Source organism: Callospermophilus lateralis, chromosome 3, assembly GCF_048772815.1.
Source record: "Callospermophilus lateralis isolate mCalLat2 chromosome 3, mCalLat2.hap1, whole genome shotgun sequence".
Classification (NCBI taxonomy): Eukaryota; Metazoa; Chordata; class Mammalia; order Rodentia; family Sciuridae; genus Callospermophilus; species Callospermophilus lateralis.
Genome location: NC_135307.1, coordinates 36,604,112 through 36,726,288, shown reverse-complemented (window position 1 = coordinate 36,726,288; position 122,177 = coordinate 36,604,112). Strand labels below are relative to the sequence as shown.

Here is a 122,177-nt window from a genome sequence, read left to right as displayed (position 1 = left end):
GGTCCAACTACAACTAAAAAATATTTTTTAAAAAAAGAAGTTCTGCACGAAGAACTAACTTTATTCTGTATGGTGGTACCGGGATGCATAGAGGTTGAGACCCAGAGAATAGTGAATTCTGCCTGAGCTGATCCAGAAGAGCTTCATGAAGGTGATTATCAGATGAACCAGAAGTTAAGCTCATGAGGTAGAGCACAATGGAATCAGACAGCATGTACCAAGCACAGAAAGGTGAGACAACACAGTATGTTTCAAAAATGCAAACAGTATAGTGAGTACAAAGGGCAAGGGATACGCTTGAAGAAGTAAGCTTCGGCCAGATCATTAAAAATTCTTTTGCTAGGAATGGGGTATGGCTCAGTGGCAGAGATCTTGCTTAGCACATCTGAGGTCTGGAGTTTGCCAGCATCACACACACACACACACACACACACATACACACACACACACATATACAGAATCTTTTTTAATATTATACTTTATGTGGTTATAATTTTTAATATATTTTTTAGTTATACATAGACACAATATCTTTATTTCATTTATTTATTTTTATGTGGTGCTGAGGATCGAACAAGGATCTCTCACGTGCGAGGTGAGCGCTCTACCACTGAACCACAACCCCAGCCCCATATACAGAATCTTGTCATATTTTAACAGTTTAGACTTTCTTCTCAAAGTGAGAGGGATGATAGTTAGGGGTGATATATAATCAGGTTAGCATTTGCCCAGAACTGTGGTGAAAACAGCATGGAAAAAAATTGGTAGGAAAAAAAAAAAGAAATTGGAAGGGTTGGTATGGAAATGAAGTGAGTAGAGTCCTCTCGGAGAAAAAGGCAGGAGAAAGTGAAATAGAACAGAAGTCAGAATGAAAAAAAGAGGGTAGGTTTGATGGTTATATAGAAAATAGAACTGCTTAGATTTGATGATGAATTAGATTTGAAGAGAAGGAAGGACAGAGTTGAGGGTGGCCTGGGTTTTCTGACTCATGGTGCTATGAAGGGAAGTGTCCTGCACAGATTACAGAACCTAGAACAGATCATAAAAAGAAAGTTAATGGCTTCTAGTGCTTAGTCTGTCACATAAGAAACTTGGAAGTCCTCACTCCCATCCTCACAAGAAGGAAAAAGCTGAACAAACTGAAAATTCACAACTCTTCCTGGATCTATCAGAGAACTGCAGGCACAAGGCAAATTGCTGCCCCTAAATTAGAGATAAACAGGTAGATACAGAGAATTCCAATTTACCAGCAAAAGCCCAGGAACAGAAACTTCTATGGAAACCAGCACCAGGGTTAGAAAAATTAAACTGTAATTGACAAATAGCTAGAGACTCAGTGCAGACAAATTTGAGAGTTAAAAACTCCAGGGGGTCCCCTTCTTAAGGGGGGTCCCCATGAATCTATGAGTTTTACCTCAAGAAATTTACCAGGTTCTCACAGTAAAGACTAAAGAAAATGCTCATTGGACTTCTGGCAAGGGGAGAAAGAAAGTGGCCTTTAAAAAAATTACTTTAATTTTAATTTTGAGACAGGGTCTTGCTAAATTGCAGAGCTGTCCTTGAACTTTCAATTCTCCTTCTTCAGCCTTTCAAATTGCTGGGATTAGAGGCATGAGCCACCATGTCTGGCCAAAAGTGGCCATTTTGAAGTACATTAAGAACATTCTATTTTTAACAAGGTTTGTCCTCAAGAGAAACTAAGTCTTACTAACTTAGGACATAAAGAGAGCCCAAGTCATCTGGGAAAAGGGAAATCCCTGCTCTAGCCTCCTAGCATTTCACATGAGGAAGGGAAACATGCAACTTCAGCTCTAGCGTTCCTGTTTGACCTGTTTGGGGCAGTAGGAAATGGGGGGTGTCAAGGACTGAGAAGCATTTGTGAAAGTCACAGCCCCAGGCACAGGCTCTAAGAAACTGAAACCTAATTATAGGATTCTAGAATGTTCCCCTCTCCATACTTTAACACCAATAGAGCTCTGTGTAATAACAGGGGAATGCAAAAGAACTGCACATCTTGGACCTTATTTAAGAAGTCTCTTGGGACTACCAAAGACAACAGGGGAGTCAATGACAAGGATGCTGGAAGAAATTTTAGCTCCTAACATCTACAACTAACAATAAACATAGCCTAACCCCTAGGCAGATAAACATAAAACACTTGACTTTCCACAAAAAAACCAAAACAACAACACCACCAAAATGACATGGCCGACTAAAAGACAAACAACAACACCCATTTGAAGAGACATAGCAAACATAAGAATCAGACTCAGATATAGAAGAGATACTGAAATTATCAGACGGAGAATTTGAACTATAGTCAATATGCCCCGGCTCTAATGGAAAAAGTGGACAACATGCAAGAAAGAAGGGTAATGTAAACAGAGCATGGGAAATTCTAAAAAGAACCAAAAGGAGGGGCTGGGATTATGGCTCAGTGGTAGAGCACTTGCTTAGCACATGTGAGGTGCTGGGTTTGATCGTCAGCACCACATAAAAATAAACAAATAAAGGTATTGTGCCCAACTATAAAAAAATTTTTTTAAAGAACCAAAAGGATATGCTAGAAATAAAAAAAAACTGTAATAGAAATTAAAAATGCCTTTGATGGGCTTTTTAATAGAGTGGACACAGCTGAGGAAAGAATCAGCCTGAAGAAATGTCGATAGAATTTCCAAAGCTGAAATGCAGAGGGAAAATAATTTAAGAAGAACAGAATATCCATGCATTGTGGGATAATCACAAAAAGTGTGGCATACACTAATGAAAATAGCAGAGAAGAACAGAAAAAAAAAATGTTTGAAACAACATGGCTGAGAATTTCCCAAAAATTAATGATACCAAAAATAGATTCAGGAGGCTCACAGAACAGCATCCAGGATAAATGTCAAACAAATAAACACAAAACAGAACCACTACCATCATATAGGCATATCATATCCACACTGCAGAAAATCAAAGACAAAAAAAAAAAAAAAGAGGAAAGAAAGAAAGAGAGTAAGGAATGGGAATAGGCTGGGGAAACTTATCTACAGAAGAGTAAGGATAAGAATTACATTGGCCTTCCATTCAGAAACCATGAAAGCAGAAAAGGAGTGAAACATTTGCAGTGTTGAAGAAAAATTTCAAAACTCACCAAATCTTGAGTTCTGTATCCAAAAAATTATTCTCTAAAAGGAAATAAATACTTTCCAAAAAAAAAAGTTGAGGAAATGTATTACCATTAGTCCTGTCTTGCAAGATATGTTAGAAGAAATGCATTAGAATAAAAATTATGTAGGTCAGAAATTCAAGTCTACATAAAGGAATGGTAGAGAAGGAATAAGTGAAGTAAAAATGGGAGATGACTAGAATTTCCCGTACCCATGAAATTAGTCAATTCAATAAGGGACTGACTCAAGTTAAGTACTCAACAAAAATCTGAAAGGAAATTATTTTTAAATTTTATAACTGGATACATAAAAAACAGAAAAGCACAAAATACTGCATATAACCCCACCATGCAGAGAAGACCAGTTAACAATCTGATGCCTCTTTAACTTTTGCAGAACTTGGGATTGAACCCAGGGGCACTCTATCACTGCACCTACACGCAGCTCTTTTAAGACAAGGTCTTGCTAATTGAGTTGCCCACGCTCTCTGGCCTCGGATTTGCTATCCTCCAGCCTTGGCCTCCAGAGTAGCTAGGATTACAGGTGCAACCAATCACGGCTTGTATTTTTTTCCGGTACCGCGGATTGAACCAGGGGTGCTTAACAACTAATACACTATTCCTATACCTTTTATCATTTATTTTGAGACAGGGTCTCACTAAATTGCTGAGGCTGGCCTCAAATTTGCGATTCTTCTGCCTCAGCCTCCCGGAGTCCCAGGATTACAGACCTCCGCCACTGTGCCCAGTTCATATATTACTTCTTAAAGGCGAGCGCCCTCTTCTGTTTGGCTAAATTCTTACTGGAAGCAGCATGTCGCTGGGGAAGGTTTCGCAGGCGCTAGTTGAGGACTGAGATTTAAGCATTTGTCATTTCAACGAACGAAAATAATGGACAGAGAAGACTGCATGATCCCCGAATTAGAAAGTCGGGCCTCGGAAGTGACACGACTTTTCAGTAGGTTCTGCGAAAAAAAGCGGGAACTGGGAAGGCCCCGAGGGGCGAGGGGCGAGGGGCGAGGGGCGAGGGGCGGTCACAGATGTCTCAGCCGCCAACTAAAGCACCAGCAGCCGGGGGGCGGAGCCTGAGAGAGGCCGGACCTGCGGGGGCGCGGCCTTATGACGCGACGTCACACTTCCCTGTCTGGCAGACCATTGGTTCCCTTTTACCATCCTTTTCCGGGGCAAGGGAAACTAGTCTCAGAGCCGGAAGTGAGGTACCTTCGAGTTCCAGATAGCGGTGGCGCTTAAAGCTGAGTGATCCTGGTACCATTGGAGACGCCCTTCTCCTCCATTCAGGCTCCATCCTGAGCTAGGAGAAGCCCCCAGAATTCTGGCGACCTATAGAAGAGAATTGAGTCAGATCGCAGCGTATCCGGCGCACCACGAAAGAGCCGAATCAGAGGGCCCCCGGAAACCCGCCCCCAGGAGGGGTCGGGAAGTCTCTCCAAAGGTGGAAGAAGCCTGAAGGAACAGCCCTGGGGCGGAGACAGGGCCATGGCCACGCCTCCGGGGGCCGGCCCCGCTACTTTGCGCTTCGCAGCGGCAGCCAGCTGGCAAGTAGTGCGCCAACGCAGCGTGGAGCACTTTCCGAGAGTACTAGAATTTTTGGGATCCCTGCGCGCTGCTGCTCCAGGCTTGGTTCGCTACCGGCACCATGAACGCCTTTGTATGGGCCTAAAGGCCAAGGTATTGGGGCGGAACGGAAGATCTGAGAGGGCCGAAGGTTGGGGGACAGGGGAGATACCAGTTGGAAAAGAGTGGTTTGCCGCGAGTGGGTATTCTGAGCTTAGTATCGTGCAGGTGGTGGTGGAGCTGATCCTTCAGGGCCGGCCTTGGCCCCAGGTCCTGAATGCCCTGAATCACCACTTCCCAGAATCTGGACTTGTAGTGCGGGACCCTAAAGCTGTGAGTAAAACTTGCAAACAAGCCCAAACCCCAGTTGCACTTAAAAGTTGCCCCTGTTGCCCTCAACTTCTCTGCCTTTCCTATCAACAGACAAAGCAGGATCTGAGGAAGATTTTGGAGGCACAGGAGACTTTTTGCCAGCAGGTGAAGCAGCTGTCAGAGGTCCCTGTAGATTTGGCTTCAAAGCTGCAGGTGAGACTGGGTAGTGTGGAGGCTGTTAGGTGGTTGTTCCTATTTTCTGTAATCCTTTTCTGACCTGCTTGTCTTTCTCCACTGTAGGAACTTAAACAAGAGTATGGGGAACCCTTTCTGGATGCCATGGAAAAGCTGTTTTTTGAATACATGTGTCAGCTGGAAAAAGCACTGCCCTCAGTGCAGACACAGCAGGTTTTGTTGGAGCAAAACACTTAAGGACAGAGTGTGGGGTGGGATTATTGTATCAAGGACTGGTTTTTATGCCTCTTTTCCTCCCCACAGCTTCAAGATGTGCTGAGTTGGATGCAGCCTGGAGTTTCTATCACCTCTTCTGTTGCCTTGAGCCAATATGGTGTGGACATGGGGTGGCCACTTCCAGGTATTAGTACCACCTGGGATAACTAGCTATTTGTGGATGTGGTGTTTAGTATGACATATTTTGAGTCAGTCAACTTGAAGTTAGGTGGGCCTGAAGCATAAGGAACCTGAGCAAATTAATCTGTTACTATTTATTATTCATTTTTTTCTGGTAATGGTAGTGAACCCAGGGGTGCTTAACCACTGAGCTACGTCTACAGCCCTTTTTAAAATTTTGGGACAGGGCTTCACAAAGTTACTTAGGGCCTCATCAAGTTGCTGAGGCTGGCCTTGAACTGGTGATCTTCCTGCCTCAGCCTTCTAGGTTGCTGGAATTACAGGTATGTGCCACCATGCCCAGTTATCTATTCTCTTTATAAGAAGTCTCATTTTCTCTTTCAGAGTGCTCTGTTTCTGATTCAGTGACCCTGACAGAGATGGAACAAAATCCTCCTCTGCAACAGGCACTAGCACCCCATAGTCCTCTGCCAAAAGCCAAGCCTGGCCCTCAGGGACCAGCTTCAAGGAAGCACCCAGAACGTTTGGCAGGCCACCACTTCAATTTGGCTCCTCTGGGCCAGCGAAGAACCCGGTCCCAATGGACATCTGCTAGGGAAGGCCATAAGGAGCGCCCAATGGTCATGCTGTTCCCCTTTAGAAATTTGGGCACACCAACCCAGGTCATATCTAAATCTGACAGCAGGGAAGAGCACAGAATTCATACAGTAGACCCATCAGATGCTGTGGGCACAAGAACAGCCATCACGGGGAAGTCTAAGAGTCCATCTCAGATCCTAGGAGAAAGTGCTCTAAAGAACCCTGCTGACTTATCTGCCTCAGAGCAAAAAGAGTAAGTGTTAGCTTTGCTTCTTCCTAGTAGGACCACACTGTTTACTTGCTTTTCTTTCACACTGTTCTTTGCTTGCTTCTACCTCAGGAATTGCTTGGATTGCTATATTGACCCACTGAGACTATCATTATCACCTCCTAGGGCCAAGAATCCAGGTAGGTAAACTGAGTCAGGTTTTGCTTAGACAGTCTGTTTTCTTAGATACTTTTCAGAAACTTCATTCACCTAGAAGGAGTATTTTGATTCTGGTTTCCTTCCTCCAGTGTGTTCCCCATCTCTGTGCAGCTCTGTCATTACCATAGGAGACTTGGTTTTGGACTCTGATGAGGAAGAAAATAACCAGAGAGAAGGAAAGGTGAGTAGGAAGGAGCAGAAAGCTAGGGAAAAGGATGGGCAGAACAAGCCTGAAAAATCCACATGCTTCAGAATACGGAGAATTTAGGGGATGGTTTTTCGACAATAGGATCTCCTGCTCCTTTCTCTGTAGGAGTCTCTGGAAAACTATCAGAAGACAAAGTTTGACACTCTGATTCCTACCTTCTGTGAATATCTCCCCACTTCTGGCCCCAATATGGTGCCCACTGCTTCCTGTGACCACCTAGGCAGCTCTACACCCTTGCGATAGCACTGGAATGCCCTCTTCCTCCTCGGTCTTTAGGCAGTTTAGTGGGAATAAGTGGAAACCAGGCTTGGGTTGTCCGACTACATTACTAAAAACTTTGTGATGCTTGATAATTAAACTTTAGATTTGTTACAACACTGTCTTGATGTGAGGAAGGACTTCTGTAGGTCAGTGGATGTCATTTCTTAGACATAGAATCAGGTTTCTAGAGTTGGAAGAACCCTACCATTTTACTTCCCTTAGATAGTGTTATTCAGATGTGCCCAGAAGTTGAGAACCTGGAAGAGAAATGTCTTTTTATTGTTCTGAAAATATATGCCTAATGCTGGAATATATTTTATAAACTCTCATGCTGCCAATTCACCTGGGGGTGGTGGCGCTAGAATGGAAACACTTTGTGGGAATAATACTTATTGTCTTTAATACCACTGGGTCAATGCTAATCACTACCTTCCTACTTTGGAGCAACACCCAGATGTCAGCCTTGTGCAGAAAGCCTTAGCATCTCTTTTATAGTTAGAGAGATCTCTTTTTATTATCTCAATATATAAAAACTTATGAGCCTTTTAGATATTTAAAGATCTCATTTAATGAAGCTGATTAATAAGACATAATTCCAAAAGCCTGCCCCATCCAGACCAAGGCCATATAGAACATTTATGATTTAATCAGTATCTTTTCATCTTTAGGATGCTGGGTCCCCAGATACCCATTCGATTATCTTACTTCATTTTCAGACTGTATTCTTCCTCACTTCCTCCCTAGTAAGTGCTCTGAGCATCTTGTGGGTACAAACAGAGAAGTATAGCCTTATTACAGGAGCTCTCAGGAGGAAGACGATGGAAACTGTTAAGTGCACTGCCGCAGTAGTTAGAATGGGTGAGAAACCCATTTGGGAGACCCTGTTGCGAAGTATTGGTGCCTTGAGCGGGCAGAAATACTCAGGTCTAGTGTGCATCACTGAAGATTGGATTCACCTGCTGGGTGACTCGGATGAAAGTAGTTCTCCGGCTTAACTCCTTTAGCTTAGCTGCTCCCACATAGGTGCATGTAGATCGGATCCCTCCTAGGATGTCACGAATGGTATGCTCCACATCCCCTTTAAAGGGGACTTCTACTGTCTTTCCCTCTGAGGCCCTTGAAATAGGAAAAAAGTTATTACCTTCTTATTCTAGATTCCTTAAGCTCAATGACTCTTCTGTCTCTAACATTTAACACCATGTCACCATTTTTCCTCCTAAGAATTATATCATCCATTTTCCAGCAGCCATGAGCTCTGCCACCATACTATGCAGTCACATTCTCCAAGAACCCTCAGCTTCTGGTCCTCCACACATACCTGTACTCTGCCACGCCACCAGCATACTTCTTCATGGCCATTTCAGAACTCATTCCATAGAAGAGTTTGTACTTCTTGCCATCCCTCTCGATGAGCTCACCACCTGACTCACTGTGCCCAGCCAGCATGCCACCGAGCATCACAAAGTCAGCCCCTGCCCCTGCCAAAATCAAAGAGGTAGGAAAGAGATTCCTCTGGCCAAGATGCCCACATGGCCCCCCTTCAAAAGCAACTCATGCCAAATTCTCAGTCCTGACAATGTCTCCAGCATCTTCCCAGCACTGTTTTTCTCTCTGACCCATATCCACAAAGGCCTGCTTTGACCTAGTTTATTCCTCTGGGCCTGATTTCCTCAAGATTTTAAAAATAGCCTCTGGAGATTCCCTGCCCAACTTCTGCTTTCATTGTCTTCTCATCATTTTGTTTTGTTGCTCCCATCTGAGTAAAACATCATGTGTCCCAAGAATAGTAATCTCATTTTAATGTGAAGAAGAAAAGCTTAAAATGCAGGCTTATAGTCCCATTCTTCAGAGTCAGTGACTCAGGAATTTACAGATGGCCCTGGCTCACACTTGGAGCATCTAAATTAGACTCAGGATTTCCCCTGCTGGCTTACCCCAAGTGACACCAGAGGCTTTTCAGGGTCACTACTTCATATTATGAGAGAAGGCTTCCTGAGTCTCTCCTACCCTGACCCTAGATCCTGAGAGGTAATATATCCTCTTCTACAGGATCCTTCTCCTGTGCCCTCCCTAACTCCTTACCAAAAGCTTTGGCCACATCCCCAGGGCAGCTGCAACCTCCATCCTGCAAAATAAAGAGCACAGTGAAGACACAGCATGGATTTTCCAAGCGCTCTCAGCGATGTCCCAACAGTCCACTTCAAAACTGACATGCACTCAAGAGTCCTGACCCATATCTACTAGAGCCTCCATACTGCAGAAAATCTGTTGGCAGCCTCATACCCTAAGACTTTGGGCCTTACTGAAATGATGTGTCCTTTGAGGCCATGAGCAGCATCTGCACACTCCATCACTGCACTGAGCTGTGGATACCCCACTCCAGTTTTCTTCCGGGTTGTACACACAGAACCTAGGAAGAACATGCCAAAGGTGAGAGTGAATTCACTCTGTGAATTTGCCACTGAAGGTGAGAGTGAATTCACTCTGTGAATTGGCCTCAATGAAATAGCTTACCTGGCCCAATTCCCACTTTGATGATGTCAGCCCCAGAGAGGATCAACTCTTCCACCATCTCTCCTGTTACCACATTCCCTGCCTGGGACAGAGGAGTCAAAATAAGAACATCCTTATGGTCAGAAATGGACACAAGTTTATTTGCTCTTAGATGGCATGCCTGGACTATGACTTCATATTATGAGAGACTAATACAAAGAAAGGATACCTAGGTTCCCTATGTTGGGAACTCTGAGGGCTTCTACACTAGCTACTTCAAAGGACCCTGCTCTCTATACTAAGCTAGCTAGATAGGGAGTAATGGTGGAAACTGGTGTCACTGTTGAAATGAGGGTAAAGCCAGGGTCCAGGATGTACTTTACTATCTCAGGCAGCAAGGTGTTATGAGACCCACAGGGAAGAAGTGAGATGGCACAAAGAAGTGTTCAGTGAAGCAAAAGAAATTACTAGATCAAACTCAGATCTGACTTAAGAGCAGATTTATCTCCAACATACCCTGTTCTGTCATAGAACCTCTCTGGCTTCAGGGAAAGGGGAAGACATGGTAATGTAGGCTAAATACTCCTCCCAACTGTATTTGCTTTTGATGGTCAGCAGAGACCTTCAATGCTATGAAAGAAATGGGTTCTTGTCATCCCCTCCACAAGCTTGTAAAAAAATTAAACATTATTTCATATGATACCTTTTATGTGATTGTCCATTTCAATGGGCAGATGTATATGTACCAGAGTAATGTACAATGCATACATGTTCCATCATGGTTTTGTGAGTGATATCAAGGACACTGGATTTACAAAAACTAAATCAAGGATTGGAGATATTGCACTGCTAATAAATATTTTAGACTTGGAATCGTGGTATAATCAATCACCCAGTAATGTTATGTGGACTAGAAATAGCATAATGTAACAGAAAAATGAATTGATGTAACAAAACGAAGTGTTAAGAAAAAGAGAGGAAGGTAACAACTACAGGATAATAAAAACATACCATGATGGTGTGTTGAGGAAAGCGCTTCCGTACATCCTTTACAAATTCAACAAAGTGTTCAGAGTAGCCATTTGCCACATCTAGGCATATATATTTCACCTGGGGAATAGCTTCCAGGATCTGTTCCAGTTGCTCAAAGTCAGAAGAGCCTGTCCCTGAACTGGCAGCCAGATACTGTAGAAGAAACATGGTCATTGACATGAGAAGCATTAGACTAGCCTGTGACATTATATTATCAGAGATGATCTAGTGACCAAAGGGGTAAAAGGTGAGGGTTGGTTCCTGGCAGCCAAAAATGGTTCCCTGGAAAACGGACAAGGAAGGGAGCAAGAGGGGCCCAGTGTTACCTGAAGACAATCAGGATTCTGGCCAGCAAACTCTTGCCACTGATGAAGACTGTAATGTTTATGGACAGCAGTGAAGAGGGAGAACTGGGAAGAGAAGCATTCAGAAAGGAGAAAACATTATCAGAATCTTTTTCTCTAAAAATAGATCTTTATACTCTTCTGAGAGAAAAAAACAATTGGAGTTTGGAAGGAAAACAAGTTCTTGGCTGAGCTGGGATTTGAGTTCGACCATTATTATCCCTACAAATTCCAGTAGGGCTTTTTCAACATGAAACTAGTATTTAATTATTCCTACTAAAGTACTGAGTCATCTGGATTTCACCAGCTAGCATATACATTGCTTTTGACCTAAAAGGTGAGAAAGACAAGCTCTTGGTGTAAGGGGACAAGTAGGAGATACGTAGGAACCATGAAGAGGCTAGATGGAGCCAGTGATTGTCTGCGCTTATGCAATCCCTCCTCCTAAGTACTCTAGTACTATATCTGACTTTAGTATCTTCTGATTCACTTGCCAGCAGTAATTCAGTGAGTACAGATGCCCACAAAAAGTAAAGCCTTAAGCTTAGTGGAGCTGTTAAGGAGCCATACCATCCTTTATTTCTTCAGGAGTAAAGACAAGTATTCTTTGATGGGGAGATAGATAAGAAAAGTCTATTTCAATCAACCAAGTTGTAAGACAATGACTTATCAGGTTTATATTCTCTAGCTCAACAAATGACAATGTCCCAGTACTTTGAGAAAGCCATTCAAAAGCCACTGTGGCCAGGCTCATGCCTGTAATCCCAGCTACTTGGGAGACTGACTCAGTAGGATCACAAGTGCAATATCAGCCTGGGCAACTTGGTGAAACCCTGTCTCAAAAAATTTTTTTAAATGTACTTCAATGATATAGCATGACCCTTGGGTTCAATCCCAGATACTGAGAGAAACAAAACAAAACAAAAACCACTGTACACAGTGTTTGTGCTTTAAAAGTGCAAACATGCAAACAGACATGAGACAGCACAAATCTTGCAATGCACCAGAAATGCAAGGAAGTCATGTATCAGCTAGCAGCAGAAAATGCTATTCTTAGAGATGATCATCAATACCATCTAGCTAAAATCTGGTATTAAATTCTACCTTCTCAGCAACACTGTTAATATGTTGATTAAGTTGCTCTAGGAGGTCAACATGCCTTGGAGATGCAGTGGCCTAGTGTGGCATGAATACATCTAATATATAACATAATCTAGGAAAATATGTTTGCTTGCATCCGACTTTTTCATAATTATTAGGAAACTTGGCTCTGTCTCTAAAATCTGACTTTAGTACTCATCAGCAATACTGAAAAGCCAGTCTCAATATAAAGTATTAAGACATTCTCCAACAAGGTTCATGTATTACAGCATGCTGGTTAAATCTCCAGTCAGATTTACCATTCCCCAAGTCTACTGGTCAGGGAAAGCAGACTATGGGTAACAGCAGGATTCCTAAGCAGTTAAGTTAGAAAGGCAACAAAAATAATAAAACTGCATAACTATCAATCTCAGAGAAATAACAGACATTCCACAAAGAGACAGCAATTTGAAACAAGAAGATGGATTCTTTAAGGCTAACAGAACCACAATCAGCAACAAAATCCATCAACTATGGTTACGTGGATTGACCAGTAGAGTGCTTGTATTCTCAAAGTGTCCAGGTAACCTCCTCAGATAACAAGTACAGAGGCAGGTAATACTACTGACAGGAGCAGTGTCTTCCATTTTCAAAGTGAACAACCTGCATTTAAGAAAAAAACCCCACTCCATTTGGGGAATATCCCAGAAATTCCCAGGAACCTAGGACTTACAAGGAAGAAAAAAAAGGAGAAAAGAAAAGTAGACATAAAAGTAATAAGCTGCTTCTCCCTAGAATATTCTATTTAAGAATTTTTGAATGTTCAACCTGTATTTAGTTCTAGACTAAACCAGTGAATGCTGAGTGTTATGAATAATGGTGTGTTTGAAGGGATGCCTGTGATTGGGAGCAGGTAACCTGGGTGGTGGGAAAAGTTGGTAAGGTGTATAAAGATAAGGAAAAAAAGTTCTGTTCATTTATCGGAAAAAGGGGGCAAGATTTCCCAGTGCAGGGGTGTCCACCTGTAATCCCAGAAACTGGAGTGGCTGAGACAGGAGGATTACAAATTTGAGGCCAGCTTCAGTAACTTAGCAAGGTCCTAAGCAACTTAGTGAGACAAGCTTAGTTTCTCAAAATGAAAAACAAGAAGGGCTGGGGATGTAGCTCAGTGACAATGTGTCTCTGAGTTCAACTGCTGGTACAGGAAAAAAAAAAAGGGCAAAATTTAACTCTGAATCTCACTATTTCAGATAGCCTTTATTTATTTGTTTGTTTGTTTATTTATTTATTTATTTTTGGTACCGGGGATTGAACTCAAGGGTACTCACCACTGAGCCACATCCCCAGCCCTATTTTGTATTTTATTTAGAGACAGGGTCTCAATGAGTTGCTTAGCGCCTCGCAGTTGCTGAGGCTGGCTTTGAACTCGAGATTCTCCTGTCTCAGCCTCCCAAGCCACTGGGAATACAGGCATGCGCCACCACGCCTGGCTCAGATAGCTCTTTAAAATAATCAGATAATGGCGCCTTAGTAATGGAGAAAACAGTAAATAGAGCGTCCTCACTGCTATTTGCCAGAGGTAACTGAGAATGGGGAGAGGGATGCAAACACTTCTATGGCCATTGAGGCAACTAGACACCTACCTTACAAAGAACCTTGGCCATTTCAAAGGTGCCTACAGTATCCATATTAGCAGCAATGATCGGGACGCCATTGTACATCTGCTTTGAATTCCGAAATGAAAAGGATCTTGTGAGATCCACCTGCAGATGTGAACAGAAAACAGTATTTTATTCATCCGGAAAACACATCAGGACAAGGACCAGGCAGTTTTCTTGTTCCTGCTTCTGTCCAGGAGCTTAGGGTTAAAAAAGAGGAAATACTAAAGCTGGCTTACCTCACTTCGAGACTTTAGGGTGCTGCGTTTTGGCCTCAAAAGAACATCCTTGAAGTCTAGTTTCACGTCATTGTCGATATGAGGCATGGCGGGGTCTGGAATCTGAGTATTGGAGGGTAGGAAGTCAGGAGGAATCTGAATCAATATTCCCTTGGGCCTTAATGTCCTGATGTGGCTGGGACAGGGTGCATCTCTCCTGGCTTAAATCGTGGAAGGTCGGGTTATAAGGCAAGGTTTGGGCCCTGAAGCAGGTCGCCGGCACTCGTCCTGGCCTCGATGCTTCCATCTCAAATACAGATTGTTGGGTAGAACTGGGTTGGTGAACCGGAGTGTTCACTTTACCCAGCTACTTTCCCTGCCCACCCCTGCAAAGAGGAGTCAGATTTAGGGAGAAGAAATGGGAAGGTTTCAATCAACTTCCGGCATGGGGGTACTCACTTCCTGTTGCCTTGGTGTCAGTTTACGAAACTCCCCTAGCTTAGCTACTAGCCTCGTGCAGCCCCGCTGAGCCTTGTGGGGTCACGCCAACAGGTTCCGCTAATTGCGGGTAAGACAACTAATCGAGGAATTCCACCTTCGGGGGCGGCCTGCGAGGCCTTCTGGGTAACAGAGTTCACACACTGAAGTTGCCGTTGGATCTGAGCGGCAGGAAACTACAACTTCCAGGGTGCAACGAGCAGAGCGGCTTTCTGGCATGATGGGAGAAGTAGTTCGTTTTGCCCCAGCTTTGCGCTAGCCCTGACTTCTTAAGGATTCTCAGAATTAGGAAAGCGTCATTTCTGCTACACTTAATCCGGCTGCGTTATTTTATTTACAACGCAACTGAAACGAAGCGCGGGAGCATTCGTGAGCCTTTCGGAAACCCTGTAGAAACGGGGGGGTGTGGCCAGAGGGTGACCCGGAAGCAGAAGTGACTCCCACAAGCGGAGTGTTAGGAAGCGTCGGCGGCGACCAGAGCGGGAGAAGCAGCAATTTATCTGTTTGCAGCCACAATCTGGGAAGAAGATGCTAATTAAAGTGAAGGTGGGAGCACTTCCACGCTTGCCAAGACTCAGTGGTACTGGGCTGGCCGCTGTGCCTTACGGGAAAAGCGGGGAAGGAAAACCACGCCTTATCCTGGAGAGTGCTGACAGCCTCGGGGCTCAGCGCGAGGGGTCATGGGAAATAGGGGGACCCCGGTGGGCTTTGAGAGCTGGAGGCTGGCCCCGCCTGAGGACCCTAGGGCTCGCTTCATTCGAACCCGCTCTGTCTAGAGAAAGTCTAGCAGCAGCTTGCCACCCCTATCCCCGGATTCTTGAGAAAAGCTCTGCCCTCCATTCTTCATGCCCAGGTTATCTGCTGCTCGCAGCCCCTAATGTAGGCTATCTCCAAGCACAGTGCTGAAACATTAGCTTGGGAAAACTGGAGGTCTTCCAAAGGCTATAGACTATAAGTCTTTGCTGGTGGTTGCCGAGATGTGTGTAAGCCATTCTTGAGGAGCTGGGATTCAGTCGTCTTTTGCTTTTCTGAGCTGTGCATCGCTTTCTTGACTGAGGCAAGTAGTTACGGTTTCTTAGTTCTTGGTACTAGCTGTCTTCCTTATTTTCATCTCTCATCTCCTGTGGTAGTTCTTCACCAATTTTTTAACTCCTCTTATTTTCTCTTTTGTACTTTTAGCCAGAGACAAAAAAAAAAAAAAAAAAAAAAACACACCCTGCAATCGACACAGTCCAACACTAGTTTGCCTTTTTATAGCTTAGTAATTCTGTCCTTATTTCATCAGCTTATTAGCATGTTTACAATATGTCATAGCCATTCTTTTTTAAAAAATTTTTTTAGTTGTAGATGGACACAATACCTTTATTTTATTTATTTTTATGTGGTGCTGAGGATCGAACCCAGGACCTTGTATGTGTTAGGCCAGCGCTCTACCGCTGAGCCCCAGCCCCCGCCCCCCGTCATAGCCATTCTTAAGCTTCTCTTCTAGTCCTTCCAAATTATCTCTTGCCAGAGAGCATGTTGAAAATCATTGTTTTTCAGGCTTTTTAGAAACCTAAAAAAGAGTTGTAAAATCAACTCTGTGGGTCGCAAGCACCATTAAAAAAAGAAAAGATCAAGGTATACTGCTGGATAAGGGTATTGTTTTGTGAAGCTTGTTTTCATTTTTTTATATATATTACACGCATGTGTTACTATTCATATGTGTTTCTTAGTGTTTCACTGTCACAATTTTTAGAAGCACTAAGGATGAATGCTCATGCTTTTTTATGTCCTCCTAGTCCAAAGAAAAGGGTTATTACTATTCTTTTGTTAAATGTTTTTTCATTTTTTTAAATATCAACCCACACTAAGAAGTTTTAATATTAAACACAAACTACTTTCTGTGTGTGATACCTTCTGATATTTTTAGTTCTAAGTTTGTTTCATTACCCACTGGTGGGTTAAGACCTACAGTTTAAAAACTACTTATGTTCCAAATGGACTTCTCAAACTTCAAAGTGCATTAGAATAGCCAGGGAGTCTTGCTGAAATGCTGATTATGATTCTGTGGGACTAGGATGGAGTATGAGAGTCTTCTAGCAGGAAATGATGATTGCTGTTTATCTGAAGACTATACTTTGATTATCAAGGTTGTAGATTTTACCTTTTTTTAAATCCATTTTTACAGTCATTTAAAATTTCCAGTCTCCTTCCCTGCCACACTTTGCCTTCTGTTTCCTATCAGATCTCTGTCCTCCATCTCTTTTTTGTTTACTTCATTCTTTATATATTAAACACATGAGAGCAATTTGTTTGATATTGATTACTATGTAAATGATAGCTTTTGTGGGGGTTCCTTTGTGAATTATCCACCTTTCAATTGTTGTTTCTGTGTAACTGAAGTCAGTAACTGTGTAACTGACTTCATCCATATCTTTCTGTAATCCTTTACAATTAAATCCTTCCTGATTTAAATCTTATAACCTAATCTCCGTGATCCTAATTTAAGCACATCATCTTCTATCATAAGTCATCTTCTCTAGGACCCATTTCGTATGTTAATACCCTTGATTTATCATGTATCTGGAACACAATTCTTTAGAATCATTTCTCTTCTGTAGTACTTCATTTTTCATATGAAACCAATTTATGCATTATTTTTCTTTCCCATCACATTACTTTCCTGCAGGTCTGGGGTTCATTAACATATATCCTTAGCTGGGTGTTGTGATGCACACCTATAATCTCAGCTACTTAGGAGGCAGAGGCAGAAGGATTGAAAGATTGAGGCCAGCCTCAGCAACTTATTGAGTCCCTGTATCAAAATAGAATTTTAAAAAGGGATGGGGATGTAGCTCAGTTGTAGAGCATCCCTGGGTTCAATCCCCAGTACAAAAAAAAACACCAACAAAAAAACCCCCAAAGCCTTAAATCCTTGTTTCTCTGTGAAAGTTCTATTTTCTTACTTCCATTCCTTCTTTAAAGTGTATAGTCTAAACCAAGACATGGTGTACCAAAACCATAGTGTACAGAGGTCTTCTTTAAGCTTCTTTTGATCATATTGTTCCCTAACCACACATCTGGCATTGGTTTCCCTGTTGTAGACTACTCTGGCAGCTGTGTTTACTAATCTTAACTTGTTTTCTCATTCATTTCTCATCCATGTTGTCTTAATATAATAAAATTATATTCAGCCAGGCATGGTGGCACACCATGAAGCTGAGACAGGAGAATCATGAATTTATTTATTTTTTTTTTTTAAGAAAGAGGGAGAGAGAGAGAGAATTTTTTAACATTTATTTTTTTTAGTACTTGGCGGACACAACATCTTTGTTTGTATGTGGTGCTGAGGATCGAACCCAGGCCGCATGCATGCCAGGCGAGTGCACTACCACTTGAGCCACATCCCCAGCCCGAGAATCATGAATTTAAAATCAGCCTCAGCAATGGCGAAGTGCTAAGTAACTCAGTGAGACCCTGTCTCTTTTTAAGGGTTCAGTTCAGTGAATTTTTAACAGTAATATAAACCCATGTAACTACAAGCTTTAAAGCATTTTCATCCCTTTCCCCCACCCCAGAAAGTTCTCTAGTTTAGTTTTGCTTGTTTTAGAACTTCATATAATAGAATGATGCGGTACAGATAGATAAATTTTTTTTTTTTTTTGGAGACAGGGTTACTATATTTCCTAGGCCAGGCTGAAACTGTCAATCCTACCAACCTCCCACGTAGCTGGGATTACAGGCATATGTCACCATGCCTGGCCAATATATAATTGTTGTGTCTAGATTCTTTCAGCATTATATATATTGTAATGTGTATCTACAATTTGTTCCTTTTTAATACTGAATAGTATTCCATTAGATAATTATATCATAGTTGTTTATCCATTCTTCTGTTGATAGGTATTTGAGTTGTTTCCAGTTTCTGGCTATTATGAATTAAGACTTCTGTAAACATTGTTATACAAGTCTTTTTGTGGATAAATGTTTTCATTTCCTTTGGATAAATACCTAGGAATAGAATTACTCGGCCATGTGGTAGGTATATATAACTTTGAAAAGAAACTGCCAAACAGTTCTCCAAAGGGTTGCACTGTTTTGCCTTCCCACCTGCAATATCTGAACATTTCACTTTCTCTGAACCCTTGCCAATTTCTGTTGATCTCATTTCTTAGCTATTCTTGTGGGCATGTTACCTCATTCAGGTTACATTGATCGTTAATTTTCACTTACATAGTATTTTGTCATAGTCTCTTGTATTTGGACAATAATACTCAATATGGCACTTCTTTGTGTGCTGGTTTGTTCTTTTTTGTGTATTAATTGTTTCTTGGCTGTAAAATCTTCACTTTAAGAAGCCTGGATCACAGCTGGGTGTGGTGCTGCATGCCTAGAATCCCAGTGACTTGGGAGTTTGAATTAAGAGGATTGCCAGTTTGAGGCCAGCCTCAGCATCTTACTGAGGCCCTAAACAACTTGGCAAGATCATGTCTCAAAATAAAAAATTAAAAGGTCTGGTGATGTGGCTCAGTGGGAGAGTACCTCTGGGTTCAATCCCTGTTAGCCAAAAATAAATAAATAAATAAAAGGGGCTGGGGATATAGCTTAGTGGTCTAGTGTCCCTGGGTTCTCCCCCACCCCACCCCCACAATATTAACTAGTATTTATTATGTGATAAAGGAATATAATTTTATAAAAAATTTAAACAGAGATAAAGGGAGAGTTACCCTTGATAAAGCCTTCTCTCAAACCACCGCCCTTTTTAAAAAATAATCACAATTAAGAGGGGTGTGTATATTTCTAATTCTTTTTTTTGTGCATATACATATGTCTGCATATAGAAAATGTTATGTAATTATACATTCTTTAAAGAATTATACATCATTTATGGGGTTGGGGTTGTGGCTCAGCAGTATAGTGCTCGCCTATCATGAATTAGGCACTGAGTTCAATCCTTAGCACCACATAAAAATAAAAGGTATATGTCCCCCTAAAACTAAAAAATAAATTTAAAAAAATCTTTAATAAAAAAGAATTATACATCATTTAGATCTTTCCTTATTATATAATGTATAATTGTATAGCTTACCATTGTTTAATTTTTTGTGTTTTTATTGTGCAAATCATTTATACATAATAGTGGGGTTTATTTTGACACATTGATAAATGCATATAACATGATTTGCTCCATTTCAATCCCCTGTACTTCCCCTTTCTCTGACAGTTTTCTTATAACAGGTTTTACTTGTTTCTAGTGATATGCTTTCACAAATGTCACTGCAATAAACCTTACATGTGCCTCTGGATACATGCCCAAATTTTTCCTCCAAGTTTGTAACCTAGAAATGTAATTAATTGAAGAGTCTTTACATAGCCAGATTGATGACACATACATAGATGTGATTCTTGCAACTCGGGAGGCTGAGGAAGGAGGGTCAGGTTTGAGACCAGCCTCAGCAACTTATCCAGACCCTGTCTCAAAATAAAGATAAAAAGGCTGGGGATGTAACTTAGTGGTAATGCACCCTTGGATTCAATCCCCAGCATCAAAAAATTAAATTAAATTTTAAAATTAAAAAGGATAGGAGATGTGACTCAGTGGTAGTTGCCCCTGGTTTAAATTTCCAGTACCACACACATACCAAAAGAGAGAGAAATAAAGGACTTTCTGGTATCCTAGAGAAGTCTTTGAATTATCTGAAAGGTGACTTCTAGTGTTGATATTTATTCTGGAGCAGTCTTTCTGACTTGAAGGAATACTTAGACTATCTCTCATTCTTGTATCATCGAATAAAAAACAAAACAATATTCTTACTGATTTGGATTGTGGAGGGGACAGAGGGAGATGGCCTGTGGAGGATCTAATGGTTCACAGAATCTTGCCCTACCAAAGTCATCCACAGCCTAAAACTGTTTGATAATACAGTTATGATCAAAGCCTTCTGATTCTCCAAAGCAACCTTACTGAGAATGTCCATCTCTTAGAAGTCAACAGAGAATAGGACAGTCTGTTTTACCTAGAAGATAAATTATATTTTGGATTACAGGACTTATAATAACATTTGCCTTTCAGACGCTGACTGGAAAGGAAATTGAGATTGATATTGAACCCACAGACAAGGTGATGTATGCCCAATACCCTTCTCCTTGCCTGTGTCTTTATTTGAGTGTGCTTATGAACTTAGTCCATTTGCTGTCATGCTATCTGTATAGTTCTTGTTCTTCCCATTTCCATGGTTCTTTCCTCAAGCAGCCTCTGACTACTTGCTCTCTAAAGGTGGAACGAATCAAGGAGCGTGTCGAAGAGAAAGAGGGAATTCCCCCACAACAGCAGCGGCTCATCTATAGTGGCAAACAGATGTGAGTTTGGAGGGAGAGTTAGGGTGAAGTGATGTTATGTGAAAAGGAAGTGGGGACAAGTGCTTGAGATGGGTCAGGCCTGCCTCTTTCTTGCTCGCGCTCTCTCTGTCTCTCTCTCTCTCTCTTTTTTTTTTTTTTTTTTTTTTTTGGTAGTTGTAGATGGGTATGGTACCTTAAACCTTTATTTTATTTTTTTTATCTTTGATAAAGCTTATAGAGTACTTCTCAGGACAGAGAAATTTTTTTAGTATAGAATAAAATATGTGGAATTAGAAAGGAAACTAATTATATTGAAATACAGTTATCAAATTATGAAAACAAATGTGGTATAATAACATGTACTTCTTTAGTAATAAATAAGATCTAGTAGTGGGTCTAATAACTGCTGTAATTTTGAAATATTTTCAAGATACCTGCAAACATTGTAATATGATATGGGCATCTAATTTCTGTTGTTAACAAGTTACTTACATTGCCAATGCTACTATGAGTTTTTATACTTTATTTTCTTATTTTCAAAATTAAAAGAAATAGTTAGAGGTTAGTAAAAATAAAGGTTGAATTTTTTCTCATCCAAGTTCACAGACTTCCCAGAGAGAACCATGAAACCCAGATTAAGAAACCTTGTTCTAGCTGGGCATACTGGCTCAGCCTGTAATACTAACAACTCAGGAGGCTGAGGCAGGAGGATCGTAAATTTGAGACCAGCATCAGCAATTTAATGAGACCCTAAGCAACTTAGTGAGATCCTGTCTTAAAAAAAAGACTGAGGATGTAGCTCATTGCCCCTGGGTTCAATCCCCAGTATCAATAAACAAACAAACCTTTTGGGCTGTGGATGTAGAGGATGTAACTTAGCAGCTTAAGGATATAACACTAGTTTAGCATGCTTGAAGCCTTGGGTTTGATCCCCAGCATGACCCCCCCAAAAAAGAGAGAGAGAACACCTATTCCAGATGGTATTTCTAATGCTTCTTTTGCCCCTCTGTAGGAATGATGAGAAGACAGCAGCTGATTACAAGATTCTAGGTGGTTCAGTTCTCCACCTGGTGTTGGCTCTGAGAGGAGGAGATAGTCTCAGGCAGTGACGGACCTTCCTTCCAGTTCACCTCCTTATGCTGTTGCTCATAATGAGGCATCATATATCCTGTCACTCTCTGGGACACCAGAGCCACTCCCCCCTCCCCTGGATGCCCAGTCTTGTGTGTGGTGGGAGAATATGAGGACCCCAGGATGCAATGTTTCTGGCCCAAAGGGCCCCTGCTGGCTATTGGGTTTTAATTTGCAGTCCTGTGTGCTTCCCTCTCTTATAGCTGTGTCCCTAGTTGTCAATAAAATTTCCTGGCCTCCTGTAATCTTTTTCTGTTGCACAAATGTGACTGAAATAAAAACAGACCCAATGATGACCATTTACACTAGGTTTAAGGAACAGTACCATGAAGAGCTGGTGCCCTTAGAGGGATTATCACACTCTAGGAAAGCCCACTCAGGTGTATGCTGGTGAGGCTGGTTCATGAGAGCCACTTCTTGCCACCTATTTCCAGCTCCATGTAAGTGACTTTGTGTTGGTGGAAATTTGCCCTGATAGGAATAATTATAGAAACTGGCATGTTAGTTCCTTTCCACAACTTGGTTATTGCACATCTGTTAACATACTACTGAAGTGAATGGTAGAAGCCAGGAGAAAAGGTTTTCTCACACTGTGGCTCTGACTCTACATTTGTACCTGGTTGGAGAAAGCCTGAAGGACTTTACAGACCTTACATTCTTTTTATTTATTTATTTATGTTTTAGATGAACCTCTAAAAGTGAGCCTCTTGCTTCAGCTACCTGAATAGCTAGAACTCTAGGCGTGCACCACTGTACGTGCCTACAGACGCTACACCCTTCTTTTTTTTTTTTTTTTTTTTTTTTAAGAGAGAGGTGTGTGAGAGAGAGAATTTTTTTTTTATATTTATTTTTCAGTTTTTGGCGGACACAACATCTTTGTTTGTGGTGCTGAGAATCTACCCGAGCGGCCCGCATGCCAGACAAGCGCGCTACCGCTTGAGCCACATCCCCAGCCTCTACACCCTTCTCCTTGCCTGTGTCTTTGAGTGTGCTTATGAACTTAGTCCAGTATCTGTATAGTTATTGTTCTTCCCATTTCCATGGTTCTATCCTCAAGCAGCCTCTGACTACTTACTCTCTAAAGGTGGAACGAATCAAGGAGCTCTGCGACAGCCAAAGACTCTGAGAAACTATCAATAGGCTGATGTAGAGAAAGGTTGAGAAGGAGTGATAAGCTGGGATGGGATATTCAGTCTCGGTAAGGTAAAAGGGCTGGTGTTTTTAGAAGAAAGGATTTCCTTTCCTTGGCTTCTCTAGTGAAAACTGGTTGGAGTGACGAAGTTAAGGGGAAGATGCCTTGGCCAGTGCCTTAGAAGGATCCCACCCCTATATCTCCGGTCACTTTGGTGCGGGACTGCAGGCCTTTCCCCGTGCCGCAGCAGAAGGCGCTCTTGCGCGATCGCCATACTGGCTGCGGGAGCGCAGCGACGCTCTAGTCTCTTTTCTCTGTGGCATCCCGGCAGCTTCTTTGGCCTCTGCAGCGTTGCGAGTTCTCCGGCAGGGGAGAAAAGGCCAACTTGGCACACAGCCTCCGGGGCCGAGGCATGGCACGGCTCCCGAAACTCGCAGTCTTTGATCTGGGTGAGGAACGCGCAGGAATAGTTTCGTAGGGCATGCTCCCTTTCCCTCGCCAGCGACAAGCCGACTCCTTGCGCACCCCAAGGCTGAACCTCCCTCGCTCTTCCTCTCGTAGATTACACGCTGTGGCCTTTCTGGGTCGACACGCACGTAGACCCCCCATTCCACAAGAGCAGGTGAGGCAGGGTATCGGAGGACTAGGCGAGTTGCGACGCCGCCGGAGCTGAGTGTTTTCTCAACCTCTCTAGTGATGGATCTGTCCGGGATAGTCGGGGCCAGAACATTCGGTTGTACCCGGAGGTGCCTAAGGTCCTAGAACGGTTACAGGACCTTGGGGTGCCCGTCGCGGCGGCTTCCCGGTAAGAAGAGGGAGTGACAACAATCCCTGTAAATGCTGAAGAATGCATGCACGGGGAAACATTTCTCATAACCGCTTGAGTACTAAGATTTAGGGGGTGCAAATTTAAGATTATGTGCATATTTTTCCTAATTGTACATCCTCCTGTGCATTTTGGTTACTAAACGTCGGCTAACCGCCAGCTATGGTTAAACAGAAGTCTGTGGAGTTGAATGAGGGCAGAGGAAGCCTAGCCTTCCTGGAAAAACAACAAAGTGGTTTCCCCCTGGTTATATTTAACTTGGCTTGCAGTTCTTCAAGACTTGGCCTTTCTCTCTCCTATCCCATCTATTATACCTTTCTGCAGGACAGGTGAGATAGAAGGGGCGAACCAACTACTGGAGCTCTTTGACCTTGTTAGATACTTTGCTCATCGGGAAATTTATCCGGGCAGCAAAGTCACACACTTTGAGAGGTAGGTGGAGATAAGAGTAGGAGCCAGCAGGGAGAGTACCAGAGAGGCCAAGATTCCAGCTTGGTTACCCCTGCTCTTTCTTGCACAGGTTGCAGCAGAAGACTGGGGTTTCATTCGCCCAGATGATCTTCTTCGATGATGAGAAGCGAAATATTGTAGATGTTGGTAAACTGGGTATGAGCAATGAGAGCCATTTGGGGAATGAGAAGAAAGTGTTCCTAAGAGGGTATTAAGTAGTTATGTGCAGGGTGGATGGTCTGCATGACAGGTGACACCCACAAAAGGTGAGTAATAATGGAAAGGCCTAAAAAAGCCGATGAAATGTGACTTATTTTCCTTATAGGTGTTCTCTGCATTCACATTCAGAATGGAATGAGTCTTCAAACCCTAGCCCAAGGGTTGGAAACATTCGCTAACTCTCAGGCTGGGCACTGAGGTCCAGCCCTGTGGATGAGCCTCATTTGAAGCCTAAAATGGAAAGGAAATGGAGAAGGCATTTTTTTCAGGTGCATTTGCAATTTATTAAAGTGTATCTATGTGTGGGTTGTTTTTATTTTTCTAGTGTGTGAACTGGGGCTGGTTGTCGTCCTGAGGTGCCCAGAGTGTGAGACAGGTTCTGCCATATAGATTGTGGCAGCCCAAAGGTTGTGACTCCTTCATTCTGGAACCCATCCCCACGCCATATACTGAGGGGCCTGAAGAATTTTCCCACTACCCCAATGGTGGGTGCTATCATGCTGTACGTTCCCTTCCACGGAACAAACCAGTTTTAGAAACAAAACTAGTTTTAGTAGAAAGTGAAGCGGCCGCTTTAAGAGGAGCGCGTCAACCTGGGGGATGGTGGCCCTGGTCACATGACAGCAGTGGTCTCCTTTGCGCCTGTTGATGATGTCGCCGCGCGGCGCCTTAAGGAGGGATTGGCCAAGGCGGGCCTACTCGCCAGGAGCGAGGCGGAAGTGCGGGGCACGCCGAGGGGCGGAGGTGGGAGAGGCGAGGACGCAATGAGTGGGCTCGGCAGACTCTTCGGGAGGGGTGAGATTGGGCCGCCTTGAGATGCTGGTCGCAGTGGGGGGTGGGGGCGACCGCGGCGCCCCGCCAGGGAAAAGCCTCAGGAGTCAGGCGGACCGAAGACACCGGCCCGAGTTGAAGCCAGACTCGTCTCTGGTGCCAATAGGCCCCGCCTAGTGTGGGCGCCTTGCTCCCTCCCGCTTGTCTTCCAGGATCCCTAAGTCTTGAGCTTGTGGTCAGACAGAGGGGACGTGAGTGGAGAGCATGGCGACTGAGCTGGTTCCCACCGCACAGGCTGGGGGTTACTAATTTCCAGCAGCCTCTATCCAGTCCCTTCCAAAATACTGATGGTTACTTAGCTGGGCAATCGAGACCTAAGGTGAAAGACTACCTTCTGGAAGCTCATGTCAAGGGGAACACAGGCCATTTGTGTAGTATAGCAACTCAAAAATAGACATTCTTAAAAGACTAGGGAAGCACAGAAGTAGGTGTCGGCGGTGTTCCACCAGGCTAGCAGTTTGCCATGTGGAGTACTGAGATACTCCAGAAGTGGTAACAGGCATCACAAAACATAGGCAGGATATACATGGGAGAAAAGTTTTGGCTGCCGCAGTGTACGTGATTAGAAGAGGAGAGAAAAGTAAAGGGAAGGCCTTCGGTCTCCCTAGAAAGTTTTGGATTTTGTCCTGTAGGTAATGGAAAGTAGGGAAGGATTTTGCCCAGGGAAAGGTATCAGATTTCTATTTGGGAAAATGAGTGTTGTATAGAAGATGAAGGGAGAAACTAATTTTTTTTCCCCTCTAGCCTTTTGTACTTCATTTAGTTTGATATTGTGGAATTAGGATCTTTGGCATCTCCTAGGACAGCAAATGAAAATAGTGGTTATTAAAAGTGACTGGAGAGACTAGGGCTGAGGCTCAGTGGTAGAGCGCTTGCTTAGCATGTGTGAGGCACTGGATTCAATCCTCAACACTACATAAAAATAAATAAAGGTATTAAAAAAAAAAAGTGACTGGAGTCAGTTGAGTGCAGTGGTGTAGGCCTGTAGTCCTAGCTACTCAAGAGGCTGAAGTAGGAAGATTGTAAGTTCCAGGCTAGCTTTGACAACTTAAACCCTGTCTTGAAATAAAAAATAAAAAGAGCTGGGGATCTAGCTCAGTGGTACAGCACTCTGAGCTCAATCCCCAGTACCGCCAAAAGGGGTGGTGGTAGCTGGAAATCACTTCAAAGAGCAAAAAGAGTATTTCAAAGTCATTGTGCCACATTTTGGATTCCTACTAAACTTCTTGTGATTTTAGATAAAATAAATAAATAAATAAATAACACCTTTGTGCCTGTTTTCAGATTTTTAAAGTGAAGATAGTATACTCATTGTAGAGAATCATTTAGAGATTAAGAGTCAAGTGCCTGGCACATACTGTGCACTCAACAATTGGTGGGTAATATTTTTCTTTTACACAACATGGGTCTATGTTGCACTGGACTCTTCAGGGAAGAAGGAAAAGGGGCCAACCCCTGAAGAAGCAATACAGAAACTGAAGGAGACTGAGAAGATACTGATCAAAAAACAGGAGTTTCTGGAACAGAAGATTCAGCAGGAGCTACAAACAGCCAAGAAGCATGGGACCAAGAACAAAAGAGGTAATAAGGGAAAGGAGCCACTGGGGAGGGCCCAGGTGGGAATCTAGTATTTCTGACTCTGATGTTCAGGATGTGGGCTGGGTCAGCTGCCCTGCAGGCTTTGCGGAGAAAGAAAAGATTGGAACAGCAGCTGGCACAAACTGATGGAACATTATCCACCCTGGAGTTTCAGCGTGAAGCGATTGAGAATGCCACCACCAATGCAGAAGTGCTTCGTACTATGGAGGTTGCTGCCCAAGGCATGAAAAAAGCCTACCAGGACATGTAGGTACGGGGCGGAGGAGGAGAGTACCTATACACTGGGAAGGATGGTTTGGGATTATACTTTCAAGGTTTTTTTGGTTTTGGTAACACTGGGGATTGAACTCAGGACCTTCCACATGCGAGGCAAGCACTCTACCACAGAGCTACACCCACAACTTAACACTTTCAACTTTAAAGCCTTTCAGAATACGAACTTGTGTGAACTTGTGTAAACTTGTGATAAGAAGACCTGTCTGCCTCCTTGATTCCTTCAAGAAAGATCCTGTTGCTGGGCCATTCTAGGGAGAAAAGAGGATTTCTTTAATTTTTAAAGATCATTAGCACAACCTGTACTTTCCATTGTGGCTTTTTGCTGTTCCTTGGCCCAGACTTGATTCTACCTTTTTCCTGCCATCAATTTAATAGTATGAGGCCATAAGACAAAAGGGTTTCATTCATGTGATATAAGGAATTCAGGGTAGGGGTCTTGCCTGATTTCTTCACTGTATATCTTGTTCTCAGGGACATTGACAAGGTAGATGAATTGATGGCTGATATCACAGAACAACAGGAACTGGCCCAGCAGATCTCAGATGCCATTTCTCGGCCTGTGGGCTTTGGAGATGACGTGGATGAGGTAACTGGGGGTGAGGGGTCAGGGACTATTAGAGAAGCTATGAGACTGGCCAGAATGAATGCCCAAGAGAAGCTCTTGGGGCAGATTTGGAAGGGAATTTCAAAAGTGATCTGTTTGAAAGTTGAAATTTCTTTTCTTGGTCTTTAACTTTTTTGTCATCCCATATCCAGGATGAATTATTGGAAGAGCTAGAGGAACTAGAGCAGGAGAAATTGGCCCAGGAGTTGTTAAATGTGGGCAATGAGGAGGAAGAACCCCCAGTCAAATTGCCTAGTGTACCTTCTACACATCTGCCTGCGGGGCCAGGTAACCAGACTATTTGTTGTCTGGAAGACTTGATGATGTGGGGAGATATGGGGTAAGATTGTTCCCCATCCATCCTGCCACATATGCAGGTTGTTGACTGTGTAATAGCATCTGACTAAAAGGGAGTGTGGATGAAATTCAGAATCCAACCTGTGCTCCACTCAGTGGAGTACTGCAAGCTGTGTACCCTGCTTTAGGGATGCAAATGCTGGGAACAAAAGGAAGCTTTTTCTAATTTGCATTAAGGTGCTGTGGGAATGAGTAGCAGCCTCGCAAGCAGGACTACACACCTTTAGGTTCTTTGCTGGGGAGACACACTTCAGTAGGCTCCAGGGTTCACAGTAGGGCATAGCTAGAAGTTACTGAGGCTTTAACATTTCTCTTTTCTTTTTCTGGGTGCCCTTGTCCTCAAAGCTCCCAAAGAGGATGAAGATGAAGAACTAAAACAGTTGGCTGAGTGGGTATCCTGAGTCTGGGTTTGTCCTCCTCCTGCTGCCTTCATTGGTCCCTTTTCCTTAAGTGCCAAATGCCAAGCTAAAGAAGCACAGCTTTTTTGGGAGGTCTTGCTGATGTGGTAGTATGCCTATATGAGAAAGGGACCTGTTGCCCTTCCATCCCTGGCTGAACGCTGAAGGATCTTGCTGCAGGGGCCCCTGGGCTCCATTCTCTTTGATAGCAGTTACAGTGCCCTTGTTATCAATAAAATTTGGAAGATGGATCACCAGTGTCTATATTCTCTCACGTACACTTGAAACTCTTCTCTGGTTCTTAAAGCTGTTTTAAGCACTGAACATGTGAACGATGAGTCACGAGAAGGGGTTGGAACACAGAACAAATGGGTGTTTCTAATATCTCAACATGTATTCTAGGGAAACAAGTTTACCTTGGAAGTTGGTTTATCCTAAAGGTGCCTAGTGTTGAAGGTAAGCAAACTTCCATGGAGCCGTCTCTAGTGTTAACTGCTTTTCTCACCCATTTTCCTTTGCAAAGCACATTTCAAGGACAGGGAGGGAGAATACAGGGATAGATCAAGTAGCTTTCCTTTATCTAGAACTCACTAGTTCTTAGCTTTCATAACGAGAAGTCTTGGTGTGACTTGAAGACTCTTGTCACTTCTATGTCTGGGAGCAACAGTACAAGGAGTCCTGACTCCCTGGTATTATTTCAATAGCAGTTAAGGTGGCACTGAAGGAAGGAGGAGCCAAAAATATGGCCTAATACTCATTTGTGAAAGAACCATACAATGCTATCATTTTGGACTATAGATAGGCAGAACTATAAAGTAGAGCTTTTGTCCCAACCACTTCTTGAACATTAAGTGCATACTTAATTGGGTATTAATCTGAGTATCTGACACCCCCCCCCCACACACACCCACCCACCACCCCCATGAACTGCATTGAATTACTGTTGATCTACACAAGTGTCAAGATTACTGGTTACAGGATCTGGCCAGAAAATCCACCCTAACTGATGAAACCGTCAGAATTACATTTATTTTTGGTATAAAAGCCCCAGACCCTCCTACTTTGCTCCTCTCAGCACCTTGCCTTAGTTATTTTCAGCTCCTGACTTCCAAAGACTGGCGACGACGATTACTGTTGTCGGGGGACTGGCACATAGCCTCAAGTAACCTGATCTCATATGTGGGTTGCTCAGGCTGGAATTTGACCACCCAGGGATCCTTGAGGATGTCCAGGATGGTGGCACGCTTGGTAGCTGGGCGTAGCATCCGGAGGACCAGGTTCTATGGCAGAGGAGAGAGAGGTCTTGGCTGAGCTTGCCCCCCATTGTGCCACACAGGCAATGAGCAGTTGGACCTAAGAAAGAAGCAAGATAGCCCATCACACCACTCTGGTGAAAGGGGGTATGGCCCTGCTTTTATGCTAGAGAGCCAGACATTTTCTGCAAGAGAAGGGAAGAATTGGGGTAGGATGGGGGAATCTCTTGCATAATCCCCTTCTGACCTAAAGGAATAGAAGCTGGAACCACTTTATCAAGCATCTGTTTGGAGCCCAGTGGTAGACCCTTTAAGCCCTCCCCACTACATATTTAAGAGTGTGAGATAACCCAGTTGGAAGAGCCTTCCCCAGGATTGGAAGGCCTAGGATCACTCTTCCCTGTGGGTCATCCCTAAGGCCTCAGCCCTCCTGGGGGAGCCAGCACCTTGCACTCCTGGGAGATGGTGCAGTTAGATGGGAAAGTGACCTCCTTCTGAGTCTCTTTCAGCAGCTTCTTGAGATTGGTGTCATCAAAGGGCAGATGGGCGACCACTAGAGTGTAGAGGATGACGCCCATGCTCCAGGTGTCAGACAGGAAAGGATTGTAGGGCAAGCCTAGCAAGATCTCCGGGCAGGCATAAGCAAAGCTGCCACAGTAGGTCTGGCTGAGGTGGGAAAATAAGTTCACTTGGCGGTAAGAAGAGCTACTACGCACAGGCTGGTTAGAAGGCACCATCTTGGAGAAGCCGAAGTCCGATATCTTCACATTCTCCCGCTTGTCCAGCAACAGGTTCTCCAACTTTAAATCCCTACTAGCAGCAGAAAGGCTGGGGGTCAGGCTGGGGAGAGGGCTTAGTATTAGACCGGGAGCTGAAGGGCCAGGGGTCAGAGGCTACAGATGAGGAGAGGCAAAGTGGGAGGTATAGACCATTATGGGAGCACAAGGTAGTAAGGAAGGCCATGGAGCTGTGAGCAGAGCCTAAAGGAAGAGAGAGAGGATGGTACCTCAGGACCACTGAGAGTGTGAATACAGTGGGTATTTTACAAATGTCCTTGACCAGTGATTAACAGAATGGATGAATGGGCCTAGATGTTGAGGAGAGAGGTTAAGGGAAGGAAAAAAAAAAAAGAGCAGCAAATGGGTGATATGCATAAAACCCCCTTGGGATCCCAAAGGCCGCAGTCTGGGTGGCTATGCCCTCACCGGTGCACGATGCCCTTGCTGTGCAGGTAGGCGATACCCAGGGTCAGCTGGGAGAACCACTTGCCAGCAAGGGGCTCAGAGCAGGCCCCAAAGCGCTGGATCCATTCAAGGACATCACCACCTTGAGCCAGCTCCAAAACGATGTACACTCGGGATGTTGTCTCAATGGCCTGATAGAAGTTGATGAGGTACTTGTGCCGCAAGACTTTCATTACCTGACCCAGAAGAGAGAACCATCAAACCTGGGAAAGGAGAACCCTGCCTATACTCCCAACCCTCTCCTACCTTCCTGCTGCAACTTACTTAGAACTCCACAACAGAATCAACCCCTCAACTCCAGAGCACTGGTGGACTGTGAGTAAAACCTATTTTGCATTTTTACTTACTGGGAGGCTGGAGCCAAGAGGGCAGATGGGAAAGAGTCTGAATATTATTAAGGAATTTTCCCAGTTGCTTAGATGTTCAGATCTGATTTGGGGGTTTTGGGCTCTACCTGCTCCTAGTCATACCCCTTTTAAGAAATCTCAAGTCAGTTAGTTATGAGTTTCCAGCCCTTTCTGACCTGTATCTCACGGGGCAGGAACTTGTTAAGATAGTCTTCAGAGGCCTTCTTCTTTGAGATGATCTTGACAGCCACCATGACCTTCTGCTTTGTGTAGTAAGCCTCATACACAGTCCCATAGGAGCCATTGCCAATGACCTTGCCCACCTCATAACCATACTCTTCCATGACAGAGCGATAGGCTGTGGTGGGTGGTGCTGACTCCATGGTGTCTCCCTTCATGATTTTGGGTTTGCTTAAAGTAAGGAGTTTTGATACTTAAGATGCCTCTGTCTATTCAGAGGCCAACACCTTGAGCCATTGATGGCTAAGGGACCAAAATCAAGTTGAGACTTTGAATGCTTGTGTATATAGTCACACAAGTCTGGGATGCTGGGCTCAGTCCTCCACTAAGAACTTAGAGTGGGAAAGAACAGAGAAGCAATTCTTTTTGTCTCCACTGGCTGTTGTTACTTCTTCCTTCTCTTAGTTACGGAACTTCCTAAGATCCCAAGTTCTGTACACATCACAATCCACTTTCTATCCATGATCACTGGCCACAAAGCTTGAGAATGTGTGGTTTGGAACATATTCATTCATACAGGCATGTTCTGCAATCTGGTGAGACTCCCCCGCAGAGACTCCCCATTACTTCAGATTTACTGAGCACTTTCTATGTGCCATGTGCTGAACACTAAATTAATCAATAAGGTCAATAGTAACCCTATGTACCTAGACTTTATAATTCAGCAAGACATACATGAGCATATTATGAAGAACTACTAGGTGTTAAAGCTCATTCCAGGGTCTCACTGATTTTCCGAGGCTGGCTTTGAACACCTAATCCTCCTGCCTCAGCCTCCTGAATTGCTGGGATTACAGGCCTGCACCACCATGTCTCGCTCATTCTAGAAACTTAATACTGAAAGGCATCCTTGCTTTTCAGGACCCTGAATTTTCTAGTTTTCTTCTCATGCTTCTGGTCATTCCTTCCACAGGAGCCTCATCTATCTTTTTTTTTTCCCCCTCACAGTGCTGAGGGTTGCACCCAAGACTTTGTACATGTTAGGCAAACAATCTACCACTGAGCTACAGCTCCTCCATCTATTCCTTAATCGTATTCCAAGCCCAATTATCTCAGATCTCCACATCCTTTCTTAAGGATCTCATCCCCTCCCAAGGCTTCAATTACCACGTTTATGCTGACTGCTCCTAATCTCATCTGTACCTCAGATATCTCTGCGGTTTTGGATACAGTGCCCACTTGCCTACTAGACATCACAGATATCAGGCACCTCAAACTCATCATGCACAAAACTGAACTTCTTATTTTCATCTCTGACTTTTCTTTTCTGTAAGTTCTACACTAGTTATCTTTAGACACACAAATGTCGTCCCAGATTCCCCTGCTGCTTTGGTCCCTACATCCAATCTATCACCAAGTCCTGTCACTCAAACCTCCTAAATATATCAACAATGTACTCATGGTTCTCCAAGTCCACCATTCCTCCCTTACTTCAAGCCTCAATCATTCAACTGATTATCCTAGCAAGTCTCTGATCCCCTAAGTCTGTCTATTCACTGAAGTCCATGGGATAAATCTGATTTTCTTCCCATTTAGAACAATTCAATGTCTTCTTATTCACCTCAGGATTGTTTCTTTTCTTCTTCTTCTTCTTCTTTTTTTTTTTTTTCCATTTGGCTTTATGATAAACCTGCCCACTTCTCCAACTTTTATTTTTGGTACTGCATTCTAAGGATTAAACCTAGGGATGCTTTACTACTGAGTTACATCCTCAGTCCTTTTTATTTTTGAGACAGGGTCTCACTATGTTGCTGAGACTGGCCTCAAACTTTCCCTTCCTTAGTCTCCCAAGTTACTCGATTAAAGGCATGCACACCTCACTTAGTGTTCCAACTTTCATCTTTTAACACACACATAACAATGCGCCAACCAAACAGAACTGCTTTTCCATCTTTGTTCTGTTTGCCTGGAAAACTCCTATTCTTCTTTCACTAAGTTTGGGATGTTTTTTTTTTTTTTTTTTTTTTTTTTGGTCTTGCTTACTGGTAGTGGGTGGAGGTTGAAGTCCAGAGCCTTGTGTATGCTTGGCAGGACAATTCCCACTGCCCTTTCCTAATGAGATAGGTTAACTAAGTTTCCCAGGTTGGTCTCAAAATACTGTCTCAGCCTCCTGACCAGCTGTGACTATAGTGTGGAGCTGTTTTTAGGAAGCCTTTATTGACAGCTCAAGGTTAAGTTAGTTCTGGGTACGCTCACAGCTCTGATACTTTCACTATCACAGAACCCAAATAGTATGCAAAACTGATTTTGTTTGTATCTCCTATGAGGCTAAGCAGGGAGTCCAGTGATGCAAAGAAAGTTGAAGTCAGAGGTTTAAAAAGAATGAATTGTAGAGAATGGAAAGGACCTGGTTTAGAAATGAGCAGTGACTGGTTAGCAATCAAAGTCCAAGCGAGGCTGGAAAATAAAACTTAGAGACATACAATGTTGAGATTCTTTTAGCATCTTAGCTATAGGTGCTTGAATACTGGTGGATAATTCAATCTAAGATTACAGTTTTGTTTGGCAACTAAAATGAAATAATGGTAGAGGCACCAAGAACACAGGCAAGAATGTGGTCACAATAATGGAATGTGGAATCTACACTATATAGGTAAGGAAGACAAGCTAGAAACAGACCAAAAGGGCAGAAGGATAGGTTGCAGGTCTCAGTGGAATGGAAGAACAAGTTTAATGGAAATGGGCTGGGGATGTGGCTCAAGCAGTACGCACTCACCTGGCATGCGTGCGGCCCGGGTTCGATCCTCAGCACCACATACAAAGATGTTGTGTCCACCAAAAACTAAAAAATAAATATTAAAATTCTCTACAAAAAAAGTTCTGGCCTCCAGAACTGTAAAACATTAAAAAAAAAAAAAAAAAAAAAAGTTTAGTGGAAATGACAGTGAGGAGGACAGGAGGCTGTAGTCCCAGGTTCTTCGGATTTAAGATGGGAGGGGTGGGCAGGAAAGAGTAAGAATTTAGTCTCATGTCTTCCATCCCCCAAAATAAAACAAAAAGAACAGATTATGCCACAGGCTACTGGTAAAATTCCCCTACTGACAGTCTGACCCTGCTGGCAGCATAGTTCCAAAGTTCTGCTGGAAGTCAGCTCTACATCCTCAATCTATCAAGGCACACCAATGGTAAGAAAGCCTGTCTTTTGCTCCCACAAAACTGGTCCCTGGATAGATAGGTACCTTGGTGATAGCTCTAGTCCCTCACGTGTTTAGGGAGTAAAACAGTTCACTCAAGCATGTATTAAGCTGCCTAGTATACATGAAAACATTGCTAGATCCTGAAGATACAAAAACAGATATATCAGTCTCCTTTGAGGAGTTAGCAATTAACAAGAGATTTTTATAAATAAAATGACGGTACAGAGAGATGAATTGCTATGAACAAACCTGGAAGGAGAGGGGAAAGAAGGCTTTATAGAGATGGTGTTGTTTGTACTGCTCCCCATATCCTCCACCTCCCAAAAAAAGTTCTCCAGGCAGGTAAATAGGAAATGGTAGATTGAGACCTGCAGGCTTGAGAGAACACCATGTTCAGGATTTGAACTCAACTTCAGGACAGAATTCCAGAAAGGGACTATACCTTAAGAAATTCTATCTATCTATCTATCTATCTATCTATCTCAGAACTAGAATACAGGTCTGAGAGGATTCATATGTTAAGCTATTTACACTTTATCTTATATACTCAGGGTCAAATCTTGTTGTGCATCAAGATTGGAGCTTGTTCATAAAAATAAAAAAGCTGACATACAGCAAGCCCTCCCCTGAGATACAGATTTTTAAAGATCCTTCCAGTAGCAGTGTGAAAAATGATCCAAGGGAGGGTGACCACACTAACAAGATGGCTGTTACAGTAACTGAGGTGAGAGAGGATGGAGCTCTTTCCAAAGAAATGGTGGAAAGTAAGTATTGGAAGATATTTGGGCAATAAGTAGAGGGAATTTAATGACACTGATATTTGGGAGAATTGAGATCAAGGTCCTATTTCTGGTTTGAGACACCAGGTAGTTGTGATGATTTCAACTGGACCAATGGTGAATGCCCATAATCCTAGTAGTCAGGAGGCTGAGGCAAGAGGATCATGAGTTCAAAGCCAGCCTCAGCAACTTATCAAGGCCTTAAGCAACTCAGGGAGACCCTGTAGCAAAATAAGGTATTTAAAAAAAAATATTTCCAAGTTACTGTAAGTTGCTTTGGGGGGGGCGGCGGGTACTGGTGCTTTATCAACTGAGCTACATTACCTAGACTTTTTAATTTTTATTTCTTAATTTAGGACAGGGTCCTGCAAAGTTTCTGAGGCTGGCCTCAAATTTGGGCCCAGCTTATAAATTACTTTTGTAGTTATAAAAATCATTCATTATTGAGTCTGTTCCTGCTGCACATCTGTAGCCCCAGTTCCTCAGGCCGCTGAGGCCCGGAGGATCACTTGAGCCCCAAGTTCCAGGCCAGAATGGGAAACATAGCAAGACCCCTTTGGGGGGTGGGGAAAGAATGACAAGAAAAATCATAGTCTAATAAACTCAAACCCCTACTTCCTGGAACTTCACCTGTTTATAGGGAGAAAGGCTGAGTCAGAGAGAGCAATGACAGAGGTGGGTAAATAAAGGAATTCTGAGGCCTGAAGCCTCTTACGATTTTTCACAGTACTTCTTTCCCTGGGGAGAGAGAACTTTAAGTCAACTTCCATACAAGTTATTCCCAGGTAGCCAAGCATAAGTCATTGCCTAGAGGTCGGACTTTCGGAAATAACTCCCCTGACTGCAGAGAGCCCATTTAAAAATAGCTGAGACAAGCAGGTCCTAATTACATGCCTGTAATTCCGGTTGGTGGCTGGGGCAGGAGGATCACAAGATCTAGACCTGTCTGGGCAACCTAGCGAGATCCTGTCTCAAAATAAGATAAAATAAAAAGGACTGTAGTTCAGTGGTAGAGCATGAGGAATGGGAGTTACATCCCAGTACTAAGAACAAAAGCTGAGGCAGACAATGACAAAGTTTTTCAAGATAATAAGCATACAAAATTAAGAGAATCCCAAATAATGCACCCAGAGCATGTATCTAGAGATCTAAGCACAAACGTATCTAGAGAGACGAAAAGTCAACAAGATTCTTTACCTCCAATTAAAAACCCTATAAGCAGCCCAACTCGCCGATGGAAGTGAGACACCCTATCTCCGCGTGCCTCTGCATCTGACCCGGCTCCGGCCTACTTATCGCCAGGCACTGAACAGTCGTCCTACGGCCAGGGAAGCCTCCAGCAGCTTTGGGAAAACACTTCAAATATTTATCATTCTTACGCGGAGCCACTGTTGATAGGTGGAAGGAATGAGGATATTCAGGCGTAGTACCCTTGCATGAGACCAACGTGCAAATCCTCACCCAGCTTGGGTTGGGGGCCACCAACCGCCTCCCAGGGCTCGCCCCGGCAGTCCCATTGGTTCAGCCCGCAAACGCTTCGGGGCGTCCACTGGACGGGGACTCAGCCACCGCCAATGCTCCATTTCAGGCCTCCGACCGCTCAAGCCAAAGGTGGGCGCTACCTGCCCGGGCTCTCGCGCCCTAAATCTTCTTGGGGACGGGCGGACGGCGACTCTTATCCCGAAAGGATGTTGCATGCTAACTACCAGGCCTTGGTAGAATGCAGTCCGCGAAACAAACGCACTGCCCCAGCAGCGAGAGACCCGCTAGGATCCAGAAAGGAACCTTCCGCCGGGCTGAGGTCCCCGCCCGTGAAGACGGAAGTGGTAAGACTGACGTGTCCTGGGCTGCTCTCCTGAACGCCAGGAGGACTCCCCACCAGGCACCGGCGACCCCAGCTTCCTAGGATCTCCGGAGCTGGACCCGCGCCTCTGAGGATAACATAACTCCTTGGGGAGCACTTGACAGAGCCAGGTGCGGTATTCAGCGTGGTGTAGCCGCAGCCTCCACGATCAGGCGCAGCCGCGGACAACCCCCTGGAGGTCGGTCATCAGGTCCTCTCCAACCCTGCTGCTCCCGCGCCGCCCAGGGGGAGACCAGGGCAGGAGCCCAAGGGCAGCTACGGGGCCGCAGAGCCCGCTGGCGCCGCCTTGGGCAGCCCTTCCCGCGTGGTGAGGACCCCAGAACTGTGGCGGGAAGGGATCCGAGCTGCGAAGCCGCGCGGCGTTACCATGGAAACGGGCTAGCGCGCGCAATAGAGGCTCCCGGCGAGAGGGATGAACCCCTGGTTGGGAGGACTAGAGAGGAGGCCAAGCCCGGTCTTTGGGGTAGAGAGATACGGTGTGGTGTGGGGTCGGGAGGCCAAAATGGGCGTCCATTCGAGGGACCTAACCGGGGGCGTCATGAGTTGACCCCTAGTTTCTGTAACCGTAGGATTCCCCCAAACAGGTTCTGCTACCTTAAGGATGAAAGTTCTAGGACAACCTCGAAGTTGGAGCTGCCAGTGGTTGCCAATCCTGATACTGCTACTGGGCACCGGAGGTGGGCCAGGGGTAGAAGGTGTGACACACTACAAGGCTGGAGACCCTGTCATTCTATATGTCAACAAAGTTGGACCTTACCATAACCCTCAGGAAACTTACCACTACTATCAGCTTCCAGTCTGCTGCCCTGAGAAGATTCGTCACAAAAGCCTTAGCCTGGGTGAAGTGCTGGATGGGGACCGAATGGCAGAGTCTTTGTATGAGATCCGCTTTCGGGAGAATGTGGAGAAAAGAATTCTGTGCCACATGCAACTCAGTTCTGCACAGGTTAGCCTCTCTACATTCGTCATTACTTAGCCCAGGAGTTATTCCCAGGGACCAACAGTGCCTCGCATTTATGGTTCAAGTGTACCTTTATGAACATTATCTGACTTGATTCTAACTACAACCCTGTGGGGCAGACAGGGCAGATGATAGTATTCTAATTCAGTTGACTAAGAAGTGACTTATTTGCTCAGAAGTGATTCTTAAAGATTGGCTAATGAATTGCAAAGCTGATATTACTAGAGCCCAGAGCTCTTTGCTCCTACTTTCTCTGTTGGTAATAAGGTCCCAACTATTATTCCTGAGTAGTTCTTTCCTTCCATACCTACCCCTTAGCTCTTTCTTGATTGGCTCCTTTACTCTACCCTAGTCTTCCAGTCATGGTTTTTCTTTGGCAAATTCTGACACTTCTTCTTAGTCTACTCCAGTCTTACACCTTGCCTCTTAAAAAAAAAAAAAAAAAAAAAAAAGCCTTAACCCTGTCAAAGTAGTATCTGTATCTGCTGGGGTGTGTGTGCACAACATACTTGAGTCTAACTCAGTCTCTACAGGGTTTTGTCCCCCAAGAGACATTTGGCAACATCTATAGACATTTTTGATTGTTACAACTGGGAAGTACTACTAGCATTTTGTGAATAGAGACCAGGGATGCTGCCCACCTCCCAGCCCTCCCAACAGCAAAGAACTACCCAGCACAAAATATAGGTAGTGCTGAGGCTGAGAAACCCTGCTGTTCCCAGGCCTGGGAAGACCTTGTGTGATTGTCTCCTAACTTGCTCTTTATAGGTGGAGCAGCTGCGCCAGGCCATTGAGGAACTGTATTACTTTGAATTTGTGGTAGATGACTTGCCAATCCGTGGTTTTGTGGGATACATGGAGGAGAGTGGCTTCCTGCCACACAGCCACAAGATAGGACTCTGGACCCATTTGGACTTCCACCTAGAATTCCATGGTGATCGAATTATATTTGCCAATGTTTCAGTGCGAGATGTGAAGCCCCACAGCTTGGATGGGTTACGATCTGATGAGTTCCTAGGTCTTACTCACACTTACAGTGTGCGCTGGTCTGAGACTTCAGTGGAACGACGGAGTGACAGGCGCCGTGGTGATGATGGTGGTTTCTTTCCCCGAACATTGGAAATCCATTGGTTGTCCATCATCAACTCCATGGTGCTTGTGTTTTTACTGGTGGGTTTTGTGGCTGTCATTCTAATGCGTGTTCTTCGGAATGACCTGGCTCGATACAACCTGGATGAGGAGACCACCTCTGGAGGTTCTGGTGATGACTTTGACCAGGGTGACAATGGCTGGAAAATTATCCATACAGATGTCTTCCGCTTCCCTCCATACCGTGGTCTGCTCTGTGCAGTGCTTGGTGTGGGTGCCCAGTTCCTGGCTCTTGGCACTGGTGAGGTGATAAGAATTAATGCGGGATTTATCTCAAGGGATAGGTAGTTTATTAGAATAGGTCTGTGGATCTTCTGTTCAAGGTGAAGGGCAGACCTAAGGGTTAAGATGGCTCTAGTGAGGATGTGTATTTTATTGCTGGCTTTCTGGACAACTGAATTTGGGGAAGATAGTTTTGCTGGCAGTCGTGGGTCTGGGAGAAGGGTTGTGATTCCTTTGAAACTGCAAGAGGAATTGAAGAGGTAAGACCTAACATAGGCTTTCCACTACTACCCTGTAGGCATTATTGTCATGGCACTTCTGGGCATGTTCAACGTGCACCGTCATGGAGCTATTAACTCAGCAGCCATCTTGTTGTATGCCCTGACCTGCTGCATCTCTGGTTACGTGTCCAGCCACTTCTACCGGCAAATTGGAGGCGAGCGCTGGGTGTGGAACATCATTCTCACTACCAGTCTGTTTTCTGGTGAGGACTTCCCCTTCCCTAGTGGGTCTGCCTGAACTTGGGAACTAAGAATACATCATGGAACCTGGAAAAGTCAGAGTGAAGCTTTAAAGGAAAGAATATGGAGGTGGAGAGAATTAGGAAACTATCAAAAAGAATCTATTTCTTTTGAATAAAAGTTAAGTCCTTAAAAAGTCCTAAGCAATGTAGTAAGCACTTGATGTCTTCAGCTCATTTAATCCTCACAATGTGTGTGAAGTAGGTAATGTTGTCCCCATTGCAGATGAAGAAACTGAACTTCATTCAGCTAGTTAGGTAATTTAGCCAAGATTATATCCAAAAGTAGTAAATCGGGTATCAGATGCAGGCAATCTGAATCTCAAGCCTGTGTTCTCAACCATTATACTTAAATAACACTCTTGAGTTTACTTTTTGATACTTCTTTTTATTTTGGAAGTATGGTCCCTCTAGCCTTTCAAACAAGATTGCCCTTTCAAAGGCAACAGATGTGTGCAATCTGAACCCTTCCTCTTCCCAATTTTGCGTCTGACTTATATCCCACCTCATTTTTATTTTTTATTTTTTTAGTTGTAGATGAACAGAATGCCTTGTGGTGCTAAGGATGGAACCCAGTGCCTCACACATGCTAGGCAAGCACTTTGCCTTTGAGCTACAGACCAAGCCCCCCATCACGTTTTTATTTGAAGTAGGACTTTCTGAAAACAGGGCCTTAATCCAAAGGAATGTCTCATGCTAGAAATTACCAGTATTACGGCAAGACAGGCCCCTGAAGGCAGGTGGATTTGTGTCAGTCTCAGATTTTGATGAAACGATTACCTTGAACCTTGATGACACTGGGTAGGGGGAGAGTGTTGAAAATATAAGGAATAAAGAACAGTGAGCACTAGGGATATGGCTTAGTGGTAGAATACTTGCTCAGTACACACTAGGCCCTGGATATAAACCCCAGCACTCAAAAACAAAACAAAACAATAGGATATAAAAGGGTGGAGGTAAAGGCAGTCAGCTCTGTACAGATATCCAGGAAAATAGGTGGGCTGTTAAGAGTGGCAGGCTGGTTCACTCTTCTCCCCTTTAGGTGCAGTTTGAGTGGGTGCCCCCAGGGACATAGCTCCTAGTGCTCACCCTCCTCTGGGGCCCATCCCTGCAGTGCCTTTCTTCTTGACCTGGAGTGTGGTGAACTCGGTACATTGGGCCAATGGCTCAACACAGGCCCTACCAGCCACCACCATCCTACTGCTTCTGACGGTCTGGCTGCTGGTAGGCTTTCCTCTCACTGTCATCGGAGGCATCTTCGGAAAGAACAATGCTAGCTCCTTTGATGCACCTTGTCGTACCAAGAACATCGCCCGAGAGATCCCACCTCAGCCCTGGTATAAGTCTACTCTCATCCACATGACTGTTGGAGGCTTCCTGCCCTTCAGGTATTCTATCTTTATTCCATGGTCATCACTCTGTTCTTGACTTCAGTTTTTCCTTTCCCTACCTACTCCCTACCATAACTCAATGATAATCCCTTGTTCAGCTGTACCACTATAAGCTCATTAAATAGTTCCTCCTATCCCCAAGCACAACTGAACTTCAGTCAGTTCAGATGTCTCATTTGTCACACTCTCTTACTTAATAAATTGAATGAGTAATCAAATGGACTTTAAGCCCCACGTGCTGCTAGTGTTTATAGGCATCATGATTACTCTTTCAATTTGCTGGATATCTCTTTGTTCCTGATAGATGATGCAGTAGAAAATAAAACAGACAAGATCCCTCCTTTTGGGGCTGGGGATATAGCTCAGTTGGTAAAGTGCTTGCCTTACATGCACAAGGCCCTGGGTTCGATCCCCAGCACCAAAAAAAAAAAAAAAAAAAAAAAAAAATCTCTGCTTTCAATCTCAGAGAAGATGTTCTTGAATTAAGAGCTGCTAATCAGGGCTGAGGCTGTAGCTCAGTGGCAAAGCACTTGCCTAGCATGTGTGAGGCACTGGGTCCGATCCTTAGCACCACATAAAAATAAATAAATAAAATAAAGGCACTCTGTCAATCTACGATTACAAAAAAAGAAAAACAAAAACAAAACAAAAAAAAAACCCCAGATAATCAGCCAGGCATGGTGGTGCATGACTGTAATCCCAGTGGCTCAAGAGGCTGAGACAGGAGGATCTTGAGTTCAAAGCCAGCCTCAGCAATGCACTAAGCAACTGAGTGAGACCCTGTCTCTAAATTAAATATAAAATAGAGCTGGGGATGTGGCTCAGTGGTCAAGTGCCCTTCAGTTCAATCCCCAGCACCCCCCCCACACCAAAAAAAAAAGGGCAGCTAATCATAGGCAAAAGAATACCCACAGTCAAGTGTGGTGACAGATGCCTGTAATCCCAGTTACTCAAGGAGGCCAAGGCAGGTGGTACAATGTTCTAGGGCAGCCTCAGCAACTTAGTGAGATCCGGTCTCAAAAAATAGATAGGGCTGGGGATATAGCTCAGTGGTAAAGCCACCCCTGTGTTCAATCCCCAGTACCGAAAAGAAAGAAAAAAATCTGGGGCAGAGTGGAATGGACTCACTTTTCAGTGATCCAGCAACATGGGAGGGTGTGAGCTGAGTTTTGGCTTAGCCATGGTGTCCTGCATAGCCTTAAATTATGTATATTGTTTCTTCTCTTCACAGTGCCATCTCTGTGGAGCTGTACTACATCTTTGCCACAGTATGGGGTCGAGAGCAGTATACCCTATATGGCATCCTCTTCTTTGTCTTCGCCATCCTGTTGAGTGTGGGGGCTTGCATCTCCATTGCACTCACCTACTTCCAGTTGTCTGGGGAGGACTACCGCTGGTGGTGGCGCTCTGTGTTGAGTGTTGGCTCCACTGGCCTCTTCATCTTTCTCTACTCGGTTTTCTACTATGCTCGCCGCTCCAATATGTCAGGGGCAGTACAGACAGTAGAGTTCTTTGGCTACTCCTTACTCACTGGTTATGTCTTCTTCCTCATGCTGGGCACTATCTCCTTTTTTTCTTCCCTAAAGTTCATCCGTTATATATATGTTAACCTCAAGATGGACTGAGTTCTGAGTAGCAGAACTATGGCTCTTTCCTCCCTTCCTTCATGCCCCACTGATCTCTCCTGCCAGCTTCTCTTCTGAGTGAGTGAGTGAGTGAATTGTGTGATGGCATCGTTGCCTTCCCCTTTGCTCTTTGGGCCTTTCTTCCCAAGAGAGAGCCTGGAAATTATAAATCTCTATTATATAAGGAGTATATATTTGAACTTTTTAAGTTGCCTTTAGTTTTGATCCTGATTTCTTTTTACAATTATCAAAATAAAATTTATTAAGAAAAAGGAACCTGTATTTGGAGATTTGGGTCTGGCTATGGCCTGCCATTAGGGGCGCGGTCCCTGGGAAAGCCGAGTCCTCCTCTCATGCACGAAACTCTTCAACCGAGTGTGGGAACTCTCGGCTGGGGGAACCTATGTAGCCAGGGCCCTGTTTCCGCGGCCCAGCCCGCACTCCGTCTAACGGAAGCCGCGGAGTGGGAGCTCTTAGTGGGAAAGAGTTTAATCACCCTGGCGACCGAAGGGGCGCGGAGCAACGCCCTTTCCGCCGGAAGTGTGTGTCAGAGCCTCCACGTGCAGTCCCTCCCCCATCCCGGCCGCGTAGCGGCGGCTCCGCTGCTGCCATGGAGCCCGCCGGCCTGGAGCAGATATTGAGAGAGCTGCTGCTGCCGGACACCGAACGCATCCGCCGGGTACAGGACAGGCGGGGCTGGGCTGGGGCAAGGGGGAGGCTGTGGGAAAGGCCCGACTGTGACCCCCCCCAGTCTCCCTGTAGGCCACCGAGCAGCTCCAGATCGCTCTTCGGGACCCCGCCACCTTGCCCGCACTCTGCGACCTGCTGGCCTCGGCGGCCGACCCTCAGGTAAGGCCCTGGCCCCTATCCGCCGAGCTTTCCCCGTCAAGCCCCACCTCCCACCCACTGCGGTCCGCTCAGCATCTTCCTGTTCCTACCCTCACATGCCTGCCTCCTGGTCCTAGATCCGCCAGTTCGCGGCTGTGCTGATCCGCAGACGACTAAGCACCCGCTGGCGACGCCTGGCGACCGAGCAACGCGAGAGGTGGGCTGGGCCTGGGGCGGGGTAGGGCGGGGCCAGGCTAGACTGAGGCAGTTCTTGGGCCGAATGAGTACAAACACCTACCACGTGTATTCCAGCTTCAAGTCCCAGATCCTGACGGTCCTGCAGAGAGAGACAGAGTAAGTGCCTACCGCCTTCTCTTTGGATCCCAGTTGACTCCAGACTGAGACCCTCTCTAGCTTTCTGCCTTCTCTTTCAGCTCCAGGATGGGACTTGGGGGGGCAGAGCCTTCAATCTACATCACCAACAGAGTAGGGATTCCAAAGCTGTGTTAAAGACTAAAGTTCTTGAGAATGGGTGATGATGATCTGTCAAACTAGAGTCAGAAGAATGAGACTGATATTCAGGCTGGTTGAGACTGAATTCTCCAGATCACTCCTTTCCCCTAGTGCTGCTGAGCTACTTCTGAGCTGATCTCTCATGCATCCCAACTTGGCAGTGACCTATGCCCACACCTGAAAGTTTCTTGGCCACCCCATTGAGGCTGGTCCACCGTGTACAGGGGATGGTATTGAAGGATAATTGCTGGGGGGAATCTCCTTTTGCAGACACTGTGTGAGCCTCAGCCTGGCCCAGCTCTCAGCCACCATTTTTCGAAAGGAAGGCCTAGAGGCCTGGCCTCAGCTCATGCAGCTTCTTCATCACAGTACTCACAGCCCCCACAGCCCTGAGAGAGAGGTACCATCAAACTTTTGGCAGGAGGGAGGAACCAAGAAACTGGATAAACCATGTAAGCTTTTCCCTTCCATTCCCTTCTCCTGGACAGATGGGGCTTTTGCTGTTGAGTGTGGTAGTAACTTCTCAGCCAGAAGCTTTCCAGCCCCACCACCAGGAGCTTCTTGGACTTCTGAATGAGACTCTTGGTGAGGTGGGCTCTCCAGGGCTACTCTTCTACTCCCTGCGCACTCTGACCACCATGGCCCCCTACCTCCGCACTGATGATGTGGTGAGATGTGGGCCCTCACTTCCCCCAGCTCTATATCCTGGGGCCTTCAGCTCCTTACCCCGTGGGTCTCAGAGGTGTTTCGGCTTCTTATCCTCTTTCTTCTTCCTAACAGTTGTGGGGGTTGTGGGGGTGGCTGGGCCTGGCTGGTATGCCTGGGCCCCTTCTCAAGAGTACAGGCTATGAGGAAGCTACCAGCCTCTGGGGCCTGAGATTATGCTGCATCATGCTCTCTGTGATTTAGCTCATCCTGTGTCCCCCAGCCTCTTGCAAGATCATTGGTGCCCAAGCTCATCATGGCTGTGAAGACTCTGATTCCTATAGATGAGGTAAGGGTAGGTGGGAGGGGAGCTCCTTCTTTTGGAAGAAAGTACAAGAATATCCAGCCTATTCCCCTGAAGAGGAGGAACATGGTAACCCAATGACTGGTCTTTCTGACAGGTTAAGGCCTGTGAGGCCCTGGAAGCTCTAGATGAACTGCTGGAATCAGAGGTGCCCATCATCACTCCCCACCTCTCTGAGGTCCTCACATTCTGCTTGGAGGTGAGCCTGAGGTGGGCATGACCCTTGCTGCTTGATTTTCTAGGAGTATCATTGCTTGTCTCTGATTTTTGTTAGTCTCTGGGTAGGTGGCAGGAAATATGGCCCTGGGTGATGCGATACGTGTACGTATTCTCTGCTGCCTCACTTTCTTGGTCAAAGTTAAGAGCAAGGTAAGTGCCCTCTGATCTCTATCACCCCACCTCCACTTATACCTTTATTCTCACTGTTGGGGCTTTGTGTTCATCTCAGGGCATCTAAAGTACCCTGGTTCAAGCCCTGGCCCAGACTTACCCCAGCTCCTGCCTAAGAGATTAGGAATCTCCTGCTGGGTCCCTTGTGACCTGGAAGACTGGAATTTTTAATGTGAGTCCATCCTGGGAGCTGATTCTCAGGGATAGTACTCCCTTCTTCCTCTTAAGGCCTTACTGAAGAATCGTCTCCTGCCTCCCTTACTGCACACCCTTTTCCCCATTATGGCTGCTGAGCCCCCTCTGGGCCAGTTGGATCCTGAGGACCAAGATTCTGAAGAGGAAGAGTTGGAGACTGGGCTAGTGGGGGAGACTCCCAAGCATTTTGCTGTACAGGTGGGATGTGGGACAAGGGCATGGACAAGGTGTTAACTGGCTTTGGGAGGTTGAACAGGCAGAGGTGGAGTCAACAAAGCCTCCTTGACCTTTTGCAGGTTGTGGACATGCTGGCCCTACATCTTCCACCTGAGAAGCTCTGTCCCCAATTGGTTAGTGTAACTCTTAACTTTCTAATGTCCCTATCCCCAGACATGCCTCATCTCCTGAGGTCAAGGATACTTGGGCCCTGGTAGGTGTCATGGGCCTGTTGCAACAGGAGTAGGCAGGCTCTTGCGAGGGTTTCAGTAGAGTGCCATATGCTCCCTTAGATGCCCATGCTAGAAGAGGCATTGCGAAGTGAGAGTCCTTACCAGCGTAAGGCTGGTCTCCTGGTGTTGGCTGTGCTGTCTGACGGAGCTGGTGACTACATCAGGCAGAGGTATCCATTAAATTCCTGTCCTAGTTTGAGGGTGGGCCATGGGGAGGAATGCTACACATCCCATAGTAGTTCTAAATCATATGTTTCAGCATATTTTTTAGGAAAAAAAAAAAACACTTTAGTGCTAGGGATTTCATCCAGGGGTGCTTTGCAACTGAACTGTGTCCCTATCTTTTTTCTTACCCGCCCCCCTTTTTTTGAAACAAGTTCTAAATTGCTGAGACTGGCCTTGAACTCCTGCCTCAGCCTCCCAAATAGCTAAGGTTACAGGCATGTGCCCTATACTTGGCTTGGATTTAATTATTGAAAGCATTAATTTGCTATAGCATTTCCCCCCACTCTCAAAGGTATCCTGGATTGGAAGATAAATGAAATGGTGTCCCAGCTCTAGTGACCAGTGGATGGTACCCAAAATCAGATGACAGAGAAAGCTTTAGTTTTTGTAGGATAAGTAAAAAGAACAGGCCAGCTTAGGTTTTCCACCCCTCAGACTGTGTCTATGTCTTTTCTTGCCCCATCCAGACTGCTACCCCCACTGCTGCAGATTGTGTGTAAGGGCCTGGAGGACCCTTCTCAGGTTGTGCGTAATGCTGCGCTGTTTGCCCTGGGCCAGTTCTCAGAGAACCTACAGGTCAGCAAGGTTAAATGTGGACAGTTGCCACTTGGGAGTCCCCCACACAAGCCAGAGACCACTTTCCCCTCAGCTTTTGTCTCTTCAAGCCTCCTTGCTGCCCTTGGCCCTGAAGGGTATGCTCTACAGGTGAACCTGACTTGGACCTGCTTGCTCCTTTCCCCCAGCCCCATATCAGCAGCTATTCAGGGGAGGTGATGCCACTGCTCCTCGCTTACCTGAAGTCTGTGCCTCCAGGGCACACGCACCACCTAGCCAAGGCCTGCTACGCCTTAGAGAACTTCGTGGAGAACCTAGGTAGTGATGGCAGTGGGGTGTGCAGGAGAGGGAGATGAAGCTGCAGCTTTGGCTAGAGGGGCAGGATGTGCATTTTTCTCATCACCGCTGTAGTGGGAAAAGGGGCAGGGCATGGAATGGCCACAAGGGTCAGCCCAGAGGGAGGTAGATTTGCAGAAGTTTGGAGAAAGGCATTGTGCCCTTTCTTATAGGACCCAAAGTTCAGCCTTATCTTCCGGAACTTATGGAGTGTATGCTGCAGCCTCTGAGTAATCCCAGCAGCCCCCGGGCCAAGGAGCTGGCTGTGAGCGCCATGGGAGCCATTGGTGAGGAGAAAGGCAGGAGGAAGGCACAGGGTTCACCCAAAGACCTTGTAGCAGAAGGTCCCCACCCTTGTTCCACCTTTGATTCTGGCCTCCATTCTACAGCCACAGCTGCTCAGGCCTCCCTGCTGCCCTACTTCCCCACCATCATGGAACATCTTCGGGAATTTCTGTTGATGGGCCATGAAGACCTTCAGCCTGTGCAGATCCAGAGCCTGGGTGAGTAAGGGCCCCCTAGGCAGGGTTCCCGGTGCCAGGGAAAGGCCAGTGCTCACCTGATGTTCATGGACATTGCCCTCAGGGTAGTGCAGGTATCTTCCTTCTCAAAGGTGTTCTCTCCACTCTGTACCTAGGAGTAGGTGGAATTTCTGAATTCCTCCCAGCTACACCTTGGTCTCCCAGCCCACTTGCACATCCTAGTGCCAACAAGTCCTTATCCCCACAGAGACACTTGCGGTACTGGCACGAGCAGTGGGGGACCCCATGAGGCCCCTGGCTGAGGAATGCTGTCAGCTGGGGCTGGGCCTTTGCGACCAGGTAGACGACCCTGACTTGCGCCGCTGCACGTGAGTGACCCCTCATCTTACCCCTTTCCCTCTTGCCCACCCACTGGATCCACAGAGCCCACCCCAGACTCCAGTCCTCTGGTTTTGGACCACAGGCAGGTTTCCCTAGGCTCTCCCATCCTGCCTGGCTACAGTGGCAGCACCATACAGCTTCTGTCTCTCTCTACCAGTTACAGCCTATTTGCAGCCTTATCAGGTCTAATGGGTGAGGGCCTGGCACCCCATCTGTCGAAAATCACCACACTCATGCTGTTGTCACTGCGTTCCACTGAGGGCATTGTGGTAAGCAAAGGGTGGTGGGCTGGGCCAGTTAGGTAAGGCTAACCCTATGATGTGATTTAGGCCCAAGTGAGCCAAAGTTCTTGCTATGTATCCTCTATCCAGCCTCAGTGTGAAGGAAGCAGCCCTTTCCTTCTGTTTGATGATGAGAGTGATGGGGAGGAAGAGGAAGAGCTCATGGATGAGGACGTGGAGGAAGAGGATGACTCGGAGATCTCAGGGTACAGAGAGGTGTTTCTGCTCAGAGGAATCGATTTTGAACAAAGGCTAGTGCCAGACGTGCTCCTTCTGGTATCTTATCACCCCTGCCTTCCCACCTTCATCTAGGTATAGCGTGGAGAATGCCTTCTTTGATGAGAAGGAGGACACCTGTGCTGCCCTGGGGGAGATTTCTGTGAACACCAGGTAAGCATCAGTCCTTCCCTGGCACTGGGAACACCTTCTGGGAGCCCTTTCCCCACAGTCATGTGTCTCTACAGTGTGGCTTTCCTTCCATATATGGAGAGTGCCTTTGAAGAAGTATTCAAACTGCGGGAGGTGAGTTGCCTATTGAATGGAATGGGCGAGGTGCTTAGGCTGAGGCTGTGCTCTCCCCACATAGAGTATGCATGAACCTCTCCTCTTCATTCCACAGTGTCCTCATCTGAATGTGCGGAAGGCAGCCTATGAGGCTCTGGGTCAGTTCTGCTGTGCACTGCACAAGGCCTGTCAAAGCTGTCCCTCAGAACCCAACAATGCTGGTGAGAAGGGGAGACCAAGCCAGACTGGGGGCTCTGGGTAAGGAGCAGGGCCTGATTGAGGTTTCAGCCAATAATGTTCTCAGCTCTGCAGGCTGCTCTGGCCCGGGTGGTGCCATCCTACATTCAGACAGTGAATGGGGAAAGAGAGCGTCAGGTGGTGATGGCTGTGCTGGAGGCCCTGACAGGGGTGCTGCGCAGTTGTGGAACCCTCACACTGCAACACCCTGGGCGCCTTGCTGAGCTCTGTAACATGCTCAAGGCTGTGTTGCAGAGGAAGGTGAGTAGGGCAGGGGGCTGTGGGAAGAGGAGGTGTCAGGCCCCAGAGGAGTGGATAATGAGAGATTATAAGTTCAGTTCTTTGTGCCTATGTGAAAAGAAGGTACAGGAGAACCCAGATTCAGCTGAGCTATTTCTCCCCACAGACAGCCTGTCAGGACACTGATGAGGAAGAGGAAGAGGAGGATGATCAGGTGAGAGCTACAAATGAAAACAGGTTAAGGCAGTCCAGGTAGTCTCCACAGGGTCAGGAATAGACAGTGTATTCATTTTGACCTAGGGGGAGCTAGGGCCAATAAAAGATTAGTAATGGCAAGAATGATGTAATCCTGATTTCACTAACGTAGTGAAGTTCAGGGGAGAGCAGTATGACTGCAGCAGTCTTGGAGCAATAGATACGGGGCAAGAGGGCCAGAGTTGCACAAAAGCTAGCCTGGAAGTTTGGGAAGTCCCATCAACCAAGGCCATGCCTGCTGCCAGTGGCAGAACTGAGTGGAAAAGTGTGAACAGGCACAGAGCTGGCCCTGGTGCTCCAGCCCATAACCTGGCTCCATAGGCTGAATACGACGCCATGTTGCTAGAGCATGCTGGAGAGGCCATCCCTGCCCTGGCCGCCGCAGCTGGGGGAGACAACTTTGCTCCTTTCTTTGCTGGCTTCTTGCCATTATTGCTGTGTAAGACGGTGAGTGCTCCATCCTCGAGCTTTAAACCCTGGTCCACCCATGTACTCAATGCCTTGCTCCCCAACTGTGTCCTAGTCCCAGGCTAATTTATACTCCTCTGTCCTCCTCCCCGACAGAAGCAGGGCTGTACAGTGGCAGAAAAGTCCTTTGCAGTGGGGACACTGGCAGAATCCATTCAGGGTCTGGGTACTGCCTCAGCTCAGTTTGTGTCTCGGCTGCTTCCTGTGCTATTGAGCACTGCCCGGGAAACAGACCCTGAGGTGCGGAGCAATTCCATTTTTGGACTGGGAGTACTGGCAGAGCATGGGGGCCGCCCTGCTCAGGAGTATCCTTAGCTTGTAGGTGACTAGAAGGGTGGGGTTGGGAGAGTGTCCCGAGGGTTCAGGGAACGACAAGGCCTACCTGTGTGCATGCACCTATTCCTTGACTGTGGACCAGCCACTTCCCCAAGCTGCTGGGCCTCCTTTTGCCTCTTCTGGCACGGGAGCGACATGATCGTGTCCGTGACAACATCTGTGGGGCCCTTGCCCGTCTGCTAATGGCCAGTCCGACAAAGAAACCAGAGCCGCAGGTGAGGGAGGGGGACATAAAACAGGGTCTGGAAGCCAAGGGTGGCAGAGGGGTTGGACAAATAGGCCTAAGGCATCTTTGTGTCCAGGTGTTGGCTGCCCTGTTGCACGCCCTGCCACTGAGGGAAGACTTGGAGGAGTGGGTCACCATGGGGCACCTCTTCAGCTTCCTGTACCAGAACAGTCCTGACCAGGTAACCTCAATGCTGGCAGCACCCATGAGGGAGCATAATGCGCCAGTCTCAGTGATAGACTGGTGATAAGTGCAGCGAGTGGGGGACGAGTTCCAGCTGTTCTTATGCTCTACTTTCACATTTTCTTAATTGTCCATAAGGATTGACAAGCCATCTTGTAGTAGGAGAAAAGAAGCTTCCTCTATTTCCCTTAGCTCCTTTTCTACCCTCTGGGCTGAGCTAGTAGTTTAAAATTTTCCTAGACTTATTTCCTAGACCAGGGCTAGGAAACTACTCTTTGGAACTGTGGGTACCTCTGAGCCACCTCACTGTCATTTCAATCAGAATAGCTCTGCTTTCTGAATGAGATTTTGTCTGTACCAAGAAGCTATGTGGATTTGTGTTCCAGTTTTTTTTTTTTTTTTTAGTTGGACTCAATATCTTTATTTTTAGGTGGTATTGAGGATCGAACTCAGGTCCTCACACGTGCTAGGCAAGTGCTCTACCACTGAGCCACAATGTCAGCACCACCACCCCCTCCCTGCTTTTTTTTTGATACTAAGAATTGAATCCAGAGGTACTTAACCACTGAATCATATCCCCAGCCTTTTTTTTTTTTAATTTAGAGACAGGGCCTTGCTAATTTCTGAGGCTGGCTTTGAACAATCCTCCTGCCTCAGCCTCTGAGCTGCTAGGATTACAGGCGTGTACCCCCTGTCCCCAGCTGTTCCAGTGTTCTTGTGTTACCTTTGTCTAAAAGACTTTTAGAGTCTATCTATTGTGTTGGAGAGCTTGTGGGTGTCCTGGCTTCTTTTATACTTGAGGCTATGACTTTAGTCATTCATCTCCATCCCTTCCAAAAAAAAAAGTTATTACCACATTTTCTTACTCTGTTCACAGTTGTTTTGGATGCCTGTGAATCAAATAGCCATGACAGGAGACTGCCTCTTTCCCAACCACCTACCTCCTTAAGTCCTGAGGGCCCATAGGAGCTACTGCCCCTGAGTCAACCACTCTTTTTCCACAGGTTGTAGATGTGGCTCCTGAACTCTTGCGCATCTGCAGCCTCATTCTGGCTGACAACAAGATACCACCAGGTAAGGGTGGCTGTCTTGGATGGGGAAGGAGAAGACCAGAGTAGCAGGGTTCAACCGGTGTGGGGCAGTAAATATTTAGGAGTGCAGTCCCCCATCAGGTCCTCTCCCTCTGCACTCCACCCAGACACCAAGGCTGCACTGCTGCTGCTCCTGACATTCCTGGCCAAACAACATACGGACAGTTTCCACACGGCACTGGGCTCACTGCCTGCTGACAAGGCTCAGGAGCTCCAAGCCGTGCTGGGCCTCACCTAGAATGCAAGCCGCAGCTGGGCCAGAGAGCAGAGCCTGCCCAGGCCCTAAGACCACCTCTGACCCCAGTTCCTGCTCATGCCTTACCAAAGATTTTGGGCCTCATCCACTGGAGTCAACCCTGCTTGCTGCCTTACAGGGGTGTCCGTGGGACTGCATCTGTTACAGGTTGAGTCATAACATCATACAATAAAAAAGGCAGTTTGTTTTCTGCTTGGATAATAGCTCTGAGAGCTGGAAGGCTTGAGATACTTATACAGAAACGAGGCAGCCAAGGCCCAGTGAGGCAGGGCATTGTTTAATGAAGGCTTATAAATGGCTCTACCCTTAGTGAAATCTGGGTCCTGCATGAATCAGAAGGCGCCCGTATGGCTTCTCTTGTTCCACAAGAAGGATCTGCTGTGCTGAGAGCACTGGTCAAGAGAAGAGAAGATGATGGCAGGTCACAAAGAGTATCTGTAGTGGCCGCTGGCCTGTGTGTCTGTTATACTTGCACTAACCCAGGAGTAGGTAGAAGACCCGGGCGGCTATCCGGCGGGGGCTGAGAGGTGACACCAGGCTATTGAAGTCTGGCTCCCTGTTGGCCTGTAGCTCCAATGCCACTGCCCTGTAAGAATCAAGAATTGTTAGCTGAGACCCTATATGTCCAGCCCATTGAGGTACCCCATCCCTGGTATACCTGTGCACTGCCTCCAGTGAGAGCAGCTCAGGCTCTGGGGGCATTTCCAAAGGTATCTCCATGGGCACTTCTGGGAGCTCGGGCACCACAGGCAATGCAGGGGGCTCTGGCTGCTCTGCCTCAGTCCAGGCCCTAGGAGAATATGGGAGTCAGAGCAGGGAAGGTGGTGGCCATGACAGTGGTGTCAGCACAGCCATCCTAGCTGACCCCCTCTGGCCCAGGCTCACATAGCCTGGTTGCTTACCACCGTTCTTCTGGCAAGGCAAGGCTGATGCGGGACTTTTCCTCTTCTGCTGCTTCTAGGGAGAGTTCTATTGTGGGGAGAAAAGGTGCTAAGAGTGTTGGGTTTGAGCCTCAGCACCACCAAAAAAAAAAAAAAGTCCATCCTGTATGAATAGACACCAGAGCCATATGGATTTGTGAAAAGCACCTAGGCAGGAGAACTGAAGAGAATCGGTCTGTTTCCTTGTGTAACACTCTCTGCCTGATGGAAACAACTTCAGCAATTGGGGCACTAGTCTCTTAAAACATTGGTTAGTGTATGATCTCTGCTGGCTCCTCTTCTTCAGGTGCTTACCTGAAGATAGCATGAGGGGACCACTGGGCTCCTGGGCCTCCCTTAGGACCTGAAGGTGAAAGAATGAAAACTGAGACCCAAGCATCTGGATTCAGGCTTCTGATAGAAGGCACTAGTTCAGTGTACCTGCACTGTTGGATTGCAGCAGAAGGCAGCCTGCAGGGGCTCAGGCAAAGCAGAGCTTTGGGACTTTAAAGGAAGTGGTGTGGGTGCACTTACCTCGATCTCACTCAGTGTTTCAGCCCTTCTTCTTTCCTCCTCTGCTGCTGCCTCCCTTTCAGCCTCCTCTTCAGCTTCCAGGGTTGGCCTTCGCCTGAGCACTTTTGGGGGTACCTGGGCACAGCGGGTCCAGAAAGCTAGTAGTTCTGGGGGTAGCCAGCCAGCTGAGGATAAGGGGACTGGGTTTGAGTTATAAGAAACACTAAGAGTGGGGAATATTGCTTCTAAAGATCCCATGTGCCCAACTGCTGCCATTCTTACAGAGAGTTGGAGTTCGGAACAGTTCTGCTGGGCTTTCGATGGTCCTCTCTGGAGGTTGCACCATTGGCTGTATGGTGGGGGAAGACCAGAAGCCCCTTATGTGCCGCTTCAGTGCCACTTCACCTCTGCTACATATTGTGCCTCGGCCTCTTGACTTCCCTCTACTTTCCTCATTTCTAAAAGGACTTTTTAACCAGAAGTGCATGGAGACTTGGGTGCATGTGCAAATCCACATGCACTTTCTAAGAAACCAAGTGGGTTTTCTTTGGATTCCCAGAGCTCCCCCTGATGAGTTTAAAAGGCCCAGCCTGACCTGTGTCCCTCTTTTCCCTGGGCTGCACTCACACATTCCCAGCAGTGGGCCCTGGTTTGCAGCTGTTCCTGGAATTTCTCCCGTGAGATCTGTGTCTCCTTGTCCCAGAACAGTAACTGGCGTCGGCGTCGGCGAGTAGGTGGGCTCCCAGGAGGTGGGGGCCTCCTCTGCTGAGTGGAAGGGGAGATGGGTACACAACACTACAACACTCCTTTTCTTGTCATCTTGATGGGCTGCTAATGGCTTCATACTCTGCCTGGGGCAGGATCTTGGGCAAGGCTTCTGTACACTTGTGCAGCACATATCTTACATGAGGGTACCCATTTGGGAAGTAAAGCCACACATGGGATATGGAAAGGGTCATCTTTTACTAATCACAAAAGTCCCAAGTAACCTAACAATGGTGCAGGACAAAAAGAGGGAGGTGGCTTATAAAGGACACTGCTCACCTCTGGGCTGGGTGGGGCCGGCAGGCGCAGCTCCTGTGGAGGGGTCACCTCTGCAACAACACCCGAGATCCTGGCTCTGTCCCACAAGCCCCTTCACTCTCATGGTCAAGAAGCTACGTCCCACCCCACCCTCCAGTGGGTTGGGATACAGGACCTTTATTTGCAACCTATGGAGGTCTTCCCAGAAAAGCCCAGGGGCATGGTGGATACTCACCAGTGATCAGGGGCCCAGGCTCCCAGGCTGTCAGCTTAAGTTCCTCAGGTCCTGGGACCTGGCCTGGAAGTGGCTCTCCTATCCCTTCTACCCTTAAGGGAAATAGGCAAGTGGGTTTAGGACATCCTTCTTAGCACTGACCCCTTACCTGGTACAGGGATTCCTGCCCTTACTGTGCAGGAGCTGGAGGCGAAAGCACGGAAACTACAGTATCACCCTCCATGACACGGGGTTCTTCCTTGGATTCTGCAGAGAGATCAGAGCTCAGAGGGCAGGAAAGAAATGGGAGCACTGCCAAGCCCCAGACTGCTGGTGCTAGGGTTCTGACCATCCAGAGCCAGACGAGCCCTTCGCTTCCTAGGCCTGCCTTCCTGGGATGCATCTAACAAGATAGCTTCATCCTCCTCTGCAATCAGCAGGTCCAAGTCTCGGCGGCTGACCTCCGGAAGATCCTGTTCACCCTGTCAAAAGAGGAAAAGCTTAGGAAGGGGCTCAGTCCCAATTCTGAAAAAAGGCAAGTGGATCTAAGAAGCATGCTACAAGCCCAGGCAGAGAGAAACAGATGCACGGGGCTGAGGCCCCATGTGCTAGGGGATTACTCACCTCGATCTGCAGCATACGTATGGGCTCTGCCTCCTGGAGGGTGATGGCTTCAGGAGATAGCACAGTAACCAAGATCCTGTCTGGAGGGGGAGGGAAGTCACACACCAGCCCCTCTGCCTGTTTTCAAGTTCCCATACTATTTCTCGGTTCAGTGGTGATCAAAAGCATGGACTACAGAGCTGAGTTAAGTTAGATTCTAGTCAGAACCAGTCCAGTCAGTCAACTGGCCTGACCCTGTCTGCATTGCTTTTTTTGTTGTTACCAGGGATTGAACTCAGGGGCACTCGATCCCTGAGCCACATCTCCAGCCCTAATTTGTATTTTATTTAGAGACAGGGTCTCACTGAGTTGCTTAATGCCTTGCTTTGGCTGAGGATCCCTGTTCCACATCCCGAGCCCTATTTTGCATTTTACTTAGTGACAGGGTCTCACTGAGTTGCTTAATGCCTTGCTTTGGCTGAGGATCCCTGAGCCACATCCCGAGCCCTATTTTGCATTTTACTTAGAGAACAGGGTCTCACTGAGTTGCTTAATGCCTTGCTTTGGCTGAGGCTGGCTTTGAACTTGCGACCTTCCTGCCCCAGCCTTCCAAGCTGCTGGGATTACAGGCATGCCCAGCCCCATAGGACTCTTGTGAGACAGTGATAAGTTTCACACATAAAGTGCTCCTCACAGGGCCTGTCTATTAAAAGAAGCTCAAAGATAGCTATTTCTTCAGCTCTTGGACCTTCCGATGCCTCTCACCAGGAAGATTCTCTGCTGACCTGGCTTCCTGGGCTCTGTAGAGACTTCAGGAAGGGTCTTCTCACCAACTCTCTCTGGAGTTGCAGCCTCTAACAGATGTCGAATCTTTGGAGAGGAAATAGAACAAAAGATATGGTTCAGCCCCAATCCTCTGCTTTCCCACTTTCACAGTATTCAATGGTCAGCAGTTGGTAATCTCCCTTTATACCTAATTATTTGGCAGCAGGTCCCAGGGATGGAATCCAGAGCCTCCTCCATGCTAAGCAAATGCTCAGTTACTGAGCTACACCCCTAATTCTTGTGGCATCGATGTTAGCTTGCAATAAATCCACTCACCATCTGTTCTCCTTTCCTCTTCTTCCTGTCCTCACCCCCAAATTATCAAGCCTTTGTCAGTTTGTGCATGAAGCCCTGCATCCTTATGTCAACTGTTGTGGGGGACAGAGGTAAACAGCAAAGATTCTTGATTTTGAGCAGATGGTCTCATGTGGAGACATGTTTCTACATGACCCCAACAAGAGTTGAGGCAAAGGATAAAACAAGCTAGGTGCTGTGGCACATATACCTGTAATCCCATGGCTCAGAAGGCTGAGGCAGGAGGATCACAAATTCAAAGCTAGTCTCAGCAACTTAGTGAGGCCCTATGCAATTCAGTAACACCCTGTCTCAAAACAGAAAGGCTGGGTGTATAGCTCAGTGGTTAAGCTGAGTTCAATCTTTGGTATTAAAAAAAAAAAAAAAAAAAAAAAAAGCATTGAGCTTGGTCTGTAAGTATATGTAGGAACTGACTAGTAGAGAATGAAGAGTGACCATTATAGGCTAGGGACACACTTCTTTTAGATAGGCAAAAAAGTGAATGTTGCATCTTTGGGACATGGACTAAATTGATGTTTGGAAGCCAAGGATACCTCAGGGGCAGCTGAGAGAAAAGTAGGAAGGTGGCTATCTCAGAACTGGGTATGCAGAGTTCCAAATGCTTGTACTGTTTGCAGCCTGGAACCAGGGAACAGGGTGACATTATCTAAGCTGTGGGAGTGTTGAGAATGGATGAAGGAGGACTGGGGTAAGGAACACCAGTGCACAGATGATCAGATGATGAGGAACTGGATTAGAGCCTTGGCAGTGGGAACAATGTGGAAATGAGTGGGGACAGAGCTATCTCCAGCAAGGAGACCATCCTAGCAGGTTGGTCCTGAGGAGGCAAATACAGGGGGCTCTGCCTATATGGACTTACCATGTTAGTGCCCTGCCGCATCTCTTCTGAGGAAGAGCTATAGCAGGCTTTTTCCTGAACCCCAGTTTTAGACAACAGTGATACAGCTCCCCTTCTGTTAAACTTATGTTCTAGAATAACCTCTACCTGAGGGATATCAAAGGGGCTGGGAAGTCTGGGATCCACGGACATCATCCCAAAAAAGGGGTCTGGAGCATCTTCTAGGGTCTCCATTAAGGCCAGGTGGTTGGGAAGCAGCAGACTGGGTCTGGGAGAGAATGTGGGCTTGTCAAGGATGGATGTTGAGATAGGCTGAGGCCAAGAAGAAGATAGGTGCTCCACCCAGTCTGCTGTGATCCCAGTTCCCGTGGGACACTCACAGGTCAGCCTCCACCATATCAATGCGGATCTGCAGTTGGGCGCGGTGCAGGCGCTCCAGGATGTGTTGGATGTCCTCTGTGGGCAGGAAGGACAAAGTAAAGAGCCAGCTTAGCAGAGGGCCACTCAGCTCTGCCGCATCTCTAGGGTTCCCAGCCTTACCAATGAGGTACTGGCATTGCTGAGAGTAGACTCGGATCACACCTATCTGGAGCTGCGCGGAGAGATAGAGGGAGAAACGGGGCCGCGGCAGGCCTGGCATCGGGGGTTGCACTCGCACCAGCACGTAATTGAGGATTTCCTCGCTGGGGGAACAATGTACACAAATAATCTATGCACCCGGCACCCGCCCCACAGCCTTGTCCGCCTCACCACCAGGCCCTCCTTCCTCCTTTTCTGGGCCTTACCAGGTCTTCACTACGTTCACCTTAAGGTACTCACGCTTCACCAATCTGCTGCCGCGCGTAGCTGCCAGCCTGGAGCGGTGGGAAGGTGAGTATGAGAGGAAGCCGTTAGTCTGGGATCCCCGGTTACCTCTCCCGGCATTCCCACCAGTCTGGCCCTCACCAGATAGTGGCAAAGCAGCCAGTGTGGCGCTGAAGCACGTTGGGATAGTAGAACATCGTCCCTCTGGGGTTTCACCCTCGGTTCCACCACTTCCCAATTAGGATCTCAATCGGGATACTTTAGGGCACAAGATTCCAGCACATCAGAGAAAAGTAAGGATTTAGACAGGTGGCACGGTGGGGTGGACCCAGAAAACTAAATTAATGAAGCGATCAACCGCTGCTGGTTAAACAATTAAGGGGGTAACAGCAGATTCGCAGAGTTGGGACGCCTCTCTCCGCCGCACCTAAGTGGGTTCGCACCTAAGTGGGTTAGTCAAACTTACTGAAGCCTTCGGGGTTGGTTTCCAGGTTGGGGATGCGGAGCTCCGAGGGGAAGGCCCCGCGCTGGGAGACAGAGCAGGTCCCCAGGGAGCACAGCGTCCTCTATAGCAGGCCTTCACCTTTGAGGCCAGGGAGACAGGCCGAGCTCCTCAGTCTCACACTCGGTTGGGTCGCTCTCCCGTGGTACTAGGTCTGGCCGCAGAGAGCGCGCTCTGAGGCTTTGCTCCTAGCTCCTGGTTGGGAGGGCGGTGCCAGGACAGCCAATGGGGAGCTGGCGTCTGAGGGGAGCGCTCGTTCCTGGCACCAAGCAGCCTGCTAGGGTTCCAGGCCATAGGGTCATCGAGACAAGACAGCGAACCAATCCAAAGAACCCTGAAGGCCGTTTGGGCATTGTGAAGTGTTCTGGCCAATAGGCTTTCATTCTCGCCTGTAGTAACAAGGACTTCTCTGAGGAGCTTCTCTGGCCAATGAGCGGGAAGCAAACCAGCCTCTAGCTGGCGCCAGGTCTGGTAACAAAGTGTCTCAATTGGTAGGCAAGGTGGGGTCACTTCGGGGGCAACTACCCTACCTGCTTGGGTTGCCAAGGCTTAAGGACGCCTGACACGTGCATAGACCCTGCACTTTCTTCCAAATTCCAAGTCCAATTTTGTGTCCAACTAAGGCCTATGCTATGCTAGAGAGGTCCAGTGTGAGGTGGCCTTAGAGATGCCACAGGTCCAAGAGGAATAAGTCCATCTCACAGGAAATAGCAAGGATCATTTCCTAAAGTTGAACAACTTAAGTTGGGGGCATGCCTCATCTGGTCTTTTTGAGTTATGAATGTTCTTTTGGCTGAAATGGGCTTCAGAGCTTTGTTGAATGCAGTGCATATTTTTCGGTCTATAAAAGCTATTTGGCTCAAACAATTATTTGTGTAACACGAAATGGTATGGGCAGGCGTTTTGGCACATGCCTGTAGTCCTATGCATGTACTTAGGAAGACGAGGCAGAGGATGGAAAGGTTGAGGTCAGCCTGGGCAACTTAATATTCTGTCTCAAAAATAAAAGGGCCTGGGGATGTCCTTTAGGGGTAGAGTGCTTGCATAGCATGAGGCCCTGGGTTCCATTGCCAGCAAACACCTCCTACTACACAATTAGGTAGTATGGTTGTAGTTGTAAATACCCCTTGCTGCTCCTGAGCCTATGACCTTTGCACAGTCATTTCTTTTGAATCTTTTTTGAATCGATTCTTGGCAGGCTCTGGTATAAGACTTTTAGTTCTTGTTGCAGCTGAGTTGACCCTACCTTTTTATAGTCCCCTTCAATTGGGGAACTTTTGAGATTTGGATCTTGTTTTTGTAGGGATTATCAGGCATCCAGAGCAGTGAGTGTTTGTCACATAATTGTGCAGTTGCCCTATATTTACAATCAGAATGTCAATGCTGAAAGGAATTTAGATATCTAGTCCATGTCTACTAGCATGTGTGAGGCTCTAGGTTCTATCCTCACACCCCCAAAACAAAAGAATAACATCAAAAAACACTTGCCTTAGCTATTTAGTTCAAGCCCTGCCTTTACACATGAGAAAGCAGAAATCCACTATGATTGTTTCTTCTAGCCTGTGCAGCTCCCTAGTGAAAGCCTGGTTGGGAATACTGCTCTCTTAAATTCCAGTGTTCCAAATCCCTGTTCCACTGTGATTGGCTAAACTAGTTTCCACATGACACTTACAAATTGTTTCAAGCACTGTACTCAAGTTGTTGATGTTTATAAATAATTTGGGATTCAAAGATGAAGTGGGGGCACCTACCCTGAAGTTGCTCAGAACCTAGTTTAGGAGATGAGCAAAGAACATATATTAATGTGTTCATTCATTCAGCTAGTCATTCAATTTGACAGGTATTAATTATGTGCCTATTCCATGTCTACTATGTGCCAAGTATTCCTCTAGTCATTGGAGATACAGCAAGGAAAAAACAAATCCTTGTTTTCAGGGAAAAGGAAAGGAGAGGATAAATATATATGAAGGCAAATATATATGAAGCAGTGGTCAGTGCTACAATGAAAAATAATGACACAGAAGGAAGACAAAGCCTAATGAGCATAGGAGGATGAGAGCTATTTGGGGAGGGAAATAGCTTCCTCAGGGAGACCCTCTCTGAAGAGATGATATGATTACCTAAAGGAAGAGAGTTTTAGACAAAAAAGAAAAAAAAAAAAAAGCAAGTGCGAAGACCCTAAAGTAAGCCAGGTGTGGTGGTGTGCACACCTGTAATCCCAGTGGCGCGGGAGGCTGAGGTAGAAGGGATGTGAGTTCAAAGCCAGCCTCAGCAAAAGTGAGGTGCTAAGCAACTCAGTGAGACCCTGTCTCTAAATAAAATACAAAATAGGGCTGGGGATGTGGCTCAGGGGTTGAGTGCTCCTGAGTTCAATTCCTGGTACCAAAAAATAAAATAAAAAAGATCCTAGATCCTAAGGTAGAAATGTGTTTGGTGGATTCAAGGAGGCTGCCTAGAGCAAAGCAATGGAGGGAAAGAATGACAAAGGGTGAGGTTGGAGAGAATTGGAACTAGGTGTGATGATGCACATCTGTAATCTCAGCTAACTTGGCTGGGCAGGAGGATCACAAGTTCTAGCCAGTCTCAGCAACTTACCCAGGCATTGCGAAAGTAGTTCGGTAATGGAGCACTTGCCTAGCATGTAGCATGTGCAAGGCAAGTATAACATGTCCCAAGTATGTGGGGGTGCAGGGGATAGAGAGAGAGGCAGAAGGCCACAAAACAGGATGTTGTAAAGGTCTTTTACCCTGAGGGGGTTGGGAGTCAATGGAAAGTTATGAGCAGATTTATATGCCAATGAAGATCTCTGCTGCCTTGAGAATAGGCTGAAGACAGACAAGAGTGGAAAAAGAGATGTGGAAGGAAGCAAAGAAGAGAATTAGAGATCATGGTGGTTTGTTTTGTTTCAAAGTGGTAGTGGTGGAAGCAGAGAGAAGTCAGATTCTGGATATATTTTTAAAAAACAAGATTTACTGATGGACTGGATGTGGGATGAGAGAAGACAGAAGTAAAGGAAATAATTTCAGCAAATTGAGGGCACAAAAAGGTTTGTGCACCTGGGTACTCGGTATCTTTCTCTGCTGCTAGTGCAGATGTCTGTTTAGGCTCTTGACTTCCCAGGAGGAGAATGGATAGACCAAAGGAAAGAGGGAAGTGTAGGAGGCAGAAAGGCTCCAAGGCAGCACTGAGGCTGATAGATTGGGATAGTGAGATCCTAAGAGTGTTTAGGTATCTAGATTTGATCATGAAGGTGAGCCACTGAGGGTTTATAAGAGTGATAGAGCAGGAAGGAGTCTGGAAAACCAATCTGGTATCATGTGCAGGAAAGGGAAAGCTAGAGGCTATGACAAGTCTGGTGAGCAAGTGACCTGGATTGGAATTAGTCTAGTGGAAGTGAATATTCAGAAAAGTGAATGACAGTGGCCATGTAAAGGAAGAACTTCCAGTTTGGTGGTAAAATGAACATGGAGTAAGGGAGAGGAGTGTCAGCCAATTTGGAGTCCACAGATTTCAGCAAACAAGGTGTTGGGAACAAGACATTCTAGGCCAGGTGGTCTTTTACGGGTCTCAGGTGGAACAAGGAATCCAGTCTGGAAGCACTTTTTTTTGTTTGTTTGTTTGTGTTATTGGGAATGAAACCCAGGGCCCCACCCATGCTAGACAAGTATAGTTTACCACTGAGCCATATTCCTAGCCATTATTTTTTTTAGAGGCAGGGTCTTACTAAATTGCCTAGGCTGGCCTCAACATTCTGATCCTCCTCCTCAGCCTCCTGAATTGCTGTGATTATAGGCATGCACCACCATGACCTCCTGTTGGGTGACAGTATACTCTGTGCTGGAGGAAAAGGCATCAGGGTCTGATATGCCCCACAGAGACAGGAGCAACAAGCACAAGAGGTTCAGCAACTCTTCCCTCTCGTCCCTCTATCCCTAGGTCCCAGGGCTTCTAGACCATAGTTTCAGGTCAACCTCAAGTATCTCCTCCTTGCTTAGGCCTCAACCCAACCCAGGCCTGAAGTAGAGGTGTCTAGCAAAAAACTGGAGCCCAGATCTTGCAATGTGAAGATGGTGGCTGTAATGTCTGGCTGTTTGCCTATAGGCCCATCCCCTCTTGGTGGATGATTCCAACCTCTCCCTTATCTTGGTTACCTATTGGGTACCTCTCTGAAGAATGCTAGGTCCAGAACCCACAGAGCCCAGACAGTGTCCCAGCTAGAATGTATGGGTGGAGTAGAGCAAAGGGGCCTAGATATGTCAGGAGGAAAAGAACCCAAGTGCCACCTTCTTCTCCCAACAAATCAGATACTGATTCATCTTTCAATAAAATTTTTATTTTAAATCCTTATTGGAGATGTAGGAAGAAAATGTAAAGTGCTTGGCTTTTGAATTGGAGGTTGGGTGAAAAGGGAAAGGCCCCCTTGAGTTTCTATCGCTTGGAATATCCCAGTTCCTTAGAGATAAAAGAGGGTATGTTTTTTTAAAAGGACAAAAATAATCCTTGAGTTTCTCATGAGCCAGGGTGGGTAAGCAGTTCAAGGACATAATTTACAGCCATGACTATTATCATAAAGGGAAGCAGTAAAACAGAGTGAAGCATGAGTTTATTTCAAAGGAGAAAGGAGGAATAGAGAGGTGAGGCAGCAGGTGGGTCCCCTAGACTACAGCAGGATAAAAGTGGCTGCCTGCTCCTCTTCTCCAGTAAATGTCGGGCAAAGGCCTGCTCCATCTGTACAGGAAGAGATGAGGAACAGGGCTCAGTGAACACAGCAGGACAGACACTACCCCCAGGAGCTCCCTTCCCACAAAGAAGATCCCTTCTTCTTGAATACCTCTTCCCCTCTCCCCCACAGACAGGTTATTCTGCCCCTGCTCTGAACTCACTTGCACTGTGATAAGATTCTGTGAGGTATTGTTGGGGTCAGAGCTCCTCTCCCAGAAATGCAGTGCTACCTGGAACTTGGGTAGGGGGCCCAGGCCCTGGGAGTACCTGTCCAAATCTAAAAGATAAAGGGACAAAGGTTAGAAAGATGGAGAGAGAAGACCGAGTATGATGGAACACACCTGTAACCCCAGTGACTTGGGATGCTGAGACAGGAAACTGCATGTTCAAGGCTAGCCTTGGCAACTTAGTGAGACCCTGTCTCAAAATAAAATAAAAAGGGCTGGGGATATAACTGAGTGATAGAGTACCTGTGGGTCAATCCCCAGTACCAAAAGCGGGGGGAAAAAAAAGAGGAGAGAGAGAGAGAGAGAGAGAGAGAGGGTCCACAGACAAGGAAGGACTATCAAAGAATCCATGTTGGAGAAATAGAGTTGGGAGTGAGGCCACATGGAGACCAATGCCAAAGAAGGAGCTGTGGGACAGGAGGAATGCTATAAACTAAGCTGCTACTTGCCCATGTGCAAATAGGAAAAGGGGCCCGTTCCTCAAAAAGTGTTTAGAGGTAGCAGCTCAACTTGAAAAATTCTCCACTGAGAGTTTAGCATCCTCAAAGGCAGCAGCCCTGGTTGCTAACACCTTTGTTGCTTGCTCACACCCTTCCAGCACTAGGGTACCCACAGATCTGGGAACACCCATACTCTATCTCCTGTGTTCCTGGCCCCATTCCTAAGGTCAGATTTAGAGTTGAATGGAGGCAACTAGAATTACAAGACTGGATGGGAGAGAGGGATAGCTTTAGAGGATAACTGGAGTGTGGCAGAGACAGGGGCAGTGCACCAGGGCATATAAGGTGCACTGGCTCTCCCACACATGCAGAGTTGTGTGTGCCAGTGAGTGTGTAGGAGATGGCCCCAAGGCTCAAAATCTTTGTGCTGACTTGTTCACTCAACTTCATATAATTACAGTATCCTTCAAAGTGATGATGTTCCCCAAAATGTGACTCTCATACTAGGCTCCACCTGAAACTAATCTTCCATGACCTTGGCTAGGGAAGGAGAGCTGCCAGGGATGAGTTTATGACTACACTGGATGTGCACAGGTTACAGTGAGGATCTGCTGGACAGGCTGGTGGCAGGACCCATCAAATCAGACCCAGGGAATATTAAGAGCTAGGGGGCAAGGCCTAAGTACCCAGCTGGAGCAGTCTTACCTCTGCAGAAATAGGTGGTCCTGAAGAGCTCCACACACTTATTGCTGGGTAGCAAATGCGGGCCTGGCCCAGGTGGGGCCTGGGGTGCATTCCAGGAGATGGGGATGGGGCAAAGGCGTTGTACAAAGAGACCTCTGGAGTTACTGGCCACCAAGATGCCTCTCTCAATCTGGCTCAGGAGGCGCTGGATGGGCTCTGATGGGTCAGGCTTGGGAAATACAACCTGTTCCATGCTGCTCCTGGAGTCTGAGAACTCAGCAACAAGGCGGCAGTCCAGGCTGTGCACCTGGGCTTTGCCTACCACACGCCCACTGTAGATGAAGGTGAGCAGCAGCGAGTAGTCTGCGGACAGAACAGCAGAGCTGCACCAGGTCCTGGAGGAGCATGCAGGCTGGAGCAGCCTCTCCTGCCAGGGATACACCTGGTCAACACGGGCTTTAAGAAAACGAAGTAGAGCTTCTTGCCATCTTATGTCCTCATTTTGCTAATGAGGTCCAGAAAGGGAAACCAAACAAAGGCTGGGGAAGACAAAGGAGGCTCTAGGGCTAGGGCAGCAACTGCACTTTCTGAGGTGGCTAGTTAGGGGCTTCCTATTGGGTTTTCTTGTTATTCAGAAAATCAGCTAGCATATGGGTTCACCCATATCAGTACTTAATGCAATTTATAAACTTGAGGATGAGGTCTTGCATTTTACAAGAAGGTCCCTGAAGACTGGGCCTCTGCTGAACCCAAAGAAATCAATGTCTCAACATGGATATCCAGGGAACAGAGCATGTAGGGTGGGGTCTGGCCAAGTACATGGAATTTTCACTGCCTAGAAACCAGTGCCTCTGTCTAAATAAGGTGGGCTCAGTTTGCTGTAACTGGTGGACTAGACATGCATGCAAAGTCAAAGGAAGCAGACCTGAGGGAAAGGGAGCAGGAAAGAGTCAGAAATGCCAAGTACCTGAGTTCAGAGGCGGGAGATGCTCCATGGATACCTGATCCTCTTGAACAGTAGCCTCAGTGGTATCCACACCTGGAAGGGAAGCAGAGACACTGGTTATTCAGAGTGGAACTGGGGAGTCCAAGGGCCATAGGATGTGGCAAGGTAGACAACACAGAGGCAGGGGAGGTAGTACCTTCCTGTGACTCAGGGCTGCTACTTCTGCTGCTGCTGCTTCTACTGTCTGAGTGGCTTGCTTCCCCATTAGTCCTTACCTCCTGCAGATATAGCATCTATCATGAGCCCATTTCTCTAGTTCCTGTACTGCTCTTAGGCCCACCCTTTACCATCACCCCCTAACTCTCCCACCTTTTACCACCACCACCCAGCTCTCACATTACTGAGGGGGTCCTGGAGATAGTTGAGACTGAGTGTGCAATTGTTCGAGGTATCCTCCTCCTCCTCCCTCTCAGAGGACACGGAACTGAGGCGTCTCTTTGATGGTGATTTCTGGGTCTCTGGCTGGGCTGTGGAATTGTTGAGAGGAAAGACAGGAAAAGAAGGTAGAGGAGAGGTCTATAGCAGTGAAAGGATGGGCAGGACTGGAAAGGAAATCTGGATAGCAGCTTCCCAAAGGTAGGGACAGGGCAGACTCTGAGAGGCCTGGGGGAGAACCACCACCTTCCCAAGAGACTCGTATCTCCATCTTTCTGCTCCAGGCAGCTGATTCTAGGAAGGGTTCAACAAGGGAACACTTACCAGGGAGGGTGCCTGGTGGCAGCAGCCGATATACCTTGTAGGGTTCGGCAACATCCATACAGCCTCTCTCAGGAACCTCTTCAAATTCAGGACTCTTGTTGAGGGCACAGCGCAGGCGAGTCTTCCAGACAGCAGGGCCTCCTATGTCGCCCTCCTTGGACTTTCCCTTAAATATAGCCCAGGCCTAGTAAAGAGAGGAAGGAAAGAAGAAACAACATGTCACATGTATCAGCTATCCCTCCAACAGTATTGGCTTTACAGGTGTGCAGCCTGAGCACTTGCATAGGCCCTTAACTCAGATGGGCTTGGAATGGGTTTGTGTTCTGATGTTGCCATTTTGCAATGCTTAATAAATGTTTAATGTGGGCTCTGCATTTTCCTTTTGTACTGGGCTCTGCAAATGACACAGCTGGTTCTACTCTCCAATATGCTCTTTGTCTGAAATCCAGGTAGATAAAGGTGCTCAAGGGGAAGTATGCCATGGTATACTCCATTTCTTGCTTGGGGGGGATGGTGGCTTCCAGGCCCTTCACCTTGAAGAAGGCAGCATCCTGGTCCTCCCGAAAGTCCTGCTTGCCTGCGTGCTTCCAGGGAATCCGGAACATGGTCTTATTTGTGTCATCCCAGCACACTCCTGGGAAATTCCCACTCTCCACTTGCTCTACCACCCAATTCCGGAGCTTTCGCGTAGAACGTGCCCTGCCTGTTGCCATCCTGAGAAATAAGAGGAGCAAGAAGCATCAGAACTAACACTGTGAGAGAACATCTGTTAAGATTCTGACCACTGAGGTCAGTTTTTAACAATAGCTCAGACCCATGCATCTTCTTTTGGCTCTAGACATACCTCTATATTCTCTGAGGCAAAATTATTTTGTTTCTGCTATCACTAACAATTATTATTTTTTAAAAATTCACTGGACATGGTGGCACATGTAATCTCAGCAACTTGTGAGCTGAGGCAGGAGGATCACAAATTCAAGACCAGCCACTGTAACTTAGGGAGTCCTTAAACAACTTAGCTAGATACTGCCTCAAAGCGGAAAAAAAGTGAAAAAGCTGCTCAATGGCTAAGCACCCCTGAGTTCAATTCCCCAGTACCAAGAAGAAAAAGAAAAAGAAAGAAACAAAAAACAAACCAACCTCTAACGTCCGGAGTTGATATTTGGAAGGAAACCATAGGTCTTAATTTCAAGACTTTTCAGATATGTATTTTAGGAGAGAATTCCCTTGATGTTCTGGTCAGAGGCTCTGTCTAGATTGCTAAATTTCTGCAGAAGCTATATCCTTCTGAGATGTCCATCAAACTTTTGCACCTGCCACTCTCACAATTTATCCTTTGACCCCTATCTCTCCTTTGCCCAGGGGCCATGAGGAGGGGGGAGATGGGGTGGAGTTTCAGCATAAGTGGGCAGGGCCAAAAAGCAAGAAAATAAACAGGGTAATTTGAGGTTGGGCCAAGAACCTTCCTCCATAGACAAATGAGTTTTTCTACGGCCCTTGCCTATAGGGGCCTAGGGTACTGGCCCTTATCAGTTTTTCAGTCAGGCCAAACCTCCTACTGACTCTCAGGCTTTTCTCTCTCTGCCTGGCAGAAGCGTCCCAGGAGCCACCAACCCCTACTAGCTCCAGATCCCAGGCAAAAAACCCATCTTGTCTGCTCTTACCTGAATTTCTGTGCTTCAGAGATCCGGGAGCCTTAGCTCTGCTTGAGCCTAAGCAGTCCGATTTCTCCACCCCTCTACAGTCCCCACCCTCTAAGTTTCGATTTCCTCTTGGGAGGTCCTTTTCCCAGAAATCACATGGTCTGAGTTGTAGGGCAACTGGCTACCACTAGGGGGAAGCAACATCTGAGAGCCTCACTGTCAGCAGAGGACCACTTTCTGCAGGCTCAACTCCTGTCTGGCTCCTTCCTCTCCTCTTCTTCCCTCTTACACTCCTTTCTTATATCTAACCTTCTCTGTGTGATGTTGCTACTTCCCCAGTGAGGCCATTTCCTCTGGATCGTTGTGTTGCACATCTGTGTTCCCCCATAGTGCCCTCTTGGGGACCTCAAATACCAGCAGAATTTGATGGAATGATGAAGGGAGAAAGGAACGGAAGAAGCCCAGGCTGGGTGGTTGGATGGGGAGGTCCTCACTTGCCCATCCATATGTCAATTTCTTCCTTGCCCTGGGTCCAGAGTGAATCAGATGGTAGGCTGCAGGGGGCCCTTTAAGCAAACTCTGTTCACCCCCCTTTTCCCTGGTGCCCCTAGATGGTGGGGCCAGGAAGAAGGACCACCAAGAAGCTGGGGCAATAAGATGCCTCTTTATTGGTGCTGGAGCTGTTCCTGAGGGAGCTGGGCCACAAGACCCTCATCAGGACCTTTGCCCTCAGTTACTTCCTCCTGCGGGGGATACTCTGTCCCAAGGGCACTTCTTCCATCAGTTTCTGTAGAAGGAGAAAGGATAATGATAACAGAAGCCTGGAGATCAGAAACAGGTTGGGATAGGAGACTTCCAGAGGGTGGTGTCAAGGGAAAGGCTGGGTGAAGGCTTTACCTGTAACAAGCGGGCTTGGTAGACAGGGGGATCTTCTCCAGCCAGTGGCTGGGGGTGCACATGCAAGTATCGCTCAGTAGCCGTCTCCAGCTCCTCGACCTCATAAAGGGTGGCTGGGTCCAATGAGTGGGCATTGATGAGACTCACAAGATATTCTTTGTAGTGTGCCCTGGGGGTATGAAAGAGCAGACTATTTGTTCTTTTGTTGGCTAATATTTTTTTTTTAATTTTTTTTATTTGTAGATGGACACAATACCTTTATTTTGTTTATTTTTTTATGTGGTGCTGAGGATCGAACCCAGTGCCTCACACATGTTAGGCGAGCACTCTACCACTGAGCCACAACCCCAGCCCTGTTGGCTAATATTAATTGAGTGTGCCTAGCACCTTGATGAACACTGGAATCCTCAGGGAAGCTAGACTAGGCAGAGCCAACCAGAGTATGCTGCCTGCTACTACCCATCCATGCCCTTGTCTACTCTTTGTAGGATCTACTGTTCCCATTTTACTGCCTGGGCATACCCTCACCATTTCTTTCCCCATTTCCAACATCATGCTCCATGCCCTGCCTGGCACTTACTGGCAGAGGCCGGCATAGCCAGGTGGGGTTTCTTTGCCACAAGCTTCATCCCTGAGACCATTGGGAACCTCTTTCTGCTCCATCACTCGGCACCCACCTAAGGGTAAGAGAAGAAACCTTTGGTTAGGAGAAGCTCATTGACCACAAAGCCCCTGGAGAACTGGGATATGCATGCAGCATGGGGAGGAAGCTTCCAGGCAGGGAACTGAAAACAGGGACTCTTGCTCCGGTGGGAGATACTCAGAGACACCATCAGCAGCAGACCAACTCTGATACAGAGGCAGGGACCTTGCTGTTCCTACTTTTATCCAAGCTGACTTTTGGCCCATGAAACAGCTCTCTTGGTCGTTATTTAGCTCCAGCATAACCAGTTAAGAGATCTTACCTCTATCTAGATGATGAGAAGTAAGGCAGGTTAGAATCTTATATAACATTTTTCTGTTGCCCCCAAGGAATCCAAAATAGTGCCCTGCAGCTAGCGAGTCTCATTATTCATGGAGTTAATTAATGAATCATTATCATTTATGAATCATTACCATTTGAGAATGTGAGAAGAAACTCGGCATTAAGGACCACTGCTTTAATGATATTTTACATAAAATAGCTTAGTTGCATAGAGGATATTATTACTCTCATTTTACAGAGGAAGAAACAAGACATGAGGAGGTTAATTAACTTGTCAAAAGGCACTCAAGTGATTCCAGACACAAGACTCCCCACTTTACCTACCACATGGTAGGAGCCAACTCACTACCTTCCCTTCTCAGAGACTGTACTGATACTCACCCCCAGGGACTGTCCGGGCCCCAGCTGGAGGCTCTGTATTAAACATGACGTTATTGTCCTGAGGAAGGGCAAAGACAGATGGGCATTATGTCCCTTGATGCCAGTCACTGTTGCATCTCCTAGCATACATACAGCCTTTTCCATTTTGCCCACCCTGGACTCTGTCTTCTCTTCCTGGGTAACTTGCAAACTCAGCAAGGCTGGGGACCTCTGACCTGAAGCAGTTTCTGAAGACGGACAGCAGTCCAATCCCGAAGGTAGAAGAGACAGTCTCGCGGGTGGTGGCCATGCAGAGACTTTTTCACCCTACAGTTAGGGTCTGGACATTTCTGGTGAAAACCCAGATGGGAGAGGGGTAGTTGGAGACTGTTGGGGTCCTAGACTCTCAAGAACCCCTATGTGAGAGGTAAGGGGGGTGAGGGAGATAGAGACACTGGAGGGTCTGGAGCAAGCAAAGGGGAAAGAGGAGAGAGAAGTACTTTACATCTCACTGACCTCCTCTTCACCTGGGTCACTCCTCAATGGCCTCTGCCCCTCAAACCAATGGCAGCCCCCCACCCTTCACCCTTCTCTTCCTTCCCCATTCTCTGAACTCACATTCTTAGCATAAAAGGCATTGTAGCAGCCACTGCAGAACTGGTGGCGGCACTGGGTACAGTGAAAGTGCATGCAACCTCCTCTGGCCAGTGCGTATGAGAACTTGCATTTGGGGCAGTCTGTAAGGGATACTAGATTAGGGCTGGAGCTGCCACTGCAACTCAAGGCCCTCAAGAAGAGAGCTACTGCCAATGACAGACTATTGAGTAGACAGGTCCAGAGAGGCAGCCTTACCAATGCCATTTTCCTGAAGATACATTGCCAGGCCCTGGGCCTGGTATTCTGGGTCATTTGTGCGTTTCCAGTTCTGGAAATCCTCACAGCTCCGCCCTCGGTGCTGCTCTTCCCACTGGCAGAGGAAAATAGGTTTTGCATGGAAGTTCTATCTAATGCCCTGCCTTTCTTGCTGGATTCCCCACTTATATCCATCCAGTGGTACCTAGCATAGTTTATGTTGCTGCCATCTACCATTTGTTCAATTCCTAAAATTGAGGAGCCATCTTGGTTTCCTCACTTTTTCCCACCACTTCAAATTCATTCAAAACTCTTGTTGTTTTCACCTATCTCAACCCTGTCCCTTTTCTTCATCTTTACTGCTACTGCTACCATCTTACTCCAAGCCATCATTAGATATTGACCTCAATCGCTTGCTTGAATTATTAGTCTCTCTGATACTACTTCTACTCCCCAGTAGCCTGTTCTTCACACTGTAGCCAAAAGACCTTTCAAAGTATAAGTCAGGAAGCATGTTAGTAGTGTGCTAGTTCTGAAGTCGGGTGGTAGGGTTTGGGATATTCATTTTATTATCATCTTTCATAAAAGAGATGCAAGTTTTTAAGTATCATGCTTTAAATGTTTATTTATTTATTTTTTTCATGGTACTGGGGATTGAACCCAGGGACGCTCTACCATTGAGCTATTCTCCTAGTCCTTTTTATTTTGAGATAGGTCTCACTAAGTTGCCCAGGCTGGCCTTGAACTTGAAATCCTTCTGTCTCAGCCTCCCATGTAGCTGGGATTATACACATGCACCACCACACTGGGCTCAAATGCTGAACTTCTTAAAAGATAAATAAGAGCGTCACCCCTTGCCTAGTCTCAGAATAAAAAGCAAATATCTGCCTCACTTGACCTCAAGGGCTATCCTGATCTGGCAGCTACCTTTTCTCCAACTACCTCCCAGGTTCACCCTTGTTCTCAAGATTCCAGCCACACAACACTTTTTCTAACTCTGGCCATTCCCTGGGTTGTTCCTTCTCCCCAAATATTTTCTGCATGGCTTAACTTTCAGGCCTGAGCTTAAACTAAACCATTTTAGAGAAGACTTCTCTGTCTTCATTAGGTCCATGCTCTCATTCCTGTCAGATTCCTACTTGTTTTCTGCATAGAACTTATGCCTATGTATAATTATTTCCCGTCCCCCTTGATTTTCTTCCCTACTTCCTCCTTTCCTTCCTCCTCCCTTTTTCTCCCCACCCCTACCATCTTCCTTTTCTCCTTGTGCCTGGATTCCTACCTCTTATAGCTCAGAGCTTATGTCTATTCTGCCTTCCAAAATACTCCATGAGTCTAATGCAGTACTTAGCAATAGTTTAGCAAATATTTATGAAAGAATGCACATGACTCACCTGGCGCTTGCAGCGCACACAGAAGGTCTGGTGACACTGGGGACATGTTGCCTCCAACTGTTCACGCTCATATATGAAACCAAAGGAACACTGAGTGCAAGAGCATAAAGTTATTTGAGGACCAAGCTGGCATCATCCCCTGTTCCTCCATAGTCAGTTGTTATGGGCAGGGCACTTACCTGGGCACACCACAAGAACTTGGGGTCCCGCATCAGCACACCTTCAGTTAGCTTCTTATGGAACAGTGCATAGGCATCTGGCTCTAAGCTCTCCCGAAGCTGGGGACAGGATGCAGAGGCAGTGGGTAGGTAGGATTCCTATTTGATGCATAGGCACCTGAATTCTAGGGGCTGCAGTACCTGGATGTCAAGGGTAGAGAAGTAGCTGAGCAACTGTGTGTCATCCGTAAGGTCAGGGCGGCCACAGGCAGGACACACCATATCTGTGATATGCTTTTCCTTCACAGCAATGGTGAAGTGTTGGCGGAAGCAGTCAGGACAGATGGTGCATTCACAGGAAATCAGAGCCTGCATCTAGAGAGAGATGGGAAGAAGAAAGGGAGGGAGTAAGAAGCTTTACCCAAGGAAGGGACAGTTGCCAGATGTCCACTGAGAAACTAGGGTCTAATTAACTGGGCAGGGATAGCATCTCCAAATGCCAACATGTGCCAGGTAGGCAACTCAATAACCCAAATGTCTGAGGACAGCTGAGTGGAGGAAAATAGTCAATGGCAAAAGTAAATGGAATAATTTCTCTGAAGGCATTCATTCAATTAAAAGCAAACATACAAAAACCCTTAAAATGACAACACTACAGAGATGAAGAACAGACTAGTGGTTGCTGGGAGACTGAAGGCTGACTACAGAGGGTAGTAAAAGACAATTCCTTTGAGGCAACTATCAATCTGTATCTTCATTTACTTATTTACTTTTTAATTTTTATAGCACTGGGGAGAGAATCTAGGAGTGTTCTATCTCTGAGGTATATCCCCAGCCCTTCTTAACAAAGGGTCTTGCTGAATTGCACAGGCTGGTCTCAACCTCCTGAGTAGCTGGGATTATAAGCATGCACCTTTGTGCTGGCTCAGCAGTCTGTATTTTGATTACAGTGGTGTTTATATGAATTTAAACATGCAGCTTATACAAAATTGCAAAGAACTACACACATTCAAGCAAATAATGAACAATTAGAATATTGTCAGTATATATTTCCCTTCTTTCCTTTTTTTTTTTCAGACCTGTGGATAAACCTAGGGGCACTCTACCACTGAGCTACATCTCCAGTCCTTTTAATTTTTTGAGATAGGATCTCACAAAATTATGAAGCTAACCTTGAACTTGGAATCCTCCTGCTTCCCAAGTAAGATTATAGGTATGCACCAGACCTGTTTTTTTTTTTTTAATATATTTCTTTTTGGTTGTAGATGAACACAATACCTTTATTTTATTTATGTGGTGCTGAGATTTGAACCCACTGCCTCACATATGCTAGGCAAGCACTCTACCACTGAGCCACAGCCTCAACCTTAAGACCTGGCTTATTTCTTGGTCTTGATAATGCACTATAATTATATGTCAGTATTAGAAGGTGGGTGAAGAGTCCATAGAACTCTGTACTATTTTTGCAACTTTCTGTGACTCTACAACTATTTTCAAGTAAAAAATAAAAGCAAAACACAAAGCAAGACTAAACTAGACCATCCTGGCCCAAGAACTGCCATTCTAACCTAGTTTAAGAAGTGGCTCAGGAGATAAGGACCTATTTCTACCAGATGGATTTTCTGCGGGGGAGGGGTACTGGAGATTGAACCCAGGAGTGCTTTTTGTTTTTTGAGATAGGATCTTGATAAATTGCTTAGAACCTCACAAGGCTAGCCTCGGAACTTGTGATCTTCCTGCCTCAGCTTTCTAAGTTGCTGGGAATATAGGTATCCGCCCAGTACCAACTGGATATATTTTTGTTTTTTTTGGTATTAGGTACTGAACCCAGGGGTACTTAATCACTGAGCCACATCCACAGCCCCCCCCTCCTTTTTTTTCTAAATCTTGAGACAAAGTCTCACTATAATTGCCAAGCTGGTCTCAAACTTGTGATCCTTCTGCCTCAGCCTCCCAAGTCAAAATATACAGCTGGTGCTAGCTGTATATTTTCAAGTAAAAAATTAAAGCAAAACACAGAGCAAGACTAGACCATACTGGCCCAAGAACTGCCATTCTGACTAATTTAAGAAGTGCTCTGACATTACAGAATTCTTGGAGCAGTAGTACATCTGTAACCCCAGCTACTTTGGAACCAGGCAGGAAGATTCCAAGTTCAAGGCCAGCCTAGGCAACTTAGACCCTGTCTCAAAATGAATAAAACAAAACAAGACCAAAACAATTACTGTGGGCTGGGGTTGTGGCTCAGTGGTACAGTGCTCGCCTAGCACGTGTGAAGCCCTGGATTCAATCCTCAGCACCACATAAAAATAAATGAATAAAGGTATTGTGTTCAACTACAACTAAAAAATAAATATAAAAAATTACTGTATTGGGCTGGGGATGTGGCTCAAGCGGTAGCGCGCTTGCCTGGCATGTGTGCAGCCCGGGTTCGATCCTCAGCACCACCTACAAAGATATTGTGTCCACTGATAACTAAAAAAAAATAATAATAATAAAAAAATTACTGTATTATTGTTAGTTCTTTTTAGTGTGGCATGATATTGTGGATGTGTTTTCCAGATTTTTACCTTTTAGATACATACACTGAAATATTTACAGATAAACTATATGACACCTGAGATTTGCTTCAAAAGTAATCACATGTACAAAGATGAAATACAAATTGGGCATACACTGGTAATTGCTGAAGCCTGGTGATAAGTACACTGAGGTTGGAGGGGTTGTGGAGATAGGGAATTCACTAACAATTTTCTCTACTTTTTTATGGTGGTTTCCTTTTTTTTTTTTTTTAATGTGGTACTGGGAATTAAACCCAGGGGTGCTCTACCACTGAGTTACATTCCTAATGTAAGATTACATTCCCAATCTTTTTTAAGTTGTATAATTGCTATATAATTTCACTTTGGATCCTAAGTGCTCCCCAAAGGTCCATTTGGTAAAGGCTTGCTCTCCAGGTGGGCACTACTTGGAGAGGGAGATGTGTTCAGGAGGTGGGGCCTAATGGGAGGTCCTTAGGTAACAGAGGAGGTGTGCCCTTGTGGGGACCCTGGTCTCTTCTTTTTCAGCTTTCCTGTGAGGTGTTTTTGCTCTACTACACGTTCCTTCCATGTTGTGCCACCATAGGCAAAAGCAACAGACCAACCAATCATGGGCTGAAACCTCTAAAACTGTGAGCCAAAATAAACCTTTTTAAAAGCTGATTATCTTTGGCTTTTGTTATAGTACTAGAAAGCTGACAAATATAACATCTGAAAATTGCCATAATAGAACATCTAAAGAAATGAAGAAGGCAGGGCTGGGGTTGTGGTTCAGTGGTAGAGTGCTTGCCTAGCACACGTGAGGCACTGGGTTTGATCCTCAGCACCACATAAAAATGAATAAAGATATTGGGTCCACCTACAACTGAAAAACAAATATTAAAAAAAGAAAGAAGGGGCTGGGGATGTGGCTCAAGCGGTGGCGCGCTTGCCTGGCATGCGTTCGGCCCGGGTTCGATCCTCAGCACCACATACAGGCAGGGATGTTGTGTCCACCGAAAATTGGAAAATAAATATTAAAAATAAAATTCTCAGGCTGGGGCTGTAGCTCAGTGGTAGGGCACTTGCCTAGCATGTGTGAGGCACTGGGTTCGATCCTCAGCACCACATAAAAATAAACAAATAAAATAAAGGCATTAAAAAAAAAATTCTCTCTCTCTCTCTCTAAAAAAAAAAAAACAACTCCATTTCCATTAATAATCCCCCCATTCCACTATTCATTCCATGACAACCACCAATCTAATTAAAAAAAAAAAAAAAAAGAAAAAGAAAGAAAGGAAAAAGGCAGCCTGTTCCTGTGCTCCCCTTCTCAGATGCCTTCAGAAGTATCTGGATAACTACAGAAAATAAGAGAGGATCAGATAGGAATGAGGTGGGGGTCCCAAAAGGAATAGTACCATTCTAAGGCCAGATATAGTGGGGAGTGGCTTACTCTGTTGCGGGGCAGAGTCCAACCACACACAGCACATTCCTGGGCAAGCAAGCGCCGCAGGAAGGCCCGGTCCTGGCTTTGTCTTACAGCCTCTACCACATCCAACAATTCATAGTTCCTGGGTGTCTCCTGCAGCAGTGAAAGTGCCAGCTCTGCCCGGCCCCAGCTGGGGAGTGTGTAGACTGCCAAAAGTCGTCTGACAAGGCTCTGTAATGTGATTCAGGTGGAGAAGACAGAAGTGGTAGTAAGATCCCAGGAGATCCTCTCCCTCAGTCTTCCCACTTGCATCTCTAGGTGGGCTCTTGGGCTCCTCATCTACCCCAGCACCTGCTTGTCTGGCCCATCCCAGGACGGAGTGAACTCAGAGCCACTGTCCCAAAGGCGCTGGTGGAAGGGCTCTAGGCGCTGGCGTTGTAGCTCAGTTAAGGCTCGTGCCACGTCACCCCCATGCTGGAACAATGCCTGAAGAGACCCGTCCTCAGGCCCAAAGCCCAGCGACCGGAGCTCTTGCACCTACAAATTGGGAGAAGCGAAAGGAAGTAAAAAGGGAAAAACAAGGGAGAATGTGAGAGACTCTGGGAACCCCAAAGCTGGTACCTTTCTCCTTCGGGTTCTCACACACTCTTCCACAGCTTCATCAAGATTGCCATGACGATCCAGCCAGGCTTTCCGGGCTTCCTGGCAGGAAAAGGCACCCAGTCCTGGGTCCTGCTGTCCAGCCATCTCAGCCACCATCTCCAGCACGTAGGGAAGCTCTGAGCGCAACCACTGTAGGGGTACCTCAGTTCCTGAATATTGCAAAGCTGAGAAGATCTCCTCTGGGCAGGCCCCTGCAGCTTCTCCTTCCTTATGGGATAGTCACACGCAGACAGAAGACCCATCAGCAGGGGTACTCTCACCCTCATTAAAGATGCCGACAGTGGCTCAGACATGCCAGTCACATGACTACTGCACACTATAGTAACTGCCATGTAGGAAGTACTCAATAAGAGACAGATGCTGCTAACAATGACAAGTTTTATAAGAACTCCTATTATAAGTTACAGCATCTTCCTTGCCCCGCCAGTTCAGTCCCACTTCATCCTAGGCCCAGTCCTTACCCGGATCATGATCACTAGCTGGAGACCTTCTTCTCGCATCTTGTCTTGGCGCTGTTTCTCAGGGTTTCCAAAGGAACTGGGCAAGGGGGCACTGAGATGTTGTGGAGGCCCAGGCTTTGGGAGTTCTTTTTTCAAAGAGTTGGCATGGGGCTGGGGGGTATGTTGTTCAGGGATGGGGCTGCTGGTCCGGTTGCACATAGCACACACCCAGCCAGGGCCCGAGTTGCAGAAGGTACAGTGAATACAGTACCAGACTTGAGTCTGGACAGAGGACAGCAAAGAATCCCCCTGCTGGGAAGGTAGAGAAAATTATCCTGTTAACTGGATGGCTGAGGTTCATGATGTAATTAGAGGGAACTGGGGGGAGCTGAAGGAAACAGGGAATGGGAAAGTAGAGAATGATTTGAGGTAAGAAGTACAAATAAAAAAGGCCAGGAAGAGGTTACCTGAAGAGGCTGCAGACAAATTCCAGCATCATGGGAATCTACCACCAAGCTGGGAGGTTGGGCCAGCCGAGGTCGCTCACATATGGCACATAGTACAGCTGCCGCCTCATTCTCAAAGGTACAGCTCTGGCAGGCCCATTGACCTCGTGAAAGCTCAGGTTCTAGGCCTCCAGTTCTTTGGGGATTCTCAATCCCCAACCCCAATACCTTACAGCCTCTGGGCCGATCACAGGCCACACAGAGCACTGTCCAAGGCTCATTTAGCATGGCACAAGCAACACAGTGCCAGGGAAGACAGGCATTTGCAGGATCAGGTGAAGAAAGAAAGTTGTCTCCTAGGGCTAATAGGGAGGTTGAATGTGGCTGTGGTTGAGCTGAGGCAGATAAGCTGTAATAGAAAAGTACATATGATCTGCTGAGGAAGAACCTGGTACCTGGGTCCCTCGCCCCTGGGCACCTTCTTTGCACATGCTGTTTCTATCTCTTGAACATTTAAATGATACTCTAAAGCCCATTTCTCCCAAGTAAATATCTTTAACATAAGGCCTGACTTATGGTAGGTAATTAAAACACTGCCAACTGATTGAGCTTGTCCTTTAGATCTGTATACCATAATAATGTATCTTACTGTGACTGCTACTTGCTTGATATATATGTTTATCATCTCCCTGAGAGCTGTGATTAGCTGCTTATCCTTTATCAACGGTCTTTAATACAGAACCTTGCACACAATAGATAAACAAATAATTTTAAATTCTCTTATTTTCACTCCCACCAAGAAGAGAAAGCCTCTCACCTGGGGCTCAGGTGGGTGGCCTGGAAGGCCCCAGGCAGAGTCTGGCGGAGGTGATGAGCACGCGATGGGTGTCCATGGAACAGGCGGTCACAGGCTGGGCATGAGGCCTGCTTACAGGCTGGACAGTGCAGTGTGCCTGGGGCAGAACCACAGAGAAAGCAGGGACCAGGAGTGGAGTCTGGAAAATAGGAGCCAAAGAACAAAAAATTGTTTATTAAAAAGATCAGGGTATATCTGAGTCTACTATGGATGAAGGCAAATCATAAGACTACTTTTTAGCACATCTGGACCCAATGAAATAATTTTTTTTTTTTTTTAAAGAAAGAGTGAGAGAGAGGAGAGAGAGGGAGAGAGAATTTTAATATTTATTTTTTAGTATTTGGCGGACACAACATCTTTGTCTGTGGTGCTGAGGATCAAACCCGGGCCGCACGCATGCCAGGCGAGCGCGCTACCGCTTGAGCCACATCCCCAGCCCAATGAAATAATTTTAATCACTTTACAAAACAACAAGAGCAACAACAAAGATAACAGAAAAGGTAGAAGGAGGTATCCCCAAATTTCCATCAAAATAGTTATTGTCCCTCCAAAGGATCAATAATACCTGGGGCAGAGGATATGGTAAGGTGGCTAGGAGCAATCTCTCTCAATAGGGGGTCAAACTCTGAAAGTTGCAGGATCTGAGGAAGGACAAGCACAGAATGGGCAAGGGTTTGGGGACCCAGAGTACCACAATTCCTTATTACCTTTGTTCAACAGCACCCTTCCTGCCTTCCTTACATCATCTTCCACTTTGTCTTTTAGCAGCTGCTCCAGGGCCTTCTGTCTTGGATGGGTATTCTGTAAACAAGATAAAAGGGTTCCCACCTAGAGCTCTAGATAGAACAAGACTCTCTAAGACCTGGTTCCCTAACATTCACAGGAAGAACCATCCCAGGAGCTCCCAAACTGTTGTGGGGACAAGACTCATGGTTCAGCAGCACGAGGATCCTCAAAATGACTTTAGTTAGGCTGGACTTAAGGTCTCAGAACTAGAGGAACATCTCACCTGCAACAGCAGGCTGAGTTCTGTCCGAAGCAGCAGTACTTCCAGTGTGACTGTAGCAACCTGATGCTCATCTGGCTCCTCTTGACCTTCTGGGAAGCTCAATCCATCTGGACGTTCCTCTGTATAGCCATACAATCGCAGCACATCTCGGCCCCCCTGCCACACATTCATAACCAGTCACCGCCCTGAAGGCCCTGTTGGCAATAGAACTGGACCACTCCCCATTCAGACTCAGGCCCTTTCTAGCCAACCCGCAGCCCAGATCTAGTCCCCTTCTCCCATAAGGTCCAAGGGTCTCACCTGCACAGCATCTACCGTGCTGCGAAAGACAGGGTTATTAAACTTGACCCCACGCCAGTACCGCGGCCGCTGAGCGCTGAGGAGGTTGCGGCCATATTTCTCCAGGATATTCAGGGCCGTGGACAGAGTATTGAGGTAGATTCGGGGCTGGGAGCAGAGAGCAGACCTGTGAGCCTAGCTCTGGACTCAGGACCTATGTCCTCCTCCCGAGCTGGGTTGGGAGAGCCTGGTCTTACCTCCCCACGGGCGTTGCAGCGGACCAGTCGTGTGGCGTCCAGCTGCAGGTAGCGGGCGGCTGGCGGTAGGGAGGTGACCAGTAGTGGCCGAAGCTGCTCCAGGGAAAATGTCTGTCCACAATCCCTCCTCAGGGCGCTCACCAGCTCCTTGCGGGCAGCCAGGAAGGCTTGCTCCTCCTCCCCGGGCATCCCGAGATAGGAGTCGGCCCCAGCCTCGCCGCCCGCCAGGACCCGGGGCAGTGTGCGCGAGGCCGGAGAGCCACCCCTCGCGCCTGACGTCGGACTCTGCGGCCTGACTAGCTCCCCGCAGCCTCCGGGTATCACTCAAGGCTCGGTCACTCTCGGGTCTCCGGCCCAGGGCCAGGGGTAGTCTGGAACAGGAAGTACTGGGGAAGAGGGCGGGACTGCCACCCCTTTCGGAGGAAGAGGAGGGATTTAGTAAGGAAGGAGGACGTCGGGAAACGACAGGGCGCGGCCTAGAAGGGTAACAGTGTTCCAACCAATGAAGAAGTAAATCGCCAGGCTCCTCCCTCAGCACCTCCCAGCACTTTTCTCAAATTTAAGTGTCCTTCCCCGCCTTTCTACAGGCTGATTTCGCTCCTTCCGGGTAGCCCTAGGCGTGGGGTTAACCTATTTCGCTCACAGCAGCCTTCTATCCCGCGCATTCTGCTACGCTCCGGTTCCCACCGGGGGATTCCAACCTGTCGGGGACCCGATTCTGACCGTCCCTTCTCCTGTTTGTCCTCAAGGCAAGGCGTCCTCTCCGCGCCTGCTCTCTTCCACATCCTGCTAGCCCGCCTCCGCCCCACACCCTCTCTCTTACTATTCTGCCCATCTCTCGGATCCTTCTCCGTTCTCCCTTCGGAGTTCAACCCTCTCGGGCGACCCCAGACACCGGATACCCACTTTCCCTTCTCCCACCCCTCTCCAACCCTGACTTCCCCTGGACTGCCCTCGCCCTAAGCCCCGCCCCTCTCCGAGGAACATCCCCAGTTCCAGTCTCCGCGCCCCTACTCTAGTCCCTCCCTTGGACAGCCTCTGGGTTTGCGACCCAGACAGCACCGCCCCTCCTAGTGGCAACTGGCTGGGAATGGCTGAGGGACTACCTACTTTTTGCAGCCCGACAGAGGGTGTGTGTGTGGGAGGGGGTAAGCCGAAAGGGGGCGGGACTGAGGGGGGCGGGCCTGGACACAGGGAGTGAAAGCGAAAGCCGGGGCTAGAGTCCCGGAGATCGAAGATTTGGCAACTGGAGCAACATGGCCAAGCCTTGTGGGGTGCGCCTGAGTGGGGAGGCCCGAAAACAGGTAATGGGGAACCGGAAACCAGGACGGGGACGGGGAACCCTTCTAATGGAGGCCAAGCTGGGTGCTCTAGGGGACCGAGGCCATGCCAGAGAACTCCCCCAACCTGTCTGTAGTGCTTTCACTTCTGTACGGTAATTTCCAGATTCCTGCCCTTTCACCACTTTCTGTACTGGAGCAGGGACTTCCAAGGAAAACTGGCTTGTGGAAAAGGCCATAGCCACAGTTGGATGGCAACCCTTTGGGGCTGGGATCTTACTCTTGATAACTGAAAAACTCTTAAACTAACATCCGGGTTCTGCTGTCTGCAGGTGGATGTCTTCAGACAAAATCTTTTCCAGGAGGTAAGTCTCTGAATTCAAGTGATTTGGCCCAGAATCTTAGAGCAATACTTGAGTGTCACAACCCCTCAGTGACCCCGAATCCACCCTAGACTTGGTCCCTACTTTCCTTACCAAGTCTACACCCAAGATGAACTCCTAATTATTGATTTCTACCTTTAATTTGACCCTCTAAGAATTCTTCCCCCACTTTCCTCCCCTCTTTTGATGGGGAGGGAAAGGCATGACCCTCAAAGCAGGAACACCTCAGTCCTAAACTTGGTTCTAACACTTACAATCGTGGGCAAGTCCCTTCATTTCCAAGACTTAAGTTTCCTCATTTGTAACCCAGTAATTTCCAAGGGCCTGTCCAGTTTCACTTTTCACACATTTCACTGATGGTCTTCTATGGTTCCCCAAACTTGCAATGTAACCCACAGGCTGAGGAGTTCCTCTACAGATTCTTGCCACAGAAAATCATGTACCTGAGTCAGCTTTTGCACGTGAGTAGTGTGGGTCCCTTCTGCCCCATCCTGTGGCCTCTCCTTTCTGCACACCCTCTTTAACTATCAACTGGGTTCAGCGCACAGAGAACAATTGTGAGTTGTGGATTGAGAGTATCAGAATGGTGTGTAAGGCCTGAGCCCAGATTGCAAAGCAAAGGGCAAATGGAGTGTGTAGAGGGAAGGCTATGACTTAGGGTGAAGGGAAGAGGCTGGGCAGCACTGACACTGAACTCTGTGCAGGAGGACTCCCTCAATGTGGCTGACCTGACCTCCCTCCGGGCCCCTCTGGACATACCCATCCCAGACCCCCCACCTAAGGATGATGAGGTGAGGCACCCGGGGTACAGGGTTTAGACTATAAACCCAACTGAGCTGATAGCCTTTTGGCCTTCATGACTTTTCTAAGGAAAGCTTCTTTACCCCGTTCTTGCCTTAGATGGAAACAGATAAGCAGGAGAAGAAAGAAGGTAATGGAGGAAGGGGTGATCAGGGAAGGGGAAATGACACACTGACTACTAGAGGAGAAAGGGCCCAAATCCCTTCTTTCTCACAGTACCCAAGTGTGGATTTCTCCCCGGGAATGAGAAGGTCCTGGCCCTGCTTGGTCTAGTTAAGCCAGAAGTCTGGACTCTCAAAGAGAAATGTATTCTGGTAAGCCTGGGAACTGGGAGAAGTGGGAAGAGAAAATAAATATCTCCTTCAGAGATGCAAGGCCTTCATCCAGAGACCTTGTCCCAAACAAAGAAACTTCCTTCTGTGCTTTGGGTTTAGATCCCCTTTGTTCTAATTCTGTTAGACCTTTGCTATTACAGTAGCACTCTTGAAATCTGAGACTGCTATATCCACTCTATAACCTCATATTGTACTGCTGTATCAGGTACACAGTGGAGATGATGGAATAGAGTGAATTGGTTTAAAGGTGTGGATCCTAGAGGGAATCTGGGTTCAAATCCTTATTTTCTCACTTACCAAGTTGATAACCCTAAGTCACTTAGACATTCTGTAACTCGGCAGGGGGGGCAGGGGAGACATTCTGTGACTCTGGTATTTTATTGTTAAATGACTACAATAAGAATATATAAGTTGGGCCAGACATAGTGACTCCTAGGGAGGTTGAGACAGAATAATCACAAGATAGAGGCCACCCTTGGTCACTTAACAAAATTCTCTCTCAAAAATAAAAAGTAAAAAGGGCTGGGGATATACCTCAGTAGTAGCGTGCCCTTAGGTTGTATCCACAGTATTGCAAAACACACACACACACACACACACACACACACACACAAATATGCACGTGACAATTAAAAATTAAGTGAAATAAATAATTTATAGCACAAAGCCTGGCATATAATCAGTGCTCAATTAAATAGAGCTGTTATTAGAAAGTGGCATAAGAACCCAGTAGGTTTGTTGAATGATTCTTCCTCTTAATGTAGGTGATCACTTGGATCCAGCATCTGATCCCTAAGATTGAGGATGGAAATGATTTTGGGGTGGCAATCCAGGTAAGAAAAGGGTGACTGAGGACACAGAAAGGAAACTTGGGAGACATAGGAGTTATGCATGAATTAGGTGGAAAGGGAGCTAATGAAGGAGATAGGAGATGAAGTATTCTCTTTGCCTCCCATGTCACCACAGGAGAAGGTGCTGGAGAGGGTGAATGCTGTGAAGACGAAAGTGGAAGCCTTTCAGACAACCATTTCCAAGTGAGGGCTGCTGCATGAAAGGCTGCAAGGACATTCATTTGGGACTGCCAAAGCTAGGCAGTCCTATCAGGGTGATGGGAGATTCTGGGAAGGGAATTTGAATATATCTCCCTGAACACAATCTGTGTTATATCCTTTGCTTGTGACAGGTACTTCTCAGAACGTGGGGATGCTGTGGCCAAGGCCTCCAAGGAGACCCATGTAGTGAGTGCATAGCCCACCAGTCTTTTAGCTGACTGACTATGGGTGGGACTGGAGGTGGGTGGGAAGAGGTCTTCTTCATGACTTTCCCAATGTGGAGAATATTAAACCAAAAATATTTCTCAAAAAAAGTAATTACAAAAATTAACAAAGAAAAAAACCCTGTCCCCTAAAAATTTAAGAAAAAATTACAGAAGAAAGAAAAAGAAAAAGCATTGCCTAGTTTGGGCTTCCACAACCATGACATTTTCTTCTGCCTTATCCTATGGGATACCCTTCCTTGGTGCTGAGTAGGAGCTTATCTTCAATTTACCTATTCCCTATATGAGGAAACCAAACTGATAATCCAGCCTCCCATGGGATTGACTCAGCTTTGCCTCCTGTATCCTAGATGGATTACCGGGCCTTAGTGCATGAGCGAGATGAGGCAGCCTATGGGGAGCTCAGGGCCATGGTTCTGGACCTCAGGGCCTTCTATGTGAGTGTGGAATAGACTCCTAAGGGAGGTGGATGGATGGGGTGGTGCTGGAGGCTAAGAACCTAACTCCTGCTTTTCTGCCCTTCCTGCAGGCTGAGCTTTATCATATCATCAGCAGCAACCTAGAGAAAATTGTCAACCCAAAGGGTGAAGAGAAACCATCTATGTACTGAGATGGAAAATAAATGACCTATACTGTGTGATTATCTGTGGTGTATCATTGATTTGAAGCACATTCATTGAGTGCTGAGGTGAATGTGGTGGGAATGGGAAAAAGTACCAGGAAGACAAAAATGAATTAAGTGCTCATTTTCTTCTTAAGAGGTCTTCTTAAAGAACAGGGTGGAAATTGTTATATGCCATGCAGATAATCCACATTTTGGAGTATCACAGAGTTATTTCCATCTAGTGGTCTTATGTTTCATGATAAAAACACATCTGAACAGAGCTCTTACAGAAATAATCAAGTTTTAGATAGATGGGAAAGCTATGTGGCTGAGGTCCAGAAATACAAACCAAATGAAAATCCTTAGCTCATAGCAAGCCTGGAAAGAGAATGTTGTTTCCCTGGGAGGATTAAGGGCGAATAGCTGAACTTCTTAAGGGCTGGCAGAGGGGGAAAGTCCTTCAAAGCCATTGTGATAAAGTTAATGTATCACAGATCATTATGAGAACAATGATTTGTAAAGTTTTTTTTTTTTTTTTTTGGTCTCTTTTACTCGATTTCAGCTATTTGCTTTCTTTGTAATTGCCTTTTGGTATTCAGCTCTGAAAAGGTGGTAGAGACAAGGGTCCTCTGCTGTGATCTTTGCTATAAACTCTATAGGACTGTTCTTTAATCTAGGGCCTTGTCCCGGTTTTTTTTTTTTTTTATGTTTATATTTTAGTTATAGGTGGACACTATCAATTTTTATGTGGTGCTGAGGATCAAACTCAGTGCCTCACGCATGCTAGGCAAGCGCTCTACCTTTAAGCCACAACCCTAGACCCCTTGTTCCGTTTTAAAATATGGAATAAGAATGCTCCATAGCATTTGACAGTTTGGAAGTCCATCTATATCTACGTCTTTATATATCTCATTTATAATAGGAGCAAGGGAGTCGGCTTTTTCCCCACCTTCAAAGATCCTCTGTTGCCTGATTGCAGGCACCCAGCTAGTTCTGAGGGGATCATTGGAGAGATAACAGGTAATCCGCAGAGCCAACCAGCAATCAAGAGCAAAAGTCGGGTAGCCCAACCAAGAAGCGCGTGGTTTCCTTTCTTTCACTTCTGCGCATTACTTCCTCCTCGCCCGAGGCAAGGGCGGGGCAAGACTAGAGCGCGGTCGTTGATTGGACAAAATGAGATCCTCTAGACCTATCAAAGAGCGGAACTTGGGCGGGACTCAAGCGTGTACTTCTAGGAGCCAGCGCGGACCTGAGCCTGTCGCTGGGGGCCGAAAGGAGGAGCTTGGCGTGGCGGGATGCGATCGCCACCGCCTTCTCCGCCACGCTGGGGGCGGGCTCCCGACCTAGATCTCCCTGAGTCCGTCGGCTGCCTTCCAGACGTGTCATCATCACGGTCAAATCTAAGTGATAGGGCACCGGGAAAGGCCAAGCTCGCCTGCGCGGGGTGGAGAAATCACACTAATCCGGTTTACTGCGTCCCAGCAGGTCCCGCTTGTCATGGGGGAGGTGGAAATCTCGGCCCGGGCCTACGTGAAGATGTGCCTGCACGCGGCCCGGTACCCGCACGCTGCGGTCAATGGACTATTGCTGGCGCCAGCGCCGCGGGCTGGAGAATGTCTGTGCCTCACCGATTGTGTGCCCCTTTTCCACAGCCACCTGGCCTTGTCCGTCATGCTGGAGGTCGCTCTCAACCAGGTGTCACTACGGGGCACATATCCCCAACCCCGACCCTCTGGCTAGTCTCCTAACACCATTAGCTCAAGTCCATGCCCAGCCCCTTGGCAGCAATGCGCACCCACAGAGCCAGCAGCATGGTTTAGTTACTGATGGCTCCTTTCCCACGACAGGTGGACGTGTGGGGCACACAGGCCGGTCTGGTGGTGGCTGGGTACTACCATGCCAATGCAGCTCTGGATGACCAGAGGTGAGTGGGGTAGTCAGAAGTAGAAGGCAAAGGATTATGGAGATTGTGGGTGGGATGTAAATGAACTAATGTCATTCATTCCATCTTTCTTTCATCAAACGCTCAGGAGCAGGGTCTGTACATCAGGCACTATGCTGGATAGTAGAGTAAGGAGATATAAAGATAAATAAGACCTTCCCTGGAGGGGCTGCCACATGGGTGGGAAGGACAACTGTGTTTCAACAAGATGGGGCTGATCTTGCTTTAACTGAGGTGTCACCCAAGTGCTGCAAGAACACAGAGGAACCCTAACCAGCAACTTAGAAAAAAACCCCTTGATATATGTAACTATATATGTTTATATATATATCACATATATAAATCAAGTTAGAAATACTGTTTTCTAATTTGCCTTTCTCCCTCACTTAATAAATATTTGACATCTTTTGATCTCCACACCAAGATCTGCTTTAACACAACAGCTATAGTATATGAATATGGATATACCATAATTTATTTAAACATTGAGGTTATCTCCATGTTGAGACTTTTCTATTACTACAGTTAATTCTTTTTTCTTTCTTTCTTTTTTTTTGTGGTGCTGGGGAATGAACCCAGGGCCTTGTGCATGCGAAGCAAGTAGGCAAGTACTCTACCAACTAAGCTATATCACCAGCCCTACTACTGTTAATTCTTTATAAATCGACTCTCTTGGTTAGCATATGCTAAATATTACACTTTCAATTTGGATGGTTTATGCCAAATTACCCTCCAAAAGACCACCTTTGATTTCTGCTCTCACCAGCAGTGTCTGAGCACCTATTTCCCACAGCACTCAAGCATCAAGCAATCCTTCATCAAGCATCCAGCAGGCCCACCCCCCTCAGGCCAGCTACAGGGAAAGTCCACAACTACGACCACATCTATGAGACCTGGGAAGCCCAGCTCAAATGGATGGGGTCTGCCCACAGTTGGCTGCTCACTCTGATCTTCCCTCTACACAGCCCTGGGCCCCTGGCCTTGAAAATTGCTGGGCGAATTGCAGAATTCTTTCCTGATGCAGTACTTATTATGGTGAGGCTTGGGTTTCAAGATGGGGAGGTGGAGAGAGTCAGGAAGGAGATCCTTGAAACTCTTACCTGCCCTTCTTTGTCCACCCAGTTGGATAATCAGAAACTGGTTCCTCAGCCTCGAGTGCCTCCAGTCATCGTCCTAGAGAACCAAGGTCTCCGCTGGGTCCCCAAGGACAAGAACTTGTGAGTGCCCCACTCCCTCCACCTCATCTTAGAAGCCCAAGGTTCCTGGACCTTCTCTGTCCTTGGTCTTTCTTCTTCTCAAAACCCACCTTCTCTTAAGTCAGTGTCTGGCCCCACTGTCCTGATGTTTGACTTCAGTGGGGTTTTCTATTTCAGAGTGATGTGGAGGGACTGGGAAGAGTCACGGCAAATGGTGGGAGCACTACTAGAGGGCCGGGCCCACCAACACCTTGTGGACTTTGACTGCCACCTTGATGACATCCGGCAGGATTGGACCAACCAACAGCTGAACATCCAAATTACCCAGTGGGTTGGTTCCACAAATGAAAATGTCTGAGCTAGGACCAGAGGGTTCAGGATCCAATAAAGAGACTTGGGCTGGTGGGCAACAGTATGACTATATTTATTGTGCCTGGGAGGCAAAGTGAGGAAGAAATCTCAATGGTAGGAAGGTAAGGGAAAGTCTGGAATCCCTGGTAAAAAGCAGGAAGGTCTCTGCTGTACTCATCACAGAATGAGAGAGAAGTCTCTCAATAGATCATTCCCTTTGTTTCTCCTCGGGGCTTCTTGAGCTTCTCAAAGTTCTTCAGGATGATGTCATATAATACAGCCTATAGAGCCAGAGAGGAGTGAGGGTCAGTCACATGGTTCTGTACCCTACTTCTAGCTTGTGGAGAGGCCAAACTTTTGTCATTGTTGACACTTAGCCTGCAAGGTCAGGGAGTAGATGGCCTAGGAAAGGGGTCTGCCCACCCCTGCCCAGCCCTTGCCCCCTCACATAAGCGTTGCGGATCTCCATGACCATCAGCCGAATGTCCCGGTACTCTGCTTCATCCAACTCATGGACCAGCTGCCGATAATCACCCTGTGGAAACTCAGGGTCAGACCTGATTTGAAATGTGTACTTCCTCCATGCACCCTGACCTGGATATCACCTACCACATGAGGCTGTTTAGCTGCTTTGGTAACTGCATCACCACGCTCAGAGAAATACCTGTGGATAGGAGTATTATGTATGGAGTGGAAGAAGGAGAAAGTCCAGGCCTATTTCCCCAAACAAACAGAGTGTGTACAGGGGTGCAGGTGGCTGGTCACTCACTTAGAGATTTGAGTGTGGAAGCCTTCCAGCTTGGTGTGAAGGCTAGTCATCAGCTCAAATACCTTCTCCTAGGGAAAGAAAGCATGGTTGTGCATGTGTGGGGTGGTAGGGAAAAGATATACAAGTTATACAGGAAGATTGTGGGTAGGGTGATGCTCTTACCTGGACAGCCACTCCAAAATTATTCCCATCCTCAATCCGAGGTATCTGTAGCTGCAACCATGTAGTGACCTGGAGGGAGGGAATAGCATCAAAACCACATCTGCTCACATCCAATCCCAGGTTCCCATCTTCCCTTGCCTCCTTCATTTGCTGTGTCTTTTCCTGCTGAGACCTAGCAAGTGTCATGCCCTAACTGTTGGACCAAGAGCACAAAGGGTTTCACATGAAGGCAGGAAGGTAGAAGTGGGAGGGCTCACCAGGTTGAGTTGCTCAATGACATCCTTGATTTCAGGTTTCAGACGTTGCAGGAGGACCACAATCTTCTCATTGCAGTTCACTGGGCCACAGGGAGGACCTAGAAAGTGAGCAAGGGGTCAGTTACATGGCAGCCTGTGTGGAAAGGAGTCCTTCGGAAGGAGCTCCTGCAGCTTGGGACCCAACTGGTTTTCACTACATAAATTTCAAGTACCTTTGTCTTCATCTTCCCCTTTCTTCTTCTCATCCTTATCTTCCTTCTGTAGGGAAAGAAGGGCTCTTTGGAGACAGAACTAAAGCTGATGATTTTCCCCATAGTTAGGCCCCTCCTCCCAGGTCTCCTAGCTTGCCTCCTGCTGTTTCTTCCGATCCTCCTTCTCTTTGTCCTTGACTGGATCAGGCACTGGGATGTCCAAAGGGGCCTTCAAATTGCTCAGGTTGGCTTCATTGAGAGCTGGTTCCTGGGTGCAGGGTTGGAGGAAGACTGGAGATGAGGATATCCCTCTCAAGGCCCACCAGACTCTCCTCTTGGCCCCCACTCTCTAGTTCCCTGCCCTGATACCTTTAAAAATGCATCCAACTCAGAAATCTTCTTGGGGAAATAGCTCCCGAGCAGGTTCTCTGTCTGTGTTTGAGGTGGGGGTGGAGGAGGATGGGGTTCAGATTCAAATGCCTTTACAAGGCAGTGAGCCTGGGGTGACACTGCCCAGCAAGGGATGGCTGAGCAGCAAGAGCTGGGTAGAGAAGGGTTGCTGATGGGGCAGGTCTTACCTTGGTACACAGGTCTTCACGAAACACATCCACCTGTGGGGCACAGGCAACACTTCAGAAAGGTGGCTTAAGGCCAATGTATTTGGGCACAGAGTTGTGTGAGAGATGGAGTGGATCCCTCCAAAGTGACACCTGAAGATGGGGGATGGGTCCCTGTGAGGGTGGACTGGAGTGGTGGAGGAGGGGATCTCTGCAGACCTGGATATGGGGAGGGTGAAGAGGATCCCTGTGAAGCTGGATTTGGGGGATGAGAACATTCCTGGCAGTGAATGGTGACAGGTTTGCATCTCTCTAGATGAAATGCAAAGGCCCTGGGGTCGCCTGGGTTGTGTGAGGAGGAGTGTGAAGAGAGCCCTCTGTCAGTGGGCTGGGATGGAGTGTCCCACAGAATGAGATCTGAAGCCCTTTCTAAGGGAAAGACCGCGGTGGCAAGGGCAGGTCTGGCGCCCCAATTGTGTGTGGCCCCGGGGTTCTGGGCCAGTGGACTTCCCCTCCTGTCCTGTTCTCTGCTTCACCTCACTCCGCTGAAGCATGGCCACCTCGCCTCTCCCGGGGCTCAGGTGCTTGGGGCACGTAGCCCCCACACAGGTGGCGGCTGGGCAGCGGGCCAGGGGCCGGGGGCGGGTCAGGGGAACCCTCAGCGTCTCCGAGCCACGCCTCCCCAGTGGCCAGTGCTCCAACCCGCGGCGCTCACCTTGGCTTGGGCTTCAGGCTGGACCCTGAGTGTGGCCATGGCCGGGGCGAGGGGCCTCGCGCCGCACGAGGAGCCGGGAGTGGGCACCGGGAAGGGAAAGCGAAAGCAGCGCTCGCTCGCAACCCGCACGGCCTTCCTGGGTACTGGGGAGTGGAAGGACTGGAGGAGGCGGGGACTGCCCGGGAGTGGGGCGGGGCGGACCGCGCAGGAAGGCAGCTGAAGCTGGGCTCCCCCTAGAGCCCAAAAGGAGTGCTTCCTCCCGGTTCCTCCGCCTCTCCGCCCAGCTCCGGTTCCCGCCTCCCAAGGCTGGCCTTCCAGTCTCGTATCTCCACCCGCCTCTCACTGCCAGCCTTCTGCCTCCGCCCCTCCAGCCTCTCTCTGCCCGGCCTCCCATCTCCCTTCCTCTGCTACCGGCTCTGTTCTTCCCCTGCTCGGCCTGGAACAATAAATCTTATTTGGTATTCTTGCATTTTTTTTTTTTCTAAAATGGAACAAAGCCTGGCATCTCTTCCCTAGCCTCTCCAGTATGGTCCCCTGGCTACATGGGCATCCTCTGTCCCACCAATCCATATTCAGACATTGACACCATGCCTACTCAAGCCATTATCTGCTCCCCTCGGGACCCGAGCTGCAGGCTCCATTCCTCTATGACCTGCTCTTGCAGAGCAACAGGTTTGTGTCTCTCTAGATGAAATGCAAAGGCCCTACCTGACACTTGTCTCCCCTTCAAGTTCATTTTCTATTTCTTTCCGCCTCATTCATTACACTTGCAAATACTTGGGTTTTTCATTTGTCTTTCAAAGGCCTCTTGTTCATTTTTGCCTCAGATAATTTGCCCTTGAGAAACCCTTTGCCTCAAACACCCTTCCCTTGGATGTTGACATTCAATTCTCAGATCAGCTGTTTCCTCTTCAAGGAGATCTTTCTTCATTATCCCTTATAAAGTACTTCTCTCCAAGCTTCTGTTATAAATCAGTGTTCTAGTGCCTTCATAGCACTTATCTCTGATATTAGCCAGTTTGTGGTGTGTGTGTGTGTGTGTGTGTGTGTGTGTGTTTGTGTGTGGTTAAGAGAGGGTAATGTAGTGGTTTAAACTAGGGCTAAGCAATCTTTTTTTTTTTTTTTTTTTCCCTGTAAGAAATTAGATGGTAAATATTTCAGGCTTTCTGGGCCTTACTGTGTCTGTAGCAACTACTCAATTCTGCCATTGTAACACAAAAGCAGACTATATAAATGAATTAGTGTGGCTAGGTTCCAATAAAAATTTATGGACACTAGAATTATAGTTTTATATAATTTAAATGTGCCATGAAATGTTATTCTTTGATTTTTTTTAGCCACTTAAAAATGGAAAAATCAGATGCTGCCATACATGACTGCAATCTCAGCCGCTAGGGAGGATGAGGCAGGAGGATCAAAAATTTGAGGACAGACTCAGCAACTTAGCAAAGCTCTGCCTTAAAATAAAAAATGAAAGGGTGTGTATAGGTCAGTGGTAGAGCGCCCCTGGGTTCAATCCCCAGGGAGTTGGGGGAGCCGGAAGTAAACCACTTTTCGTTCGCAGGCCATACAACAACTGGCCACAGGAGGGCAGTAATTGGCTAATCCCTGGTTTAGGGCACAGCCATTGCACCGGTATTGCCTGGGTTTCTATTCCTGTCTCCTCAATACCTGTGAACAAATTACCTAGCCTCTGTGCCTGGGTTTCTGCAATTGTGAAAGAGGAACACTACTAAATCAACCTGATAGTGTTGTTGCGAGGACTAAATGCATTAATTTATATAAAAACTTATAGACATTTAGACATTGTTAAATAAATGAGCACAGAGATACCCTATGAGGAAGACAGAGATAGGAAGTGTTCCTTTATGGGGTCCCCAGAGAGGCAGCCCCTTGAAGATAGTGGAGAGGAGATTTAGTGGAGAAATTAGAAAAAATAAATAAATTAGGCTGGAGAGAAGCACCTACTCAGGGAGGGTGATATACACACCTAAGGACACTATCATCTGCCTTTGCAGCACCATCCCTTGAAACCACAGCCCCAGAGAGCCAGAAGTCTGCAGACCAGGAGACTGAAAGGACAGAGGAGGAATGGAGGTCATGTACAAAGAAGGATATTCAAGGCTGATGACAGAAGGAATAGTTGAGGAGCCCCAGTGACTATTCAGACCCCTTTCTTATCCTTACCAGGACCCAAAGGAACAATGAGAGGAGACAGAGCTAGGCCTGATGTGCCTTTATTTCTTTCAGTTATGCTTGCGGCTAGAGCGGGGGTGAGGGAAAAGCCCATGGCCTGGGCTCCCTGGAGACCAGGGCTGATGATACCAGCTACCATAGGTAAGGTACCAGGCAAAGGTGCCTACTGCGGCACCCACCACCTTGTGAGTGTACTGGTGGAAATAGATGACGGTACAGAGCAGCAAGAAGTTCCAGAGGCCCAGCAGAAGCACGTTGAGCAGGAAGACCAGGCGCAGGGGGGTGCCAGCAGGCAGCCCATGGGCCAGGTACTTGGCAAACACTGCTGCTTCCTCAGCCATAAGCAGGCAGCAGAAGGTGAGCAGGAAAGTGTGGGAAGAGACGGTGTAGCCCCGCCACTGGTGGCCTGCAGCCAGGCAGCTGCGGCGGTCAGGTAGCTCGTGAAGCAGCAGGCCCTGGGGCAGAGGCTCGAAGCAGGAACCAGTCAGGTCTTCGATGAGCAGGAAGGCCCGGCCGGCCCCCCTCCACACTGCTGCCCCCACCACCAGTCTGCTCAGGTGCCTGGCAGTCACTGCCACTCTCCGTGTAGCCAGGAACACCACCAGCAGCACAAAGCCCCCCAGGAAGGTGCATGTCCAGCCCCAGGCTGAATTCACAAACTTGCTGTGGGCAGAGAAGAGAGAAGGCTACTGAGACCCCTCCCCCCACCTCACCTCCCCATCCTGGTCAATGTTCCCATCATTGGTCTGTCCCCAGTTCTACACATCATCACTGGTTCTCCTGCCCATGTCCTTTATAGCCCCCAGCCATTTAAACGTCACTATCCCTTTAGAGGACCACTGAGCATTCTAGGGTCCACATTTCCTCTTCAGTTCTACTCCTGCCCCTACCCTGTACCCCCACACTGTCCCCCTCCCCCTCCCTCTGACCTTCTCCTCAACCTTCTGTACTATTTTTAGAGTTCAGACTGGCAGCAGAACAGAAACCTAGAGAAAGGAGCCGGGTCCCATGCCCTTATGTGGACTCACATGTTGAAGAAGTTGCCGTGGCTGGCGAAGATAGTCCGAGGGTTGACGTGGAACTGTAAAAGGGGCCCAAAGATGACCACCGCTGCCAACCAGGCATGGTAGAGGCGCCGTAAGCAGGGGCTTCCCAAAAGGCGGGCAGCCTGTTCACTTCCAAAGTACAGCAAGGCAGAGGCTACCCAGAGGAGCACCTTCACCAGGCAGCCCAGCAGTGCCCGGATTCGGGTCCCAGCCCCCGGCCCTGCCCCCACCACCGGCCCCCGCTCCATGTTCCCTCCCCTCCCCACTAACTGCCTGCTCTGCTGGGCAGCTGAGGAGGGGCTGATGGCCCCCCCTCCTCGCTGGGGCAAGGACAGGCAGTGACAGGTGTGGCAGACACAGGGCAGAGCCCTGTTGGCAGCTGGCAGGCGGGGGAGAGGGGCGGGGGGTAGTAAGGGGCCAGGGTGAAGGGCTGTCACGTCAGCAGGGTCCTGGCCTCGGGTGTGTGATAGTGTGTGTCCTGACAGCAGCCTGAGTCCTTTCCTATTAGCCCTGTGTCCTTAGCTCCCTCCAATTACATTCTAATTCATGTCTCGGGACCAGGCCTACTGTTCAGGGCTGTCATGTCTACAGCTGCTTGAGTGTGCCTGCCTTAGTTTGGTCATCCCAAATCCCTCTACCCTGTACCCGACTCCACAGGGAAATAAGAGGTCATGAAGTTAAAACTAACCAAATTTTAAAAGTCATTCAAACAAATCTGTGTCTGTCTTATTATCAGTGTGGTCTAGTCCTCCTGGGGTTCTGGGAAGCAAGGTGGGTGTGCACAATAGTGTCCCCTTTAGGTTGCAGAAAGCCTATCAACTGTGGTGTCCACTTCAGTGAACTGTGACCCCTGGACTGAGGGGGCTCTAAAGGGTTAATTTAGCCCAGGGCTGCTGTGCAAACCAATGGTTGTGCAATGAATGCACAAGGGAGCACATCTGATGGGGCACCATTTGTGTTTATGATAATGACCAACAGAAGAAATTCAAATGTTCTGAGAAAGGCATCTTGTGTGAAATGATTAGTAGCCCAGGTTAGACTCTCAGAACCCCAAAGATGAGGTTTATTCTCAGGTCACAGGGGCACAGGTGACCCTAGAAAAAAAGAAATCCCCAGTCTGGACAATTCTTCAAAACATTAGGTTTACTCAGTTGTGATAGTGAATACCTATAATCTTACTGACTAGGGAGGCTGAGGCAGGAGGATGGCAAATTTTAGGCCAGCTTCAGCAATTTAGCGAGGCTCTAAGCAATTAAGTGAGACCCTGACTCAAAAAAGGGTTGAGGATGTAGCTCAGTGGGGGTAAAGCACCCCTGGTTTAAATCCCTGATACCCCAAACAAAACAAATAAACAAAATCTTTAGTTTCATTTGGATGTGGTGGTACAAGCCTATAATCCCAGTGATTTGGGAGGTTGAGGCAGAAGGATCCTAAATTAGAGATCAGACTCAGCAACTTAAATAAAAAATAAAAAGGGCTGGAGATCTAGCATGGTGGTAGAGTGCCCTTAGATTCAATCCCCAATACCAAAATCAAACAAACAAATAAAAACTTTAGGTTTTGTCCTCAACCAATTACCCTGAGCCTCAGGGTTGCCAGTCTGGGCCTCCTAAACCCACCACTGGGCTGGAGCAGCAAGAGAGCAACTGACCCAAGAAGTCCCTGTTATTCAGTAACTATTTCAAGATCACTTTTTTTGTCTTCCTTCTTCATTCCTCAAAACTGATGGTGGGCTTTCAGAGCACAGCAGAGGCCCATGAGGCAGTGAAATAAATGAGCAAGAAAGGTTCCCCAGATTGTGTCCTAACAGTGACTTTGACTTTGGGAAAATCTGCCAATCCTTCTCTGTACACAGGGCCCTCATCTATAAATTGATCAAGATAGATTAGATAATCAGTGAAGTACCTTCCAAATCCTAAAATCCCAAACTTCAACAGAGTGGCCTTCATATCTCTTTGCTCAGACACTATAAGAATTTTGAAGACCTACAGACCTCCTCACACATTTTTTAAGTTGGACATGAAATGTTCCATTTGTGATTCTGAATAGTTGAAAAAGACATACATAGCTTCCAGTGTATTTTATCTGCTGACATTTGAAAATAAAGCTATCACTTTTCTTTTTCTTGCAGTACTGGGGATGGAACCCAGGGCTTCATGTATACTAGGCAAGTGCTCTACAACTGAATTACATCGCCAGCCCTATATTACTCTTTTACAGGTGTCCAGTGGAATCTAAACACTACAGTAATGAAATATCTCATCATTATCCACTTTAAAAACATGTGAGAAGATATTAAATCAGAGATCATATTTCTTTTCTATATTCCCCACAAAATTTATCTTAATGTTTTTATGCTGGAAAGTCTTTTATTGGCCATTTGTCACATTCTTTGCAAAAAAGCATATGATTTAAATTTTAATTAAAAATTTTTCCTGTGATCATGAAGTCCTAAAACTTTTTTCCTTCTGGACTGAATTTTCATTATAATTGTTAGTAGTACAAAATATACAATTAGTATTAAAAACAGTTTACACAGTTCAATAACATAAAATCATACTGAAAATGCCTGAGAGGATGGATGGTCCCTGAGACCTTGATCAGATGAGGCTTTGGGGATACTGATTTTAATTTGCCTCTTAATTTGGCACCTGGAATTAATAGATTCTGGGTGAGCTGGGAGGGATCCTGGTGGTGAAGTGATGGGGGAGGACTGAAAGGGCAGGTGGGAAAGGAGATCTGGCATGATAGTTTCACACTAGGTAGATTAATCTAAGGAATAAGAACATGTAGAGGCTGAGGAACTGGACAGTTATCTTTTAATAGTATCTATTTGGGGCCAGGCATGATGGCTACTCCTGTATTCCCAGCTACTTGGGAAGCTGAGGCAGAAGAATCACTTGGGTCCAGGAGTTTTGAGATCAGCTTGGGTAATGTGGTGAGACCTCACCTCACAACAAAAACACCATACCTATCTAGCTCTTAAATAGGTACCCCTTTTACCCTTTGCTGTGAGAATCCCTGGAAGTGTACACCTGGGTTTCTAAATTGCCTTAGAGAGCAAGACATGCTGTGGGGAAAGATCTCATCAGAGCCAGATGTGAAACAATCTCACTCAGCCTTCAGTTTCCTCTGAGGCCTGAAGTTCTGAATGGTAGGCATCCACATGGGGTTTTCTCTGGCTCTGTGTTCACTCACCACCTCTTGTGAAGACTGGAGCAGCTCTAGAACAGAGCTATTCACAGTATTCCTGGGCTGTAACAAAAACTGTGCTTATCTTCTGCTGTCTCCTGGGAAGTTTCTGAGTTTGACAGGGAGACCCTGTTGCAAAGCTCAGTTAATAAACAATTTTAGCATTTTCTTTTCTCATAGGGTGTCAAAAGGATGTTTTCTTCTACTGAGGAACATACCTGAAGGCTTTGTTGAAACTGTTAAAGTGAGAGGATAAAAGAACTAGATATGAAAAAGAAACAGTGAGCAGAGACACTGAGCCAGGTTCCCACAGAGGATTTATTGAGGGAGCCAAAGCCAGTGAAAGGACAAAGGAGCCCTATTTCAACCTCCTTCCTTGAAGCTGCTGACCTCCAACATGACAGGACTTTCAGAAAGGTAGGGCCTGTGCCATGTGGGGCTGCGTGAAACTTTTGGAGACCCCTGCCTCTCACATCACAGCCTGTCCAAATCCAAAGACCCAGGCAAGAGAGAAGACATAATCTTCACCCCAGGAGAGTGCTAAGGAAACACCTTTATCTATCCTGCCCTCCCCACCCCCTTAGACCTCAAGAAGAAAGGCCAGGACACCTGGCTCTCTGACTGGCCAATCTAATCCTCAATGTGAAGACCTGGGCAATGGGCCTGGCTGACAGGTTAATTTACACCTGTCCTCAGGCATCTATCTAGGAGCAAACACCTAACATCATAACATGATTAAAAACACTCAGGACAATTCTCTTGCTGGCAGAAGTCCCACCAGACCCTGGCCAGAGATAGGAACCCAAGCCTACTGGGTGTGCATACATGAGAAGACCACCTGGCCTTGTGGGGTGGATCTTGCAGGGCTAGCCAAAAGCCTGGGCTTCTGTTTCTTGCCACCCAATTCCAGAGATTCCTCCAGACATTCCCCAGAAGAGAAAGAGGAGGAGAAAGAGGAAGAGAATTTGTTGAGAGGTTCACCCTGTAAGGAGCTGGACGTCTGATCTACTGGGGTGAGGAAAAGGCCGTACAAGAGCGGAGCACTGGGGTAGGGGCACTGGTGCGTTCCTCTGTCTCTGGCATGTCATCCGGGAAGTACTCAGCCTGGCGATACTGCCACAGACGCAGGTTCCCGTCCCACTGCAGGGCAGAAGGTACCAAGTAGTCAGGGGGTGCTGCCCCTTCCCAGGTCTAAGTCCCAGATATGTACTGGTCCCTCAAACTTGCAACCTCACCGAACTGCTGACAATCTTCTCTTCAAAGGGGTGCCAACTGACATCACGCACACAGGCTTTATGGTTCGTCAGCTTCTTCACGATGTGGCCACTGAGGAGATCATACACTGTCCGGGAAAGCCAGAGTGGAGAGGAGCTGCCACAGACCTTTAAGGCACCCACTGGCTCCCCAAAAGGCACCAATGACCTAACTCTTGGGCAACTTCCCATTTTCCCATGGGAATGGGGTTATTTTGGATTCCTTCCCCAGCTTAGGTTGAGGCTATGGTATGTTGGTATCCCTGATCCTCAGCTAAAATTCAAAGGCCTAACTTTAGAAAACAGTTGCCTTAAAGCTCTTAGCAAGATACAGACAGTGGCAAAAGTGAATTCTGCACCTGCTTGTCCTTGGCTAGACAGGGTGCATCTCTCATTTCTGCATGGGTCTCTGTGTACCTACCTAGGTGCAGCATGCTGTCAAGCTTTTTCTATCTATAGTTCTGCTTGTGTTTCTTTTTGTGCATTCCTCTTGCTTCAGTGATTGGAAGTCCTTTGCTACTTGATGCTCTCTTTTTGTGTCATTCTTTTTGCCTGTTTCCTCCTACCTTTCATCTGTAACCCCTTTCCTTGACTAAGAAAACATAACAAACTATATTTTTAGTAATCGATTATGTTTACTGACTAAATTCCATGTCCCTTTTCTTAATTTAAAATGCTCACAAACAGAATGTTTTTTATTCTCTGTTTAAGCCTCCCCTGCTCCAGGCCAAATTAAATTTCACTAGGAGTTGTCATTTGGATTTTTTTTTTTTTTTTTTTTTTTTGGTTGCTCTGGTTATAGGTGGAATGCCAGAGAAACATTCCTGCTCTTCCCAAGCCCCCTGTTCTGACACAATCCTTACCAACCACTTTGCCAGTGGAGCAGCCACTATAGATGAACTGCTGGCCTGTGCTATGAGTCGGGGAGAAGCGGCAGCGGATGAGGGTATGCAGCACCCCGTGGCCTCGGTAGGTCATCAAGGAGCTGTCCCCTGGGAGCTTCAACTTCCGCCAGGCTGGGTAAGGATTCATGGAAAGCTCTAAATTAGGGAGTCTGCTTCTGGATTGTCCAGTTGTTCTTAGCAAAGACTCAGAGACAACGGTCTCTCTAGTCTTGACTTTTTTTGGGGGCAACACTGGGGATTGAACCCAGTGCCTCACACATGCTAGGCAAGTGCTCTACCATTGAGTTATGTCCCCAGCTCTCAAATATTAACTCTTTCCCCACCCAACAGTCAACAGTGATCAATATACTTTTGTACTGATTGGCTCTGGGTGATCCCCAGCCTTCAACCCTGGGAATCCCTGGATATCCTCGTGGGCCAGTGAATCAAGGGTTAATGCCTAGAAAAGGGGGTTGTGATAGGGCTCCGGGACTCCCGGGCTACAGATGAATCCATTGAGCCCATGCCAGACCCTACCAGTGATCAAGTACTTTCATTTCCAACCCAATTCTTAAGTCTAAATCTCAATTCTTTTCATTTTCACCTTTTTTGGGCACCTGCTGCCAACGGTAGTCCCAGTTTTGCTGGGTGGCAGCCTGGCGTGAGGCTTCCATGCCTTCCCGGCTGGAAAAGCGTCGGATATCCCAGAGCTTGATGGTCTGGTCTTTGGAGTTGGAGATGAGATACCGGGCATCACCCTATGAATCCAAAGATAGATCAGAGTTTGCCATGTCACTACCTGTTAATCTAGTTCCCTGCTCTAGCTGAGGGGTAAGAACCTTTCCTTTTCTGATTTTGCTTGCCTCTTTCTTCATCCAGGTGAGTTCATCTTTGATGCTCTGCTTCAGATCTCACCCTCTAGTTAGGTTTTCCTTTCTTTGCCCAGGGTACTGATTGAATATCCTATTTTATTCTAGATTAGATGTCCTCTACTTTTCTTGTAAAGAAAACCCTGCCTGCTTCTTAAGGATTGGCAGATATGAGGGAGCTCATGTTTCCTAGTTTAAGCCCCTTCTCTAAACTACTGCTCTTGCACACCCCGGCTAATGAAGAGCTTGTCAAATACCCACACCAGTATCCTTCACACCCTCCTGGGCAACCAGAACTTCAGTAGCCTGGCTGTGCTGCCCTGCCTCTCTGCCCACCTTGCTGTCAATGAATGTGATGCCATCCTGGTGTCCAGCCAGTGCACCCACGGGCTTGGGGTCATCCTCCCGCATGGTGCGTCGATCCCATACTTTGCAGATGGCATCATCTCCCCCAGAAAACAGGATCTGGGAGCTTATATCAGCAAAGGCCACTGCATTCACATCATCTTCATGAGATTCAATCTAGAGGAGAAGAAGGCTAACACACTTAAGATTCCTTAAAATAGGTCAAAGACCAGAAGACAGAGGCTTTAAGTCTCAGGAATAATACCTGAAGGGTGCGCCGGTTTTGTTCTCGGTCAAAGACATACAGACAGCCATCATTGGCCCTGAAAGGGAAGGGATAAGGAGGGTGCTAGAGCCATGACTGAGTGGACCAATTTTATGTATACTCTGGAGAGTCCTGCTGAGAAGTTTTATTGAGGGTCAAGCCCTTGTCTGTTCCTATACAGGACGTAGGACAAGAGTGAACTTTGTTTTCTTTTTTTTTTGAATTTTTTTTTTTTTAAGAGAGAGAGAGAGTTTAGAGAGAAAGAGAGAGAACTTTAGTATTTATTTTTTAGTTATAGGCGGACACAACATCTTTGTTTATACGTGGTGCTGAGGATCGAACCCAGGCCGCACACATGCCACGCAGGCGCGCTACTGCTTGAGCCACATCCCCAGCCCCTTTTTTGAATTTTTTAATGTTTATTTTTTAGTTCTCAGTGGACACAACACCTTGTTTGTAGTGGTGCTGAGGATCGAACCCGGGCTGCATGCATGCCAGGCGAGCGCACTACCGCTTGAGCCACATCCCCAGCCCCAAGCTTTGTTTTCAAGGAGACTTGAGAACTGTTTCCTCATGTTGGGAAAATGGTGAGCAAGAGGGGAAGCAGCTCATAAACCCCAAATTTAGAGAAGACTGGTTGTTGTCCATAGCTAACAGTTCAGCCTCTGTGACAGCAGAAGTGATCTCTAGCAGAACTTCTCTATCTCATTAATTGAGGGGGACATCCCCCACAAACACTTACCCCCCAAGTATTTCTCGTCCATCTGAGGAGACAGCAATGGAAAAGACAGCAAAGCGACGCTCATCTGGTCTGAAGAAAGCAAAGGAGTTGTGTTGGGTGGACTACCCTATAGCTTTTGTTAATCTACAGAGAATCTGACAAGGATTATAAAAAAAAGAACAAGAAAGCCTTCCGATACATGCTAGAATGCAGACCACATTAATGAGAACCTATAAATAATCCTGTAACTGTCTATTTCACCCTGGTCTTCTGGCTGACAATTCCCTCCCAGGAATCCATGCAGAGAAACTTGCAACCAGTATACTTTTCCCTCTAAGTGGGAGTTTCAGTTCAAGAGGTTTGCTCCTGGGGAGACTTCCTTGAGAAGTTTCTAGAGAGTATGATGAGAAAGAGAAGCCAATACCTTAGATCCAGGGCAGTGTGTGTGTCTCCTTCCCCATAGATATTGCAGATATGAACTAAGGGAAGCAAAAGAAACAAAAATTTTTCAGGGCTGTGGACAGAATGTGGAAATGAAGCTATGGAAGACACAGAAAAAAAGGTAAGGTCATCAGAGCACCTTGAGAGTGATTTTCTCAGGACAGGACATGGAGTCTTGTCTCAGAGAAGGATGCATGGAAATCTCATATTCTAGGCTGGAGACATAGAAGTCTGGTGTATACTCACTGTAATCAGACCAGCTGGAGTAGAGGAAGTGGTTCCCATCAGGGGTGAAGGCCACATCCAAGACGCTCCAGCCTACATCCCGGGCCTTGATACTCTTGAATTTATGGAAACGGCCATATCGGCAGTCATACAGTCGGATTGTCTGGTCTGTGTAAGTAGGAATCAGGCAGAATTATGGAACACCTTTTTGTACCCTTCCTAGATCATACCTCTCTCTCAGTGTCTGTAGACTCTTTCCTTTATCATGGGAAGCAGGTGCTAACTAAGCATCACTAAATTAGGTTCTGAGCTCCATGGTCTATGACTTTCTGTCCTCAGTAAACTCATTCCTTGTTCCAGAAAAAGGCAGTATAATTATAGGAGCTGGGTCTGGTACCTTGGCAAGCAGACATGAAGATTTGACCATCTTTGCTGTAGATACCACAGAAAGCCTTCTGTGAGTAGGTATCAGTGAAGCCCAGACCATTGGGCAAGAAGCTGGGGAAGCAAAGTGAAGGGTAAGTGGAGCTCAGAATAAGAATTTCAGTTAGCAGAATGTAACGCCAGTAAAAACACATTATTCCTTTTTACCTTCAGCTATTCCACCATCCTCTAAATTTCTATACTTTTCCATTTTGTTTATTCTCAAAGCCTCAACCCCTTTTAACTAACCTTAATATCTCAGAAGATCCTTTAACACCTACCCCTTCAATATTTAGGAGAAAAGATCTATCTGGCCCTTAGAATCTCTCCACCAAGCCCCATACTCACTGAGACATCACTCGAGACCGTTCTCCAAGGGAGAAGCTTCCCCGGTGGCAGAGGCCCCGTTCTCTCTAAATGGAAGGGATTGGGGAATATTGCTAGCAGAAATAGAGGGCCACTTCAGTCACACCAACCCCCTCCTCCAAGGAAATTGTTTTTGCTACTGAAACACACACCACACACAGTAGTCTGTCCAATATGGACTGGCTAACTCTCCAGCCCCAGCACTTGAGGTTTCCTTGCAAAGTTTGCTTCTTTTTTCTCTCTGGTTGCCTAGCAGGTCTGCTGCTAGGCTGGCTGGAGGTGGAGAGGCCTACCTGGTGTAGCATTCGAGGAAAACTGTTCTCCTGGGATGCCTGCCTAAGTCCCAGCCGCCCAGTGGCTAGTTCCACCTGTGTCTTGATCTCATTGCATTCCAGTTCCCGGGTGTCAGGGGTTGCATCCACTGTGAATACCAAAAAGAAGTTTCTGGGTCTTCCAGCCCCAGAAGATACCAAAATTATGCCCAAGCCCACCCAATATGGCTGAATATATACAGGGGCTATATTCCCTCATTTCCTCAATTATCCCATCCTCTTTTTTTTTTTTTCAAATTAACCTATTATCCTTCACCAGAATAAAAAAGGGTTTCCTAGTGAAAAATCTTTAAACATTAAGGTTTTGGTCTATCCTCTTACCAGGTGGATTGTATCGATCTCCGAGACGACCATCCCAGGCACTGTCATGCTCTTCTTCCGAGTCCGAGAGGGCCTGGATGAGTTGTAAATTTGCTGCACCTCCTCCCTGCACCAACCTCACTTGGCCTCTGTGGAGAGACCCCCCCCCATTATAAAGGAGGGGACCCCTTTCTCCAAACCAACTAAATTCAGAGTCAATAGCTACCCAGCTCTTACCTTTGGTACTCATTTTGACGTTTGAGGCTAACTAGCCCTTGGCTGTTATTTTCAGTCTCCCATAAGACACTGTAGAAAACTGATTTGTACTTTTGGTGCAAGAGCAGAGAACCCTAACATGCTGTGGAGGCTGACCTACTAAGCTGACCTCTCCAAGAACTAAACAGGAGAGCATTTCCTTCTGAGCCTCTGTTAGAGGAATCCAGCATGGAACACAATATTCTTAGGGCTCTCAAAGTTTATCTTCTAAGGAGCCACACAAAAAGAAACAAAGCCAGCTGCACCCTTTTCCAGTCAATTCCTGGTGGTTACTCTCTTCAAGGCAATTGTTTCCTCAAAAACAATGTTAGAGTTTGGGGCTGGGATTGTGGCTAGTGGTGGAGTACTTGCCTAGCATGTGTGAGGCACTGGGTTCAATCCTCAGCACCACATAAAAATAAATAAATAAAAATAAAGGTATTGTGTCCATACAACTAAAAAAAAAAATCTTAAAAAAAAAAACTGTTAGAGTTAGGCCAATTTAAACTTATTTTTCAAGTAAATCCACATGGTCTCATATCATGTGTCAATTACTTCAACATCCCCCTCCCCAACTCTTTACCTCTCAAATAACTCCTTTCCCATCAATGCCCCCCCCCGTTTTTTTCTTTCCTTTTACTTACATGGAAGTTAGATCACATTCTGTAGTTATAGCCAGAGAAATTCCCCTAAGCAGCCCCTTCAACACAAGAGTGGGTCCTTTGTTGATTGGCCCCAAGTAAGAACCACTCTTACTGGGCATGGAGCTGAGTGCCATGGGTGTGCAGTAGGGAAAGGCTGCTTGGTTTAAACATTACAGCGTCTTGGACTAAGCTCATTCCCTATACTCTGTAATTTTCTTGCCTAGAGTTGGGATCAAGGGACTGTGGTGGCACCTTGTGGAGCCACACCAGAGAGTAAGTTACCTGCGAAGGAGATAGGCCAGTACCTGGGCCAGATCCACATCTTCATCCTCCTCTTCCTCTTCCTCGCTCCGACGCAGGCCAGCCCCTCTTCGGGACAAGCCCTCAGAGGGGTCTCCAGACCCGGATCCTGCGCTGCTGCTGTTCCGAGAGCCCATCTTCTGATCACAGCATCCTTAGGTCCTGTGCAGAGGCTCCTCTTGTCACCTCCTTGGGTTTGTTGAAAGCAAAGTCTGCTCTAGAAAGACCAGGATCTCCTGAGTTGATGGCGGTAGCTATCTCTAGGAGGGAGACCCTTCTTAGTGACTGAGATCCCGTCTCTTTAGCCTATGACAACTCCCAACGCTTCGGGAACACAAACCTTCCCCAATCCTGTGAGCAAAGAACGCGGAGTGAAGCTTAGGGTGCGACCTTAACTCACAAATAAGAATCCTTTCAAGAGGAATTTCTCAGCTTCCTACCTCAAACTCACCTATCAAAGTCCCCTGGGGGGTGGAGTCCCAGGTAACCCCTCCGGTCAACCAATCAAAATCACTCGCGGAAGAAAGCGCCTCACTAGCTTATCTCATCCAACCAATCAAAAGCCTTAGGACTCAGAGACCCCCGACAACCCCCCTTACCGACCAATCAGAGTGCTTTCTTTCAGGAGCCGGCAGCAACGACAGCCAATGAAGTTAGAAGTCTGCCTAACACCCCTTCCTTCTTTGCCTCACGCCCACGTGGTGTTCCGGGGGTGTGTACACCAAAGGGGAGAGGAAGCCGAGAAGCACCTCCCACTGGAGCCGGCGGTTACCGCCCCGTGCGGGACCACCCACCAGCCAGGAGCGGTCGCAGGACCCGCGGAGGCGCGAGGCCTTGTTTACACCGACTGCTGCCGCAGCTTCCGTCAACCGCTCCTCCGTCACGCGCCTCCTTCGTCATGCATCTCCCGGCTTCCCCGCCGGCAGGCTGTCTACGTCACGCGACGCTCCTGATGGCTCCGCCCCCTTGATCCGCTAACTGGACCGCCGAGTACGGTGATTGATAGGTGGGCGGGAGGAAGTGCGTGACAGAGGAGGGGCATTCACTCTTGGTGGAGAGGACTACCGGGAAACTTGTAGCTTTCTGCTTAAGAGATAGCGGAACTAGACGTAATGACTGGGAGGCGGGGTTCACAAAAGAATCGGTTGATGATTAGCTACTGAGAGGTATTGTAGCGAGGGATGCAGTTTACCGTTGATCCCTAAAGATCATTTGGCCTTGAACTTCTTGGACACTGCCCCGGAGCCTCCACTTTGTCCCATCCCCCAGCATTCTCTTTCGTTCTCTTAGCTGGCCTAAGCTCCATCGACTCTGTCCCAAAGAGTGTCCGACGCCTTTACGTCACAGTTGGGGGACTCAGACCCACACCTTTCTTGTGGGTTTAGCTTGTGGAAACCTTGTTCTTGTAGGAAGAGCCTTTACTAGACCACCCCTTTTCCGCTTAGTCCTTTTTAGACGATCCTTGGCTTCCCTCTGCAGTCTTTGCAGACGCTCCCTAATATACCCTTCTGTCTCCTTGGGCCTTTCGGATTCCGTCAGTTCCCTGAGACGCTCCCTTGGCCTGTCAGGATTTGCCGATCTTCCCTCTGTTTTCGCGCGGAGCGGCTCAGTACCCGGCCGCGAGTTCAGGGTGTGCACGCGCGCCGCCTCCTACCCTCTCCTGCGAGTTTATGAGTAACAGGGCTGAGTCCAAGGCCGGGACCTGCCACGTCTGGGGATCCTTGCCCGGGCTGGGGGTTGGGAGATGTGACCTCGCTGTGCGGGTGCGAAGGTCTGGGGTTTGAGCTCCATTAAGCCCCACCTGCTCGGGACCCTTAGAAGTGCTGCCAGATTTCTTTACCTAGCTCCCTAAGGGCGGAGAGGGGATTGCGGGCCCTCAGTTCCTCTGGCTGGAGCTCACTTGCTGGAAGACTTTGGGGTGATATTCCCCCGAGCCCGTCGCTGGGACCTGCTTTGTGGGCGTGCGACTTTTGTGGTCGAACAGAGGGCTTTGCCCTTAGAAGAGTCCCATGCTTAGTGTAATAATGTTCTGGTGTCACCGTTTTGAAATTATTAATAACTTAAGCGGCCCGTATTTTTATCTTGCTCTGGACTCCATAATTATGGAGGCTGTTCTGTGCCTTTAGAATAACATGTTTCTGGGTTGTCCAGCGGGGAAAATCTGGACTTATTTTGATCTTTTCCTTGCCTTTAAGTTCAGTTTTTTTAAGTCCTATAGATATTTTACCTGAGGTTAATTTTTCCAGTCACCACACATTTTTCTCCATGCCTCCCCACCTCATTGATTCTCTGAAGTATCCTCCTCGAGCAGCTTTTGGTTAGTTCCTAAGAACCCATAAGTGGTCCATTGTTCATTTTATTCTTTCTAATAAAAACTCTTCCCAACCTACTTGTATTGTTTTTGTAATCTATTTTTCCCCCCTTTTAAGTATTTCTGCCAGGCATAAAATAAATGCCTTGCTTATTTCCACTTCTGCACCCTCCTAGAATGTTTTATCTGAGGAAAACTTTGTCTCTCCGCATCAAGTTCTCTTCCTCGCAGCTTTGTACTTTGACTAAGTGGTACCACTTTGGCTTATTTAGCTTGACCCTGCATAAAATTTATGTTTTGCATACAATCATTGATAATAGTGGAACATTGGGAACAAAATAGACCCAAATATCCTACAATATGGGATTGGTTAAATAAATTAGGAGCCACATGGTACAAGAAGTGCCTGGTAACCGTTAAAATGGTGTAGTGGGCAGAGAATGGAGTTCAGTGTTAGAGTGCTTGCCTAGCATGTGCTAGGTCCTGGGTTTGATTCTCATCACCGTGAAAACAATAAATAAAAAAGGGATGTTGATTTCTTCTATTTTTATTTCTTGGAGAATTGTGCAAACAACATTAAATTTTTAAAAAGGTGGTAGGGCCCAGGGGTGTAACACGCTCAGTGGGAGTGCATACATTCAGGCTCTGGTTTCAGTTTCCAGCACTAAAGAAAAGGTGGTATTTAGTCCTTCTGGTGTCATATTCTGGGGAATACAAAACCAATATGGCCTTATTTTTGTATTAGAAAGTATAAAAATACCCAGGCTCATTGTATAATTAAACAAATACTGAAATGGAGAAGGCCTTGCATGAAACAGTGACAAAGATGTACCATGAACAAAGGATTATGATTAATATGATTCTAGCACCTATGGTCCAGAAAACAAAACAAAATTTCTGTTTAACTCATCCCAGGGTGTGTGTGTGTGTGTATGTATTTAAGTACTGGGGATTGAACAGAGGGCCTTGCAAATACTAGATAAGTGCTCTCCTGCTGATATACACTCCCAACACCACCACCCCCACCTACCTCAGCTTGGCATAAACTTGGGATTCTCCTGCCTCAGTCTCAATAACTTATTTTTTGATGATCTCTTTCCTTTTCTTCTCTTTACCATTTGCAAATCTAGCTTACACCTGAAGAACATCTTGTTAATCCAATCCTTAGTAATGTAGAACTTATACATTATTGAATAAAACATTAAAATTCATGGTAAATATTTTTAAAAATCATGTTTTAGGACCAAAGTGAATCCTTCTGAAAATTAAATGCTAAAGTAGCAGTATTTGCTAGGTGCAGTGGCACATGCCTGTAATTCCATTGGCCCCATTGGCTTGGGAGGTTGAGACAGGAGGATTGCAAGTTTGAAGCCATAGTAACTTAATAAGGCCCTTACCAACTTAAACTCTGTCTCAGAATTCAAAACAACACACAAAATGTAATATCCATCACTGGATCCATTGATTTTTTTTGTGATCTTGGGCATTGAACACAGAACCTCATGCATACTGGGCAAGTGCTCTACAACTGAGCTATACCCCAGCTCTATTGATTCATTTTTTTTTAATAAACTTTTTTTGTTGTTTTTAGTTGTAGGTGAACACGATACCTTCATTTTATTTATTGTATTTTTATGCTGAGTGTTGAATCCAGAGCCTCCTCACACACTTGAGGTAAGCGTTCTACCACTGAACTACAACCACAGCCCCTGTTGATTCACTTTTGTAGATAAAAGATCTTAAACCTATGAATTAAACCTATAAATGTTCCTTGTGTCCTATAATGATTTTTGAAATGTGTACAAGTACACATGTCTAGAAAAAAAATCCAGAAGCATTTATATTTTGGGGTATATAATGTGTTTTATTCAAAGAAATAAAATGACATCTTTAAAAATAATTACAGGGCTGGGGATATAGCTCAGTTGGTAGAATGCTTGCCTTGCATGCACAAGGCCTGGGTTCAATCCCCAACACCACAAAAAAATAAAAATAAAAAATAAAAAAAAATTACAGTTGTCATTTCTATGATTCTACAGGCCTTCCCTTTCTTGATTTTGATGTTTGGCTTGTTGCTTGGTGAATTTGTAAAGTGATTCTCATTTGGGCAGCCTCTACTCTCCCCAGCTACACTAGAGTTACAACTACAGAAAAGTTTTTATCTTCAGCACCCATTTTAGAATCATTTCTAGTATACTAAGAATCAGACAGTTGACTTCCTGTCTGAGCTGCTTTGGCCTGTTTCCTGCTCTTGAGTATCTCCACTAGGGGGCGGGCTGCACTAGAGAGGAGTGAAGGAAAGCAGTTTTCAATCCCTGACTGACCTGACTTTTTCTGGCCTACTGAAACTTCAACCCCCAGCTTGGTGACCACTCAGAGGTCGGAGAGATATCTCTAGGTGACTTTATATTTTTTTATATTTTCAGTACTAGGGATTGTACCCAGGGATGCTTTACCACTGACCTGTACCCCAAGCCCTTTTCTTTTTTTTGAGACAGGTTTCTTGCCTCTTCAGGAGCTGGGATTATAGGTATATGCCAGTATGCCCAGTTTATCTAGGCAACTTGAAGGGAAAGTTCCATCTTCTGAAGTGACTGATGCCCATACATGTGTTTATACCTTGTTTTCTTCTATCACTCTGTGTAGATGGAAAGGGAGGAATATTATAATTTACCTAGGGACTTAAAATGTGTTGATTAGAAAGCAATTGAGTAATTATGAGATATGCCAAGACTCTCATCTCTCATGTCTTAGGTCCTTAAGAATCAGATTTTTTTTTTTTCGTGTGTAGGATAGGAGCTGCAGATGTAATATAGAAGTAAAAACTCTAGCCCTAATTTTGGACAGGAAGTGGAAATATCAATATGACTTCATGGGATGTTTCATTTTCCTATCTCAAGCCACCAAAAAAAGTCTACTAAAAATCACCAATCCAGAAGCAATGAACACTCTTAGCATATAGATTGTAATCTTAAAATACCATTCTCAACTGAAAGAAACTGGAGCTTTTAGAAATAGTTGATTCCAGGTCTGGGGCAGGAAATATACTAGTGTGGAACAGTTAACCATACCAGATGTGGAAGAATCAAGTAGGAATTATAGAATATGTCAAACAGACTCAGGAGCTGAGCTTCCATGGCCAAAGGATGATTCAAGCATTAATAAAGATAATTTAATAAACACTTAAGTTCATGAGTGTATAATGGTGTGCATGTGTTTATAACTAATTGGTCATCTTTTTGAAGAATAATAGGAAACCAAAAAAAATTTTTTAAAGGTACTAGAGATTGAATCCAGGGGTAGTCTGCCACTGAGCTACATCTGCAGCCCTATTTATTTATTACTTTAAAATTATTGTCATTATTTTCATACTGGAGATTGAACCCAGGAGCACTTAACCAGTGAGCCACATCCCCATCCCCTTTTTGTATTTTATTAGAGACAGGGTCTTACTGAGTTGTTAGGGCCTCCAGGGCCCCGCTAAAGTTGCTGAGGCTGGCTTTGAACTCACAATCCTCCTGCCTCAACCTCCTGAGCTGCTGGGATCACAGGTGTGCACTACCATGCCTGACTCCGAGTCATTTTCATTTTGAGACAGGGTCTCACTAAGTTGCTGAGTCTACCTTTGAACTTGGGATCCTTCTGCTTCAACCTTGTGAGTTGCTGGATTACAGGACTATGCCATCATACCCAGTAAGAACAGATTTGAGAACACTGGAACCACTGTCACTGGTAAATGGAGCTACAGAAGCTTCTGCATGTCTCAGTGGGAGATCAAGAATTTTAGTCCTGGAGACTGCCTTGAGGAACTAGCTCAGGCCTACATCTTTTTAAGACCTCAGGATACATGAGGGCAATGCCTTCTCCTAACAGTTCCTACTTATGTGACCCAGAGGTGAGATTGATGTTAGAGGGAAACCTGTGAAGTAGGTAGGAAATGAACACAGTACAAATGTTATATAAAATAAATGAGCATCTCTTATTATTGGACAGTGTATGGGGGAGGTCTGTGGTCTGGTCTCAGATGTTAACACCAAACTGCTCATATTTTCTGCAAGCCTGGGGCTCCCTTTTCCCAGATGTTGGTATTGTGCTATTTGGCCAGTATGAGTCGGGTCACATTTTGCGCACACGTCCCTCCAGGGCCTCCAGCTCAGCCAACACCTCCTTGGGCAGATCCTCGTTGACCTGCTCTGTCAGATAGTTCCGAATGTCACGAACCTCCTGTTCCCAGAAGTCCTTGGGGAGCGAGAACAGCTGAGTGGTGTCTATGGTTCCAAGGCCACTGAGATCCAGGGCTCCTTCTTTTGGCACCAGCCCGATGGGTGTCTCTCGGCCACTATCCTCCCCTTCTAATCGCCGGCAGATCCAGTCTAGAACCCGAGCATTCTCCCCAAAGCCTGGCCACAGGAATTGGCCTGCCTCATCACGCCGGAACCAGTTGACATGGAAGATGCGAGGTAGCTGGGCTCCCTTGCGCTCCTCCATGCTCAGCCAATGTTCCAGGTAGCGCCCAAAGTTGTAGCCAAAAAAGGGCCGCATGGCAAATGGGTCATGCATGATGATCTTCCCTATGGCAGGAGAAGAATGGGTAAAGAATCTTCCTCTTTTAAGGAGGGAAGGGAAGGGCACACTGTATCCAGTTGGAGGAAGTTTAAAAGGTTCACAGTTCTGGAATGTCCTCAGAGAAAGTGAAGAGAAAGAATGGGGGTAAAGGTAGAAGTAGAAAGAGGTGGAGTCCCTGAAGACTCCAGGGAGGGCAAGAAGATCTGGCTCAGAAAGGGAGACAGAAGGTGATGTGGGCACACATGAGACGAAGCGATGAGCAATGTACTTACCTTTGTGTTCAGCTGCCGCAGTGGATTCAGAGCGCATGGCACTACCCACGAATACCCCATGACGCCAGTTGAAGGCCTCATATACCAGGGGCACCCCTAGAACACCAATGAACAGGGTCACAGACAGCCCTTTTCTTTGGATCCTCACTCTGTCCCTTCTGATAATGACAATCTCATTCTTCTAATACCTCAGCTATCCCATTTTCAGACCCTATTGTTTCCTTCAAATTCTGCATTTACCAGGGAAAAACTCTGGAGACAGCCAGCTACAGTTGGAGATCCAGGCTGAGGCTCCCTGAACTTTAAGTACAGGAGGGACAGTGGACCCTAGTTTAGAGCTAGGCCTTTTACCGAGAAGGCACAGAGTCCATGTGTTACCTTTGGGTCTGCGGCCTCCAAAAATGATGGCATCAATGGGGACACCCTCTGGGGCCTCCCAGGCTGGGTCAATGATAGGGCACTGACGAGCCGGAGCACAGAAGCGAGAATTGGGATGTGCACAGGGTTCCTTGTCACCTGGCAGAGGAAATACAAATACTGTCACTTCCAAGGTTATGCCCACCCCCAACACACACATACGTGTGCGTACACTCTTGCATAATTTCTTTTTGCCTCATAAGCTATCTACAGCCTTATGTGGTAAAGAACAGGATGAAGGGAGCCAGGAGACCGCCCCCAAAAGATCAGATATTTTTTCCATCTGGTACTAAAGATTGAACCCACAAGCCTTGCACATGCTAGGCAAGCACTCACTCTACCACTGAGCTTCATTACCAGACCTTTGTGTTTTTTATTTTGAGACAGGATCTTGCTAAGTTGCTGAAGCTGGTCTAGAACTTTCTATTATCTTGCTTTAGCTTCCTGAGTTGCTGGAATTATAGGTGTGCACTACTGTGCCCAGCAAGGTCTGGTTATTTTTCCATAATGGTGCTGCCAGAGAAAAAGAGTGGAGGAGGAATTGGGGTTCTACAGGGCACTAATGTTTATGCCAAGCTACAGGTACTTGGCATTGACCAGGGCTCATGGGAATAGGGCTAACACTGATGTGAGATTACAATAATCTTTCCCCTATGAACTTTTTTTAAAAAAAAAAAAAAATTATTTTTTTAGTTGTAGTTGGGCACAATACCTTTATTTATTTATTTTTTATGTGGTGCTGAGGATCGAACCCAGGGCCTCACACATGCTAGGCAAGCATTCTACTTCTGAGCCACAACCCCAACCCCTCCCCTATGAATTTTTTATTTATAGGATTATTATTTCCCAGACCTAAAGCAAAAACTGCATTCACTAGGGGAAAAATAACAGTTTTGTATTTCAGACAATTGACTTTCTATCAGCAAACTAGAGATGACAGAACTTCCTGAGCTATCAAAATGCAAACACGATCTGATCTTTTTTTTTTGGGGGGGGTGGGGAGGGAGTACTGGGGATTGAATTCAGGGCCACTCAACCACTGAGCCACATCCTCAGCCCTATTTTGTATTTAATTTAGAGACAGGGTATCACTGAATTGCTTCACACCTTGCTCTTGCTAAGGCTGGTTTTGAATTCTCAAACCTCCTGCCTCAGCCTCCCAAGTTGCTGGGGATTACAGGCATGTGCCACGGCGCCCCACTATATCGGAATTGGTTTCAAAGCTCACAGAATTTTGTTGATTTCCCTAGGCCTGCTTTGAGCCTGACAGAATGGTAGGACTAGAGTAACTCAGAGAGAGACATAGCCTAGGCAGTATAACCTGAGAAGCCCTGATCACCTGGCACCTTTAGGTGCCCTGGAGAGGGCTTAGGACCAAATCAGGCGCATGTGTGAAGTACCAACATGGGCACAGTGCCTTCTCTATTGGAGGTTGCTGGTCAGACCTGGGGAGCAAGGGAGCCAAAAAGTCAACACTCCTACCCACTGCCTCTCCCCAACCTCTGCCTACCTCTCAAATAACAGCCATCCTTCATTAGCTGCCATTGTAGGACCCTAGCACAGGGTATTTATTCTGGGAATTGAAGCTGGGTCTAAGACGCCCTGTTATACCCCTGAATTCAGAGTTGATGAAAGGGTTGCAGAAGTAGCCTGTGGGGAAAGATTAAAGTTTCTCGGATTTCTCAGTTGGATGAGGGGGGTTTAATGATGGTGTTAGAGAAAATGAAGGGCGATTAGACAAGGAAGGTGCCTGCTAGGCCAGCCTGGCAAACTTGAATACAGGTTTTAGCAACCACAAGGTCACCTTCCTAATACTACACACTTCTCTGCTTCTACCTCTTGGTCTCTGGGCTCTCTGACTACAGAAGGCCAGAAAGCTGAAGGTCCAGAGTGCAGGGCTCAGGGAGGCACCTGGGAAATGACAGGGTTGAGAAACTAGCTTCTGGGAAACACTAAAGTGCTAGGCTGATTTAGTGTGGAAGAAGGGTTAGAGTACAGGGGAAGGGTGAGAGTAAAAACACTGACATTTAGAAAGTAAAAACAATGGCCATTATGCAGGGCACAGTGGGAGCCAAGTGGCAGGAGGAGTTGGGCAGAAGAGAGGCAGGCTTCCATATTTCCTAATGCACCAAACTTTATGGATTCTGCTCTGAGTTCAATTCCTTCTGTAACAATTTTCAAGACAGTCCTTCCTCTTCCTCTTTTTTGTTTATTAATCCAGCTTATATTTATTATTGAAAACAGTATATATTCAGCAGTAATACTAAACCCCTTTTATGCATTATTTAGTTCTCCAATAATCTTGAGATCAGTATTTAACAAACATTCTCATCCAAACAAACATTTTCATCCACTGGTGGAGAAACTTAAGGGAGTAAATTTAGCCAAATTCCAAACCAATGATTGGTGGAGTTGGGACATGACCTAAGATCTTGCCTGGGATTGGAAACTGCAAACACTCATAATTTCCTGTGCCTCCCAAAGGAACAGAAGATAGATGGGGGATGTGGAGGAAGATTTGCATCATTAAGGTCTGGGCCCTGGGGACTATGTCATGACTTCCTACTCTACATACCAGGTTGCCAGGGTTTGCCTAGCCAGGAGGTCACGGTGACACCAGGTGGAAGAGGCTGGTCAATCCCTTCCCAGTACACGCCGCCATCACTGGTTTCAGCCACGTTGGTGAAAAGAGTGTTACTCTGGATTGTGGCCATGGCATTGGGATTGGTGGTGGCAGAGGTGCCAGGGGCCACCCCAAAGAAACCATTCTCAGGGTTGATGGCCCGGAGTCGACCTGTCAGAAGAAGAAGTGAAAGAAAGGAAGGACCCACCAGGAAAAGTTGAGGTGCAAGGCTGAAGAAGGTCCTGCTCTACCCCCTCCCTGCCTTGAACTGGACCCTAGATCCAGTGTGGAAAGGCTTTTTGTCTCTGGGGTGGCTGAGTGCAGGTATGGGACAGAGACAGCTGTTCAGGAACAGGTTCTCACTGAAAAAGCTCACCACATTGGAGGGGTCCATAAGAGCCAGAACTGAGATTGTGATCTGAGTGCTCCTCACCTTCACTGTCAAACCTCATCCAGGCGATGTCATCTCCCACACACTCTACTTTCCAGCCTGGCAATGCAGGACGCATCATGGCCATATTTGTCTTGCCACAAGCACTGGGGAAGGCAGCTGCTATGTAGCGCTTCTTCCCTGCAGGGTTGGTGATGCCTAGGATCTGTGCATTGGGACAGAAGGAACAGGCAATCACCAAAGATCAGAGCATGGCCTGCGTGGGGAAAGAGAGCTAGGGGCTAAAAGGGGGGAACAATGTTTATTCATTGAACAGGTGTACTGCTCTGCCACAGACTTGGGTAGCAGTGTTTAGCAACCTGGAGCCAAAGCTTCAAGCATTTGGGCAGAGTCTCTGCACACCAGCTTGACACCTGGCAGGAAGGAGGCAAAGCTAAGGCAGACTAGCCAGGCCCGCCCCTGCCCTGACCCCCTCCCCACGGCTGCCCAGTTCCTCACCAGGCCCTCACCAGCATGTGCTCCGCCAGCCAGCCCTCATCCCTGGCTAGGCGAGAGGCGATGCGCAGGGCAAAGCACTTCTTGCCCAGCAAGGAGTTGCCACCATAGCCGCTGCCGAAGGAGATGATCTCCCGCTGGTCAGGCACATGACCAATCAGGGTTTTCTCTGGGTTGCATGGCCACTGGCTCACCGGCTCCCCTGGGGACAATGGGGTCATAGGACTGCTAGCAATGGCATCAAGAACTGGGTGTCAGGGGCTGGAGGGATCAAGATTTGGCAAACTGAGAAACACTTGGGAGCAGTGGTTGTGCCCAGAATGGCTCAAGCCCCCTGCCTCATCAGCTCTCCTGTCTTTACTAGACAGGAAGACTGACTTTTCTCAACTCTGTTCAAACTGCTCTCCAAACACAGCTTCACCCTTTGCCAAGAATGCTACTCTGGATTTGCAGAGGACAGGTTCTCAGGGTCTGAGAGTGGAGTTTGGGGTTCTCGCTGAGTGCAAGAGGACCTCTGTGTCCTCCCTGAGCAGGGCAGGTACTCACCTTGTGAAGTCAGGGGCTGACCCACAGAATGCAGACACTTGACAAAGTCTCCATCTCCTAGGGCCTGAAGCACAGGTGTCCCCAACCGGGTCATAATACGCATGCTTGCCACCACATAGGCTGAGTCAGTGAGCTGCACCCCGATGCGGGACAATGGGGAACCCACAGGACCCATGCTGAATGGAAGCACATACATGGTGCGGCCTGTGGAGGAAAGCATCACCTAGATAAAGGGTTCCAAACCTGGTCATACCATCTGTGCCCCTGCCTGTGTCCCTGCCCTGGTTACCCTGCATGCAGCCCGGAAACCTCTCATCCACAGCTCGCTGGAACTCAGCTGGGGACATCCAGTTGCCCAGCTGCCCACGGGCCCCACCAGTTGGGAGGGGTACCGTGTCCCGCTGAGAAGGAGTTACAATCACCGTCTTGCTTTCTACTCGTGCCACGTCCTTGGGGTCTGTGCGGGCCAGCCAGCTGGGAGAGAGGGGATTGTCAGGAAGGTGTGGCCAGCAGGTCTCCTTCATTCCCAGAACTGCTTTTTTCAAGTCCAATTTTGTCTATAGTTCTTCTGTTGACTCAATTTTTTTCTATCCATTCATATCTTAGCCCCTTTTTCCAAGGTTTGTCCCATCTAAGAGGAGGTTCCCAAGGCCCTAGTCCTCTGGTAGACTTTATCCTTGGCAAATGACTCCTGAATTGGTAGGGGCAGGGACCCAAATAATTTTATTTGTATTAACTTCTTTCTTTAATACAAAAACATCAATCATTCCTAATTCCCATTCTGTTCCTTCCATTGGGAGGTCTAGTTCAATTTGATTTTGTCTTGATAAACTCAAAATTGACCTTAATCCAAGCAGCTGCCCCATCCTGAGGGGTGCTGAGCTCAGGGCTTACCAGTTATTGTACTTGGGAAGTTTTCGGATGAGGCCCTGCTGTTCTAGCAGGGTCAGTGTGGCAGTATTCTCAGCCTCAGTCCCATCACAGATGTGGATGCTCTCTGGTTGGCACAGGCGGGCACTGTGCTCTACAAAGTCTCGAACTCCAGCAGGCAGCTGGCCCAGATCTCCACTGACCACACGCAGGGTCTGGATGCTGCGGCATGATGACCAACACCAGGGGCTCAGCCCATGCCAGCTAAGCCTATAAGAGAAGAAACAGGGAGACAATAAGCAAATGTTTTCATGGAGGGTAGACAAGTGCTTGGGGGATAGCAGGAAGCATGTTTCGGTGCAGGCACAATGAAGAGCAAATTGTATGTGGTGTGTGGGATAGATTCAGGCCATATGCATCCTGTGACCTTTATGAGGTTTAAAGAGGATATCTCCTGGTCATCAAAAGACAAATATGACCAAATGAGCATGAAGGTACACACCTGGCTGTGGAAGTATGTGTAGGCATGCTGATACATAGTCCACACCCATATTTTACTATGTCTATGTTTATAAATGAGCAGGTGCCCTTTGGCCCAAGTGTCAAGAAACTGCCAGATAAGTTGCATGGGTCTAGTGTTTAAATTTCCAGGCATGGTCTTTCCATTCGCAAGTATAGTTTTTGGAAGTTAAAGTGGCAGCTGTTTTTATTTATTTATTTCTTCTGATGTGAATGCTGTAAGACTGTGAAAGCCTCAAGCAAAAGGCCCCACTTTGTGAGAAGATACAGGCCTTTTCCAGTGCCAGGTTCTTAGATTGGGGCTCTTACACAGAGATAGGGGACTGGATGTTGGGGTTCTAGGAAACAGATATGCTGCTGCCTACCTGTGTCAACAAGGGTTACATTAAATGTTCTTACTAGACAGGTATTTTTGAACTATGTGAAAGACTGAACACTGAGGTATGAGTGTTACTAGCTGGGGTTTTTGCCTTGCTTCATAGAAGGGCAGGGTCCCTGTATTGTGTGTCCTGTCATGCCCCTGGGACAGAGAGAAGCAGGGTCTGTTCTGATTGGCTGGGATCCAGGGTGGAGTGATCCAGAGAGAGCAAAGGCCAGAGGAGTTAGTGATCTTTTTCTAAAATGCCAAGGCCTGGCCCACCAGAAGCCCATCACTTACTAGGATGGCCTGAGCCTAAGCCTCCCCTGGCTTTCTTTCATAGAAACCACATGCCTAGAGAAATTTTGGGGTTGGTAGTAGAGTGGAACATCAGATGGCAGGAAGCTCAGACTCAGAGACTTTAAGCCTGGGGAAGGGAGAAAACTCAGATCATGGATGTGGGAGCTGGGGTGGTTTCCAGCAGTCAGAGCAGGATGGATGCCCAGTGTGGCCTACTGGCAGGGAAGAAGGGCTCCTGGGACCTGGGTCTATTGCTGCTTGGGAGAGTTTTCCCTGCACATTGATTTTAAAGGCACAGTCTTCGGGAGAGCTTTTCTTGTTTGGAGCCTGGCTCTGGTTATCTCTTGTGAGACCCCTACATTCTCCTCCAGTCCCCTAAGAGGGACCTTTTTCTTATCCTCCAATAAACCACCCACTTGGCTGGTTGGGGAGAACGGCTGTGGGAGAGATATGGGATCAGTTCGGACAAAAGCTAGGAAGAATGGCGGGGGGGGGGGGGGCGGGGGGGGCGGGTGCGTCCATAGAGAAGAGAGGAGGCTGTACAAAGAGAGGACAGACAGGACAAGACTGGAGCTCCGGGCCTTCACAGAGGAAGAAGCCAGCCATGTAAGAAAGGAAGGCAACTTGGCCCCATACTCCTGTCTGGCTTCCCTCCCTCCCCAGGACCCCGGTCTGTCTGGCAGTGCTGGGCTTCCCGCCAGGTTCCAAACCCGGGAAGGCTGGGAATGGATGTTTGCCTTCTACCTTCTTTAGGGAGCTTTGAGCTCAAACCCCATGGGGCTCATGTCCCTTGGCCCCAGGGTGCTACTGCTTTCCACCACACCCTGGGGCGCGGAATGAACCCCGTCAGGGGTCTGAAAGTTACATCCGGGAAGGAAAGGCAGCTAGCGGAGACTGAGCTCCGCAGGGGCGAGCGAGAAGCGGAGGAAGTTCTAAGAGTGGCAGATAGAGATGGCGCGGGCAGACAAGCGAAGCAGGTGGGGGAGGAGCGCACCAGAACCTGGAGACCCAGTGCGGCTGGCTGTAGGAGGCACGCGCTGCGCGTGAGACCTGCATCGGGAACTAGGAGAAGGCAGCCTGAGGCGGGGAGCGCAGCGGGAAGTGCGAGTGGGCCCCAGGCTGGGGGTCACTCACCGCAGGCCGGGGCGGTACACAGCAGCCATGGCACCTGGGCGGAGGCTGCGGGGTGGCCACAGGAACCGTGCGGAGTCGGGGAGATAAGGAAGGCGGGGAAGGAGGGAGCGCGTTGGAGCGAGCGGGAGTCGAGGCTGGGCAGGAGGCGCTTAAAAGGGAGGCGGGCAAGAGCAGGGGCGGAACCTAGCAGGATCTCTCCGCCCCTACCGCAGCCCCGCTTCCTGGGCCCTGGACTCTGGGGCTTGCGACCCCAGGTCCTCACCGTGGTCCCAACCCAGCATCCAAGCCCCCAAGCCCATCTCTCCCATTGGAGGACTGGGTTTGCTCCTGGGTCCCGCCTACGTCGAGGCCCCGCCTCCTGGCCAGCCACGTTGCCCTGCATATGATGTAACTCCGAGGACTCTTGCTCCCGGGAGTTAGCGACCGAGAGACTCTGTCACTAACCGACAGATTGGCAAACAAGCTAGGAATAAGGGGTGAAGCCAGAGGCGGGAGCCCACGTGTGTATGTGTAGTGCGTGCTGGACGTGGAGAAGCTGTCGGGTTGGGCATTGCCTTTCCAGTTTTTCCTGGGGAATGGACACTCCCAGCCCCAGGCTTTTCTGATTTCTAAGACCAATGCTGAGGTCCCCTTAGTCCTCAACTCCTAAAATCCCCCGTTTCTTTTCTCCTGGTCAGTGTTCCTTTCTGCCTTACTACAAAATGGTGGTGCCTCTCCACCCCAGGAGTTCTTCCTTGGTCTTCTTTTCACACTCCCTTGTGGGGTCATTCTTTTCACATTCCCCCAATAACTCATCTGATCCACCCAGCCTACCATAAAGTCCTAGGGTAATTTCTCAAGCCATGTCTCCATTCAGACATCTCTCTTTAACTTGAGATCACTGGATATCTACTATTGCAAAGGTTGCAGCACCTCAAACTCAACATGTGCATGGTGGGTATCTGCTCAGTATTCTTTCCCTTTTCTGATATTAGCACCCTGGTTTTCCTTTGGGGAGCAATCTCCTCAGTCTGCATGGTGATATGTGTATGACCTCACTCTGCTTGGGGGGTAGGCTGTCAGTTTGGTGAGTTTACATATTCCTTGATCTGGTCTTAGTAACCAGGGGTGTTTGGGGGTGGGGGGCGTGATATCCCTCTCTGGGACTTTTTCTGTAAACTTTGGAAATAAGCTTTTCTTCTGTTGTGCCTGCTGAGCAGGTAGAATTATAAGCCTGGATCTGCTGGGCAACAGC

General features: G+C 47.0%; 17 protein-coding genes across 50 annotated transcripts; 8 read left to right on the top strand and 9 right to left on the bottom strand.

The window, feature by feature from the left end:
• The first annotated feature begins 4,323 nt into the window (after positions 1 to 4,323).
• On the top strand, positions 4,324 to 10,470 carry Tinf2 (TERF1 interacting nuclear factor 2). Of its 5 annotated transcripts, none has more exons than XM_076850079.1 (9): positions 4,324 to 4,840; positions 4,955 to 5,059; positions 5,150 to 5,251; positions 5,339 to 5,446; positions 5,537 to 5,633; positions 6,014 to 6,461; positions 6,549 to 6,616; positions 6,725 to 6,816; positions 9,154 to 9,451. In XM_076850079.1, the coding sequence occupies exons 1-9, from the start codon at positions 4,649 to 4,651 to the stop codon at positions 9,238 to 9,240; spliced, it is 1,299 nt and encodes a 432-aa protein (XP_076706194.1). In that variant the 5' UTR covers positions 4,324 to 4,648; the 3' UTR covers positions 9,241 to 9,451. The 5 variants fall into 5 exon arrangements, with proteins under 5 accessions (XP_076706194.1, XP_076706198.1, XP_076706193.1 ...); XM_076850083.2 differs by lacking the exon at positions 9,154 to 9,451 and adding an exon at positions 8,351 to 8,583; XM_076850078.1 differs by lacking the exon at positions 9,154 to 9,451 and adding an exon at positions 6,949 to 8,583.
• Gmpr2 (guanosine monophosphate reductase 2) lies at positions 7,648 to 14,667 on the bottom strand. Its single transcript, XM_076850084.2, has 10 exons — positions 14,389 to 14,667; positions 13,951 to 14,052; positions 13,697 to 13,816; positions 10,956 to 11,039; positions 10,609 to 10,782; positions 9,619 to 9,700; positions 9,408 to 9,514; positions 9,187 to 9,229; positions 8,423 to 8,582; positions 7,648 to 8,220 (listed from the first exon to the last, which is right to left on the bottom strand). Exons 2-10 carry the CDS (start codon positions 14,035 to 14,037, stop codon positions 8,031 to 8,033), a joined length of 1,047 nt encoding a protein of 348 aa, XP_076706199.1. The 5' UTR covers positions 14,038 to 14,052; positions 14,389 to 14,667; the 3' UTR covers positions 7,648 to 8,030.
• Positions 14,668 to 14,840: 173 nt separating this feature from the next.
• Positions 14,841 to 22,124, top strand: Nedd8 (NEDD8 ubiquitin like modifier). Its single transcript, XM_076850089.1, has 4 exons — positions 14,841 to 14,973; positions 20,483 to 20,530; positions 20,687 to 20,769; positions 21,761 to 22,124. Exons 1-4 carry the CDS (start codon positions 14,956 to 14,958, stop codon positions 21,855 to 21,857), a joined length of 246 nt encoding a protein of 81 aa, XP_076706204.1. The 5' UTR covers positions 14,841 to 14,955; the 3' UTR covers positions 21,858 to 22,124.
• A 104-nt stretch (positions 22,125 to 22,228) lies between these two features.
• Positions 22,229 to 24,704, top strand: Mdp1 (magnesium dependent phosphatase 1). The gene is made up of 6 exons (XM_076850088.2): positions 22,229 to 23,460; positions 23,573 to 23,633; positions 23,706 to 23,816; positions 24,162 to 24,269; positions 24,358 to 24,443; positions 24,613 to 24,704. Exons 1-6 carry the CDS (start codon positions 23,424 to 23,426, stop codon positions 24,702 to 24,704), a joined length of 495 nt encoding a protein of 164 aa, XP_076706203.1. The 5' UTR covers positions 22,229 to 23,423.
• On the top strand, positions 24,687 to 28,822 carry Chmp4a (charged multivesicular body protein 4A). Of its 2 annotated transcripts, none has more exons than XM_076850087.2 (6): positions 24,687 to 24,775; positions 26,769 to 26,918; positions 27,005 to 27,182; positions 27,684 to 27,798; positions 27,969 to 28,104; positions 28,519 to 28,822. In XM_076850087.2, exons 1-6 carry the CDS (start codon positions 24,754 to 24,756, stop codon positions 28,572 to 28,574), a joined length of 657 nt encoding a protein of 218 aa, XP_076706202.1. In that variant the 5' UTR covers positions 24,687 to 24,753; the 3' UTR covers positions 28,575 to 28,822. The 2 variants fall into 2 exon arrangements, with proteins under 2 accessions (XP_076706202.1, XP_076706201.1); XM_076850086.2 differs by lacking the exon at positions 24,687 to 24,775 and adding an exon at positions 24,783 to 25,301.
• A 753-nt stretch (positions 28,823 to 29,575) lies between these two features.
• On the bottom strand, positions 29,576 to 44,329 carry Tssk4 (testis specific serine kinase 4). 13 transcript variants are annotated; one of them, XM_076850065.2, is made up of 6 exons: positions 36,769 to 37,395; positions 35,042 to 35,167; positions 31,592 to 34,437; positions 31,030 to 31,244; positions 30,271 to 30,634; positions 29,576 to 29,851 (listed from the first exon to the last, which is right to left on the bottom strand). In XM_076850065.2, the coding sequence occupies exons 3-6, from the start codon at positions 31,811 to 31,813 to the stop codon at positions 29,666 to 29,668; spliced, it is 987 nt and encodes a 328-aa protein (XP_076706180.1). In that variant the 5' UTR covers positions 31,814 to 34,437; positions 35,042 to 35,167; positions 36,769 to 37,395; the 3' UTR covers positions 29,576 to 29,665. The 13 variants fall into 13 exon arrangements, with proteins under 13 accessions (XP_076706180.1, XP_076706182.1, XP_076706188.1 ...); XM_076850067.2 differs by lacking the exon at positions 35,042 to 35,167 and having other exon boundaries at positions 36,769 to 36,959; positions 37,194 to 37,395; XM_076850073.2 differs by having other exon boundaries at positions 34,372 to 34,437; positions 36,769 to 37,394.
• On the top strand, positions 37,428 to 43,579 carry Tm9sf1 (transmembrane 9 superfamily member 1). Of its 3 annotated transcripts, none has more exons than XM_076850062.1 (6): positions 37,428 to 37,613; positions 38,020 to 38,381; positions 39,165 to 39,786; positions 40,066 to 40,251; positions 41,402 to 41,675; positions 42,910 to 43,579. In XM_076850062.1, the coding sequence occupies exons 2-6, from the start codon at positions 38,037 to 38,039 to the stop codon at positions 43,301 to 43,303; spliced, it is 1,821 nt and encodes a 606-aa protein (XP_076706177.1). In that variant the 5' UTR covers positions 37,428 to 37,613; positions 38,020 to 38,036; the 3' UTR covers positions 43,304 to 43,579. The 3 variants fall into 3 exon arrangements, with proteins under 3 accessions (XP_076706177.1, XP_076706176.1, XP_076706174.1); XM_076850061.1 differs by lacking the exon at positions 37,428 to 37,613 and adding an exon at positions 37,636 to 37,742 and having other exon boundaries at positions 38,005 to 38,381; XM_076850059.1 differs by lacking the exon at positions 37,428 to 37,613 and adding an exon at positions 37,637 to 37,742.
• Ipo4 (importin 4) lies at positions 43,666 to 52,946 on the top strand. Its single transcript, XM_076850058.2, has 30 exons — positions 43,666 to 43,982; positions 44,066 to 44,152; positions 44,269 to 44,348; positions 44,444 to 44,485; positions 44,915 to 45,044; positions 45,133 to 45,312; positions 45,573 to 45,638; positions 45,751 to 45,852; positions 45,939 to 46,022; positions 46,272 to 46,436; positions 46,535 to 46,588; positions 46,748 to 46,857; positions 47,380 to 47,488; positions 47,656 to 47,785; positions 47,977 to 48,090; positions 48,193 to 48,306; positions 48,533 to 48,653; positions 48,824 to 48,935; positions 49,038 to 49,153; positions 49,260 to 49,337; positions 49,412 to 49,469; positions 49,567 to 49,672; positions 49,756 to 49,949; positions 50,095 to 50,142; positions 50,505 to 50,630; positions 50,748 to 50,956; positions 51,070 to 51,202; positions 51,290 to 51,394; positions 52,401 to 52,470; positions 52,595 to 52,946. The coding sequence occupies exons 1-30, from the start codon at positions 43,914 to 43,916 to the stop codon at positions 52,723 to 52,725; spliced, it is 3,243 nt and encodes a 1,080-aa protein (XP_076706173.2). The 5' UTR covers positions 43,666 to 43,913; the 3' UTR covers positions 52,726 to 52,946.
• An 80-nt stretch (positions 52,947 to 53,026) lies between these two features.
• On the bottom strand, positions 53,027 to 58,661 carry Rec8 (REC8 meiotic recombination protein). The gene is made up of 17 exons (XM_076850077.1): positions 58,535 to 58,661; positions 58,375 to 58,450; positions 58,142 to 58,262; positions 56,802 to 56,886; positions 56,038 to 56,117; positions 55,763 to 55,895; positions 55,608 to 55,680; positions 55,435 to 55,526; positions 55,221 to 55,270; positions 54,804 to 54,938; positions 54,459 to 54,525; positions 54,198 to 54,361; positions 53,979 to 54,027; positions 53,646 to 53,712; positions 53,402 to 53,533; positions 53,223 to 53,329; positions 53,027 to 53,135 (listed from the first exon to the last, which is right to left on the bottom strand). The coding sequence occupies exons 1-17, from the start codon at positions 58,632 to 58,634 to the stop codon at positions 53,050 to 53,052; spliced, it is 1,617 nt and encodes a 538-aa protein (XP_076706192.1). The 5' UTR covers positions 58,635 to 58,661; the 3' UTR covers positions 53,027 to 53,049.
• A 4,956-nt stretch (positions 58,662 to 63,617) lies between these two features.
• Irf9 (interferon regulatory factor 9) lies at positions 63,618 to 69,280 on the bottom strand. 2 transcript variants are annotated; one of them, XM_076850055.2, is made up of 9 exons: positions 68,743 to 69,280; positions 67,612 to 67,792; positions 67,079 to 67,262; positions 66,716 to 66,846; positions 66,516 to 66,597; positions 66,341 to 66,412; positions 65,395 to 65,736; positions 64,184 to 64,299; positions 63,618 to 64,028 (listed from the first exon to the last, which is right to left on the bottom strand). In XM_076850055.2, exons 2-9 carry the CDS (start codon positions 67,789 to 67,791, stop codon positions 63,909 to 63,911), a joined length of 1,227 nt encoding a protein of 408 aa, XP_076706170.1. In that variant the 5' UTR covers position 67,792; positions 68,743 to 69,280; the 3' UTR covers positions 63,618 to 63,908. The 2 variants fall into 2 exon arrangements, with proteins under 2 accessions (XP_076706170.1, XP_076706171.1); XM_076850056.2 differs by lacking the exon at positions 68,743 to 69,280 and adding an exon at positions 68,219 to 68,736.
• Positions 69,281 to 69,366: 86 nt separating this feature from the next.
• Rnf31 (ring finger protein 31) lies at positions 69,367 to 82,174 on the bottom strand. Of its 4 annotated transcripts, XM_076850053.1 has the most exons (22): positions 81,266 to 82,174; positions 81,030 to 81,176; positions 80,730 to 80,885; positions 80,462 to 80,521; positions 80,286 to 80,361; positions 79,682 to 79,859; positions 78,886 to 79,273; positions 78,440 to 78,730; positions 78,120 to 78,185; positions 77,937 to 78,017; positions 77,667 to 77,852; positions 77,340 to 77,546; positions 73,569 to 73,742; positions 73,389 to 73,487; positions 73,210 to 73,299; positions 71,816 to 71,930; positions 71,582 to 71,700; positions 71,200 to 71,313; positions 70,985 to 71,042; positions 70,199 to 70,295; positions 69,619 to 69,787; positions 69,367 to 69,508 (listed from the first exon to the last, which is right to left on the bottom strand). In XM_076850053.1, exons 1-22 carry the CDS (start codon positions 81,452 to 81,454, stop codon positions 69,455 to 69,457), a joined length of 3,114 nt encoding a protein of 1,037 aa, XP_076706168.1. In that variant the 5' UTR covers positions 81,455 to 82,174; the 3' UTR covers positions 69,367 to 69,454. The 4 variants fall into 4 exon arrangements, with proteins under 4 accessions (XP_076706168.1, XP_076706166.1, XP_076706167.1 ...); XM_076850051.1 differs by having other exon boundaries at positions 77,937 to 78,185; positions 81,266 to 82,173; XM_076850052.1 differs by lacking the exon at positions 80,286 to 80,361 and having other exon boundaries at positions 77,937 to 78,185; positions 80,428 to 80,521.
• A 267-nt stretch (positions 82,175 to 82,441) lies between these two features.
• Psme2 (proteasome activator subunit 2) lies at positions 82,442 to 85,983 on the top strand. Its single transcript, XM_076850057.1, has 11 exons — positions 82,442 to 82,569; positions 82,878 to 82,910; positions 83,327 to 83,389; positions 83,633 to 83,719; positions 83,829 to 83,859; positions 83,946 to 84,043; positions 84,829 to 84,897; positions 85,031 to 85,098; positions 85,248 to 85,302; positions 85,691 to 85,777; positions 85,870 to 85,983. The coding sequence occupies exons 1-11, from the start codon at positions 82,522 to 82,524 to the stop codon at positions 85,948 to 85,950; spliced, it is 720 nt and encodes a 239-aa protein (XP_076706172.1). The 5' UTR covers positions 82,442 to 82,521; the 3' UTR covers positions 85,951 to 85,983.
• Positions 85,984 to 87,277: 1,294 nt separating this feature from the next.
• On the top strand, positions 87,278 to 89,550 carry Emc9 (ER membrane protein complex subunit 9). 2 transcript variants are annotated; one of them, XM_076848180.1, is made up of 5 exons: positions 87,278 to 87,639; positions 87,792 to 87,868; positions 88,852 to 88,921; positions 89,036 to 89,103; positions 89,260 to 89,550. In XM_076848180.1, exons 1-5 carry the CDS (start codon positions 87,442 to 87,444, stop codon positions 89,438 to 89,440), a joined length of 594 nt encoding a protein of 197 aa, XP_076704295.1. In that variant the 5' UTR covers positions 87,278 to 87,441; the 3' UTR covers positions 89,441 to 89,550. The 2 variants fall into 2 exon arrangements, with proteins under 2 accessions (XP_076704295.1, XP_076704294.1); XM_076848179.1 differs by having other exon boundaries at positions 89,009 to 89,103; positions 89,260 to 89,547.
• Positions 89,483 to 92,275, bottom strand: Psme1 (proteasome activator subunit 1). Its single transcript, XM_076848178.2, has 11 exons — positions 92,085 to 92,275; positions 91,391 to 91,423; positions 91,182 to 91,244; positions 90,970 to 91,080; positions 90,834 to 90,879; positions 90,622 to 90,719; positions 90,365 to 90,433; positions 90,203 to 90,270; positions 90,043 to 90,097; positions 89,882 to 89,968; positions 89,483 to 89,714 (listed from the first exon to the last, which is right to left on the bottom strand). Exons 1-11 carry the CDS (start codon positions 92,121 to 92,123, stop codon positions 89,634 to 89,636), a joined length of 750 nt encoding a protein of 249 aa, XP_076704293.1. The 5' UTR covers positions 92,124 to 92,275; the 3' UTR covers positions 89,483 to 89,633.
• Positions 92,276 to 94,314: 2,039 nt separating this feature from the next.
• Positions 94,315 to 95,589, bottom strand: Fitm1 (fat storage inducing transmembrane protein 1). Its single transcript, XM_076850050.1, has 2 exons — positions 95,309 to 95,589; positions 94,315 to 94,943 (listed from the first exon to the last, which is right to left on the bottom strand). The coding sequence occupies exons 1-2, from the start codon at positions 95,572 to 95,574 to the stop codon at positions 94,331 to 94,333; spliced, it is 879 nt and encodes a 292-aa protein (XP_076706165.1). The 5' UTR covers positions 95,575 to 95,589; the 3' UTR covers positions 94,315 to 94,330.
• A 3,228-nt stretch (positions 95,590 to 98,817) lies between these two features.
• Dcaf11 (DDB1 and CUL4 associated factor 11) lies at positions 98,818 to 107,078 on the bottom strand. Of its 10 annotated transcripts, none has more exons than XM_076850039.2 (15): positions 106,741 to 107,078; positions 106,124 to 106,358; positions 104,964 to 105,091; positions 104,604 to 104,731; positions 104,293 to 104,357; positions 103,919 to 104,019; positions 103,543 to 103,689; positions 103,280 to 103,334; positions 102,877 to 102,945; positions 102,135 to 102,192; positions 101,861 to 102,046; positions 101,260 to 101,413; positions 100,635 to 100,787; positions 99,754 to 99,860; positions 98,818 to 99,658 (listed from the first exon to the last, which is right to left on the bottom strand). In XM_076850039.2, exons 2-15 carry the CDS (start codon positions 106,276 to 106,278, stop codon positions 99,524 to 99,526), a joined length of 1,641 nt encoding a protein of 546 aa, XP_076706154.1. In that variant the 5' UTR covers positions 106,279 to 106,358; positions 106,741 to 107,078; the 3' UTR covers positions 98,818 to 99,523. The 10 variants fall into 10 exon arrangements, with proteins under 10 accessions (XP_076706154.1, XP_076706155.1, XP_076706157.1 ...); XM_076850040.2 differs by having other exon boundaries at positions 106,124 to 106,353; XM_076850042.2 differs by having other exon boundaries at positions 106,124 to 106,353; positions 106,745 to 107,078.
• A 5,329-nt stretch (positions 107,079 to 112,407) lies between these two features.
• Pck2 (phosphoenolpyruvate carboxykinase 2, mitochondrial) lies at positions 112,408 to 121,236 on the bottom strand. Its single transcript, XM_076850038.1, has 10 exons — positions 120,944 to 121,236; positions 118,657 to 118,902; positions 118,052 to 118,236; positions 117,763 to 117,966; positions 117,231 to 117,418; positions 116,764 to 116,926; positions 116,283 to 116,501; positions 113,669 to 113,806; positions 113,291 to 113,386; positions 112,408 to 113,023 (listed from the first exon to the last, which is right to left on the bottom strand). Exons 1-10 carry the CDS (start codon positions 120,970 to 120,972, stop codon positions 112,569 to 112,571), a joined length of 1,923 nt encoding a protein of 640 aa, XP_076706153.1. The 5' UTR covers positions 120,973 to 121,236; the 3' UTR covers positions 112,408 to 112,568.
• Positions 121,237 to 122,177: the final 941 nt, after the last annotated feature.

Bases quoted from the DNA above. Each gene is read 5' to 3' on its own strand.
- Emc9 (XM_076848179.1), top strand. From the start codon at position 87,442: ATGGGGGAGGTGGAAATCTCGGCCCGGGCCTACGTGAAGATGTGCCTG. The intron at 87,869-88,851 runs GTGAGTGGGGTA...CCCTCTACACAG, and splicing joins GCAGCTCTGGATGACCAGAG to CCCTGGGCCCCTGGCCTTGA. The intron at 89,104-89,259 runs GTGAGTGCCCCA...TTTCTATTTCAG, and splicing joins GTCCCCAAGGACAAGAACTT to AGTGATGTGGAGGGACTGGG.
- Tm9sf1 (XM_076850062.1), top strand. From the start codon at position 38,037: ATGAAAGTTCTAGGACAACCTCGAAGTTGGAGCTGCCAGTGGTTGCCA. The intron at 39,787-40,065 runs GTGAGGTGATAA...ACTACCCTGTAG, and splicing joins GTTCCTGGCTCTTGGCACTG to GCATTATTGTCATGGCACTT. The intron at 40,252-41,401 runs GTGAGGACTTCC...CCATCCCTGCAG, and splicing joins CACTACCAGTCTGTTTTCTG to TGCCTTTCTTCTTGACCTGG.
- Rec8 (XM_076850077.1), bottom strand. From the start codon at position 58,634: ATGCCAGGCCTGCCGCGGCCCCGTTTCTCCCTCTATCTCTCCGCGCAG. The intron at 58,451-58,534 runs GTAAGGCTGGGA...TCCTGCCCACAG, and splicing joins GCAATGCCAGTACCTCATTG to AGGACATCCAACACATCCTG. The intron at 55,681-55,762 runs GTCAGAACCCTA...ATCTCTCTGCAG, and splicing joins GGCTCGTCTGGCTCTGGATG to AATCCAAGGAAGAACCCCGT.
- Psme2 (XM_076850057.1), top strand. From the start codon at position 82,522: ATGGCCAAGCCTTGTGGGGTGCGCCTGAGTGGGGAGGCCCGAAAACAG. The intron at 83,720-83,828 runs GTGAGGCACCCG...TTCTTGCCTTAG, and splicing joins CCCCACCTAAGGATGATGAG to ATGGAAACAGATAAGCAGGA. The intron at 83,860-83,945 runs GTAATGGAGGAA...TCTTTCTCACAG, and splicing joins TAAGCAGGAGAAGAAAGAAG to TACCCAAGTGTGGATTTCTC.
- Tssk4 (XM_076850069.2), bottom strand. From the start codon at position 31,813: ATGAAGGGAGACACCATGGAGTCAGCACCACCCACCACAGCCTATCGC. The intron at 31,245-31,591 runs GTCAGAAAGGGC...CTTCTGGGTCAG, and splicing joins TCCTGCCCCGTGAGATACAG to GTAATGAAAGTCTTGCGGCA. The intron at 29,852-30,270 runs GTGCTGGCTCCC...CCTCTGCCATAG, and splicing joins CCATCTCCCAGGAGTGCAAG to AACCTGGTCCTCCGGATGCT.
- Mdp1 (XM_076850088.2), top strand. From the start codon at position 23,424: ATGGCACGGCTCCCGAAACTCGCAGTCTTTGATCTGG. The intron at 23,461-23,572 runs GTGAGGAACGCG...TTCCTCTCGTAG, and splicing joins ACTCGCAGTCTTTGATCTGG to ATTACACGCTGTGGCCTTTC. The intron at 24,270-24,357 runs GTAGGTGGAGAT...TTTCTTGCACAG, and splicing joins AAAGTCACACACTTTGAGAG to GTTGCAGCAGAAGACTGGGG.
- Tinf2 (XM_076850078.1), top strand. From the start codon at position 4,649: ATGGCCACGCCTCCGGGGGCCGGCCCCGCTACTTTGCGCTTCGCAGCG. The intron at 5,060-5,149 runs GTGAGTAAAACT...TCCTATCAACAG, and splicing joins TAGTGCGGGACCCTAAAGCT to ACAAAGCAGGATCTGAGGAA. The intron at 6,462-6,548 runs GTAAGTGTTAGC...CTTCTACCTCAG, and splicing joins TCTGCCTCAGAGCAAAAAGA to GAATTGCTTGGATTGCTATA.
- Irf9 (XM_076850055.2), bottom strand. From the start codon at position 67,791: ATGGCAACAGGCAGGGCACGTTCTACGCGAAAGCTCCGGAATTGGGTG. The intron at 66,598-66,715 runs GTGAGAGCTGGG...CTATATCTGCAG, and splicing joins TCCAGGACCCCCTCAGTAAT to GAGGTAAGGACTAATGGGGA. The intron at 66,413-66,515 runs GTACTACCTCCC...CTTCCCTTCCAG, and splicing joins CAGCCCTGAGTCACAGGAAG to GTGTGGATACCACTGAGGCT.
- Ipo4 (XM_076850058.2), top strand. From the start codon at position 43,914: ATGGAGCCCGCCGGCCTGGAGCAGATATTGAGAGAGCTGCTGCTGCCG. The intron at 43,983-44,065 runs GTACAGGACAGG...GTCTCCCTGTAG, and splicing joins ACACCGAACGCATCCGCCGG to GCCACCGAGCAGCTCCAGAT. The intron at 46,589-46,747 runs GTTAGTGTAACT...ATGCTCCCTTAG, and splicing joins AGAAGCTCTGTCCCCAATTG to ATGCCCATGCTAGAAGAGGC.
- Pck2 (XM_076850038.1), bottom strand. From the start codon at position 120,972: ATGGCTGCTGTGTACCGCCCCGGCCTGCG. The intron at 113,807-116,282 runs GTATGTAGAGTA...TTCCTCTGCCAG, and splicing joins AGGCAAACCCTGGCAACCTG to GTGACAAGGAACCCTGTGCA. The intron at 113,024-113,290 runs GTAAGTACATTG...CTCCTGCCATAG, and splicing joins TGCGGCAGCTGAACACAAAG to GGAAGATCATCATGCATGAC.
- Gmpr2 (XM_076850084.2), bottom strand. From the start codon at position 14,037: ATGCCTCATATCGACAATGACGTGAAACTAGACTTCAAGGATGTTCTT. The intron at 10,783-10,955 runs GTAACACTGGGC...TTTCTTCTACAG, and splicing joins AGAATCCTGATTGTCTTCAG to TATCTGGCTGCCAGTTCAGG. The intron at 9,701-10,608 runs GTATGTTTTTAT...CCTCTGTCCCAG, and splicing joins TTCCTCAACACACCATCATG to GCAGGGAATGTGGTAACAGG.
- Psme1 (XM_076848178.2), bottom strand. From the start codon at position 92,123: ATGGCCACACTCAGGGTCCAGCCTGAAGCCCAAGCCAAG. The intron at 91,245-91,390 runs GTAAGACCTGCC...CCTCAAACACAG, and splicing joins GTGAAGACCTGTGTACCAAG to ACAGAGAACCTGCTCGGGAG. The intron at 90,434-90,621 runs GTGAGCCCTCCC...CCCTCCCTCCAG, and splicing joins TCATTGAGCAACTCAACCTG to GTCACTACATGGTTGCAGCT.
- Fitm1 (XM_076850050.1), bottom strand. From the start codon at position 95,574: ATGGAGCGGGGGCCGGTGGTGGGGGCAGGGCCGGGGGCTGGGACCCGA. The intron at 94,944-95,308 runs GTGAGTCCACAT...CTCTGCCCACAG, and splicing joins CACGGCAACTTCTTCAACAT to CAAGTTTGTGAATTCAGCCT.
- Chmp4a (XM_076850086.2), top strand. From the start codon at position 25,124: ATGACAGCAGTGGTCTCCTTTGCGCCTGTTGATGATGTCGCCGCGCGG. The intron at 25,302-26,768 runs GTGAGATTGGGC...TGGACTCTTCAG, and splicing joins CGGCAGACTCTTCGGGAGGG to GGAAGAAGGAAAAGGGGCCA. The intron at 28,105-28,518 runs GTAACCAGACTA...TTGTCCTCAAAG, and splicing joins ACATCTGCCTGCGGGGCCAG to CTCCCAAAGAGGATGAAGAT.
- Nedd8 (XM_076850089.1), top strand. The intron at 20,531-20,686 runs GTGATGTATGCC...TGCTCTCTAAAG, and splicing joins ATATTGAACCCACAGACAAG to GTGGAACGAATCAAGGAGCG. The intron at 20,770-21,760 runs GTGAGTTTGGAG...GCCCCTCTGTAG, and splicing joins ATCTATAGTGGCAAACAGAT to GAATGATGAGAAGACAGCAG.
- Dcaf11 (XM_076850039.2), bottom strand. From the start codon at position 106,278: ATGGGCTCTCGGAACAGCAGCAGCGCAGGATCCGGGTCTGGAGACCCC. The intron at 104,358-104,603 runs GTAGGCCTCTCC...CCTTCCATTTAG, and splicing joins TTCCTCGAATGCTACACCAG to AGAGAACGGGGCCTCTGCCA. The intron at 104,020-104,292 runs GTGAGTATGGGG...TTGCTTCCCCAG, and splicing joins CGGTCTCGAGTGATGTCTCA to CTTCTTGCCCAATGGTCTGG.
- Rnf31 (XM_076850051.1), bottom strand. From the start codon at position 81,454: ATGCCCGGGGAGGAGGAGCAAGCCTTCCTGGCTGCCCGCAAGGAGCTG. The intron at 79,860-80,285 runs GTATTATTGATC...CCTATTTTCCAG, and splicing joins TACCATATCCTCTGCCCCAG to ACTCCACTCCTGGTCCCTGC. The intron at 77,853-77,936 runs GTACCAGCTTTG...CCCAATTTGTAG, and splicing joins TGAGAACCCGAAGGAGAAAG to GTGCAAGAGCTCCGGTCGCT.